The sequence below is a fragment of the Salvelinus alpinus genome, chromosome 28, assembly GCF_045679555.1.
Source record: "Salvelinus alpinus chromosome 28, SLU_Salpinus.1, whole genome shotgun sequence".
Lineage (NCBI taxonomy): Eukaryota > Metazoa > Chordata > Actinopteri > Salmoniformes > Salmonidae > Salvelinus > Salvelinus alpinus.
The window spans coordinates 14,257,328-14,370,323 of NC_092113.1; the positions used below are offsets into that span (position 1 = coordinate 14,257,328).

A 112,996-nucleotide genomic window follows, 5' to 3' on the forward strand; every position below is an offset into this window, starting at 1 on the left:
TATATGAACACCTGCTGATGAGAGGTGATATTTACAAGAAGCTCTTGTCATATGGCCCAACAATGAATTGCCAGCTATCGGGGCCATTTTGAATGCCAAGCTTGTCATTTACTTAAATTACTGCTAGCAGCAGCCAGAGACTTGACATCTGACCTCTCAGTAACTGAGCTAAGTGTATGAACAACACAACACCTGATTGGCTGACTGGACCTGGTGACATAGGAATATTGACGGAGTTTATGCTGCGTTCGTAATCAAGTTCGGAATCAAGTGGTAAGTGGGAATTTACCACCATAGAGTTAGATAAAAGACCACCATTTTAAAGTAGTAAACTGGGTGGGCCTTCCTATTGGTAAAGGAAGGATCACATGATTCCATCCGGAACATCAGGAGGGATCAGCTAATCAATTATACTCCTGAGCAAACTTTCCGTAACTGTAGGTGGCAGTAAATCACCAACCTTTGCTTTATACCTGTTCAAACAACACATTTTAGCTGGCAGTATGCACTCTTTCAGTTTGTTGTACGAGAAAAAGAAAATGACGACTACAAAATTGAGAGGGCCTCAATGTCGCTGCCCGTGCGCTCACATACGCCATAATGGGACATATATAAAGTTTATATCTCTATCATGCTCTATGTTTACCACATATGACTGTAAAAAATATATTTCAATGGCCCTCAACTGGTAATTACTGGTGGGAAACTCGTCATTGAGCTCTATTTATGCCATCTCCATTTTGAACTAGTAAATTTTCTTCTTCTACTGCCATCTAGAGTTTTACATTAAAACTATAAGAAAATGTCATACAATTCCACGTGAATTCACAATGCAGCTGCGCTGCTGCCAGCAACGGTTTGAGTCTCGGTGCGTTGCACTTGTGCTACCACTCAGGGGTTGGAACAAAAATAAAGTCCTGAACCGGTTCAATCCCCCCAAAAAGTACTGGTTCTTTCTGTTCCTTTTTAAACTGATTATTTCAGATTTAGTTTGACATTAAATCACTATACTATGCTATGGAGCGGGCAAGCTATAGATCAGTGAAGTGTTTACATGCGCGATGGAAAGACAAGTGTCGGCCACAAGATGTAACAGAAATGTTGCAGGTGGGGAGAAAGCGGGTGGAGGAGGAGGCTTGGCTTGAAGCGCTGGGCATCTTGTGATCATAGGCATTATCTATTATCTATTTATTTACCGGTTTTCGGTTCTGTTCCCTGAACCGGTTCCAACCCCTGCTATTATTACTTTACCTCAAATCCTTCTCACAAAGTTTTCATTTCCTTTTCATTTAACTTCTCAACGTACTTCCATACAAGACTTCACTCTGCTGTTGGTTGCCTTTCTCTGCCATTTTTCAAATGACGTAGTGGTGGAGAGTCAACTCCAAAATAATTGATTCCTCGACTCTTTGCTTGTCTGCTCCCATTTCCATGTGTCAAGATTCGATTCCACTAGGAATCGACTCCTACGATTCAGTATTTTTGGAACAGAGGAGACTGATTAGTTGTCTCCGAGAACACAAACACTTGATTCTTTAGTGAGCTAGCGAGGGACAGAAAGAGAGGGGAGGGGCACAGTATAGGCAGGTCGGCCACCAGGCAGACGGAGTCAGAACCGTGCACTAGGGCTATCTATCAGCAATCAAAAGCTGTATCTCGCAATTTCTTGGCTTGCAATGTCTCGCAACTTCAGTAAAGCAGGGCCTATCATCAAAAAATAGGCTAGGATATTGAGATGAGTGAGATGCAACACTTCACTCTCACACAGTCACACACAGTATCTGTGCATGTCACACACAGTTTGCTTCATGCTGTTCCTAGCATGGTAGCCATCTCACCAAAACAGCAGAGAAGTTGAGCCTCAGGCTTTAACGCTATTAGTTGTTGTAGAAATTGACCCACTATGCTGTTTTTTTCTGCATCTACGTCAATTTCACACCCCTAATCTAGAGTGTGTTGTTTGAACAGGTATGAAGCCAAGGATGGTGATTTACTGCCACCTACAGTTATGGGGTGTTTGCTCACAATTTGGTGCATTTTGAGACGTGTAACTTGATGAAACTAATTTGAGATTTTATTTTACCTCATGCTAACATTAACATTGAGCAAATGTTCAACTTTAAAAAAAAAAAGCATGTTACCCCATCTCGGGAGGTTGAATGAAAGAAATACTATAGTACGTGCCTATTAAGTGCCAAATAAAGTAACAGGGTTGAGTTGACGATTACATCTTAAATCAGCCATAAATCCCCTTGTGACAGGGGAAGCTTGTTGAGTGCAACAGGGAGTGGCAATTGAATGTAAGCTTCACAAGAACAAATGAAATCGTTAACACATTTCTTGCCTGTCTATCTGTGGGTAACAGGGTTGACGTGTGACAATCGACCCACTGTTTACAATCACAAAACACCAGAAAACTCTGAAAAGAGTAGAACCAGCTTACCTGCTCTCACACTATGATTTGACTATTCAATGTTTCTTTAAAAAAAAAGGTTTTTGAAGAATAGTTTCACTGTATTAAAATGAGAGTTCAGTTCACGTAAAATGAGGGACAGTTTTTTTTTTTTACCTTATAATGAATCACAATCAAATGTAATAATTAATAATCTTCAGAAATGACTTTGTCAAAACAACAAAATAACTAGGGCTTTAAAATGATGGTGAAAACTTGGAGAAATGTTGTGGAGCAGATCTGATTTATGGAATTCTCCATATGGTCTATATTAAAGAGCATTTCATTGAATATAACAGGCTTTTAAAATTCAATATTGTTTTAAAATTTCAAAGGGATCCAAAGGCACTCATTTCGTAGAACAACCCTTGTTTACCACAGTGAGCAACATACCTGCTGCCGCGTTATTTATCCATACAAATAAGGGACTGGGAGTAATGGAAACTAGCCGTTCAGAGTGTAATGTTGACTGCTGTTGTTGAAGAGGAAAATGATAAAAATGCATGCTCTTCTGGCCTGTCTAAGGGGAAGTCGCTCAGTTCTGCCTCAAGGGCAAGACTCATGACAATAAATGTCAACCTGCGTTTATTATGCTGATACTTCATACCACAGTAACGTGTCCCAACGATCAACTTGAACAAATTAAGCCATTTGATAGAAAAGGCTCTCAAAGAAGTCAAGATGGGCCTTTACCTTTCCATCTCTAATCCTCCCTCCGACGCCCCCTCTAATACCCGGAGAGCCGAGGCGATGTCATACCACACTCACTGGCAGTGGCCTGATAATAAAGGTGTCACGGGGGGGACAGCGTGATGACGGCCCTCTCTCTGCTCGCTCTTGTATTACCTCTATACATCTCTTTCTGTCTCTCTCCCTCTATTTCTCTCTCACTCTGTTTCTTTCTCTCTCTTTCATCTTCTCTCTCTGTCTCCTGACCCCAGGTGCTGACACAGACACCTTGCTGCCATCTACGTCATATGCACACCTCTGTGTGACTGCTATATTATATTATATTATATGACATTGTTTCACGTACGTCCTCTAAAACGGGTCCAATGTTGTATAAGTCTACAACAGAACCTACTGAGGGACCAGTGAAAAGGTATTCCATTTTCAGGAGATATCACTGTTACTTCTCAGTGCTTAGTGCTCCATGCCCTGCATACATATCTTAATGCTTCTCTGCTTTAAAAAGGTAACTGTTCTTCTAAAAGTGAGAAATTTGTCTAAATGATTTTCTCTACTGCAGACCTCTGTTCCAGTCATCAGGCTCCATGTGTGACGTTCTGGCATAAAGTTGTGAAACGCATTCCATCCCAAAAATGTCAGTGGTGCTGTGAAGATAGGGCGAGCCGAAACACAACCCTGTGTCTGACTCAGGGTCCCAACACAGGAACCAGGGCCCGGGAGTGTGTTCAGAAATAATGAAACAGAAAACTATTTGAAAAAGGAAAACAAAAATGTGCATATTCATTGGACACTTTACAGGTAGTACATCCTTTTTTAAAGTGTTTTCCAATTAAATGCACATTTTCCCATCTCAAGAGGTGAAATAAATAAATGACGTAAGTAAGTGTCTTTTAAGTGCCAAATAAAGTAACAGGGTTGATGATTTCATCTTAAATCAGCCATAAATCTCCTTGTGACAGGGGGAAGAATGGCACCGGAGGAGATGGCTGCCGTTTTATGAACTCCTAACCAATTGTGCTATTGTGTGTGTTTTTTCGCATTATTTGTAACTTATTTTGTACATAATGTTTCTGCTACCATCTCTTATGAGCTTCTGGATATCAGGACAGCGATTACTCACCTCGTACTGGACAAAAAAAATTTATTTAACGAGTCGGACGCGAAGGATTTACTTCCCTGTGATTCGCATGAGAAAGAGGCAGAGATATCAGGGACGTAGGTCGGGGGTGTCTTGTAAGGATCCCACGGCGAGTGGGTAATCTGTCTCTACCATCAGTCCTATTAGCCAACGTACAATCATTGGATAACAAAATAGACGAAACACGATCACGAATATCCTACCAACGGGACATTAAAAACTATTATTTCTTATATTTTAACGAGTCGTGGCTGAACGACGACATGGATAACATACAGCTGGCGGGGTTTACGCTGCATCGGCAAGATAGAACAGCTGCCTCCGGTAAGACAAGTGGCAGTCTGTGAATATGTGACCCGTTTCAGGAAACTAGGCGTATGTCGCAAGTCACGACTTCACAGGAGAGCCATTTGAACATATATTTTTTTTTTTATCTAAATGCGTTTTTTGGCAGAAATGCCTTCTGGAAGATGTGAACTTTCATGTGCCTTAATAACAAACTTGTATGCCATCTGTAAATTAAATTATGAGCCTTGTTGGTAAAGCCACAGAAAAAGCCAGCAACCTTCCCACCAGCCATGATTGGCTGAGATACTGAGTGGGCTGGACATGCCAAGAGAGGAGTTCGGATTGGTCTGCCATATAGAAGACTTCTGTCTATTTGAGCTGATCAATCTGTGTTGGTAATCCTGTCGAGCACGGCTTTTTTTAAATTATCGTGTAGTGGAGCTGCATAAGTGTTGCTCTCCCAGAGCCGTTTGCTTTGGTAGTTGGAACCTAATGTTAGCTAGGTAACATTGAACCTGTTTGGTTAGCTCCCAGCAGATTCATGCAGGGTGTAACGACATGATTTGGCACTATGTTCATTGTAGTTTAACTAGCTAACGTTAGCTGGCTGTCTCATTAGCTAATGTTACGTGACATGTGTGATCTTACAAGTTGTTTACCTAGCTAGGTTCATTGTTTACTTAGCTAGCTAGCTACATGTCTTAAGCTAAAGTGTACTGTTAACATGCTAGCTAACGTTAGCTGGCTGGCTCCCTAGCTAACGTTACGTGTATGATGTTATTAATCATATCCCAGAGCCGGTTGTTTGGCTAGTTAGAGCCTAATGTTAGCTAACATTGAACCTGGTTGGTTAGCTCCCAGCATATTCATGCAGGGTAGTAACGACATGATTTGGCACTATATTCATTGTTGTTTAACTAGCTAACGTTAGCTGGCTGGCTCGTTAACTAACATTACATGACGTGTGTGATCTTACACGTTGGTTACCTAGCTAGGTTCATTGTTTACCTAGCTAGCTAGCTACATGTCTTAAGCTAAAGTGAACAACACCCGTTGAATATGGCCGGTGTCAGTAAACGTTGGCAAAAAAGCGTAATGACATTTTTTCCAGCGGGGCTGGTTAGGCTGTTTTCATGTTATCCAGAGGTAAACAAATCATCAGCTGGAGCGTCAAGTGTGCACTCTGAGAGCGCTCCGAGATGGGTGGGGCTAAAGCTTAAGAGGGTGTGAATGATGCTGAATGGGTGTAGACAAAGGAGAGCTCTTCACTAGATACCAAAACATTCAAAGGCCATTTTCTCAAATGTGAGTTTACAAGTTTAGCAACTTTCAAAGCATAATTACTTTCCCATTGTTCCTCAAAATGCAGTGTATGACATACAATTTTGTAGCTCTGAGTCTCTACTTTTATCCAATGTAAAAAACACACTTTCAAATCTTGCTACATAAGACCAAATCCAGGTGGTGAGTCACATATTTCTAAACAACAGCTGGTGCAGAAATCTAATATTAAGGAAGTCTCGAGGTTTTGCTCGCCTGAGTTAATGTGGTCTACAGCTTATCATCATCTGTATTTTTTGTAGCTTTTTACACACTACCACAGACCGATGCTTGCACTAAAACCGCACACAATGAGATGTATACCGCCATAAGCAAACAAGAAAACGCTGATCCAGAGGCGGCGCTCCTAGTGGCCGGGGACTTTAATACAGGGAAACTTAAATCCATTTTACCTCATTTCTACCAGCATGTTAAATGTGTAACCAGAAGAAAAAAAACTCTAGACCACCTTTACTCCACACAGAGAGACGCGTTCAAAGCTCTCCCTCGGAATATGTTCCGGGATTCTTCCGATGGCATTGAGGAGTACACCACATCAGTCTCTGGCTTCATAAATTAGTGCATTGATGACGTCCCCACAGTGACTGTACGTACAGTTGAAGTAGGAAGTTTGCATACACTTAGGTTGGAGTCATTAAAACTCGTTTTTCAACCACTTCACAAATTTCTTGTTAACAAACTATAGCATTGGTAACATTTCAGGTGTTGATTCAGGAGTTAAATTCACCCTGTAAGAGTGAAATTAACACTCAATGGTGTAAAATAACACCCAGTGTTGGTGTTAATAACTAGAGTTATTGTTTTACACTGTGGAGAGTAAAACAGCCACATCAAAACCATGCCCATCATTATCATATTTCCCAGCATGCTCTATTGCAGGTAAATGTTTTTGTATTGTTTTTAATATCTGTGTCTTTGCATATACAGTTGAAGTCGGAAATTTACACACACTTAGGTTGGAGTTATTAAAACTCGTTTTTCAACCCCTCCACAAATTTCTTGTTAACAAACTATAGTTTTGGCAAGTCGGGTAGGACATCTACTTTGTGCATGACACAAGTCATTTTTTCAACAATTGTTTACAGACAGATTATTTCACTTATAATTCACTGTATCACAATTCCAGTGGGTCAGACGTTCACATACACTAAGTTGACTGTGCGTTTAAACAGCTTGGAAAATTCCAGAAAATTATGTGATGGCTTTAGAAGCTTCTGATAGGCTAATTGACATCATTTGAGTCAATTGGAGGTGTACCTGTGGATGTATTTCAAGGCCTACCTTCAAACTCAGTGCCTCTTTGCTTGACATCATGGGGAAATCAAAAGAAATCAGCCAAGACCTCAGAAAAAAATTGTAGACCTCCACAAGTCTGGTTCATCCATGGGAGCAATTTCCAAACGCCTGAAGGTACCATGTTCATCTGTACAAACAATAGTACATAAGTATAAACACCATGGGACCACGCAGCCGTCATACTGCTCAGGAAGGAGACGCGTTCTGTCTCCTAGAAGTGAGTGAGGGCCAGTTGACATTACTCTCTGTCACACTAGGTGAGAGCAAAAAATGTCGCCTGAAATTGTTGTGGTAAGCCTACCGTTTGTAAAACACCAACAAAAAGACGTCTGGATAGGACCAAAAAAGAAGTCCAAAAGACAACAGCTCGTGATTACTGGGGTATAGCCTACCATATCTCCCCAAATGAATTTTATGAATGCCCATCCATGTGGTAGGCCCACCATTTGTAAAACAGGCCGTTGCATTAGCTTTATTAGTCCTGATTCCTGTGACTAATCAATTTGACTATTTAAGCTCTGAATATCAGCTACCCAACTTTATCAGGAGTTATTGAGTTATTATTATTGGCAATGTGTTTACACAGCGGGAAATGCAGAAGTATTTTTGTTTTGTTGCTATGATCAGCTTGTCAAAAATGGACGGATACACACTTGAAACCACTGATCATGACAATGGGGCGAAACCCCTTGACAACAGTTGTGATTGTCCATTCCATATTGTCCATTTTACTTTGAGCTGTCCTGTTTTTAGGATACGTTGTTTGTTAACATGACAGCGCATTTTTTATTTGATTGGATGCCATTTCTTTTTTCGGAGAAACCTGCATGATGTAAAATGTGTCTGTCTCATTACATTGTCATTCATTTTATCTCCAGCCTGTAGGCTACAGAAAAGATGCCAGATGTGGAGGTCCTGGGCTGGCATGGTTACACGTTGTCTGCAGTTGTGAGGCCGGTTGGACGTACTGCCAATTTCTCTAAAGCGACGGCTTATGGTAGAGAAATTGACATTCAATTCTACGGCAACAGCTCTGGTGGACATTCCTGCAGTCAGCATGCCAAGTGCACGCTCCATCAAAACTTGAGACATCTGTGTTATTGTGTTGTGTGACAGAACTGCACATTTTAAAGTGGCCTTTTATTGTCCCCAGCACAAGGTGCACCTATGTAATGATCATGCTGTTTAATCAGCTTTTTGATATGCCACACCTGTCAGGTGGAAGGATTATCTTGGCAAATAAGAAATTGTCACTAACAGGGATATAAACCAATTTGTACACAAAGTTTGAGAGAAATAAGTTTTTTGTGCGTATGGAAACTTTCTGGGATCTTTTATTTCAGCTCATGAAACATGGGACCAACACTAATCCTGCCTAATGAGCGGGGCGGCCGTGAGGGTAGCCCTTGATCATGGCTCTCAGTTCCATTACATGACACATAATAGTCATTGGACAAAGGTGTCTTCTGTACAGTTTTGTTAAGAGCCCTGATGGTCAGTCTGAACATTAGCACGCTTCACTTGTGGTACAGTTTTGGAAGCATAAGGACCTTATCTTTCATATCAGCGAGATATTATTATTACTACAAATCTGTTGTATTGAATTATCCATGTGGTTTATATTAAAGGGCACTTCATCTAATATAACAGGCTTTTAGAATGCAATATTGGTGCAGAATTTCTACTTAAAATATAATTTCAAAGATTTGTACGGGGTGATGTCGCAGGTGGGTTTCATGCAAAGCCACCAGCCCAGACATAGTAGCTCATGTCAACAGCAAAAGACAGAATTCAAAGCTAATTACTCATGAGTTTGAAACCCTGTGGACTGGGCTTTGATAACGAGCCAATGCGTTACCACAGGAACACACTAAATGTCTTTCAGGTGAGTTTTTTTAAGCCATTAAAAAAACCATTTCACATTACACCTTTACAAAAATTCTATGTACATTGTGCATTGTGTCAGGGACAGTTGGTCCCTGACTCCCCTCTCCGAGGAGAAAGCTGGCAACCTCTGAAAAGTCTGAAAGTAGCCTGGGGCTTACGTAGAGTGGACACAGTGTTTTCATCATTACTGCGCATGGTTCCTCTGACATTAGCCACGGCAGGGGTGTGTGTGGCCCGGGGTAACGTCATTGATATATGTCAGTGAGCTACGGGGGGTCAGTGTTGGGAAGAAGAGGCATTAAAGAGATTTTAATGATCTTGTAAAGCTAGCTCTTTCTGGATTCGTGTGGCAGTGCAGAATGTCTTGGAGGCACATTTAGTCATTGACTGTAAAAGTGGTACATTGAAATGGATCTTTTATGTTGTTGTTGGTGTTGTTGTTGGTGTTGTTGTTGTGTGGTGAAGCAACACTCTGTAAGATGTGGTGGATTTGTGGAAATCCCCAATGGAATTCAGATTGCGTGTGACATTTTCTCAGCAAAAAAACGGGAATTATCTGAGGACTAGGAAATTCTAATCTACGCATCCAAATCTAGCATATATTTAACCTTACAACAATGTTTTTGCCATTTCGAAAACTGTACTTGGCTTGTTTAAGCGACACACAATAAAAAAAATAGCATGAACTAATGCTAAATATATATGCGAGGAGGTCTCTGACGTTAAAATAGCCTTATCTATGTTAACCCACGGGGTGTGATGTAACTGTGCAGGCTAGGATAAAGGCTGGAAAGATAGGCTTAAGACACGCAAAGGGCAGTGGGCCGGATTCGAACCAATGCCAACTGGCATATGTGCTGGGGTCAGAGGCACTAACCGCTGACACATTCTGGCCAACTCAGAAACAATGAGATGACATGAGTCACATGGTGAGGAAAAAGTCCTTGCCCTGGGAGTATTTAATCACATATATTCATGTTCTAGAGGATATGTTTGCATTTCTGCGTCTTTGATATTGAGGTGATATGTCCAACAAATGCCTCTTTTGAGTCCTGTCATATCTCCTGCCCTGCAAATGCCATTCCATTATGAGGTCAGTGCACACACCTCTCTCTCCCTGGCCTTTCAGAGGCTAGCCACACACACACACACACACACACACACACACACACACACACACACACACACACACACACACACACACACACACACACACACACACACACACACACACACACACACACACACACACACACACACACACACACACACACACACACACACACACACACACACACACTGTACACAAACCCCCACAATTTTATTTTTTTATTTTTAATTTCACCTTTATTTAACCAGGTAAGCTAGTTGAGAACAAGTTCTCATTTACAACTGCGACCTGGCCAAGATAAAGCAAAGCAGTGTGACACAGACAACCACACAGTTACACATGGAGTAAACAATAAACAAGCCAATAACACAGTAGAAAAAAGAAAGTCTATATACAGTGTGTGCAAAAGGTATGAGGAGGTAGGCAATAAATAGGCCATAAGAGCGAATAATTACAATTTAGCAGATTAAAACTGGAGTGATAAATGAGCAGATGATGATGTGCAAGTAGAGATACTGGTGTGCAAAAGAGCAGAAAAGTAAATAAAATAATAACAGTATGGGGATGAGGTAGGTAGATTGGGTGGGATATTTACAGATTGACTATGTACAGCTGCAGCGATTGGTTAGCTGCTCAGATAGCTGATTTTTAAAGTTGGTGAGATAAATAAAAGTCTCCAACTTCAGCAATTTTTGCAATTCGTTCCAGTCACTGGCAGCAGATAACTGGAAGGAAAGGCGGCCAAATGAGGTGTTGGCTTTGCGGATGATCAATGAGATATACCTGCTGGAACGTGTGCTACGGGTGGGTGTTGTTATCGTAACCAGTGAACTGAGATAAGGCGGAGCTTTACCTAGCATAGACTTATAGATAACCTGGAGCCAGTGGGTCTGGCGACGAATATGTAGCGAGGGCCAGCCGACTAGAGCATACAGGTCGCAGTGGTGGGTGGTATAAGGTGATTTGGTAACAAAATGGATGGCACTGTGATAGACTGCATCCAGTTTGCTGAGTAGAGTGTTGGAAGCTATTTTGTAGATGACATCGCCGAAGTCGAGGATCGGTAGGATAGTCAGTTTTACTAGGGTAAGTTTGGCGGTGTGAGTGAAGGAGGCTTTGTTGCGAAATAGAAAGCCGATTCTAGATTTGATTTTGGATTGGAGATGTTTAATATGAGTCTGGAAGGAGAGTTTACAGTCTAACCAGACACCTAGGTATTTATAGTTGTCCACATATTCTAGGTTGGAACTGTCCAGGGTGGTGATGCTAGTCGGGCGGGCAGGTGCGGGCAGCGAGCGGTTGAAAAGCATGCATTTGGTTTTACTAGCGTTTAAGAGCAGTTGGAGGCCACGGAAGGAGTGTTGTATGGCATTGAAGCTCGTTTTGAGGTTAGTTAGCACAGTGTCCAAGGAAGGGCCAGAAGTATGCAGAATGGTGTCGTCTGCGTAGAGGTGGATCAGGGAATCGCCTGATCATGATCACACACATGCGAACACACCCACGCACGCACACACACAGATAAACACACTCCACCAGAACACCTCAACAGCCAAGCTAATGATCCCCCAGTGGTGAATCAATCATTACACAAGTGCCATGAGCAATACCCTCAATTCATAGCCGAAAATACTGATACTGTCTTCAAAATATCCTGCCTATGCCGCACGGTCAAAGAGTCATTCAAATGACCTTAATTGTTTTTGAAAAGGTTTCGGCAGTTATTTTTTTGCATTTTCATTAATGATTGTTTAAAAGGGATATGGAAGTACACAACAAAATAAATGGTGTACATTGATTAACTCTGAAAGTGCTAAATGTACACTATTTTCAGTGAACATATGAGTCCCACTGAACTGGTGTGAAAATAAATCTTCTGAAAATGTTAAATATTTAACTTGTTGCACTGCTCCCTATTCAACTCTTAAAGTGTTAAAATTAACTTGACTGTGGTGTTTGCATAGCTCCACTGTAGAGTAATACATACCACCTCCTGTGTAAAACATAACACTTGATTTCGAGTAAACTGGACTCTCTTTGCTTAGTGCTGACGCTGTAACACTTTCTCAGTGTAAGAAATGAACACCTGCAATGTTACAGTAAATCATTTTGGGGTATTGTTTTAACACTGTATGGTGTAGAGTCTAATTTGCATATTTAACACCCATGACTGTATTTGTTAGTGACAGAGACATGGTTATTGAATTATTTCATTTGAAAGGCCTGTCGCTTTCACCAACTGAGTATCTAGGCAAATGCTATCATTAACATCTATGACAATACAAGACATATATCATATGGCCTTACTTTGATGGGCTAGTTTTACCCTAACACAGAGGTGTTAGGAAATGCCTGGTTTGCAGCCCACATCAAGCCTGCAAGTCCTTTTATGATGGCTTGCAAAGTGATGTGTATTTCCTACTGGAATCCAGCCAGAGTTAGGATGTTTAACAGTTGGAATTTGTATTCCGCCGCAACCTGCATTCAGAGAGAATGTCAGGATTAGGAAAGTTGATAAGAAGACTACCTAAACCAGTTCAACTGGAACAACCATTTCAGTAACAGGTGCAATAAATCTAACTAACTGATTGGGTTAGTTTAGAAAAATGCATGTTATTTATCTTTTTGTAGCATAAGATGAATCAGCCAATGTACATTTGAAGTCGGAAGTTTACATACACCTTAGCCAAATACATTTAAACTCAGTTTTTCACAACTCCTGACATTTAATCCTAGTAAAAATTCCCTGTCTTAGGTCAGTTAGGATCACCACTTTGTTTTAAGAATGTGAAATGTCAGAATAATAGTAGAGAGAATGATTTATTTCAGATTGTATTTCTTTCATCACATTCCCAGTGGGTCAGAAGTTTACATACACTCAATGAGTATTTGGTAGTATTGCCTTTAAATTGTTTAACTTGAGTCAAACATTTCAGGTAGCCTTCCACAAGCTTCCCACAATAAGTTGGGTGAATTTTGGTCAGGTTTGGTCAGGTAACTGAGTCAGGTTTGTAGGCCTCCTTGCTCGCACACGCTTTTTCAGTTCTTCCCACACATTTTCTATGGGATTGAGGTCAGGGCTTTGTGATGGCCACTCCAATACCTTGACTTTGTTGTCCTTAAGCCATTTTGCCACAATTTTGGAAGTATGCTTGGGGGTCATTGTTCATTTGGAAAACCCATTTGTGACCAAGCTTTAACTTCCTGACTGATGCCTTCAATATATCCACATAATTTCCCCCCCCCATGATGCCATCTATTTTGTGAAGTGCACCAGTCCCTCCTGCAGCAAAGAACCCCCACAACATGATGCTGCCACCCCCGTGCTTCACGGTTGGGATGGTGTTCTTCGGCTTGCAAGCCTCCCCCTTTTTCCTCCGAACATAACAATGGTCATTATGGCCAAACAGTTATATTTTGTTTCATCAGACCAGAGGACATTTCTCCAAAAAGTACGATCTTTGTCCCAATGTGCAGTTGCAAACCGTAGTCTGGCTTTTTTCTGGCGGTTTTGGAGCAATGGCTTCTTCCCTGCTGAGCGGCCTTTCAGGTTATGTCGATATAGGACTCGTTTTACTGTGGATATAGATACTTTTGTACCTGTTTCCTCCAGCATCTTCACAAGGTCCATTGCTGTTATTCTGGGATTGATTTGCACTTTTCGCACCAAAGTACGTTCATCTCTAGGAGACAGATTGCGTCTCCTTCCTGAGCGGTATGACAGCTGCGTGGTCCCATGGTGTTTATACTTGCGTACTATTGTTTGTACAGATGAACGTGGTACCTTCAGGTGTTTGGAAATTGCTCACAATGATGAACCAGACTTGTGGAGGTCTACAATTATTTTCTGAGGTCTTGGCTGACTTCTTTTGATTTTCCATGATGTCAAGCAAAGAGGCACCGAGTTTAAAAGTAGGCCTTGAAACACATCCACAGGTACACCTCCAGTTGACTCAAATTATGTCAATTAGCCTATCAGAAGTTTCTAAAGCCATCACATCATTTTCTGGAATTTTCCAAGCTGTTTAAAGGCACAGTCAACTTAGTGTATGTAAACTTCTGACCCACTGGAATTGTGATACAGTGAATTATAAGTGAAATAATCTGTCTGTAAACAATTGTTGGAAAAATTACTTGTGTCATGCACAAAGTAGATGTCCTAACCGAGTGGTTGAAAAACGAGTTTTAATGACTCCAACCTAAGTGTATGTAAACTTCCGACTTCAACTGTATATGCAAAGACACAGATATTTAAAAAAAATACCCAAAAATTAACCTGCAATAGAGCATGCTGGGAAATATGATAATGATGGGCGTGGTTTTGATGTGGCTGTTTTACTCTCCACAGTGTAAAACAATAACTCTAGTTATTAACACCACTCAGTTATTATTATTTTACACCACTCAGTGTTAATTTCACTCTTACAGAGTGAATTTAACTCCTGAATCGACACTAGAAATGTTACAATGAAAATTCAACTGGACAATTTCCTGTGTGGGGGTGGACAGGGATTCAAACAAAGCATTTCTCAGAAAGACAGTGGCTACATCCTAAATGGCACACTCTTCCTAATCCGTATGGGCCCTGGTCAACAGTAGTGGGAATAGGGTCTCATTTGGAATACATCCAGTGAATCGGGGATAATGAGTGTTCTTCCCGCTGCGCTTTAGCAATGTCTCTATGATAATCAGTGTGTGTCGGAAGAGTGAGAGGACAGTGCCGACAGACTGCGTTAGTTGAGAACATCCGTGGTTCAGTGGCTGTCTCTCGTCCGCCTCTTTCTGTTCCTAATCAGGGGACAAATTCTCGACCCATTCTCGTCCTGTCATATTATTAATTCAAGTGTCGGAGCGGGTGGATCATTAGCATCGTTGTCATAGTAATCATCATCAATGATTTGTTATTATTGTTCATTAGCTATAATATCTTACACTGTATATTATTAGTAGCTAGCTATATATTGACATGGCTGTACAGCAAAATATGTATTGTATTTTGCTGCAAAATACAATTTAGGCTGGGATTCAATCCGATCAGTGGTAGATCCGTGTTAAAGCGCACTTGACATTTAAAGGTAATTTCCAATTGAGCTGACATATGTGGTCTCTACAAACTCGGGAACATAGCCTTTTAAAAGGTGAATAGCTGACAACATTCATGCAGTCATATTGAATCCTGGCCCTAATCTCCAACGTTTTGTTACATATCAGCATTTTGAACTTCCTTACTGATGCTGTGTCTTCCAGTTTGTAGTAAAGAGTTTACTGACACTGTTGTGTGAAGGCTAGAGGATTGTAATAGAACATGGGGGAAAATGACAAATTCATCTGTCTACTGTAAATCACATTCCTGTTTTGAAGTTTCACTTCTATTGGAAATAGTGTGCACGTGTGAATGTGTGTGTGCGTGTGTTGGTGTGGTATGAATGTGTGTGCCTGTGTGTGTAAGTATGTGTATGCATGTGTGTAGACTAGAAGCTTGTTCCAAACAACCCCACAACCTAGCGCACACTCACACACTACCCTAGTGAGAAGAGAGACCAAGGGCAAATTATGAGCGATTAGCCCGATTACCACCACCTCCCGCCGCCTCGGATGTGGGGCACACAGTTTGGAGGTGGAGGGGGACTAATTGACAATTCACCAGCCTCTTGGCACAAGGAGCTATCATGCCAAATTGACTTAGGTCTCAGGGCATCTGCCGATAATGTACTTTTCAGGGGGTTGAAACACCAAGACCGTTCATCAGACTCAACTTTTTCAAAAGTAGCACCTGGCAGGCCAAACACTCACATTTTTTATTTGTTGAAAAATATGAGGTCAGGTTGAAATGTTTCTTTCTCTCTCTCTCTCGCCCTCTCTCTCTCTCTCTCTCTCTCTCTCTCTCTCTCTCTCTCTCTCTCTCTCTCTCTCTCTCTCTCTCTCTCACCCTCTCTCTCTCGCCCTCTCTCTATCTCTCTCTCTCTCTCTCTCTCTCTCTCTCTCTCTCTCTCTCTCTCTCTCTCTTTCTCTCTCTCTCTCTCTCTCTCACTCTCTCTCTCTCGCCCTCTCTCTCTCTCTCTCTCTCTAAGCTAAAATATAATACAATTATACACTGTGTACAAAACATTAAGAACACCTTTCTCAGTATTGAGTTGCACCCACCCTCTTATCTAATCAAGTTATATTAGTGTTTTATTTTTCATACATTTTTAAACAAATGTTAGAATTTGTTCTTCCACTTTGACATTATATGGTGTTTTGTGTAGATCATTGACAAAAATTTACAATTAAATCCATTTGAATCCCACTGTAATACAAAATGCGGAAAAAGAAAAGGGGTGCTAATAGTTTGAAGGCACTGAGTATACCAAATATTAGGAACACCTTCCTAATATTTAGTTGAACAACCCTTCTGCCCTCAGAACAGCCGCAATTAGTTTTGGCATCGACTACAAAGTGTCGAAAGCGTTCCACAGGGATGCTGGCCCATGTTGACTCCAATGCTTCACACAGTTGTGTCAAGTTGGCTGGATGTCCTTTGGGTAGTGGACCATTCTTGATACACACGGGAAACTGTTGAGCATGAAAAACCCAGGAACGTTTTCCATTCCTTGACACAAATCGGTGTGCCTGAAACCTACCACCATACCCGTTGGTATGGTAATTCAATATTTTGTCTTGCCTATTCACCCTCTGAATGGCCCACTTACACAAACCATGTCTCAATTGTCTCAAGACTTAAAAATCCTTCTTTAACCTGTCTCCGCCCCTTCATCTACACTAGTTGAAGTGGATTTAACAAGTGACATCAATAAGGAATCATAGCTTTTACCTGGTTTCACATGGTCAGTCTATGTCATGGAAAGAGCAGGTGTTCTTAATGTTTTGTTCACTCAGTGTTATGATGAATCAAAATGAAATGATTTTCACAGTTTCATCACAGTTGGAAACAAAGATGTGTCAACTCTCAAATGGCAATACAATGCGGATCATAGAGGATACAATGCGGATCATAAAGGATACATTGCGGATCATAAAGGATACAATGCGGATCATAGAGGATACAATGCGGATCATAGAGGTTACAATGCGGATCATAGAGGATACAATGCAGATCATAAAGGATACAATGCGGATCATAAAGGATACAATGCGGATCATAGAGGATACAATGCGGATCATAGAGGATACAATGCGGATCATAGAGGATACAATGCGGATCATAAAGGATACAATGCGGATCATAGAGGATACAATGCGGATCATAGAGGATACAATCCACTTTTATCGAACCATGTGTTTCATTTGCCTTTTCTAAATCACTACAGCTTTTGAACCACATTAACCTATAGCGGAACATGAGCGACATAACTACCCCAGAGCTTGTTACGTTGTGTGACATTTAAAACAATACACTGTCACTCCGATGAAGAATGTGCCTGTTCCAGCTAACGGGGGTTCCCCCTCATTAACGTTTTTAATTAGCACATCAGTGCTTCATCATATAAACAATGCACAGTGCTAACGGATCTGAACCTGGTACTGTGTGTGTGTGTGTGTGTGTGTGTGTGTGTGTGTGTGTGTGTGTGTGTGTGTGTGTGTGTGTGTGTGTGTGTGTGTGTGTGTGTGTGTGTGTGTGTGTGTGTGTGTGTGTGTGTGTGTGTGTGTGTGTGTGTGTGTGTGTGTGGCTGAGAATAATGAACAATAGGTGTATGCAGTAGCCTTGATTAAACACAGCTACAGTAGCCTTAGCACTAAAATACTGTATTTTGTGTTTGCTAATGTTTTGTTCTGTACTATTATGTGGTGGATATACAGATACTAACATCTAATATACACTACCATTCAAAGGTTTGGGGTCACTTAGAAATGTCCTTGTTTTTGAAAGAAAAGCACATTTTTTGTCCATTAAAATAACATCAAATTGATCAGAAATAAAGTGTAGACATTGTTATTGTTGCAAATTAATTTTGTAACTGGAAACAGCAGATTTTTGATGGAATATCTACATAGGCGTACAGAGGCCCATTACAGCAACCATCACTCCGGTGTTCCAGTGGCACGTTGTGTTAGCTAATCCAGGTTTATCATTTTAAAAGGCTAATTGATCATTAGAAAACCCTTTGCCAGAGGGCAAGTGTATTAGAGTGTCTAGTTTGAGAAACAGACGCCTCACAAGTCCTCAACTGGCAGCTTCATTAAGCACCAGTCTCAACGTCAACAGTGAAAAGGCGACTCCGGGATGCTGGCCTTCTAGGCAGAGTTGCAAAGAAAAAGACATATCTCAGACTGGCCAATAAAAAGAAAAGATTAAGATGGGCAAAAGAACACATACACTGGACAGATGAAAATTGGAAAAAAGTGTTATGGACAGATGAAGTTTGAGATGTTCGGATAGATGCTGGAGGACTGCTTGACGCCATCTGTCAAGCATGGTGGAGGCAATGTCATGGTCTTGGGGTGCTTTGGTGGTGGTAAAGTGGGAGATTTGTACAGGGTAAAAGGGATCTTGAAGAAGGAAGGCTATCACTCCATTTTGCAACGCCATTACATACCCTGTGGGCGGCGCTTAATTGGAGCCAATTTCCTCCTACAACAGGACAATGACCCAAAGCACAGCTCCAAACTATGCAAGAACTATTTAGGGAAGAAGCAGTCAGCTGGTACTCTGTCTATAATGGAGTGGCCAGCACAGTCACCGGATCTCAACCCTATTGAGCTGTTGTGGGAGCAGCTTGACCGTATGGTACGTAAGAAGTGCCCATCAAGCCAATCCAACTTGTGGGAGGTGCTTCAGGAGGCATGGAGTGAAACCTTTCAGATTACCTCAACAAATTGACAACTAGAATGCCAAAGGTCTGCAGGGCTGTAATTTCTGCAAATGAAGGATTCTTTGACAAAAGCAAAGTTTGAAGGACACAATAATAATTTCTATTAAAAATCATTATTTATAACCTTGTCAATGTCTTGACTATATTTCCTATTCATTTTGCAACTCATTTCATGAATGTTTTCATGGAAAACAAGGACATTTCTTAGTGACCCCAAACTTTTGAACGGTAGTGTATGTATAAAGTTGCATGAACACATATGGAAACTTATTTCTATTGTGTTCTTTTCATGAACATGGACTGCAAGCATTCAGCATCATCACAGATCCATACTGTTACATTCATCATCACATTTCCCATTTTGAAATGACAAACCACTGGTAATATGTGAACTCTCAACTCTTCTCTATATTGGACATTACAGCAATAAGGGCCAAAAAAGGTCAGTTCAAACAGTATTATATTATGGAATAGCATAATAGCATAGATGCTTTCTCCAGTTTTGGCACTTTATGTTTCAATAACGTAAAGTAGAAGCAGCCTTAAGGCATTGTTGTTATAGAGGCTAGATCCATTTCTGTATCCATGGATACAAGGGCAATCATGATTTGATTTGTTTTCAACAGTATCTTTTGCATGAGACAGGATTACTGAACAGTAGAACAGCAAATGTCTGACTCTTTGGCCAAGTATGAAATGTATGGTTGGTATCTGAAGGCCAAGAGAGACATCTTTAAAACACTGTCCAAGACGTATCTCAATACATTTTCTTAGTTTCAAGGTATTTTCTGCAGACTTCTCCACAGGGGGAAAAAACATGTGTTCATGACTTCTTGATGGACACTGGTTGGACTTTCCTACAAAGATAGGGAGAGAAACAAAAATAAAAACACTGCCTTACTGAGTAACTATTTACGGATATAATGTGTCCAGGTGTGGAGAGGAGAGGAGAGGAGAGGAGAGGAGAGGAGAGGAGAGGAGAGGAGAGGAGAGGAGAGGAGAGGAGAGGAGAGGAGAGGAGAGGAGAGGAGAGGAGAGGAGAGGAGAGGAGAGGAGAGGAGAGGAGAGGAGAGGAGAGGTCATAACTCCATCTTCATTGAGAGGGATCCAGACTGAGTTAGAGAAATGTTACCAGCCTGCAGTAACAACTGTAAATCCATATGCTTCTTAACAAGTATAACAGAACAAATGCAAGACTTGCTTAGGAGTGGAGGAGGTTAGGGAAGCAATGTTAGGATCACTTGAGCTTGATAAAAATGTGATGTGTAAACCCCATTCACTCCTGTGGATGAGATGACAAAACGTATCAGAATGATTGTAATGCATGTAGAGTTTTGGTAACTCACAATGCCAAATAGGAAAACTGTATATACACACATCTATTGTCCCTGAGCAGGTCCTGGATATCAATTTTTGTTCAATAAAAGTTGAATAGAGACTGAAAAGAGACACTGTGATAGGTTGTGAAATAACTCCCAATACCAACTTTTCTGTATGTAACCTATAAATAGCCTATTCAATGAATGACAACCACTTCATTTGAAATAAATGGAATAAAATGTTGTTCAAGGTCATTGGGACTTCATATTTTCTGCGTCTGTCTTTCTGTCTGTCTGTCTGTCTGTCTGTCTGTCTGTCTGTCTGTCTGTCTGTCTGTCTGTCTGTCTGTCTGTCTGTCTGTCTGTCTGTCTGTCTGTCTGTCTGTCTGTCTGTCTGTCTGTCTGTCTGTCTGTCTGTCTGTCTGTCTGTCTGTCTGTCTGTCTGTCTGTCTGTCTGTCTGTCTGTCTGTCTGTCTGTCTGTCTGTCTGTCCATCAACATATAATCACCATAATACCACTGTTTCTTCACTTAAACAACTGTATAACTCTCAGGCTGATGCCAAGTTCACCAAACACATGGGGCATGGGGCAGGTGAAATATCAAAACCCTGTTTAAGTCACAAATGGCACCCAACTCCCTCTATAGTGCATTACTTTTAACAGGGCCCACAGGGCCCATAGGGATCTGGTCCAAAGTAGTGCACTATATAGGAAATATGGTGCCATCTGGGACACACCTCAAGACTCAAATAGTCAATGTTCTTCATCACCTTTCACTTCTTCTTTAGGGAACTATAGTTAACAATTGCTGAGGTCATTGATTGTTAAATAAAAAATGTCACATCAAATGACACAAATGACACAAGGAGAGCAGAAGATAAACAATGTCTTCAAACAGAAGATGGCAAACATTTGGTTGAGTTGTCAACTAATGTGAATTCAACATGAAATACACAAATAAATCACCATGTCAATGGATTTAGGTTAAAAGTTGGGTGAAAAAAAAACGAAATTGATGACTTTTTATTAATCCAATTCCGTTTCCCGCATTGATTCCACATCATCACATAGATTTTGGGGGTTGAAATGACAACATTGATTCAATCAGTTTTTGCCCAGAGGGCTGTCTGTCTGTTAGTCTGTCTGTCTCACTGTCTCTCCTTGTGAAAGTATCACACAACAACATCATCTCAAATGAACCACAGAGACATATAAAACGTTTAGCTGGAGGTATAGCCCCCTTTATGCATCTCTTGACACGGGTATGGAGACAGGGGTAATTGGGTAGAGCCCTCTTGGCGTCACAGTTTTAGGCATATGTCAATTGAGGTGGAGATCCAGTCGAATTAGCTACATACTCCCACAGCATTGTCTGCTCCTCTCTAGATTAATCACGGTTCATGTTTTCTTGGGCCTCCGTGACGAAACGCACAGATATAAAAGCGCACCTGGTGACGTTGAGTTGCCAAAGGCGAACAGGCAAGAGGAAGGATTTGGTCTACCTACAGAGCGAAGGGGACAAGACGAACTACATGAAAATGATTTCAAATATCCCATTTTTCTGTTTAACTGCGCTTGTACTTCTGAACTTGGTAGGAGCCAACCCCATGTCAAACCTACAGGTAAACTGGAGCGTCATGCGCCAAACTCTCTTGATCATTGCTATTTTTCTGTTCTTCTTATTCCACCAATTCATATATGTATGTATATATATATATATATATATATATATATATATATATATATATATATATATATATATATATATATATATTATTGTAATTGATGGAAGACTGTTTCAAGTGGCTTGAAGTGACATTGAGGTTAATAATTCCATGGTTTCTCTCCGTTAGAGCTTGAAACAGCTTCTGGAGGAGGAGAGTCGTGTACCATATTACGCGTCGGAGGAGATGGGGGTGGATGGGAAAGACTTGAATACAGAGAACATCGCGGAAGAGGTGCCTCCTTGGGACTCCGAAGACGCAAGGAATTCTGCGCTGACGGGAAAGGAGGATGTAATTGCGCGTCTTCTCAATGACATTATGACGACCCCCAAGCGCTCGTGGAGCCGGTTCAAGAAGGGTGGACTGAGAAGCTGCTTCGGCGTCAGGCTAGAGCGAATTGGGTCATTCAGTGGGCTTGGATGCTAAAGGACAGGTATGGTTATCCTCTGCGTTAATCCAACCGAATGGGATTATCCATTCAAGCTGTAGCTACAGTATGTTGGAGTTGAATTTATATTATAATGTGTTTATTTGAACTATCAAATAAATGCAATATTGTTTCTCAAGACCAGCTCTATGTTTTGTGTTGTTTCTGCAGGGTTTGGGCTGTTGATCAGAGCACAAGAAACGACCCTTACTTGAACTCTTCAACAAGGATGAACCTCTTCACCTCAGAAAGTCTCGACTGAGAGTTTACAATGGCGTTTGTGATGAGATGTATTTAAATGTGTGGTTCGCATTTGGAATATTTAAATGGTTATTATTTTAGAACTGTATACTGATGAATTTTCATTTTTGTCTCTTGCTATAATATACTATTGTTGTATGTATTTATCTATTTATTTTCTTGTAAGAAAAAGAACGTGCAGACTTGCGATAGATTGTGGCCTAATGCGTTGAAATAAATATTTTGCATAATAAATTACTTTGTTGTGAGTTTTATTGTCTCCGGTTTTTTTTTACAATCATGGTCTGGCATACCGAGACTTACGCTCTCCTCACTCAAGCAAGTGAAGCATATGTTTCTGACTTGCCAATATCATCATCATAACACCCAACACCGATCAGTAGCCTATCGCAACTTCCTCTCTCACCTCTCCATCCTCCACCTGACCAATTCTTAATCTCCCATCCTCATCCTCCTCCTTCTCTCACCCCCAAAGACAAACTATAAAGATGACACCTCAACAGCTACCATCAACTCTACAGAAAATAAGCCTATCCAGTCCAAATAATGGTCCAAACAAAATATTATCTTAAAAGGCAGTCGGTCCGGGCGTCGCACACAACCCTGCTCCCTTATCACTGTCAAGGCGACGGAATGTCAAGCTGAATTATGTCATAACATGCAGTCCTTGATAAGTAAGCTACTGTCTGAGGCAAGGGGTCTACATAAAAAGAGCCCCTAGTCATCCCGTCATTAAAACACTGAACGGGATATCTGAAACACCTCAAAAAGACCACAGGGGATTGTTATCGGAATGGCAAAATTGCATATTTTCTTTGGATATATCGTATTAATAATGACGCACAGTGTGAGCTGGGAAAATCTATATGCCAGTAGGAATGTTCAAGAGTTGGAAAATATCAAGGTAGGACATACAGTTACAAGCAGTACAAAAACATAAAAAAAGGCAATCAAGTTCATTTAAGTTCTTAGAATTGTGTAATTTCTGCAGACAAAGTGTAACTGGTGACATCAGCATACATTATATGCGCACAGGCCTACATTCTATATTAAATCACCTTTCAAAGTAATACGTTATGACTACGTGACATTAATACGCGCCATTTGTTCACTTATAGGACCTGATCCAGCGGCTCGAGGACAAGTTGACGGTTAACGAGGAAAATGACGTTTATCCGTCAGAGTCTGAGGACGTGGACGCAGCCGATATGGAGGATATTGAGAACTCGCCCGCGGCGATGCGGGGGCAGAAGGAGAGAATGGTAATCAACGCAGCCAAAATAATTGCCCCCGAAAGCCCTGTGGTGTCACGTCTGAAAGATCTAATCGGTTTGAGGAGGACGGCCAAATCGTTCAACAGCTGTTTCGGTAACCGGATTGAGAGAATCGGCTCGTGGAGCGGACTGGGGTGCAATAACGTCAAGACTGGTATATTTGAAGGCAATTATTTGAGTGGAATGCCTTTAAAAACGTACAAATAAGCACAAGAATGTAGTATCATGTCAATTTGTGTGCAAAATGTCCATACTTTGGGGCTAAAAGGTATGCGTAAAATGTATTGGCTTTACGCTCGAATTGATTTTACGCATAGCTCTGTCTATTGTAAGACATAACATAAAGGTTGTTGCAAGATCACACACACATCGATATTAACTCCATTACATTATTATGATCAAGAAAGGGCTGTATATTCATTATTCATTGATATCATTTTGGGCTATGACTTGAACTTCTGCATGGTGACGTTTGACAACAATATAACCACAAAAATATGAAATTAATCAGTTGATTATTATATGATTTTAATTTGTATTTGCAGGTAACAAGAAGATAATATCAGGGAACTGAAGAACATTGTAGGCCTACCCATTCATGGACGTAAAAAAAACTGCGTCATGTCTGACCTCCGTGGAACTCTCCCTGGCATTCTGGAGAATGCATTTTTTCCCCTTCAAACAATAGTCCTAAACTGAGAAATGTGTATTTCACAAACGAATTTATACTAAATAATTTCGATATTAAAACATGCTAAATTACATCTCTTAATTTCTGTGTTGGTTGGTTTCTAGACTGTCAGTGACAATTGGACATGCATATTGTATTTCTACCACGAAAAGGACAATTTGATTGCTAATCGCACTCTCCAGAAATGCCTAATACAACGCATTTGTTATGTGTTGGACGCCTGTACAGTATTGTTCACTTGTGTGTATCAAATCGATGTATATGTTTGATCATGTTGTGAGATGGCATTATTTGTAATAAATTATTAGATGTGGAACTTTTCTTTATTATCAATTATCCAATTCTATATTTCTTATGAATTAAACACAGTATAGCCTTCCATAGTTGGTCACATTAGTGGTCACACAGAGAGAAAGATAATGAGATCAATTCAAGTCATACCTTCTAATGAACTACTTACTGCAATACATGGAATAGTTTATCCTCTCAACCAGCGCTGCAATGAAAGCACATGAGGTCCAAATAATCGGAGGATTATTATGATAAAACGATTTATCAACAATATGTCGCATTCTTGTAGACAAGTAGTATGACACAGTTAACGAATTTGTTCTCATTATAAGCCCAACTATTGCTGTTGGACCAGTAAATTGGAAAGTCTCCCATTGTTTATTGTAAAAAGTAAAGTTACTGACACTACAAAAGTAAATGCAAGTTCAGATACAAGAATGTGACAGATGCAGTAGCCTATTATTCCACATCGATATGACACCATTTAATAACGCAACAAAAGTCCAACTTCAAAATCTATATGGCAGGTCTGTAGAGAGAGCATCTGCCCAGGGCCCAGGGTCCAGCACACACCACACCTTAGACACACACATGAGCTAAATGATGTCTAAATTATTAAAATATATTAAAATGCACATGCGATAGGGACCAGATGTTGGAGCAGCCTTAAGCGCAGTAATTAGCAGGAGGCAGCAGGATCAGGTGCAAAATAGTGTCCAGTTTATTATCAGTGAAAGGTGGTTCCAGGTGAATGGAGAAATCCAATTAATATTTAAATAATCTACAAAAGGTATTTACAAAATAAACACTCAAAATACAGGTTTGAATACAAATCAAAAACCTAAGCCTCAATCAGGCCTATCCTGCCAAACCAACTATAGCAGATTGGATTATAGAGGCTAGGGACAGCCTCCCCACACAGCTCACATAGCAGAGCTTGAACATAACTGAAACCCTCAGGTGAAACAGCTATAGCTTTACACCCATGGCCCCTTCCTATGGCCCATACCATTAACCATGGAGCTTTACCCAAATATGGATTTAAATCATGTAAGAGGCATTTTCATCATACCCACATTTACATATTCTGTCTAAATAAGCATCTTAAACATTCCTGCCTTATCATCAAAACAGGAATACTTTCAATTAATGAATACATATTTAATAATGATAGTTCTGCAGGTCAACAAGCAGCAGCAAAACGTATTACTTATGGAGCCGAGCACCCGCCCGTGCTCCCATTAAGCACATACATGACAGACAAGACATGGAGCTCCCAGACTTGCGAACTTCAAACACAGGATGCATTACAATAAGGAAATAAACACCTTCTTTCTTGTCAGTGTAGCAAGTGTTCATGTGCACCTGAACATCGCATCCACTTGGAGGATTGCAAAAGGATAAATTACTGCATTTAAATATGAAACTGAAAAGTGCTACAATACAACTTGACCAAATATTTCCTAGACACATAATTAACCTTGCTCAAAGTAAATACTCATGACACTGGCAAAAGAAGAAAAGAACAACAGTATACACTACCGGTCAAAAGTTTTAGAACACCTACTCGTTCAAGGGATTTTCTTTATTTATACTATTTTCTACATTGTAGAATAATAGTGAAAACATCAACACTATGAAATAACACATATGGAATAATGTAGTAACCAAAATAAGTGTTAAACAAATCAAAATATATTTTATATTTGAGATTCTTCAAATAGCCACCCTTTGCCCTGATGTCAGCTTTGCACACTCTTGGCATTCTCTCAACCAGCTTCACCTGGAATGCTTTTCCAACAGTCTTGAAGGAGTTCCCACATATGCTGAGCACTTGTTGGCTGCTTTTTCTTCATTCTGCGGTCAGACTCATCCCAAACCATCTCAATTTGGTTGAGGTCGGGGGATTGTGGAGACAAGGTCATCTGATGCAGCACTCCATCAATCTCCTTCTTGACCAAATATACCCTACACAGCCTGGAGGTGTGTTGGGTCATTGTCCTGTTGAAAAACAAATGATAGTCCCACTAAGCCCAAACCAGATGGGATGGCGTATCGCTGCAGAATACTGTGGTAGCCATGCTGGTTAAGTGTGCCTTGAATTCTAAATACATCACAGACAGTGTCACCAGCAAAGCACCCCCACACCATAACACCTCCTCCATGCTTTACGGTGGGAAATATACATACAGAGATTATCCGTTCACCCACACCGCGTCTCATAAAAAGACACGGCGGTTGGAACCAAAAATCTCAAATTTGGACTCCAGACAAAAGGACACATTTCCACCAGTCCATTGCTTGTGTTTCTTGGCCCAAACAAGTCTCTTCTTCTTATTGGTGTCCTTTAGTAGTGGTTTCTTTGCAGCAATTCGACCATGAAGGCCTGATTCATGCAGTCTCCTCTGAACAGTTGATGTTGAGATGTGTCTGTTACTTGAACTCTGTGAAGCATTTATTTGGGCTGCAATTTCTGAGGCTGGTAACTCTAATGAACTTATCCTCTGCAGAAAAGGTAACTGGGCCTTCCATTCCTGTGGCGGTCCTCATGAGAGCCAGTTTCATCATAGCGCTTGATGGTTTTTGTAACTGCATTTGAAGAAACTTTAAAAGTTATTGAAGTGTTCCATATTGACTGACCTTGATGCCTTAAAGTAATGATGGACTGTTGTTTCACTTTGCTTATTTGAGCTCTTCTTGCCATAATATAGACTTGGTATTTTACCAAATAGGGATATCTTCTGTATACCCCCCTACCTTGTCACAACACAACTGATTGGCTCAAAGGCATTAAGAAGGAAAAACATTCGACAAATTAACTTTTAACAAGGCACATCTGTTAATTGAAATGCATTCCAGGTGACTTCCTCATGAAGCTGGTTGAGAGAATGCCAAGAGTGTGCAAAGCTATCATCAAGGTAAAGGGTGGCTACTTTGAAGACTCTCACATATATTTTGATTTGTTTAACACTTTTATGGTTACTACATGATTCCATATGTGTTATTTCATAGGGTTGATGTCTTCACTATTATTCTACAATGTAGAAAATAGTAAAAATAATGAAAAACCCTTGAATGAGTAGGTTTTCTAAAACTTTTGACCGGCAATGTATATATTTAGGAGAAATGAATTACTAGATATATGAGGAAACATGAATGCACTAAACAATTTACAAGGGTAATTCAATAAAGTGTGTTTCTGACAAGAGCTTCTGTGTCCGCTTCATCCCAGCACACATTAACTAAGTGCACAGAGGGAACACTTGACATGCACTAATTGAAAGATTTTCTTCTTTGTCTAATGTACCCTATGTATACTGAAGTATTTTTGCAGTGCCTAATCTAAGGTGAGTGGTATTTATACTTTATAAATACTTGCTAAATGGTTTGACTGACCAGTGTAATTTCTCACAAAAATATGGGCATGCTATTGGTAGACATTCCTGCAGTACCTGGTAAAAGAACAAGCACAGAACACAGGATGTTTAAGGAAGTATATTTACGTGTGAATAACTAGCTTACAAACATTTACAAATGTGGGAATAATGATTAATAAATGGTGAGCAAACGGTTTGTAAATGTCTTATATTAAGTTTGTTATGGACCCTTAAAATAAAGTGTTACTGCACAGACAGAGACACACACTGACAGTTTATTGATATTTTGGCTCTATATTATATATGTAACAGTAATTAGGGGGGACATGTATGACAGCCAGGCACTTATATTTGCAATATAAGTAGTTAGGCTTTCATAAGGTATTATGAGCCAATGGTCATCTATTTGGCATTTATTCAGTAATCTTTATTTTGTATCTAAGAAATGTGTTTATTCATTCACAACTAGGATGTTGCTCGCCCAGCACATGCAGTGTGGTCCCCTGGTCTTCTGGTGCCAGTGCTGTGGGAAAGGATGCTAGGCTTAGCAGAGACAGCTCAGAGGTGAGTACAGTGGAGGTAGGAAGAAAACAAAGAGACACAGATGCACTGCCAGTTCCTTAATATGTTGGCTCTATAGTGTATGTAATAGCAATTAACACTTAGGAGTCACAGACAGACAGACAGACAGACAGACAGACAGACAGACAGACAGACAGACAGACAGACAGACAGACAGACAGACAGACAGACAGACAGACAGACAGACAGAGACAGGGCACAGCAGGGAGGCAACAGAGACACAGTTATAGTGGTGAGTTGTAGTGGTGCTTTTACATGTTGCATTTGTCTTAAAACATGAGCTGGTTAAAAAAGGATAACTATGTTTCACCGGTCACTGGTACAGTAAACTTGAGAAAAGCTGTACTATAGTTGCCTATGTTATGTGTCAGTAGCGTTACTGCCTGTGTGGGCGCATGCAGTTATACGGGCAGATGTGGCTGAAATGCCAGGGCTTAATTTTTGTCCCAGTCCACCCCTGGGTATATCTCATTAAACTCACTTTTATGCATATGGTTTACCTAAAACCCATATAGGCTTTTGACATATAGTCATTGAATCATTGCGGTTTACTAAGAACTTCACAATGACTTAATCATGAATAATCGCCACATTTAGTAACAATAAACAAGGCGCGAGGTCTGTCCTCAATGCTAGAAAGCGGCACACTGTTGGCAAAGCCCGTGTTAAGCCTATGACTTCCTGTAGGCCTACTCCAAGTCAACAATCTCTTACAATACGTTCGCCAATTTATGAACGTGTGTTTCTAAAGAAAGGATTGAACTGACTAGGCCTATGTCATGGGTATGCCCCATTATCTAGGAAGACAACGCTTTAAAAGGAGTTGCTTCCGACAGCTACTGTTATCACAATCAGGTGTTGGCATGCAACTCCAATTCCTCGCATAACTGTGCGTGTCAGACTAGATATAAAAGACCATGCGGTAGGTGTGTAGAAACAACGACAACTACGAAGAAAATAAACAAGCTTCACACATCACTTCACCTTCACTGAAGAAGAAAGAGAATAATGCAGCTCTCCAACATTCCTCTTTTTGGCCTTATCCTGTTCTTAAATCTGCCGCTGCTCAGCGCATATCCTGTCTACAATGGGTTACTGACCAATGATGACATGGATGTCTTAAAGGTGAGTCCCTTTTAGGCTATAGGCCTATAGGCAAATTTTTACGCCTTTGAGAGATATTGTTGCGGATAGATCATGTAGTTTATATTTCCTATACGTTAAAGTCCAAGGATAGATACCATTGAAACCGTTTGTTGAAACTTGCTTTTGGCATTTTAGGTACTTCTCCATCGACTTGAAGAGTCCATTCCTGAGCGGAGCGAGGTTGAGCGGGTCGCCACAGAAAAGTTGGACGACATGACTCTCGAAGCCATCGCAATGGTTGCAGAGGATGAGAGTGAGCAACAACAAAACCGACTCGACAAATCCGCAATAAGAGAGTTCCTCTCGGCTCGGGACCTGAAAACTGTCCGAAACGACTCAACATCGAAGAGATACTCGGGCTGCTTCGGGCGAAGGCTAGACCGAATCGGCTCAATGAGCTCTCTTGGATGCAACACGGTCGGCAAATACAGTGGGTATAGTTAAGGTTAATATCATAGACTACTGTGCATCAGACGAAATCTCTTAATCAAATAGGGTCCAAGTAGTCGACTCCAAAACCGCGTGGTTAATTTGACTAATATCCATTGTGAGAGTTATGTTGAGAGACAAAATTGTTGGCTAATTTCTTGTTTCTCTATTTTCAGATCCAAAGAGAAGATGAAATCTTACACATTACCTGGAACAGCAAAGGAAATACTTACCAAGGGGTATTCTTATTTATAGTCTGTAGGCTACCTATTTATTTTCAATTTATTACATTTTGTTTATTGCCAATGTATTTATTTGAACCAATGCAAGATGTTTCTTTATATGGTGTCATTGGTGTACAATAAATGTTTACAATTGCTCATGAAATGTTTTGTCTGATTACTTTCTATACTATCCATTAGGAAAAATGTGTTATTCAAAATGACAGAATGCCTAAGTCATAGGTTCAGGCTGAATAATCAATGAGGAAAATAATAAGATGTGAAGTTTGCCTAAACATCTTGGGATCCTATTCACAGGCCTATCATAAGCCAAACTGAGTCAGGTGATTATCAATTGGGATGACCTGCCCATAGCCCACTAACTCACAAGAGACCTAGCAGGGTGACCCTCACAGAACAATAAAAACACACAGAACAATACATTACGGGGGATGCAAATAAAAACGACTTGTGTCACATGAGTTGACGCTGGAGAGACAAAGCAGGTACGGGAAGTAAAACATTTAATAAATAACGGACATGGAACGAGACAGGAACAGCGTCAGCGTCAGCAAACAGGTAACACAAACAAAAGACAATCAATGCAGAAGCGGGAACAGAGCTAGGGAACTGACAAATATAGGGGAGGTAATAACAGGTGATGAGTGAGCCCAGGTGAGTCCAATATCGCTGATGCGCGTGACGAGGCAAGGCAGGTGTGCGTAATGGATGGAAGGAGTGCGTGATGCAGGGCAGCCTGGCGCCCTCAAGCGCCGGGGGGGGGAGGGGAGGGGAGGGGAGGGGCAGCAGAAGTGACAACTTGGTTCTAAGTAAAATCACAAGGAATAAACCTCAAATTCGAGGTTTGCTTCAACACCGTCTTCAGCACTGCTATTGTTATTTCAGCACCATGGAGAGAGAACGCTCGGGAAATAGTCTTCGGCTACCCCTCTGACTCATCCAGACGTATTTTTGACGTGTAACTTTATACTTTGGTTCAATAGTTCCATGATTTCACAACGTTGACAAACCCATGACTCTGGCCAGACATGGATAGGACATGAGATATGTAGTCTGATATTTAGCACCCAAGATTCTCATCCATATATCAGTGAATGCCCAACAACAGTCCCCTTAGCAGACAATTCACATGCTTTACCAGAATACTGATAGGAGGGCCTGGTAACTATTGCCACAACACAAGTAGACTATTTATTATTGACGACTCGTAAATACCACCACTCAAGATTAATTAAGTCATGCATTGCCTCTCATAGGTCTCTCTCTTTTGGGCCATGCAAGATAATGAGGAAACCCCTCCAAGAGAAAACACTATAAAGTGGGTCCACACACTCAAAGAAAGATATTCTGCTTATTTTAAGGATGCTTTAACCATTCTAAACTAGGCCAATGTAAGTGTTTGTTCAATTAAAGGTGTGGATTACACACCATTTAGACAGAACTAAAGGTTATTGAGGTACCTACAGGCTTCCTAGGACTATACCTAACACTTATTAATTGTTTATTTTTGCCTTGTCATTATGTCATTATTATTGTCATGTCTTTATGTATGTTATGTTTGCCAAGTGAGCCAGTATGATGCAAGTAACATTCCCTAAAACATATTCTAACCTGGAGAAATGTTTCATAAATAAACCCCCACTATATATAGACTAGCAGAGCATGCTTTTAACCTACTATGGCATATTTAGGGTTTGTAGCGAGAGCAATGCCAAGTATTTGTGTAGCGGATGGATTCCCGGCAACACACGGCCATGTCTGAGCGCAGGCCCCTAAGACTGATCCTGAGGTCACACACTGTTTGTGTGACCGGGCCCTACCATGAGTATGCTCTCACACACACGAACACACATTAGTCACCAGCCAGCTGCCACTTAAAATGACATTTTACCAGCAGCCTTATCAGACAGAGGTGTCAGAATGCACTTCAGACAATGCACAAAATGATGAGCCACTGACACCAGATCGTCTCCTCTGTGGGTGTGTGTGTGTGTTTATGTCTAAGTGCCTAAATAAGAGAGTGCTTGGCTAACAACCTGCCTTAGCACTAACAAACCAGAGCCTAAACAGAATCAGGCATGGCGAGGAAGGCCACCTCATGGGGACTTCTGGTCCTGCTGTATCAGCAGACGTTGATGGCAGTCCATGTGTTGGGCAGACCCTACCCTGCTAGCAATTTGGCCCAATTGAAGATAGGTAGCTACTAGTCCAGTCAGTTGATTTAGGTAGGGCACACTGATTCTTTGTCCCTGGTAGAATTGATAATAAAGTTGTGTTGAATTGGATTGATGGATGGTTGTTTGACAAAGGGCCTGGAAACTTTTGTGATCTAACAACAGCTAGTCAAAGACAAAATGTCTGACCTAATATGCGCTCTTCAAAACCATCTTTTGAGTAAAATATCTAGACTTCTTTTGGAATGAAGGTTTCTTGTATTTGAAGGGAAATACATTTTGAATCGCCTTCATGTCAATGGCTTCAGGAACTTTTTTGTCTGTGATAGATGACCAAAACAGTGCCCAGGATACTGCAACTAAATCAAGTCGTGAAATATTGTGACGTCCACGTCAATTCCGTTCTACAGAATCTACTGGAGCGATTCGAGGAGACCTTGGCTGCGGTGGACTACGAGGGTGCCAACCCAAAGCACCAACACAGTCAGGCTAGCCCAGGGTGAGACGTGGCCCCAGAGCCCCCACAGAGGCTTCTGCTCTCAGACGTCCGGGAGCCAGCTGCAGAAGGGAGCTACAGCGGGGCGCAGAGTCAGAGGGGCCGGCTGCAGGACCTGGTCATGGCCACCAGGAGTAAAGCTTACACCGGGTGCTTCGGAGCCAGGATGAACCGCATCGGGAACTCAAGTGGCCTAGGCTGCCGTCCTGAAAAAGGTAGCTACTGTAGTACAGTTAGTTGATGTATATACAGTACACAGAAAAACATGTGTACTTGTTTTAACTTCAACAGACGAGTTACCTACTTAAGTTATGTCAACTTAGTTGCATTATAAGATGCATGTTGAGGCAACTTAACATTTGAAGTCATGGCAACTCTTTTTAAGTCGTGAACCACTATTGTGATGACTTGTGATACTATTATGACACATGCTATTGTTATAGCAAGTAGAATAGAAAACATTTGTGAACTCAAGATTTTAGTATCAACTATGATCTACCATCTTCAGTACCAGTCAAAGGTTTGGACACACCTACTCATTCAAGGGCTTTTCTTTAATTTGACTATTTTCTACATTGTAGAACAAGACAGCAAAACTATGCAATAACACATATGGAATCATGTAGTAACCAAAAAAGTGTTAAAGCTATTTTATATTTTGCCTTGATGACAGCTTTGCAAACTCTTGGCAATCTCAATTGGGTTGAGATCGGGTGATTGTGGAGGCAAGGTCATCTGATGTAGCACTCCATCACTCTCCTCCTTGGTCAAATAGCCCTTACACAGCCTGGATGTGTGTTTTGGGTCATTGTCCTGTTGAAAAACAAATGATAGTCCCACTAAGCCCAAAACAGATGGGATGGCATATCGCTGTAGAATGCTGTGGTAGCCATGCTGGTTAAGTGTGCCTTGAACTCTAAATAAATCACTCAGTGTCACCAGCAAAGCACACCAAAGCATCACACCTTCTCCTCCATGCTTCACGGTGGGAACCACACATACGGAGGTCATCCGTTTACCTACTCTGCGTCTCAAAGTCATGGCGGTTGGAACCAAAAATCTCAAATTTGGACTCATCAGACAAAAGGACAGATTTCCACCAGTCTAATGTTCATTGCTCGTGTTTCTTGGCCCAAACAAGTCTCTTCTTCTTATTGGTGTCCTTTAGTAGTCGTTTCTTTGCAGCAATTCAACCATGAAGGCCTGATTCACGTAGTCTCCTCTGAACAGTTGATGTTGAGATGTGTCTGTTACTTGAACTCTGTGAAGCATTTATTTGGGCTGCAATCTGATGTGCAGTTAACTCTAATGAACTTATCCTCTGCAGCAGAGGTAACTCTGGGTCTTCCTTTCCTGTGGCGGTCCTCATGAGAGCCAGTTTCATCATAGCGCTTGATGGTTTTTGCGACTGCACTTGAAGACACTTTCAAAGTTCTTGAAATCTTCCATATTGACTGACCATCATGTCTTAAAGTAATGATGGACTGTTGTTTCTCTTTGCTTATTTGAGCTGTTCTTGCCATAATATAGACTTGGTCTTTTACCAAATAGGGCTGTCTTCTGTATACCACCCCTACGTTGTCACAACACAACTGTTTGGTTCAAACGCATTAAGAAAAGAAATTCCACAAATTAACTTTTAACAAGGCACACCTGTTAAAATGTAAATGCATTACAGGTGACTACCTCATGAAGCTGGCTGAGAGAATGCCAAGAGTGTGCAAAGCTGTCACCAAGGGAAAGGGTGGCTACTTTGAAGAATCTCACATATATTTAGATTTGTTTAACACTTTTTTGGCTACTACATGATTCCATATGTGTTATTTCATAGTTTTGATGTCTTCACCATTATTCTACAATGTAGAAAATAGAACAAATAAAGAAAAACCCTTGAATGTCTGTAGAATAACTTACAGGAAGCACACTACCTTTCAAAAGTTTGGGGTCACTTAGAAATGTTCTTGTTTTTGAAATAAAATAACTTTTTTTCTAATTAAAATAACATGAAATTGATCATAAATACAGTGTAGACATTGTTAATGTTGTAAATGACTATTGTAGTTGGAAACGGCACATTTATTATGGAATATCTACATAGGCGTACAGAGGCCCATTATCAGCAACCATCACTCCTGTGTTCCAATGGTACGTTGTGTTAGCTAATCGTAGTTTATCATTTTAAAGGCTAATTGATCATTAGAAACCCCTTTGCAAATATGTTAGCAGACCTGAAAACTGTTGTTCTGATTAAAGAAACAATAAAACTGGCCTTCTTTAGACTAGTTCAGTATCTGGAGCATCAGCATTTGTGGGTTCGATTACAGGCTCAAAATGGCCAGAAACAAAGCACTTTCTTCTGAAACTCGTCAGTCTATTCTTGTTCTGAGAAATGAAGGCTATTCCATGCGAGAAATTGCCAATAAACTGATGATCTCGTACAACGCTGTGTACTACTCCCTTCACAGAACAGCACAAACTGGCGCTAACCAGAATAGAAAGAGGAGTGGGAGGCCCCGGTGCACAACTGAGCAACAGGACAAGTACATTAGAGTGTACAGTTTGAGAAACAGACGCCTCACAACTCCTCAACTGGAAGCTTCATTAAATAGTACCCGCAAAACACCAGTCTCAACGTCAACAGTGAAGAGGTGACTCCGGGATGCTGGCCTTCTAGGCAAACGATCTCAGCCTGAGATAAAAGATGTGATTCACAATGCTACAGTGTGGAGTGTCTGGTGGGGATGTGTTCTGACAGGCAGCGTGAACGGGACGCCAGTGTTGGTTACGCTAAAGCGAAGCCCTGTCACTCCAGTCTCACTCATGTCAAGTTGGGTTACTCTTTAGGAATTACTCTGGTGTTACAGTGAAGGATCACCACAGATGGCAACGACCCATTGAGAGAAGGTGCTACAATTTCAGGAGGAGCAGCTGAGCCGTGCAGGAACTAATCAAACACAAATGATGTGCCTGGAGACTTCTCCTTAACGGTGTCAGGATCACTTGTAAACCGTAAAGTGGTACCGCAACTCCTGGACTTTTCAGTGACTGTGATCCCAGTGATAAGAACAGGTGCGATGGTCCATGGAATAACAACCCCAGGAGGATTTTTCCACTGTGGCGGAAGATTTGCCTAATTGGTATTTGGTAGTGGGCTAGGTTCCCAGAGCCAGTCAAATGTGGAAAACTGGGACCAGGACCTCGTGTAATCACTCCGTATCCGGCACATCAGAACACCTTACACAGCCAGCCTGACAATGCATGTCATTTTAGTACCAGGCAACAGGGAGTCTGGACAACTCAAGCATTGGAAAGGTGAAGTTGTGCACTATGACAATATTTCTCTATATATAATATGCTATCATTGAAAATAACACAACACTTTTGTATTATATCTTCCCAAAAATATTTTCTACAATGATAATTATACAAAAATAAGATGGATACATTTGAATGATTTACAAAACAGAGACCTTTATTTTGAAGAGTAATGTCAAGGCACAAGACAGAGGTCTCTGCTTTCTCTTTTCAAGGGACCTATGGTGTTTGCCAAGGGCTTGCTTTCCTACATTTGTCAAGCTTTCACAAACTTCTCAAGCTAAGAGCAATGCCTAAACCTCCACAGCAGACGTACTAAACACAGGTGGGTCCATAATGTTATTTGGCAAAGAAACGATCCCTCTGGTCCCAACGCTAGCTAAGCGTAGCGCATTTACCATTTGTCATACAACCTCATCTGATGGCATGTCATATGCAGAGACACAACATTTAGTGTGGATATAAAGTAGCATGATACACAAAACCAGAGGAGGCTGATGGGAGGAGCTATAGGAGAACGGGCTCATTGTAAAGACTGGAATGGAAAAAATCTGAATGGTATCCAACACATTAAACATATGGAAACCACGTTCGACTCCGTTCCATTAATTCTATTCCAGCCATTACAATGAGCCCATCCTCCTATAGCTCCTCACACCAACCTCCTCTGATAAAAACATTGATTTAAAATAACAAGTGTGTTATGGCTAGGATTGCAAAATTACAGTAACTTACCCCAAATTCCCCGGTTTTGGGAAAATTACCCTTACATTTTGAAACCCAAGCTATGGCAATGACACAAAGAATAATAATGTATTTTTCCCCAAAGTAACATCGGTCCGTCTTGTTATAGAGCAAATGTAATGAATGCCATTTCATGTGATCCATTCATAGCACATGAAGCAAATCATAAAAAATAAAATGTTCATTTCTTAAATAAAACATTTAGCAAACAATATCACACAAATAAAACAAAGAATACTTAAGTGTATAAATATGTGCCATCATGGTTTGTCATAATTGATTATCTTTACATCTATCCACACTATTTAGAAGGCATAGAAAAGCTGCACTCGCCTCATCATCACGTTTAAGGTAGACTCTGCAATATGACATCACCATACACCCGTGTTACTCACAATTTTTTTGTAAGGGGGCCACTTTGGGTTGAGACAATCATTCAGAGGGCCGCACAGATCTTTCATTTGTTGTACTTCTTCTTCCAATATTAGCAATTAGCAATTGAGAGCAAATTCAGAGCAATGCAATTGATTTGATGTACAGCACATCACAAATATATACATACACACATCAAATAGGCTACATCACATGTATACAACCCATATTAAGGGTTACCTCAGTAGTTGGATGTGCAAAAATGTCCCTTCTGCTCCTTGACTGAATTCATTCTAAATGTAGAGTCTATTGTTGCTATCCTTGTGAGGCAATCCAGGTGTGCATTGGTCAGTCTGTTTCTCTGCTTTTGTTTCACAACGTTCATTGTTGAAAATGTTGCTTCACATGAATAAGTGCTGACAAAAGCTGATGTCACCTTTTGCACACACTGCTTCAGAAGTGGATACTCTGTGTCTGACCCACAAATGGGTAACACCTGATCTTAGTTGACCTTGCAATGTGTCATTTGACTGCAGCTCCACTATCTCACTCTCCATTCCAACACGGTCAGGACAGAGGGCTGTGATGACTGGGGTCAGAGATGACACTGGCACATGAAAGGGGTTCTCAATGAAGTTGAACAACTCCTTGTACTCCGTGATACCCTTGAATCAAACTCCAACTTCAACTCTTCCAACACACGCACAAATGCATCATAGTTAAAAGGTTGCAGTATGTCTGGGTTGGATGTGGTGACTGCTCTGAGTTTTGGGAAATGAACAAACTGTCAGGTATGAACAGTGTGGTGATTTTAGTGAAATGCTGTGACCACACGCAGCATTTTGCCTGGAGTTCTAGCTTTCCCTTGGAGCTGGAGATTCACCGTGTTCAGGTGGCAGGTGATGTCAGTTAAAAAAGCCAGCTTTAATATCCACTGTGGATCATCCAGCTCTCGCTCCTCTCTCCCCTTGCTTACAACAAATTCACAGATTTGAGGGAGGAGAGATAGAAATATTTCTAAAACTCTGCCACGAGACAGCCATCTCACCTCATTGCGAAATATCAAGTCGCCGCATTCTGTATAGTATTCCTCCAGCAACTCGCAGAATTGCCGGTGATTCAGTGCCCTCCCAATAATAATGTTCACCACGGGCACGACTTGCTGCATCACATTCTGTAAGTCACAGTCTTTGAGTTTAGCCACAAGTGCTTCCTGATGAATGATTCAATGAAATTAAACAAATTTGGGAATATCCTCTCTCTTTCTCATCAGGCCTATGAGTCCCTTCTTCTTCCCTCGCATGTTTGGGACGCCATCAGTGCACACAGATGCCAGATTTGACCAGTCAATATTATTATCAGCAACAAATGTAATAAGGGCTTTCAGAATATCCTCTCCTTGTGTTTGCACTGAAGGGGCAGTAAACATAGAAGTTCCTCTCTGAACGACTCGTTTTGAGTGAAGCGGACCCAAACACATAATTGGGCAATGCCACTTATATCAGTGCTTTCGTAAAGCGCAATACTAAAACATCACGCCACGGATATGTCGGTAATCAGTTGCTTACCGATGTCCTCGCTTCTATGCGTCTTGTTATGGTCAAGTCTGAGAGTTGCAGTCCCTTAATTTGCTTTCAAATAGCTTCCTTGTTTGTGAAATCAGCATACAATATTTTGGCTGAGGCCAAAAAACATTATTTGACAATCTCCGCGTCTGTGACGGCCTTCTTGTTTCTCGCGAGTATCCAAGCAATCTCATATGTTGCCTCTGTCATTTTCTCTGCAACAGTGCTAGATCTGTCCATCATTTATTGTTGTGCTTTGGGCTGTCCTTTGAGTTGCGCTATTTTGTTGTTTCTGAGGTTGCTTTGTGGCGGATATGTTTTGTGCCAACAAAAAATGGTGGTACTTTAAAGATGGGCATGGTGTGACTGGAAATGTCGCTCTAAATTTGCTCGTTTAAAACAATTGACTGCCTTCTGGCAAATAAGACAAAGTGAGCTAGTCCCATCATGCAGTACAAAAAAATACTTGTCTGTCCATTTCTCTTGGAACTTTCTGTGTTCTTCTTGAATCGACCATATCCTCCTCTTAGCCACCGGAGCCGCGTTTGCCAGGTTAGCTACGTTAGCTAGCTGCATTTTCCCGCCGACATCTTCCTGGTTTTCCTGAATCTCCGGTGGTTGTTCGTTCGGAGCTGTCACGTTGTTCTCCAGCTCTTCCCCCTCATTTTCATTGTCAATAGATTTACATTTCTTTTTTACAATAAATCGATCCATGTCAACCAGTCTGCAAAATTAGCTAGTAGCAAACTGATATGTGTTGGTCACTGTAGCTGAGCAGCTGCGTTCTATTTCGGCAAACGTTCTATTTCGGCCTTTCTGTTCAACAGCTGTGCTATACTGCCATCTATCTGCCGTCCAGAGAACAATAGATATATTCAATGAAGTGATTCAGGCCTGCATTAAACACATTTAATTGAAATTGTATCAATGTTATGTATTATGCATGGAATATAAGAAATTCACAGCGAGCCACAAATTAAGGGCATGCAGCCCGCGGGCCTTGCAATGAGTACCACTGCCATACAAAGTGGGGCAACTTCCTACTTACACACATCAACTTTACAAGAGAGCCATTACTGGCTTATCCCAATTTACACCATCCCTTGAGTCATGTGATGATGTCATATTGCGGATTCTACCTTTAAAGTACCACAATTTTTTGTTGGCACAAAACTACTTCCATACTTCCATTCATTTGTATGAGTTACCTTCAGACGATTCCAGTGACACTTGTGGTTGGGTCGTAGAGCAAAGCGGAGAACACAATAGTGTTTGTGAGAATTTGTAGGCCAAACCATTCGGACGCTATAGATGTTTTCGTGAGAACACCGATTTTCAGGATGTCTCATGGTCTGACAAACACAGCTGTAGCTCGGCCACCTTCAACCGCAGATGCGGAACGCCTGACATAGGCAGATGTGGTGGATTGTTACGCACCCCATGCAAAAACACAGATATCTCTAGCTTAACCTGACAGATTTTGATGGGATATTTTTGTTATGTTACTTAGATTGACGCACGGGTGCGCCAATAGACTCTTAAAGATTAATACTGACAACCAAACGTCCACCCTTTTCTGTCTAGAAAATATGCTGAGTCTTCCTTAGCCCAGCATATTTAGTCAAAATAACAAAAATAAAATGAATAAACTTTTGTCGATTCCATTCCACTCTCATAACCTTGTTGCCTGAATATTTGTGAGAACAACTGTCTGTTGTTAAGCTTTACATATGCAAGTGAAATGATGCATTTTCGTGTTAATGTAGCTCCAAACATATCCATTGATTAGAAATGGTCCCTAATCTTGATCTCTTGATAAGCCTACTTTGATCGAAGCCCTGGCGGAACAGTGAAATGGTTTTAATGCAAATATATAGAATAGTACATTTAAATATACAGTAAACATAAAATAAAAAAATACAGTCAGAAATCTAAACAAAAGTGCTACAGTGATAATGATGATAAATCGTTGGTTGGTTGGTAAAGCACGGAAATTTGTTGGGACACGGAGGATCTTTGGGTGATGGAAGGCTCCTCAGCAGACAAAAGTCACCAGCTTTCATTACAAGGGGTGTGTGCCTATTATCTCATACAGAGAATGGATGCCGTGCGGTTGGGTGTGTGTAATGGATAAGACTTGGAAAAGCATGGTACAGGTCCAGTTAAAGGGGGGATTGTGTCCCAAGGACAGCAAGACGCAGGCGGCTCTTGTCGGCTTTAAAGGCTGGACTCTGGAGCTCAAATGGTGATGTAGGGCTGTCTGAGTTTCACCAAAAGGAACTCGTGGGTTAAATTGTGTCGTGTGATTATTCCCACAATCTGAAAGAGAAGGTACAGGCAGCCACATCATGGAGCAAATTGCTTCCTCTACTCTAGACAGACTCTCAAAAAGAATTAATTAGCTACAGTAGTTCATTAAGAAAGCAATTTCTCTGCTTAGTGCTTCTATGCAAAATAAAATTCTAGAGCTCGTTTTGACGGATAAAATAAGTTGAGTTACTCACTTGAAGCTGCGTTTATGTCAGAGAGAATGTTGATAATTCATGCCAGTTTAAATTTGAACAATATGGACATTTAATACATACTGTGTCAAGCACTTGGAATGAGTCTATGGTGTGTCTGTCTTTATGATGGACCAACAGAGACATGTTGTGATTTGAATGGTTGTTATTATAAATCTGGGTTGTATTCATTAGGCACCAAACAGAAGGAAACAAAGGGGGGACTACTTGAACTTGTCCAACAAGAAACACTCCTTTCTCTTTTCCATTGCAAACCGTTTGGCTACGGTGTTCACTGATGAATACAACCCTGTCCACAGAGAGTAAACAGGAAGTAGAAACAGGAAGTTGAGGAATGGGTATAATTAACCCTTTGCAGTAACACTCACCTCTCCTACGGCATTGACCACAGGCAGGTGTCGGAGGCGAATGGTTCTGAACAGGTTAAAAACTTGGGACACATGCGTTTTTGGGGACACTGTGTAGGGGCATGGGTTCATGTACGGGTGACGTCCTGAAAGTGAAAGATGAAAAATAATTTTCCCTTTTTCGCATTGTCCATTGTATTGACTCGATAAAGAGATGTCACACATCCATTATGATTGGCTGGGTCGTACCACTATAATGTGGGGTTGTAAGTGCAGTGTTAGCTGTAGATGTAGTATTTTATTAGGATCCCCATAAGCTGTTGCCAAGGCAACAAATACTCTTACTGGGGTCCAAACAGAGATAAAACATATCAAACAAAACATTGTGCATAATACAAATTTACATCGCTACATTATTACATTACAATATTACAATAATACATAACTAAGAAGAGTGTGTGGGTGTTGTGTGTGGGTGACTGTCTCTTCACAGTCCACGCTGTGCCGTGAGGTGTTTTATCAGTTTTTTATTTTTTTATCTGGATTTTACTGCTAGCTTGAGTTACGTGGAAGAGAGTTCCATGTTTATGGCTCTACAGTTGAAGTCGGAAGTTTACATACACTTAGGTTGGAGTCATTAAAACTTGTTTTTCAACCACTCCACAAATGTCTTGTTAACAAACTATAGTTTTGGCAAGTCGGTTAGGACATCTACTTTGTGCATGACACAAGTAATTCTTCCAACAATTGTTTACAGACAGATTATTTCACTTTTAACTCACTGTGTCACAATTCCAAATGGGTCAGAAGTTTACATACACAAAGTTGACTGTGCCTTTAAACAGCTTGGAAAATTCCAGAAAATGATTTGATAGCTTTAGAAGCTTCTGATAGGCTAATTGACATCATTTGAGTCAATTGGAAGTGTACCTGTGGATGTAATTCAAGGCCTACCTTCAAACTCAGTGCCTCTTTGCTTGACATCATGGGAAATCAAAAGATATCAGCCAAGACCTCAGAAAAAAAATTCTGGTTCATTCTTGGGAGCAATTTCCAAACGCCTGAAGGTACCACGTTCATCTGTACAAACAATAGTACGCAAGTATAAACAGCATGGGACCATGCAGCCATACGAAAAGCGCAAATCAATCACAGAACAACAGCAAAGGAACTTGTGAAGATGCTGGAGGAAACACGTACAAAAGTATCTATATCCACAGTAAAACGAGTCCTATATTGACATAACCTGAAAGGCCACTCAGCAAGGAAGAAGCCACTGCTCCAAAACCGCCATAAAAAAAGCCAGACTACGGTTTGCAACTGCACATGGGGACAAAGATCGTACTTTTTGGGGAAATGTCCTATGGTCTGATGAAACAGAAATAGAACTGTTTGGCCATAATGACCATCGTTATGTTTGGAGGAAAAAGTGGGAGGCTTGCAAGCCGAAGAACACCATCCCAACCGTGAAGCACGGGGGTGGCAGCATCATGTTGTGGGGGTGCTTTGCTGCAAGAGGGACTGGTGCACTTCACAAAATAGATGGTATCATGAGGTAGGAAAATGATGTGGATATATTGAAGCAACATCTCAAGACATTCAAGAAGTTAAAGCTTGGTCGCAAATGGGTCTTCCAAATGAACAATGACCCCAAGCATACTTCCCAAGTTGTGGCAAAATGGCTTGAGGACAACAAAGTCAAGGTATTGGAGTGGCCATCACAAAGCCCTGACCTCAATCCTATAGAAAATGTGTGGGAAGAACTGAAAAAGCGTGTGCGAGCAAGGAGGCCTACAAACCTGACTCAGTTACTCCAGCTCTGTCAGGAGGAATGGGCCAAAATTCACCCAACTTATTGTGGGAAGCTTGTGGAAGGCTACCCAAAACGTTTGACCCAAGTTAAACAATTTAAAGGCAATGCTAACAAACACTAATTGAGTGTATGTAAACTTCTGACCCACTGGGAATGTGATGAAAGAAATAAAAGCTGAAATAAATCATTCTCTCTACTATTATTCTGACATTTTACATCCTTAAAATAAAGTGGTGATCCTAACTGACCTAAGACAGGGAATTTTTATTTGGATAAAATGTCAGGAATTGTGAAAAACTGAGTTTAAATGGATTTGGCTAAGGTGTATGTAAACTTCCGACTTCAACTGTATATAGTACTGTGCGTTTGCTAGCCTCTGTTCTGGGCTAGGGGACTATGAAGAGACCTCTGGTGGCATGTCTTGTGGGGTATGTATAAGTGTCTGAGCTGTGTGTTAACCGATTTAACAGATAGTTCGGTACTTTTAACACGTCAATACCTTTCACAAAGACCAGTAGTCAATCTCTCCTCTACTTTGAGCCACAAGAGATTAATATGCATGTTGTTGATATTAGTCTTCTGTGTACATTTAAGGGCCAGACATTCTGCTCTGTTCTGGGTCAACTGTATTTGCCTATGTCCCTCTTTACAGCACTTGACCATATAATGGCGCCGAAGGAGATGGACGCCGTTTTACGAACCTGTAACCAATTGTGCTATTGTGTATATTTTTTCATGTTATTTGTAACTTATTTTGTACATAATGTTTCTGCCACCGTGTCTTATGACCGAAAAGAGCTTCTTGATATCAGGGCAGCGATTACTCACCCCGTACTGGAGGAATCCTTCCTTCCTTCAACGAGTCGGACGGGAAGGATTTACTCTAGACACCCGACAAGACCTTCATCCCCGGCATTCGCAGGAGGAAAAGACGGCGGTCCGGGTGCCTTGTAAGGATCTGTCGCCGAAAGGGTAATCTACCTTTACCATCGGTCCTATTAGCCAATGTACAATCCATCGATAATAAAATAGACGAACTACGAGCACGTATATCCTACAAACGGGACATTAAAAACTGTAATATCTTATGTTTCACAGAGTCGTGGCTGAACGATGACATGATTAACATACAGCTGCCGGGTTTTAAGCCTTTTCGGCAGGATAGAACAGTAGCCTCTGGTAAGACAAGGGGCGGCGACCTATGTATATTTGTAAACAACAGCTGGTGCACAAAATCTAAGGAAGTTTCAAGGTTTTGATCAACTGAGTTAGAGTATCTCATGATAAGCTGTAGCCCACACTATTCAACAAGAGAATTTACATCTATATTTTTCGTAGCTGTCTATATACCACCGCAGAACGATGCTGGAAATAAGACCGCACTCAATCAGCTGTATACGGCCATAAGCAAACAGGAAAACGCTCATCCAGAGGCAGCGCTCCTAGTGGCCGGGGACTTTAATGCAGGGAAACTCAAATCAGTTTTACCTAATTTCTATCAGCATGTTAAATCTGCAACCAGAGGGGAAAAAAACTCTAGACCACCTTTACTCCACACACAGAGATGCGTACAAAGCTCTCCCTTGCCCTCCATTTGGCCAATCTGACCATAATTCTATCCTCCTGATTCCTGCTTACAAGCAAAAACTAAAGCAGGAAGTACCAGTGACTTGGTCAATAAGAAAGTGGTCAGATGAAGCAGATGCTAAACTACAGGATTGTTTTGCTAGCACAGACTGGAATATGTTCCGGGATTCTTCCGATGGCATTGAGGAGTACACCACATCAGACACTGGCTTCATCAATATGTGCATCGATGACGTCGTCCCCACAGTGACAGTACATACAGTGGGGAGAACAAGTATTTGATACACTGCCGATTTTGCAGGTTTTCCTACTTACAAAGCATGTAGAGGTCTGTAATTTTTATCATAGGTACACTTCAACTATGAGAGACGGAATCTAAAACAAAAATCCAGAAAATCACATTGTATGATTTTTAAGTAATTAATTTGCATTTTATTGCATGACATAAGTATTTGATACATCAGAAAAGCAGAACTTAATATTTGGTACAGAAACCTTTGTTTGCAATTACAGAGATCATACGTTTCCTGTAGTTCTTGACTAGGTTTGCACACACTGCAGCAGGGATTTTGGCCCACTCCTCCCTACAGATCTTCTCCAGATCCTTCAGGTTTCGGGGCTGTCGCTGGGCAATACGGAGTTTCAGCTCCCTCCAAAGATTTTCTATTGGGTTCAGGTCTGGAGACTGGCTAGGCCACTCCAGGACCTTGAGATGCTTCTTACGGAGCCACTCCTTAGTTGCCATGGCTGTGTGCTTCGTGTCGTTGTCATGCTGGAAGACCCAGCCACGACCCATCTTCAATGCTCTTACTGAGGGAAGGAGGTTGTTGGCCAAGATCTCGCGATACATGGCCCCATCCATCCTCCCCTCAATACGGTGCAGTCGTCCTGTCCCCTTTGCAGAAAAGCATCCCCAAAGAATGATGTTTCCACCTCCATGCTTCACGGTTGGGATGGTGTTCTTGGGGTTGTACTCATACTTCTTCTTCCTCCAAACACGGCGAGTGGAGTTAGACCAAAAAGCTCTATTTTTGTCTCATCAGACCACATGACCTTCTCCCATTCCTCCTCTGGATCATCCAGATGGTCATTGGCAAACTTCAGACAGGCCTGGACATGCACTGGCTTAAGCAGGGGGACCTTGCGTGCGCTGCAGGATTTTAATCCATGACGGCGTAGTGTGTTACTAATGGTTTTCTTTGAGACTGTGGTCCCAGCTCTCTTCAGGTCATTGACCAGGTCCTGCCGTGTAGTTCTGGGCTGATCCCTCACCTTCCTCATGATCATTGATGCCCCACGAGGTGAAATCTTGCATGGAGCCCCAGACCGAGGGTGATTGACCGTCATCTTGAACTTCTTCCATTTTCTAATAATTGCGCCAACAGTTGTTTCCTTCTCACCAAGCTGCTTGCCTATTGTCCTGTAGCCCATCCCAGCCTTGTGCAGGTCTACAATTTTATCCCTGATGTCCTTACACAGCTCTCTGGTCTTGGCCATTGTGGAGAGGTTGGAATCTGTTTGATTGAGTGTGTGGACAGGTGTATTTTATACAGGTAACGAGTTCAAACAGGTGCAGTTAATACAGGTAATGAGTGGAGAACAGGAGGGCTTCTTAAACAAAAACTAACAGGTCTGTGAGAGCTGGAATTCTTACTGGTTGGTAGGTGATCAAATACTTATGTCATGCAATAAAATGCAAATTAATTATTTAAAAATCATACAATGTGATTTTCTGGATTTTTGTTTTAGATTCCGTCTCTCACAGTTGAAGTGTACCTATGATAAAAATTACAGACCTCTACATGCTTTGTAAGTAGGAAAACCTGCAAAATCGTCAGTGTATCAAATACTTGTTCTCCCCACTGTATATTCCCCAACCAGAAGCCATGGACTACAGGCAATATCCGCACTGAGCTAAAGGGTAGAGCTGCCGCTTTCAAGTAGTGGGACTCTAACCCGGAAGTTTATAAGAAATCCCGCTATGCCCTCCGACAAACCATCAAACAGGCAAAGCTTCAATACAGGACTAAGATTGAACCGTACTACACCGGCGCTGACGCTCGTCGGATGTGGCAAGGCTTGCAAACTATTACAGACTACAAAGGGAAGCACAGCCACGAGCTGCCCAGTGACATGAACGTACCAGACGAGCTAAATTACTTCTATGCCCGCTTCGAGGCATGCAACACTGAAACATGCATGAGAGCACCAGCTGTTCCGGACGACTGTGTGATCACATTATTCACAACTAGATTTAGATGAGGTTCAGGGTTTAACAAATTATTTGTCCCAAATACAATGCTTTTAGTTTTCGATATATTTAGGACTAGCTTATTACTAGTCACCCATTCTAAAAATGACTGCAGATCTTTGTTAGGGGTTGCAGTGATTTACTTGCCGTGGTAGTTGACGTGTATAATGTTGAGTCATCGGCGTACATAGACACACAGGCTTTATTCAATGCTAGTAGTAGGTCATTAGTAAAAAAGGAGAACAGTAGAGGGCTAAGACAGCTGCCTTGAAGAACAACCACACTCTACCTGGTTTACATTAGAGAGGCTTCCATTAAAGAAAACCCTCTGTGTTCTATTAGATAGGTAGCTCTCAATCCACGATATGGCAGATAACACATATGTTTTTTCAGCAACAGATTATGATCGATAATATAAGAAGCTGCATTGAAGTCTAACAACACAGCTCCTGTGTGATGGACTGGGTCGTACCACTATCATGTGGGTGCAGTAGTAGCTATAGATGTGTGATGGACTGGGTCGTACCACTATCATGCAGGGGTTGAGGAGGGCCAGGTCCAAGTTGTGGATGTCTGGGAAACAGCGGTAGTCCTCAGTCATCTCAGCGTATGACAGTCTGGGCTGCGTGGCACTCTATGTGGACGCACAGACATACAGTCAAAGAGAACAGTGCACAAACACAGACACGCCTTCCCTTCCTCTCTCCCATAGACACACTGACTAACTCCTAGGTCATATTCATTAGTGCATAGTGCAAAACGTAGCAAAACGTTTTGCAATGGAGAACAAAAATGAGAGTGAAGGTAGTTCCTCCACGGTTTCTTCCATTTGGTGCCTAATGAACACTAGGGCTGGGAATTGCCAGGGACCTCACAATATGATATTATCACAATACTTAGGCGGGATACTATATGTATTGAGATTCTTTATGTCACACTATTTTATATATTGCGAATCGATACTCTGATTTTATTGTGATTCGATGTTCAAACATACTGCTCACTATATGTCTGCTGCAAAGGAACAAAAGAGCCATGAGTAAACAAGTTTTGAGCAGTCATGGAAATAAAAGTGCTAAAAACATGTTGGCTCAACATATAAAAAGAAGATTAAAATCAAGATAATATTAAGATAATCTTGCAATAATCTATTGTATAAATGTTTCCCCCCCATCACTAACTAATACGACCCTCATGAGGAGTGGGTTGGAACACTAACCGACTGGTTCTCTGTGTAGCAGACGCCACGGATGAGCAGTTTGACCAACTGGGACCGCAAGATGATGCCGTGGAAGGTCAGAGGTCGGAAGCACTCTTCCATGGTCCACTCCTCGCTAGGGGACTGGTCTGGATAAAGGTTAGGGTAGGGCACGTGTCTGGAAAGATACACACAGAAAAACACATCAGCACAACATTTTCTCCAAATAAAAAACACCAGACTGGCTCATCACAGTTAATGGGAACTATCTATGTTTGACCTGCTTCTCCTTCTAAACATGCTTGCTAATTAAATAGAGGATGGGTCATTACCTGGTTTATGACTGCAGTAATGGGGTAAAGACATCAGTGCTAAGATCTGGTTATGACTTCAGTGGTTAGAACATACCATAGTATCTGTTTGAACACATCACCTAGTAGTCAAGCATTGTGTGTCTGCTACGTAGGTAACTCTGCAGTCTTCTTAGGAACAGGAAGGTATGAGCATCTTCACACTTCTCACGGGAAATTAAGCAGATGGAAAGATGTATACATCAAGACTTGGTCAATATGTAAACATATGGCTTCTAAGACATCAAGTAATCATATGAGGTTTTTTCCAAAAATGTGGTGTCTTTTCAGAATTGGAAGTTGGCAAAAAAAAAAAATCTAACTTGATTTCACCTAATTTTAACATTCGGTCATAAAGAGCACATGTTCAACTTCATAAAAAAAACACATTTTCCCATCTACAAAATGACTATAGTAGTTCCAAGTTCAATTTGTCACATGCACAAGTACAGTGAAATCCTTAACTTTCAAGCCCTTCCCAAAAGTGCAGTATTCAATATCAAAATAGTATAACAAAAATAAAACAGAAGAAATAAGAGAAAGAAAAAAACACAACTAGACTTTATACAGGGTCAGGGCCAGTGCCACATGTACAATGTGCAGGGATACTGGAGTGTTTGAGATAGTATGTACATGTAGGCAGGGATTAGGAGAAAGTGACTGGTAGCAGGATCAATAATGATAATAATAACAGTAAACAGTAAGTGGTGGGGGGGGTGTGTGCGTGGTGGTGAGTGTGTGTATGTGTGTGGGTGTTGATTAATCAACAATCATTTTAGCAGAAGCGTAAGTGTGTGGCGTCAGTAATGACTGTGTGACTGAGGGTGTACAGTATGTGAGTGTGCGCATGTGAGCATGTATGTGAGTAAGAGTGACAGTGAAGGTGTGTTAGAGTTGTGGCAGTCATGACATTTTGTCAGCCGGTTATTGTCATGCAAAAGAATGCCGGTCTCAAGGTAATTGACCGTTAATTAACATAAACACACATTTAGCATCTCCAGGCCTTCAAGCATACAAGCTACATACAAGACGCTGATGCGCACCTTTGGAACATCTACATTTAAAAAAGTATAATAAATCAATTTCATATACACCATCACAATAAATCCATTGTTTATTTTAGTCAGGTCTAAAGAAACATTATAGTATGAAGAAAATTTATTTTCCCAAAGAACAGAATATGAGTTGGCCTACTGTATAGTATCTGGCTATGATCCATGCCATAGGCTGTAGGCTTGTTCATTTCGCTGACAAGATATGCTTATAAGTCCCGTGCCATTATTTTATACTATATGATTTTACTTGAATAAAGATGACTTGAAACTGAATAAAATAGAAAGGATATTTTTCCCATTCTGGAGCGAGTGTGCATATGAAGTGGCTATGTTGAGCTAAAAGTGATCATTTGAAACAGGTCCTACATGCTAGATTTAGAGTTATTTGGCAACCTTAGTTGTGAATGATACAAACCTTAGAATGTTTTAGAAATCCAAACATAAATGGGCTGCATGATGCGACTATAGGATATTGATGATTTGAGAAGGTCACAAAAAAGCTTGCGCTATGTTCCTTGCCTCAGGCTGCACACACTGTTCTCTCACCAAGTGATCATATTTTCACCCATCAGACTATTCTCAATTTAATCTTGACTTTACTAATATGTAAAATCAGTTTCGATTTAGAATGGCCAATTATCAAATGAAAAGGAACAGGGGGGAAAATACATGTAAGCTGTATGTACTCAAATAGCGAATGGAGGCCATGTGTTTTCCCACCAGTCCGTTTTTCAATAATGCCTGGTAGGCTACTTCAGTTTTATAGCAGACCTGTGCTTCATATGAGCAGCTGAGAAATACATATAACAACACTTATTTCACTCGACGCGTCAACCACTGTTTGAGGAGCATGCTCTTGCTGCTGGACAGGTGATATTCTGCCCAAACTCTGTTTGTCATGGACTCTCCAACCCTGTTCCTGCAGCTACCCAGCGCTTAATTTGGGAAACCAAGTGAAATCTGTTTGGGAACAGCGATAGTAACATGTTTATCTCAACAAAACATATTTCACTAAACTGTTGACAGCCCCTCTGCATGCTCAAGAAAGGAATAAAGGAAAGGAGATGGAAACGCATGGTGGTGAGATATTCTGTAAAGCTAAAGTTAATGTGCCACCCAATTAATTATGAAAATATAGAAAAATCCCTATTAATAGAATTTTCAAAATCAAATACAAATTCACTATAATTGTAGACTACCTGTAAGCCGCCCTGCACAATCAATGAACCAACAGCATCGCCTAGGGCTATATGTACGCACGGTAATCTACTTTCATGCACCCTGGGCATGCTTTTTTTTTTTTTTTTACTGCGGTAATGACTCATGACTGACAGTGTGGCGGTAATACAGTCACCGCAACAGCCTTAAGGTGTGTGCGTCTGAGTGGGTAGAGACCTGTGGATGGGCATAGAGTCAGTGTGGATAGTTTGTGGGAGAGCAGTAGTTGTTATCCATTTAACAGTCTTATGACCAGGAGATAAGTTGTTTAGGAGTCTGTTGGTCTGAGCCTTGATGCACTGGTACCACCTGCCGGAAGGGAGCATGAAGAACAGTCCGTGTCTGAGGTGGCTGGAGTCTTAGGTAATTTTTGGGGCCTTTTTCAGACACCGCATGGAATGTACGTCCTGGATGGCTGGGAGCTCACCACCAGTGATGCGCTGGGCCATCTACACCACTCTCTTCCCGTCGAGAGTGGTGCAGTTGCCATAACAGACGGTTGGTTATACAACCAGTCAGGATGGTACAGCTGTAAAAGTTCCTAAGGATCTGAGGGGCCATGCCAAATCGTTTCAGCCTACTGAAGGCGAAGAGGCACTGCCATGCCTTCTTCACGACTGTGCTGGTGCCAATTCCTCAGTGATGAGGACACCGAGAAACTTGACCCTCTCCACTGTAGACCCATCAATGTGGATGAGGGTATGCATCCCCCCATTTCTTGTATTCCACGATAAGCTCGTTGTAAATGGCTATTAAGTGCCAAATAAAGTAAAAGTCCAATGCAGTTGTTTTTATCTCAATAGCAAATCATTTCTGGGTAACAATTAAGTACATTACTGTGATTGTTTTCAATTAAAATTGTTAAAAAAAAATCTAATATTTGCTTCACAGCAGAAAGCAATTTCTCAAGCAAGGAATTAGCTACAGTAGGACTGTCTGGGATTAGTCTGAGTGAGGAGGGGAAAACTGAAAACTAGCTGTTATTTGGAACTCTTTCTTATAGAGGGTTGCCAGGTTGCGTATGACGCCTCCTAGAAACCATGTTGGAAGATCACCACGTCAATTCTTCCAACAACAACAGCTGAGTGGCTACCCCAAGCTGCATGATAACAGTGCCTAAAACTAGTTGATTCATCACCATGGTAAATTTCTGTTCAGTATTTGGCTGCTCTAACAAGGCAGGAAAGACAACGGGAAAAAAATATTTTTTACAGATTACCCGCAATCATGAAACACCAAGGAGATAAGACTCAAGAACTGTCTGAAAAACAAAGAAACCTTTTTGTCAGTCAAGACCTGAACCCAGACAACTGTCAGTACAGGATCTGTTCCGACCATTTCATCACTGGTTAGTCTGATCAATTTATAGTTTAGTTTAGATTTTATGCTAACCAGGTGATGACAACAAGACTAAGTTAGCCAACATTAGCTACCTAATAGCGTGTAGTCTAGCTATTAGCATGTGTCTCTCTCATAGGCTGCGCATGAGGTTCAAGTTTTGGGGAAGCTATTTTTTCCACCATAAAAATGTGCCTTTATAATAAAGCATTGCATGCATCTATCAACGCAGTTGCAGACTAATGTCAGCCTACTATTCCTAATGTGATGATTGGATAGTCATAATTTATTTGGATATTAATATAACTCAATCTAATCCTTGTGCATGGCTGAGCGTGTAGTGGCATAGGTAAAATAAAAAAAAGGTTAAAATAAATAAATAAGCCTATAGGCTATATCAAAGATGTTTCTTTTCTTTCCTTTGCACAGGGAAAATGTGCCCTTTGATCAACACATTTCATGCAATTCTACTACACTTTATATGACTGGAGACATTAGTATAATCTTTTTTAATACGACAAATCACTGGGTAGCCTAGACCTTCTCTGCTGACACTGACAAACAGATCAATAAAAAAACTACCATTTCCTGAATGCAACTAATCTAAGCCATTTAGCCGGGAGGAGGACATTATTGTCCAAAATTCCAGTGGCAATGACACAATGATCACTTTTTTATTTAACCTTTATTTAACTAGGCAAATCAGTTAAGAACAAATTCTTATTTACAATGACGGCCTACCGGGGAACAGTGGGTTAACTGCCTTGTTCAGGGGCAGAACGACAGATTTTTACCTTGTCAGCTTGGGGATTCAATCCAGCAACCTTTCAGTTACTGGCCCAACACTCTAACCACTAGGCTACCTGCTGCCCCATTTGTTGAGAACTCTATTCATAAAGTGGGACAATGTATGGCCATTACAGCCTAGAACTAAGGCCTCAATGGGATAGGACAACCTGCTATGTTGACTTTTGGTTCTTCCAGCCCAACAATAGATTTCATCTCTATATGACACTAAATCCCCTCTAAATTAAACACAACCAATCAAATGCGCTGATGCTGTAGGTTAATCAGCTATCAAGACGCCCATGTCGACTGGATTCCCACTATGAAGATGAGCAATGCTGCAGCAGCATCAGTTTCTACTTCTACTATTTCGCCCTTTTCCAGATATGAAAGGAGATATCCCTCAGTTAGACAAAATGGTTGGTCAATCTGAATGATTCTGAATGATAATGAAGGGTGTAGCAATAACTGCTGATTAAACAGAAACACAGTTTCACAGTACACATGTATGAATAAATGAATTGTAATTTGGAACAACATGTAAAACTCTATTGTTTTATGACATTGTAAACATACTTTAATAATAGGCAATTTTGTTGTATTGTGTGTCATCTCTGCTTTGCCTTGCCTTATTAAATGAAATGTATTTCTTACAGCCTAACTATTCTTTCTTTCTTTTACAATTTAAACATATTTAGCATAGACAATGTAATTGTTGTGGTAGGCAAACCATCTTCATTATCACAGTGGCACCTCCTGTCACAACCTGATCTGTTTCACCTGTCTTGTGCTTGTCTCCACCCCCTCCAGCTGTCACCCATTTCCCCATTATCACCTGTGCATTTATACCCGTTTTCTGTTTGTCTGTTGCCAGTTTGTCTTGTAAAGCCTACCAGCGTGTTTTTCCGTACTCCTGTTCGCGTTAGTCCCTGTTTTCTAGTTTTGACCATTCTGCCTGCCGTTCGGTACCTTTTGACTCTGCACTGGATTACTGACCTCTGCCTGCCCTGACCCTGCCTGCCGTTCTGTACCTTATGGACATTGCACTGGATTACCGACCTCTGCCTGCCCTTGAACTGTCATTTTGCCTTTCCCGTTTTGTTTATAAACTTCTGATTTTTACTGTCTGCATCTGGGTCTTATCCTGAGGTCTGATACCTCCAAGTGCCAATCAGACCTTCTGGGAGAAAAGTATCTGGCATTGAACTTTGTAGAAGTAGTTGTGTCTGTTTTTATGCTAAGGATCCAATCTCCTGCTTCAACATTTCACTGGGGTTGGATTTGCACTAAACAATTTCATATCAGGATAAGGAATGTACAAAATCTAGTATAATGATAATATACATTGTCTATTGGTATCGCTTTTTAATTGAAAACATATACAGTGGGGAGAACAAGTATTTGATACACTGCCGATTTTGCAGGTTTTCCTGCTTACAAAGCATGTAGAGGTCTGTCATTTTGATCATAGGTACACTTCAACTGTGAGAGACGGAATCTAAAACAAAAATCCAGAAAATCACATTGTATGATTTTTAAGTAATTAATTTGCATTTTATTGCATGACATAAGTATTTGATACATCAGAAAAGCAGAACTTAATATTTGGTACAGAAACCTTTGTTTGCAATTACAGAGATCATACGTTTCCTGTAGTTCTTGACCAGGTTTGCACACACTGCAGCAGGGATTTTGGCCTACTCCTCCATACAGACCTTCTCCAGATCCTTCAGGTTTCGGGGCTGTCGCTGGGCAATACGGACTTTCAGCTCCCTCCAAAGATTTTCTATTGGGTTCAGGTCTGGAGACTGGCTAAGCCACTCCAGGACCTTGAGATGCTTCTTACGGAGCTACTCCTTAGTTGCCCTGGCTGTGTGTTTCGGGTCGTTGTCATGCTGGAAGACCCAGCCACGACCCATCTTCAATGCTCTTACTGAGGGAAGGAGGTTGTTGGCCAAGATCTCGCGATACATGGCCCCATCCATCCTCCCCTCAATACGGTGCAGTCGTCCTGTCCCCTTTGCAGAAAAGCATCCCCAAAGAATGATGTTTCCACCTCCATGCTTCACAGTTGGGATGGTGTTCTTGGGGTTGTACTCATCCTTCTTCTTCCTCCAAACACGGCGAGTGGAGTTTAGACCAAAAAGCTCTATTTTTGTCTCATCAGACCACATGACCTTCTCCCATTCCTCCTCTGGATCATCCAGATGGTCATTGGCAAACTTCAGACGGGCCTGGACATGCGCTGGCTTGAGCAGGGGGACCTTGCGTGCGCTGCAGGATTTTAATCCATGACGGCGTAGTGTGTTACTAATGGTTTTCTTTGAGACTGTGGTCCCAGCTCTCTTCAGGTCATTGACCAGGTCCTGCCGTGTAGTTCTGGGCTGATCCCTCACCTTCCTCATGATCATTGATGCCCCACGAGGTGAGATCTTGCGTGGAGCCCCAGACCGAGGGTGATTGACTGTCATCTTTAACTTCTTCCATTTTCTAATAATTGCGCCAACAGTTGTTGCCTTCTCACCAAGCTGCTTGCCTATTGTTCTGTAGCCCATCCTAGCCTTGTGCAGGTCTACAATTTTATCCCTGATGTCCTTACACAGCTCTCTGGTCTTGGCCATTGTGGAGAGGTTGAAGTCTGTTTGATTGAGTGTGTGGACAGGTGTCTTTTATACAGGTAACGAGTTCAAACAGGTGCAGTTAATACAGGTAATGAGTGGAGAACAGGAGGGCTTCTTAAAGAAAAACTAACAGGTCTGTGAGAGCCGGAATTCTTACTGGTTGGTAGGTGATCAAATACTTATGTCATGCAATAAAATGCAAATTAATTACTTAAAAATCATACAATGTGATTTTCTGGATTTTTGTTTTAGATTCCGTCTCTCACAGTTGAAGTGTACCTATGATAAACATTACAGACCTCTACATGCTTTGTAAGTAGGAAAACCTGCAAAATCGGCAGTGTATCAAATACTTGTTCTCCCCACTGTAGCTCAACAACGTATTATGTAAACAATGTGTGAGGTCAGCTATTTGCTGCTTCAGATGCACAATGTCATGGGGTGCATTGCAAATGCCCATAAGGCTAATGCCGTCATACTGTAGGCCAGTGGTTCCTGACTCTGGTCTTCAAGTACCCCCAACAATACATATTTATATTGTAGCCCCGGATAAGCACACATTGATTGAACTTGTCAGTTGTCAGTAGTTGACAAGTTGAATCAGGTATGTTTGTATGGGGCTATAACATGAATGTGTGCTGCTGAGGGGACTCAAGGACCGGAGTTGGGAACCACTGCTGCATTGGCGTTGCGCGCCATTATCAGCTGCGAAATGGGCATGACTGACATCCTGAGTGACAAAACTAATTGGAGAGCTTACAACTGAACAAAAAGGTAATGTTCATTTGAGAATACAACACAAACACATGACAGATTCCTTCCACTCTTTATTGCAGGATTGTGATCTGCGATTAATCAACATTGACTAGTTCATCTTGAATAATAGTTAACAATACACTTACCTTCAAAGAATCAGCACTTTATTACATATCACAAAGTGTCCAAGTAAGCTAACTCAAAGGTTAGACATCTTAGTAACAAGTAGGCTATTATTACGAAAGCATAAGGGAAACAAAAGCTGGGTTCCAATACTCATACTAACTGTACTATTTGTGACATGAATTGAGTATATAGTATGCTTATTGGTCATAGTATCGATTATAGTTAGTATGCCAAAAGTTCCCGGATGTCGTATTTAAATTCACCGAAATATGAAGTATACACGCAGAGGACAATATTTCTGTACTTTAGGGCCCATAATGCAATTATTTAGGAAATGGGTGTGGCTTCACATCGTTTTCAGGTTTGAAGAAAATGGGGTGCTCAATGGGGTGCTTTCGTAAATTCTCTCTGGCTATCTTCTCGTTTGAGTGTACCAGAGCACAGAATTAATTTACGAGCGCTCAACACCCGTTGAATATGGCCGGTGTCAGTAAACGTTGGCAAAAAGGAATAATAAAAGTTGCCAGCAGCACAGTTAGTCACCAACGCTCTGGATAACATAAACTGCCTAACCAGCTCTGCTAGGGTGAGTAAAATAATAATAACTACAGACCAGTATCCCTTCTTTCTTTTCTCTCCAAAACTCTTGAACGTGCCGTCCTTGGCCAGCTCTCCTGCTATCTCTCTCAGAATGACCTTCTTGATCCAAATCAGTCAGGTTTCAAGACTAGTCATTCAACTGAGACTGCTCTTCTCTGTGTCACGGAGGCGCTCCGCACTGCTAAAGCTAACTCTCTCTCCTCTGCTCTCATCCTTCTAGACCTATCGGCTGCCTTTGATACTGTGAACCATCAGATCCTCCTCTCCACCCTCTCCGAGCTGGGCATCTCCGGCGCGGCCCACGCTTGGATTGCGTCCTACCTGACAGGTCGCTCCTACCAGGTGGCGTGGCGAGAATCTGTCTCCGCACCACGTGCTCTCACCACTGGTGTCCCCCAGGGCTCTGTTCTAGGCCCTCTCCTATTCTCGCTATACACCAAGTCACTTGGCTCTGTCATATCCTCACATGGTCTCTCCTATCATTGCTATGCAGACGACACACAATTAATCTTCTCCTTTCCCCCCTCTGATAACCAGGTGGTGAATCGCATCTCTGCATGTCTGGCAGACATATCAGTGTGGATGACGGATCACCACCTCAAGCTGAACCTCGGCAAGACGGAGCTGCTCTTCCTCCCGGGGAAGGACTGCCCGTTCCATGATCTCGCCATCACGGTTGACAACTCCATTGTGTCCTCCTCCCAGAGTGCTAAGAACCTTGGCGTGATCCTGGACAACACCCTGTCGTTCTCAACTAACATCAAGGCGGTGACCCGTTCCTGTAGGTTCATGCTCTACAACATTCGCAGAGTACGACCCTGCCTCACGCAGGAAGCGGCGCAGGTCCTAATCCAGGCACTTGTCATCTCCCGTCTGGATTACTGCAACTCGCTGTTGGCTGGGCTCCCTGCCTGTGCCATTAAACCCCTACAACTCATCCAGAACGCCGCAGCCCGTCTGGTGTTCAACTTTCCCAAGTTCTCTCACGTCACCCCGCTCCTCCGCTCTCTCCACTGGCTTCCAGTTGAAGCTCGCATCCGCTACAAGACCATGGTGCTTGCTTACGGAGCTGTGAGGGGAACGGCACCTCCGTACCTTCAGGCTCTGATCAGGCCCTACACCCAAACAAGGGCACTGCGTTCATCCACCTCTGGCCTGCTCGCCTCCCTACCTCTGAGGAAGTACAGTTCCCGCTCAGCCCAGTCAAAACTGTTCGCTGCTCTGGCACCCCAATGGTGGAACAAACTCCCTCACGACGCCAGGTCAGCGGAGTCAATCACCACCTTCCGGAGACACCTGAAACCCCACCTCTTTAAGGAATACCTAGGATAGGATAAAGTAATCCTCCTAACCCCCCCTCCCCCTTAAAAGAGTTAGATGCACTATTGTAAAGTGGTTGTTCCACTGGATATCATAAGGTGAATGCACCAATTTGTAAGTCGCTCTGGATAAGAGCGTCTGCTAAATGACTTAAATGTAAAATGTAAATGTAAAATGGTCAGAGTGGTCTCATAGCCAACGTTAGCTTGGGTGCCGTTGTAAGGTCAGAACGCTTAAATCAACCCTACTCCTCGGCCAGTGTCCAGTGTGCACTCCGAGAGCGAAACGCTCTGAATTTACAAACGGACAATCTGACAACGCCTTAACATTAGGAGCTCACTCTGGCACTCCACATTGAATTTAAGAACACACCCGAAGTCGTAAAATGTCTAACTAGTAATTTATGCTGACTAGCTAGCAAGAGGTTGCACAGCATAAACTTCCGGTAGACAGGCGAAGAGCTAGTACGCTCAACTGAAAGCATACTGTTCATTTACAGTATACTAAAATGAACTTATGTAGTATATACTCATTAAGTATGTAGTATTCAGTATGTTAGTATGGGTATTCGAACACAGCTCTAGTCAATACCAGAGGTAGCCAACCTCGCTCCACTGACCCCTGATCTACCTGGTGAGCAAACTTCTATTCCAACCCAGCAATAGCACACTTGATTATCAACTAATTAGGTTTGATAAATGGAATCAGGTGTGTTAGAGCTGGGCTGGAACTGAAGCCTGCACACCCAGCAGGGTTGGCCTACTCCAGTTGTAATAGGTTTATATACATTGTCTTTTTTAAATTGTATTTTTGTTTAAAACATTTGCTAAAGATGTACCCTTATTCTATTGGGACATTCATTGGGACCTTTCTCTTCATCTGCAGACAGGGTTTCACAGCTCTCTGTATCTGAGAACAGAAAACATCACAAAGAAACAGGGTTCATTATACTCAAATCAGAGAGCACTGAATATTACGTTGCTATATCTCTGTCATTTTTTTTGCTAAGGACTGGAACTGAAGAATCTTTTCAAAATGTCCTCCCACAAAGGTACATGCCCTATCCAGAGTAACCTACTCCCCTTCTCTGACAGGTTTAGCTAATAATAATGTTTATCATTTTCAAAATATATTTACTTACTTGAATAGCTTCTCCAACTGCATCTGTTTTCTGGGTTCTTAATAATGGGCAATCTTCCCGATGTTTCTGGTGGTAGATAAACACAGCCAGCCATATGGACGATTGGAGAACTTCCACCAGACTGAATCTGGTCTTCCAACACGGCGTCTGGTGTGGTTGCTAGGTGATTTGTGATGCAACTGCAACCCCTTTATTGGTCTATTAACTAATTTACCGCCTAGTGATGACACAGGCAGGCAAAAACGCCATCTGACCAAAACAGGCTGACATTTCAGATGGTCTTTTCAAACAGCTCTTACACTAAAAGGGCATTATAATTTTTTTTAAAGTCAGAGTATTAGTCCAACCTCAGCGTGGAAATTTATGACTCGTTTCAGGAAACTAGGCGTATGTCGCACGTCACTACTTCACAGGAGACATTTTGTGATCAAAATGCTTTTTTTGTCAGAAATGCCTTCTGGAACATGTGAACTTTCATGTGCCTTAATAACAGACGTGTATGCCATCTGTAAACACAAATAAAAGTGTTAAATTACGAGGGTAGTTGGTTTAGTCATGGAAAAAGTCAGGAACCTTCCCACTAGCCATGATTGGCTGAGATTATGGATGGGCTGGACATTCCGAGAGATGAGATAAGATCAGATTGGTCTGCCATGTAGCATGCTTCTGTCTATAACATGAGCTGCACAGTAGGTGTAGGTAATCCTTCCTAACAAGGATTTTTTTGAAAGATCGCTCTCCAATTTCTGGAGGACCGAGTTTTGAAATCAGTGGAATGCCCAGTGGAAGCAGAGTATGATAGCTAAGGAGATGCTGAAATTCAGGCGTTTGATTGCAAATGCGAAGGGAGTCAAAAAGAGAACACAGAAGGCTGTTGTATAAAACATCTGTCTCCGGATTACATCTTCAAACCTAGGGCAACCATAGCATCCGTGACAGAGAGGGAGAAGCGTTCATCCATGTATTTGGGTAAGAGAGTCTAACTACATTGTCAGACATTATCCGTTTCTAATTTTGGGAGAAAGTAATTTTCATTGCAAGTTAAAGCGTACTGTTAGCTAGCTAGCTAACATTAACTGGCTAACTCCCTAGCTAACATTAGATGTATGGCCTGTGTAGTAATATTATTCATATCGCAGAGCAATTTGCATTGCTAGTTATAGCCTAATGTGAGCTAGCTAGCTAACATTGTACCTAGTTAGTTAGCGTTTAGCTACCTGTTGATTCATGCAGGGTAGTAACCTTATGAGTTGGGATTATAGTTCATTGTTTAGCTAGCTAACATGTCTAAACAAAAAAGACTCCACTATGCAAGTAACCATTTCACAGTACCGTTTACACCTTCTGTATCCTGTGCATGTGACAAATAAACATTTTATTTGATATAGTGTGCTTACCACAGGAGGCTGCTGAGGGGAGAATGGCTCATAATAATGTCCAGAACAAAGCGGAATGGTATCAAACACCTGGAAACCATGTGTTTGATACCATTCCCCTGATACCGCTCCAGTCATTAACACAAGCAAGTTCTCCCCAATTAAGGTGCCACCAACCTCCTGTGGTGTTTACCAGAGATGGTAATGTGAAGAACAAGATGACCTGCAACAAAGTCAAATTAGGATGTAACGTTAGGCCAACGAGACAGTGTCCAGGTTCTAAAATTGTCCGGTAGAATGCACTGCTTTTATTCCGTCACACTAACAAACGTAAGCTATTTTCTGTAATTAGCTCGCCATTAACTTGTAAATAATAATCTTGTTGTGATTTATTTTCCTGTAATAATGAATGACAACTGTATACAGACATGTCGATAGACATAGTATGAAACAGCCTTTGGTCTTGAAATCTTTGGTTGTTTAGTACTGTTTAGCACTCAGTTGTGAATCTATAAGGGTATGCGCGAAATGCCGTTGGGGGTACGCCAAATAAAAATGTGATTAACATTTGCAAACAGTCCATTTAGATTTTCCAACGAGGCTATACATTTGGGTGATGTTTTTTTCTCTCGCCTGAGTAGCCTCGTTTCAGTGCCAACCTTTTTTTGTAACCATCTGATGTTCAGTGAAATAACAACAATGTCAAATACAGGTAGCCTAGTCAAATAATTAACATCCAATCACATTAACCGTTACTCTCTTGTGGGAATTCCACTAACATTCCGTATGTAGCCAAACGTAGCTGCTGCTCATTTAATTTGCTCGAAAATGGATAAATGGTTAAAAAAGGTAAGGCCGTGTTCATAGAACAGTACTACCAGCAGTACTACACCTGCACCTGTCGACGACACAAGTTGTTCTGCTTCCACGAGCACATCCAATGCTAGCATCAGTAATTCTACATTTGTTGCTAGCCCAGCTAGCATGGACACTGGCAGTTGTGAATCTGATGCAGCCAAAGAGCTACTGCCCCCTTACCCGGGAAAGCACCAAACAGACAGGGGCGTTGGACCCTCGAAGAGGCGCAAATATGATGAGAACTACATTGATTTGGGGTTCACCTATATTGGGAGTAGTGCCTTTCCCTACCCACAGTGTGTTATATGTGCAAAGGTCTCACAACTCGATGAAACCTTCACTCTTGCGAAGACATTTAGAAACGAAACATGCCACGTGAGTTTTTTGATCGAGAATTAAGACGACTTTCGAGTAGTAAGACATGTATAAAAGCAACATACCATTAATAAGAAGGGGCTAGAAGCGTGTTATATGGTGAGCTACCGAGTGGCTAGGACAGGCAAGCCCCATACTATTGTGGAGGACTTAATTCTTCCTACTGCCGTGGATATGGCTGGGACAATGTTGGGGGAAAAGGCCCAAAAATTGCCTTCATCAAACAACACTGTTTCACGACGCACTAGTGACATGGCAGGAGATGTTTTGAAACAAGTACTGCTTTGCATACAAGCCTGTGAATTTTATGCGTTATACAACTGGATGAGTCAACAGATGTGGCGGACCTGGTACATGTCCGTTACGTTTATGGGGGGGTCAATTAAGGAAGACATCCTCGACTGCAAACCACTGGAAACCAGGACAACAAGAGAGGATATTTTTAAAGTACTGGACAGCTTTGTGTCATCAAATGGACTTTGGTGGTCAAGATGTGTTGGTATCTGTACTGATGGCGCAAAAGCCATGACAGGAAGACATAGTTAAAATGGTTAACTTCGTTAAAGCAAGGCCCCTGAACTCTCGTGTATTTTCTGCATTATGCAATGATATGGACAGTGACCATGTAACACTTTTACAACATACAGACGTGCGCTGGTTATCAAGGGGCAAAGTATTGACACGTTTTGTTTAATTGAGAGACTAGCTTAAAGTTTTTATTACTGACCATTTTCACTTGTCTGACCGCTTGCATGATGACGAGTTTCTCACACGACTGGCCTATCTGGGTGATGTTTTTTCTCACCTGAATGATCTAAATCTATTACAGGGACTCTCCGCAACTATATTCAACGTGCGGGATAAAATTGAGGCTATGATTAAGAAGTTGGAGCTCTTCTCTGTCTGCATTAACAAAGAAAACACACAGGTCTTTCCATCATTGTATGATTTTTTTGTGTGCAAATGAACTCAAGCTTACGGACAATATCAAATGTGATTTAGAGAAGCGCCTGAGTTAGCGCAATTACGCAGGTACTTTACCGAAACGGACAACACAAACAACGGGATTCGTTATCCCTTTCATGCCCTGCCTCCAGTCCACTTACCAATATCTGAACAAGAGAGCCTCATTGAAATTGCAACAAGCGGTTCTGAGAAAATTGAATTTAATCAGAAGCCACTGACAGATTTCTGGACAAGGCTGCACTCAGAGTATCCTGCCTTGGCAAATCGCGCTGTAAAGACACTGATGCCCTTTGCAACCACGTACCTATGTGAGAGTGGATTCTCGGCCCTCACTAGCATGAAAACTAAATACAGGCACAGACTGTGTGTGGAAATTTATTTAAGACAGACTCTCTCCACTACAACCCAACATTGCAGAGTTACAGTGCCTTGCAAAACTATTCACCCCCTTGGCGTTTTTCCTATTTTGTTGCATTACAACCTGTAATTTAAATAGATTTTTATTTGGATTTCATGTAATGGACATACACAAAATAGTCCAAATTGGTGAAGTGAAATGAAAAATGTCTTCTTTTTAAAAAATTCAAAGCTGAAAAGTGGTGCGTGCATATGAATTCACCCCCTTTGCTATGAATCCGCTAAATAAGAACTAGTGCAACCAACTACCTTCAGAAGTCACATAACTAATTAAATAAAGTCCACCTGTGTGCAATCTAAGTGTCACATGATCTGTCACATGATCTCAGTATAGAAACACCTGTTCTTTTAAGGCCCCGGGGTCTGCAACACCACTAAGCTAGGGGCACCACCAAGCATGCATGGATAACATGTACAAGTAGGCCACCCCAAGTAATCAAGAGCGAAGTTATGCATTTTGACAATTAAATATAGACTCATGATTGGACATATTAACATAGTGCTTGGTAGACCAGTATTTATGAGGGTTTACTTTGGTCAATCACATTATTTGTATTGACCTGTGGAGCCTGCTGTTGTTCAGCAAGTTGATTACAATTTAGCACATGCAGGTGAACATTATAGTCACCCATTCAGATGTAAACATTCAATACATACAGTACTAGTCAAAAGTTTGGACACCTACTCATTCAAGGGTTTTTCTTTATTTTCACTGTTATTCTACAATATAGAAAATAGTAAAAATAAAGAGAAACCCTTGAATGAGTAGGTGTATCCAAACTATTGACTGGTACTGTATACACACATGTATATACACATTAATTCTGAAAGGATTGGAATCCCGTCCATTTTTCCACATTTTGTTACGTTCCAGCCTTGTTTAAAAATGTATTAAATAAAAAATATATTTTAATCCCTACACACAATACACCATAATGACAAAGGGTCAACAGGTTTTTAGATGTTTTTGCTCTGACAGAGCACCAGAGTACCTTTGTGGAGATGGGAGAACCTTCCAGAAGGACAACCATCTCTGCAGCACTCCACCAATCAGACCTTTATGGTAGAGAAGCCAGACGGAAGCCATTCCTCAGTAAAAAGGTACGCGACAGCCCGCTTGGAGTTTGCCAAAAGGCAAATAAAGGACTCTCAGACCATGAGAAACAAGATTCTATTGTCTGATAAAACCAAGATTGATCTCTGAATGCCAAGCGTTATATCTGGAGAAAACCTGGCACCATCCTTACGGTGAAGCATGGTGGTCGCAGCATTATGCTGTGGGGATGTTTTCAGCAGCAGGGACTGGGAGGATGGAGCAAATGGATGGAGCAAAGTACAGAGACATCCTTGATGAAAACCTGCTCCAGAGCACTCAGGACCTCAGACTGGGGCGAAGGTTCACCTTCCAACAGGACAACGACCCCAAGCACACAGCCAAGACAACGCAGGAGTGGCTTCAGGACACGTCTCTGAATGTCCTTGAGTGGCCGAGCCAGAGTCTGGACTTAAACCCGATCGAGCATCTCTGGAGAGACCTGAAAATACCCGAGCAGCAACGATCGCCATCCAACCTATTAGAGCTTGAGAGCATCTGCAGAGAGGAATGGGTGAAACTCCCCAAATACAGGTGTGCCAAGCTTGTAGCATCATACCCAGGAAGACTTGAGGCTGTAATCACTGCCAAAGGAGCTTCAAAGTACTGAGTCTGAATATTTATGTAAATGTATTATTTCAGTTTCTAAAAACCTGTTTTCGCTTTGTCATTATGGGGTCTTTTGTGTAGATTAAGAGGGTAAAAACTTTTAGAATAAGGTTGTAAAGTGAAATTTGGAAAAAGTGAAGGGATCTCAATACTTTCCTGTATGCACTGTACATACATACCGTACATATAAACTCAGCAAAAAAGAAACGTCCCTTTTTCAGGACCCTGTCTTTCAAAGATAATTCGTAAAAACCCAAATAACTTCACAGATCTTCATTGTAAAGGGTTTAAACACTGTTTCCCATGCTTGTTCAATGAACCATAAATAATTAATGAACATGCACCTGTGGAACAGTCGTTAAGACACTAACAGCTTACAGACGGTAGGCAATTAAGGTCACAGTTAAGAAAACTTAGGACACTAAAGGAGGCCTTTCTACTGACTCTGAAAAACACCAAAAGAAAGATGCCTAGGGTCCCTGCTCATCTGCGTGAACGTGCCTTAGGCATGCTGCAAGGAGGCATGAGGACTGCAGATGTGGCCAGGGCAATAAATTGCAATGTCCGTACTGTGAGACGTCTAAGACAGTGCTACAGGGAGACAAGACGGACAGCTGATCGTCCTCGCAGTGGCAGACCACGTGAAACACCAGCACAGGATCGGTACATCCGTACATCACACCTGCGGGACAGGTACAGGATGGCAACAACAACTGATCGAGTTACACCACGAATACACAATCCCTCCATCAGTGCTCAGACTGTCCACAATAGGCTGAGAGAGGCTGGACTGAGAACTGCAAGGCTGCTGGGTTTTTCATCCTCAACAGTTTCCCATGTGTATCAAGATTGGTTCACCACCCAAAGGACATCCAGCCAACTTGACAACTGTAGGAAGCATTGGGGTCAACATAGGCCAGCATCCCTGTGGAACGCTTTCGACACCTTGTCGAGTAAATGCCCGACAATTTTAAGGTTTTCTGAGAACAAAAGGGAGTGGTGCAACTCAATATTCGGAAAATGTTCTTAATGTTTGGTATACTCAGTGTATTTTGGAAGAAAACAATAATTTCAAACCTACCATTTGTACATGATAACGTCTCTCTATTATGCGTGGGAATACTTGGGAACAGATTTACAAAATTGAAAAATCACTTGGAGCTGATTTCCTGGTTATCATCATCTTTAATGTCCCACAATGAAAAAAGACCAAAAAATAAAACATGTTTTTTGTTTTTGCTCAGAAAACTTTGAGGGCCAAATAAAACCAATCGCTGCCAGTTGGGGAACCCTGACCCATATTAAAGACCTAGAAGCCATGGGTCCATCACAACAAACAAGCTGAACTTCGCACATACCACTGTGTTAACCAATGATATTTATTAACCCTGGAACGCTGATACTGTCTATTGAGCAATGAGAGGCTTTGAAGCCACCAGCGGGCCATATTGGCACTCCCCAGAAGAAGCAGTCATCCACAGGAATGAACGAAATTCTACAGTATTTAAATGAAATATTTCAATAACAGAAACACCTGTCTCAACGTCAACGTTTTTTTATTTTTTATTTAACCTTTATTTAACTAGGCAAGTCAGTTAAGAACAAATTGTTATTTAGAAGCGACTCCGGGATGCTGGCCTTCTCGGCAGAGTTGCAAAGAAAAAGCCATATCTCAGACTGGTCAATAAAAAGAAAAGATTAAGATGGGCAAAGTAACACAGACACTGGACAGAGGAACTCTGCCTAGAAGGCCAGCATCCCGGAGTCACCTCTTCACTGTTGACGTTGAGACTGGTGTTTTGCGGGTACTATTTAATGAAGCTGCCAGTTGAGGACACTAATGTACTTGTCCTCTTGCTCAGTTGTGCACCGGGGCCTCCCACTCCTCTTTCTATTCTGGTTAGAGCCCGTTTGCGCTGTTCTGTGAAGGGAGTAGTACACTGCCAAGAAACTGAAGATCTCGTACTACGCTATTTCTTGCATGGAATAGCCTTCATTTCTCAGAACAAGAATAGACTGACGAGTTTCAGAAGAAAGTTCTTTGTTTCTGGCCATTTTGACCCCGTAATCGAACCCACAAATGCTGATGCTCCAGATACTCAACTAGTCTAAAGAAGGCCAGTTTTATTGCTTTTCCCATGATATCAAGCAAAGAGGCACTGAGTTTGAAGGTAGGCCTTGAAATACATCCACAGGTACACCTCCAATTCACTCAAATTATGTCAATTAGCCTATCAGAAGCTTCTAAAGGCATGACGTCATTTTCTGGAATTTTCCAAGCTGTTTAAAGGCACAGTCAACTTAGTGAATGTAAACTTCTGACCGACTGGAATTGTAATACAGTGAATTATAAGTGAAATAATCTGTCTGTAAACAATTATTGAATCTATTGATTAGAATGTGTGCAATGTTTATACTAATACAGTTCAGAAGAATGAGGGACTCAAAATCCACATTTGAGCCAAGTCAAAGTTACAGCGATGGTCACATGGTTGATATTGTAAAAAATGGGATGGTGTCAACTCAGGGGTGGGAATGAAGGTGTGTGTGCGTACGGGTGTGTGTGAGCGTATGTGGGTTTCACCTCCTCTCCAGCATCTGCTGCAGCATTTCCTGGCCCTCCTCCACGGCAGCTCGCTGGACGGATACGACTTCATGGACTGGCAGCGCCGCCGCTGTTCCCCTGCCCGCGTCAGCACGCTCGCTTTCTGAGAGGGGGGAGGGCACGGTTACACACGTGCACATAGAAAATAATACAAATTATTTGGTGGATGCTCATATTTGTCCTTTTTCACACATGTACAAGTGTGTATCATACACATTTGTGACATGGAAATGTGTTTTATGCATATCCCAACTCTCCCCGAGACACCCTCGGGCAGTGGGGTCATGGCCAGGGTCAGCCATTATCAACAGCAACCCTGGAGCAATTAGGGTTAAGTGCCTTGCTCGTGGACACGTCGACATATTTTTCACCTTGTCCGCTCGGGGATTTAAACTAGCGACCTTTCGGTTACTGGCCCAATGCTCTAACCACTAAGCTCCCGTGTACACACACACACACACACACACACACACACACACACACACACACACACACACACACACACACACACACACACACACACACACACACACACACACACACACACACACACACACACACACACACACACACACACACACACACACACACACACACACACACTTTCCTGTTGATTTAGTGTAAAGGTTCTTACAGCAAGAGACCATGAACAACTCACTGTCTGTGCATCCGTTTCCTACATTCACTTGATAAAACCACTGCCCTGACATAGAAATAGAACGTTTGTTGTTGCCTATCCAATGGTGTCAAATCAGTAAATCCCATGTGATTTACACAGCCCTTTAAATCAACAACACATCACACTGTGCTTTACAGTAACAACACTACAAGAAGGAAAGGAAGGATAACCTACATTTTCAAACTATTGGAAACAGGGCTAAATTAACAGGCCTATACAGTGCCTTCAGAAAGTATTCATACCCCTTGACTTATTCCACATTTTGTTGTTGTTACAGTCTGAATTCAAAATTGATCAAATATATTTTTCTCACCCATCTACACACAATACCCCACAATGACAGAGTGAAAATATGTTTTTAGAAATGTTTGCAAATGTATTGAAAATAAAATTCAAAAATATCTTATTTTCTGCGGCAGGGACTGGGAGACAGGTAGGGATAGAGGGAACAATGAATGAAGGCAAATACAGGCAAATCCTTGACGAGAACCTGTTACAGAGTGCAAACAATCTTAGACTGGGGCAAAGTAGATGGGTGAGAGAAAAAACATCTAATCCATGGTGAATTCAGGCTGTAATAAGTCTGTAATAAGTCAAGAGGTATGAATACTTTAAGGTACTGTAGATGGCACCAGCCCATGCATTATACAGTATAACAGAGCTCTGACTCCCCCTGGTGGCAGCTTGTGGTATGGCTAGGGCACCTTCACCAGGGGGGGATTTCATTAGTTGCAGATAGTAGCAAAAACGTTTGGTCTGTTGCAAAAACGGGAACAATGGAAAACGTTTCGCAACGAAAACGAGTTTATTTTGGACAAATTCAGGTAGTTCCCCCCCACCATTTGCTTCCGTTTGGTTCAGTAAAACGGTTTCCATTGCAATGCGTTTTGCAAAAGGCCAAACATTTTGCTACGGTCTGCGACTAATGAATACACCCCAGGACAAAACTTTGTGAAAGGTTCAGATAGAAATAAGTTATGTAGAACAAACATACTTCTAACATCTAGAATAAGAAATCATGTCGGCTCTATTCATGATATTTCTATCTGCACGTGGCCCTGGCTCCTACCTTGAAGCGAATGTTGTTGCTGATGAGGATGTTGCCCTTCATGAACTCATGCTCATTGTCCCTGTTCTTGGTAACCACGGGGAAAGCGTGGTAGACGGTGGTGCACAGGATGCTCACCAGGGACTGGATGCGCGTGTGGGGGTACACGTAAGTCGGGTTGGGTTACATGATGTCACTGGTTGTCAGTCTGGGAGACAAACGAGAGACACATACGTGCCAGGGTTAGGGTCCAAATTCATTAATTGAAAAAAGGTAATCTATTTTCAAGGTCTTCACGAAACTGAAAAGCAGGAGCAATTTATATCAAGTATTTATTTAGAAAAAAAATGTTTTATCCCTTCCTGAATTGAGTGACTTGAATTGGAATTGAACACAGCAGCAGATTACACAGTTGGCTAAAGTTGTAAAAGGGCCACACAGCATACTGTATGTGTATACTGAAGAAAAACGTGTTAGCTTGAAGTTAATTTGGATACAAGTGTCTGTTTAATGACTACTGATCTTTACTATCATAAATGTAGTATTTGTTTCTTACTTGTCCATCTCCATCTCTGTTTCCCACTCCAGCATTGGCACTCCTCTCAGATGAATGTGGATGTCATAGATGCCCTTATTGAAGAAATCCCCTGTCCCTGGCCACCTGAGCACACACACCATCCTGTAAGCACCAACACTGACGCAAGTGCACTAAATTGTGAATGTAAGTTCAAATCAATGAAGTGTACTTTACCATGAGGGTTATCATAATGAGTAAGCTGTAGGTGATCTCATTGGTTGATTCGAGGAGAATGACAGTCAAGCCTCCCAGGAAGGCAGCTGCTCCAATTAGAGCAAAGGTCCCGGTATAGATGTCTATCCCCAGAATGCTGTGGCAACAGGACAGCCAAAGGAGCCAATCAGGAAGAGCAGTGTCAGGAAGTGAGCATAAAAGCATGCAGAAGACTCTCAGGCTTACTTCTAGCAGTGTCAACTCAAATTGCATTATCTTCTTGTTCCGAGAAACACAAAACTAATCCATGAACCAATAACTATAAAGATAACTTTTTTGGAATAAGCAGCCAGTTAAGATAACTCTCTCCCACGGACATCCTAGTGTGACACATAGCAGTCATTACCCTCAGTTGAGCAGAACTGAAAATACCCGAGTCTGACAAAGCTGAGGAAGAAGTAGAAGTGGGCTGAAGAGAGAAACTCAGAGAGCGGGAGAGAGAAGCACTGAGAGAACATGTTCGGTCAGCAGATTCCCTCTCAGAGGATGTCATCTCTAAAAAGTAGCATTTGTAAGCATTTTTCACTTTCCAAGAGATAGAAACTCCATGGGAAGAGCCAAACTATACTTTATAAATACTGGCGCTGGGAAAGTAGGTGAGAGATTTCCAAACCAACAGATTTCAAATCATATAAACCAGAGCAGTATATAGCTACATGTCTATACATGTATATGACTCTGATATACACCACTACCATTTATGGACCTCTTGCTATGAGACGGTTGCACTTACGTATTGGAGTACAGATTATCTGAATGCTGGGTTTACATTTCGAGAACATTTGATTGTGAGAACGTTGGCCTAACATTTCTAGAACATTATCAGAACGTTGGACTTAGGTTGGCCACCAGGCGTCCGAAAGCGCCACCACAGAGCAGTGAGTGCACAAAGAGGCCACTGTGCACCGACACGCCATACGTCCAGCACGTTAAGAGCAAGTACAGCACAAAGAACACTGTCAGCGTCACGGGGCTGAAAGTACCTACAGAGACAGACAGGAAACACAGTAAATGACACATCACATGACAAAGAGGGTCAATATAGCATGGGCTGCACAACTCCAGCCGAGCTGATGTTCTACCTCGTAAAACAACCACAGCAGTAACAGAAAGTGCCAGGGAGAAAAAAGAGCAAGCAGAACTGCAGAGTTGTTCACGCCTGAGGATAAATATATAGCAGGCCGCAGAGGTGTTCACTCCTGAGGATAAATATATAGCAGGCCACAGAGGTGTTCACTCCTGAGGATAAATATATAGCAGGCCACAGAGGTGTTCACTCCTGAGGATAAATATATAGCAGGCCACAGAGGTGTTCACTCCTGAGGATAAATATATAGCAGGCCACAGATGTGTTCACTCCTGAGGATAAATATATAGCAGGCCACAGAGGTGTTCACTCCTGAGGATAAATATATAGCAGGCCACAGAGGTGTTCACTCCTGAGGATAAATATATAGCAGGCCACAGAGGTGTTCACTCCTGAGGATAAATATATAGCAGGCCACAGAGTTGTTCACTCCTGAGGTTAAATATATAGCAGGCCACAGAGGTGTTCACTCCTGAGGATAAATATATAGCAGGCCACAGAGGTGTTCACTCCTGAGGATAAATATATAGCAGGCCACAGAGGTGTTCACTCCTGAGGATAAATATATAGCAGGCCACAGAGTTGTTCATTCCTGAGGTTAAATATATAGCAGGTCACAGAGGTGTTCACTCCTGAGGATAAATATATAGCAGGGCACAGAGGTGTTCACTCCTGAGGATAAATATATAGCAGGCCACAGAGGTGTTCACTCCTGAGGATAAATATATAGCAGGCCACAGAGGTGTTCACTCCTGAGGATAAATATATAGCAGGCCACAGAGTTGTTCACTCCTGAGGATAAATATATAGCAGGCCACAGAGGTGTTCACTCCTGAGGATAAATATATAGCAGGTCACAGAGGTGTTCACTCCTGAGGATAAATATATAGCAGGTCACAGAGGTGTTCATTATGTTCAGTATGATGATTGACTAAAGTACAGCCATCACCAGTACACTGAAACAAGCACATTTATATCTTTCAGTGTGTATATGTATAGGGAGTGAGACCAGGGGCCGAGGTGCGAATTACGGGGGAGCTCCCCTGAATGAGACATTAGCTCCCCTTAACGCAGCAAAAGTCAAACTTTGGGGTGGTCTCTAAATAACGCTAATTGAACCATTCTCCTATTTGTTTACAAGCCAGGGATAAATATGTTTTACAGTGGTAAATATGAAAATAAAAGCTTTCAAATGAAACGAACACCCCCAATTCTCTGTCGTTGTCACGTTCCTGACCTATTGTTCCTTTTTCTTTTATTTATTTAGTTGGTCAGGGCGTGAGTTGGGGTGGGTTGTTTTTGTGTGTTTTGTCTAGTCTATGGGGTGTTGTATGTGTATGGGGCAGAGTAGAGTATAGTTGTCTAGTTATGTCTATGGCTGCCTGGATTGGTTCTCAATCAGAGACAGCTGTCATTCATTGTCTCTGATTGGGAGCCATATTTAAGGCAGCCATAGGCAGTAGGCTTGTGTGGGTAGTTGTCTATGTATGTTCTATGTTGCATGTGTGCACTTAGTTCAGTTTAGCTTCACGATCGTTTGTTTTGTTCATTTTGTAAGTGGTTGTTTTTTCCTTCATTAAAGAAGATGTATTTTTCACGCGCTGCGCCTTGGTCCTCTCTCTCTCCCTTTGACGATCGTGACAGTCGTGGTTTAAATCATTTATTTCGACATGGCTGCACAAACTGTCTCCCTGTCCATGACTGGTACTGTAGAATTCTATAGCTGGCTAGACAGTGGCGCTGTCCACTCAGTATTGCTGAATTTCAGCCTCAGCTGAGCTCCTTTAAAAACGCATAGATTTTCCTTTGTACTTCCTCATTTGCGCCATTTGTTTGCCATGTGTCCTTGATAAAATAGCCTTTATTCTGATGCATTAGATTTATCCGTTGCTTTATAATTGTTTGCTTTTGTCAGTCAGCTGTTTAGAGCGCTCATTGCTTTGTATTTCTGGTATTTGTGTTCTCCGTGCCAAGAAGAAGTAGATCATTTAATATTTTCTTTCCTGGCTCAGCTGATCATGGTCTACAATATCACTATACAACTAGCCTTCAGCTCGACACCAATGCGCATCCAATCCATTCAACAAGTATATGTTAATGACAGTAGTTGACTTTCGGGTTAGAAGCATTCGATTTTGCAATGGCATAGTCCTACATTATTTTGTATGTGTACCCTTGACAACAGTTTTCAATGCGAAGCATAATGAACTATTGGGTAGGCATAGTTACACTTACAGTGCACTTTCCGAGATCTCCAAGATCCAGGATTCACACAGGGTTTAAGTTCAATGTTCTAATTCAATTGTTAAATGCTTAATAATGACAAATAACACAGTCATAAATGTCATTACTGTAAGGAAAGGTAGTGTTTTACGTCACATATGTGAAGATTCCAAGCATTCAACTCATGAATTATGGACAACTCATGAACTAGGGTGTACACATGTTTTGATTAATCTCATGTAGGTCTATTAAATTGAATGTAGGTTACCTGTTCTGCATGTGCTCATGTGTGTAAAATTGCCTCGGCTAAGAGGGTAGGCTACCGGCACTGTAGGTCTGGTGGTGGGTAAACGCAGGTTAACCACCTTTTTCTGAAAAATGCATTGAAAGTATAGGGAGAGTTACTTTTTTCACCGCGACCAGCAATCAGAGTTTACCCACCTAGTGTTTTTTACCACAACATCACTGGCTACTGGTAGGTCTATTTGAAGTTCATGGTAATTCACATTGTAGCCTAGTCTAGTAAATTGACCATGAGTGTGTTTGGGTGACCATCCCAGTTTCAGCCCCATTTCAGGTGTCCTGACTTTTCAGGCTACAAAAAAGGTCAATTTGTCAACAAGACGCATCAATTATTGTAGGCCTAATCAATGGAGGCCTAATCAATGGAGGCCTAATCAATGGAGGCCTAATCAATGGCATTAGGCCCACTTTATGTTTTTTTTATAAACAGATATCTATTTCCATTCATCAGAGTGTACATGCAGTGCACAGTTTGGACACTGGAATTATTTTGGAGTGGATGAACATGCACAGGTAGCCTACTTTTTTGAAGGGATTTGTTTTACAATCAGATGAAAACATCATGACTGGTTGTGTTAATGCCACATTAAAAGGTTAGATGACATCTTTATTATTAGGCCCATAAACAATGTAACGCACGTACACCCACCCAATAGAGACAGCCCTGTTCAAAGAAAACACAGATTAAGCCTGGTCCTGGAACTAAGAAGTACTTTTACATGGAGATTCTTCATTGAGCATGCTGTTTAGTACAGGAGGGGGATAAGTTTTGCCCTTCAGATCAGATGGGAGCCTGTCCATAATCACATTCATTATGGCCTAAAACAGGGCTCCCCAATTACATTCAGCGATGGGACAAATTTGGCCTATTGGGAAACCCTGATCTAAAATGTCAAACTGATCCTAGGTCAGGTCCTGTCTCACCGTCCTGGTGGAAAAGTTGGTGGATGGCCACCTCCTGAGAGTTGGAGAACAGAGTGGCCATGTCGTTGTATGTCTTGTTGGGACAGAAAAACTGGCGGATGGTGGAGTTGATGACGTTTTCGTTGAGTGACACCTAAAAAAACACCATATCCAGATTACAAAAATGACCCAATTACAGATCAAGCTGCACGTGCAGGAGACATGTGAAAAATAAAAGTTTTTCTGTCCCAACAAGACATACAACGACATGCTAGTTAGAGGGGTGCGCGCTAATAGCATTTCAAATCGGTGACGACACTCACTCTAAGACTTTGAAGTAGTTGTTTCCCTTGCTCGGCAAGGGCCGCTGCTTTTGTGGAGCGATAGGTAACGATGCTTCGTGCGAGGCAGTTGTTGATGTCCCTGGTTTGAGCCCAGGTAGGGGCAAGGAGAAGGACGGAAGCAACACTGTTACATCTGCCTCCAATGAAAAACCATGCCAGGCTTAAAACGACTACTATAAAATCGTAAAAAAGGTTGAGAGGTTTGACAACTATTGAAGAGTCAGACCGGTGCAGACTGCCACGAGGAAACATAACCAATAGATCATATGTTTTGTTACTGTCCTTCACTGGCTCGCTTTTGGAGCCAGGTCCAGCAGTGGTTGTTAAGTCATAATGTCTGTGTTCAGATGGACCTAGAAACAGTACTGTTAGATCTGAAAAAGCCCAATCAATCAATGGGAAATATGATTATACACTTAGGTTAAATATTTATTTTTAGAGCAATCTTGATAGAACTGGTACAAATAGAGAGGTTCAAGACCCTCGCAAGACATCACAGTAAAATACACTGTGTAAAATATCCCAGACATCACAGTAAAATACACTGTGTAAAATATCCCAGACATCACAGTAAAATACACTGTGTAAAATATCCCAGACATCACAGTAAAGTACCAAACATAAGGAACACCTTCCTAATATTGAGTTGCACCCTCTTTTGCCCTCAGAAAAGCCTCAATTCGTTGGGGCATGGACTCTACAAGGTGTCGAAAGCATTCCACAGGGATGCTGGCCCATGTTGACTCCAATGCTTCCCACAGTTGTGTCAAGTTGGCTTGATGTCCTTTGGGTGGTGGACCATTCTTGATACACACAGAAACTGCTAAGTGTGAACAGCCCAGTAGTGTTGCAAATTTTAACACACTCCAGTGTGCCTGACACCTACTACCATACCCCGTTCAAAGGCACTTAAATCTTTTATCTTGCCCATTCACCCTCTGAATGGTACACATACAATTGTCTCAAGGCTTAAACATCCTTCTTAAACCTGTCTCCTCCCCTTCATCTACACAAGAGGTCTCCAAAAGGTAGTTTGCGAGTTACCAGTAGCTTACAGCCTACCTATGAGTAGCTCGCCAAGTAATTCTAAAGGACGCTACATGCATTTTTTTCATGCGTTCCATCACAAACGGTCATAAACATAAAGCTCCCGTATCCAATCAATTTGACAGTGTTGTAGTGAAGGGTAAATGCAAATCTGATTTTTTCCCCACGACAGTTTACAAATTTCTTGTTAACAAACTATAGTTTTGACAAGTCGGTTAGGACATCTACTTTGTGCATGACACAAGTCATTTTTCCAATAATTGTTTACAGATTATTTCACTTATAATTCACTGTATCACAATTCCAGTGGGTCAGAAGTTTACATTCACTAAGTTGACTGTGCCTTTAAACAGCTTGGAAAATTCCAAAATATTATGTCATGGCTTTAGAAGCTTCTGATAGGCTAATTGACATAATTTGAGTCAATAGGAGGTGTACCTGTGGATGTATTTCAAGGCCTACCTTCAAACTCAGTGCCTCTTTGCTTGACATCATGGGAAAATCTAAATAAATCTGCCAAGACCTCAGAACAAAAATTGTAGACCTCCACAAGTCTGGTTCATCCTTGGGAGCAATTTCCAAACGCCTGAAGGTACCACGTTCATCTGTACAAACAATAGTACGCAAGTATAAACACCATGGGACCACGCAGCCGTCATACAACTCAGGAAGAAGACGCATTCTGTCTCCTAGAGATGAATGTACTTTGGTGCGAAAAGTACAAATCAATCCCAGAACAACAGCAAAGAACCTTGTGAAGATGCTGGAGGAACCAGGTACAAAAGTATTTATATCCACAGTTAAACGAGTCCTATATCGACATAACCTGAAAGGCCACCCAGCAAGGAAGAAGCCACTGCTCCAAACTGAGCAATCAGGGGAGAAGGGCCTTGGTCAGAGAGATGACTAAGAACCCGATGGTCACTCTGACAGAGCTCCAGAGTTACTCTGGAGATAGGAGAACCTTCCAGAAAGAAAACCATCTCTGCAGCACTCCACAAATCAGGTCTATAATGGTAGAGTGGCCAGACGGAAGCAACTCCTTAGTAAAAGGCACAAATTCTAAAAACCTGTTTTTGCTTTGTCATTATGGGGCAGGGGTATTGTGTGTAGATTGAAGGGGAAAAACGATTTAAACCAATTTAGAATAAGGCTGTAATGTAACAAAAAGTGGAAAAAGTGAAGGGGTCTGTATACTTTACAAATGCACTGTATATATAAATATATAACGCAACAATTTCTAAGAGTTACAGTTCATATAAAGAAATCAGTCAACTGAAATAAATTAATTTGGCCCTAATCAATGGATTTCACATGACTGGGCAGGGGTTCAGCCATGGGTGGGCCTGGGAGGTCCACCCACTTGGCATATGCTCTCCCAGGCCCACCCATGGCTGAACCCCTGCCCAAAACAACATTGGAGGCAGCTTATGATAGAGAAATGAACATGCAATTCTCTGTCAACAGCTCTGTGGACATTCCTGCAGTCAGCATGCCAATTGCATGCTCTCTCAAAACTTGAGACAGCTGTGGCACTGTGTTGTGACACAACTGCACATTTTTGAGTGGCCTTTTACTGTCCCCAGCACAAGGTGCACCCATGTAATGATCATGCTTTTTTTATCAGCTCCTTGATATGCCACACTTGTCAGGTGGATTGATCCTGTTGGCAAAGGAAAATTCTCACTCACAGCAATGTAAACCAATTTGTACAACAACTTTGGCGAAACAAGCTTTTTGTGCAAATGGAACATTACTGGGATCTTTTATTTCAGCCCATGAAACCTGGGACCAACACTTTACATGTTGTGTTTATATTTTTGTTCAGTAAAGGGGGATAATAAATTATGCAAGTCATTTGATAGACTCCAGCTCTGACTGCTGGTTTCATAGTGGATCTACAAAAATACCCACATAATACTCTCACACCTCAAACATGAACAATCAATGTCTGTGCATGTGAATGAATGCTTGTGCCTTGAACTCTCCAAAGTTGAGCAGGCCGGGTAGCTGGAGCGAACTCCATTTGTTGTAGTTTATCCCATAGTGAAAGAAGTTAAGGGTTAATGTAGTCGACATGGAGCAGAAGAGCTGAGGGGAGGAAGACACAGGAAGAGAGGGGTACCTCAGAGCAGCAACTGACTTACAATGACTTCAACTAGCAGAAAAATTGCCTGCGTGTGTACGTATGTATGCGTGTCCGTCAAACCTACCACTTTCAGGTGAGTGCCTGGTTCCAGAAAGAGGAGCCTTCCTCCAGGCTGAAGAGGGTGCCCCCTATAGGTGCCCCAAACGCAGCAGCCACCCCGGCCGCAGCCCCCGCCGACACAAAGTCCTGCTTGTCCTTGTAATAAAGATTAAGCACAGACATTTAACTTATAATGATGAACTACTGCGCTATTAGCACTTTACACTAGTAGAGTGAGTCCCTGTACCGGTCACTGTGGAAGTAGGGGAAGTCAAAGTTGATCTTCTTGAAAGTGATGCTCTGAAACTGAGGTAGGCCGGCTCCCTCGATGGCTCCGCTGTGGATCATTGGACCCTCCTTCACCACAAACAGACCTGAAGAATCAAACACGTAGTCAGAGGCGGAACAGATGCATTGGTACTGGATTCCTTTTAGTTTAATCCTATAATGTTTGCATCTGGAAAGTCAGGGTCGTATTCATTAATCCACACCGTAGCAAAATGTTTTGCAACATAAAACAAATAATAACTGTTCTATTGGACAAGTTCAGGTAGTCTGTTGCAGTCCGTTTGGTGCCTAGTGAATACGACCCAGTTCCATCTATGTTGTAGTACCTCCGATGGCCTTGCAGAGTAAAGTACGTAGTCGGACTATTCCGGATATCTTTACTCCGTTCAGGTAGCTCTTGATCTCGGGGATTCCCGAGCCTGCAGCTACAGGCTAAATGACACAGGACAGGGACGTTCAGTAGGAGTTGGGACAATTCTAATATGATACCACTAAACAAGCAAATAAAATGTAAAGAACTATCCCACAGTTTGAAAAAAACAGCAGTTTTGTAAATAAGCGTATTGTCAGAGGGATTATGAGCATGCACATTACTTCTGAAAATGAGGGTATGGTCAGTACAGGCAGACTACTGATTAGTGCACTTCAGATAAGTGCCAGCTCTTTTGAAGTGCGCTATAGTTTGGTCGTCCCTTTTTAATTGCTTCTGATAACTGCATGCTTTGGTTTAGTGCACGCCATCCCAACAGTCCCAAGCCCCTGCATTTTTCAGGAGTCGACTGTAATAGCATAATAATAGCATGAAAGGACATGTTAGGTATTTGTGTAGATCGGTCTTACCTCGATGAGGACCAACACACTGGCGATGAAGATGAAGGTCATGTTGAAGGCCAGCAGCTCAAAAAGCGACAGTGTCAGGCAGCCTTTCTCACTGCACTCCTCCACAGCTAGCAAACACTGGCTAAGGAAAAACCCTGTCTGTCACACACCTCACTACTCTAAACTAACTAATATGTTGATTTGGGAATTATGAAAACTGTCATGCATGTTCAATATCAGAAAGACATGATTCATTTGAAATATTTAAGTTTTTGAGTGAAATATTCCATCTTCCAAAAATAGATACATAGCCTTACAAAAAAGTTCACGAAAAGGCCCACCTGAAAGAAAAGAAAATAGTGTCAAGAATTGAATGTGCATTTTCTAATGAATGCAGCCATTTGGCAGTAGCACTTGGCATCGTCCATACCTTCGTCATACATTATTTCCAGAGGATGTACAGAGCGTCATTGTTTTTTGCTTACCGGTATGTAAGCTAACCAAAAATCAGCATGTCTGATTCTACATGCAGGATAGAAAATGATGGCACTTACCAGGACTACTGAAACTCCAATTGCAAACACCAGCATCCACCTCACAGCTTCATACTTTTGGGCTTTCTAATATGTGATAGGAGTACCCATGTTAGAATAAATGTAAATATAGACCAACCCAGCACAATTTCAATATGCAGTTTGTGGAAATTAACTGCAAAAAAAACTTTAACATTTTAATCACTAAGTAACAACTTTGTAACTAACTTAAAACATGTATTTATCACTTAAACAATACAACGTTTAATTTCTTAGTATACCTTAGTGTTCATTCCCTCCAGAACTTCAACATATGGTTCATTGATGCACCTGTCATAATCCAGGCTCTGCCAAAAGATAGAGAGAGAATCATTTGGAGATGAGTCAGAGTGTGTTTAATTATATAGATTTTCTAGTATCTTTATCTGACGAGACAGATTTCAATGGTACTCTGGCAACAGATGTGGTCAAGAGCTAGCCTGGTTCCAGATCTGGTTGTGCTCTTGCCGACTCCATTGTCAAGCCAACATCTTGACGTTCATCTGCTTCTAAGGGACTTTCTCACCTCATAATCTTTCCTTGGAAGGATCACATCCTCCTCATCTTGAGTTTCCCCAAGAATAGTCTGGAAATGAGAAGGTTGAAGAATGTGACATTGACATTAGGCCCTATGCATACATAATTTTAAAAAACAATGCAGAACTATGTCTGACAAATAAGGTTATTGCAGTACTGCTTTCCAGTCCTCATTAGAAGGCACTTACTACACATAGTGCCACATAAGTAATACCCCCAACAAAAGAGCAAGCTGTTGCTGAGGTTTCTTCCTGAGTCATCATGCAAGGCTGTGAATAGTTTGAGGGGAATTAACAGCTAGATGTTTTAACTCTCTTTCAACATACACTTCTTCAGACAACTAGTGCCCCCTTGTCAAACTGTCCAATTGGGTGTTTGACAAGGGCCTCTTAAACGATGAACATCATGATCATGCAATGTTTCTTGATAAATGGAATGGGTCGTGCTTGCCAAGCATCAAGCTAGTGTAGTGCCAGTGGCTACTAATCAGCATAGTTTCTAACCACTGTCAGCTAGCTAGCTGCCATGTTGTTTAGTTTGACTCAGTACAAATTTCCCCAAAACATTTATTCAGCCTATTGCTATTCCGACAGCTATATAGCAAACATAGTCTAACTCAATATGTATTCATTTATCTAGCTATCATACAATATAACTAGCAAGCTAAACTTCTATTATATAATAATATATGCCATTTTTAACAGATGCGTTTATCCAAAGCGACTAAGTCATGCGTGCATAAATGTTTAGCGTATGAGAACATCACAACAGAAGAGGGTTTAGCTTTCTCCAGCCATGGTGAAGAAGTCAGGACACAGGCTTAGTTTTTCTTGGAAATCTCGCACAAAATATTTAGCAAATTTAGGCATTTCAACACATTATGCAAATGTTCTCATACCAGTTCCTCGGGTGTGCGGGTCTCTTCATCCCTGCAGCAGCATTGACAACATAAGCAATTCCCACAGCTCGCCATCTTCGCTGTTGTCTCTTCAGCACCACACTTCCCACAATGTCATGTGATGAATAAAGACCGGAGGGAGTAGTTTACGAAAAAGTACTTATTCGGTGGGGTTTATTAGCAGCTGGCATCCAACGTTATGGAGCATTACCGCCACCTACTGTACTGGAGTGTTGGCCAGAGACAGGGAGAAACTCAAGTCGACCTTCCACCACTTTGCTCTTAAAAAAGATAACAAAATATTTGAGACAATATCTAATAACGTACTGCTCAAAATACTCTTAACTCATTTACTGTATCCCCTTCTCCCTCATACTAGATCTCAGCATCTCTCTTTCCCTCTGATACTGCCCACATGGTAGCAATACATGTTCCACGGTCTCTGTTTCCAGGCAATAATCACACTTTCCTGTTGGATGCTTTCCTATCACATTTAAGGTCTTATTCAACCTGATGTGTCCCACCCTTAATCTTGTAAAAATAGCCTCCTCTCTTCTGTCCCTTCCTGCCGTCCTCCCCTCCCGGACTTTCCTCTGTACTTTAAATAAATCCCTGCACTTAGTATCGCTATTCCACTGTTCCATATCAGTTTGCAAACAATGTAAACAAATATATTTAAAAAATGCAATTGAGTTAATAAAGCCACATACAAACATGGTCTCTTTTTTGCTTTCTTGAGTAAGGCAGCTCCAAAATGCAGGTGTTTCAGCCTAGCTCAGTGCTTTCTGTGGTGGTGGGGCTAGCCAGCAGAAAATACAGAGTGTTGCGCCTGAATGGCTCAGTTTTCTGTCACTCATCGGACAGTACATTATCGCCAAGTCTAAGGTTAGAGCTCAAATGTTAGCCCCTTGGCTTCTGCCATAGAGTTATATTAGAAGTGCCCATCCAAGAAGGCTCGAGGTCATTGGTCAGAATGACATCAAATCACATTATATCTACAGTAGCTTTGATTGGACTGATCATGTCAACATCTTACTTTCAAAGTCTTAGCCAGCAGTCATCATCAGTTGTCATCAAGTCAAATCAAATCAAATCTAATGTTATTAGTCACATGCACCAAATACAACCGGTGTAGACCTTACGGTGAAATGCTTACTTACGAGCCCCTAACCAACAATGCAGTTTAAAAAAAAAGACCAATAAGAATAAGAAATAAAAGTAACAAGTAATTAAAGAGCAGCAGTAAAATAACAATAGCGAGACTATATACAGGGGGTACCGTTACAGAGTCAATGTGCGGGGGCACCGGTTAGTTGAGGTAATAAGTTATTAAAGTGACTATGCATAGATGATAACAACAGAGAGTAGCAGCAGTGTAAAAGGGGGGGGGGGGGGGGGGGGGATGCAAATAGTCTAGGTAGCCATTTCATTAGATGTTCAGGAGCCTTATGGCTTGGGGGTTGAAGCTGTTTAGAAGCCTCTTGGACCTAGACTTGGCCCCCCGGTACCACTTGCCATGCGGTAGCAGAGAGAACAGTCTATGACTAGGGTGGCTGGGGTCTTTGACAATGTTTTGGGCCTTCCTCTGACACCGCCTGGTATAGAGGTCCTGGATGGCAGGAATCTTGGCCCCAGTGATGTACTGGGTCGTTCGCACTACCCTCTGTAGTGCCTTGCCATACCAGGCAGTGATGCAACCCGTCAGGATGCTCTCGATGGTGCATTTTGAGGATCTGAGGTCCCATGCCAAATCTTCTCAGAACGCCAAACGGCGTTCAATGTGCCTCGCCCTAATCATTTGGTCTATTGTCACCTCTTAATTTCGCCTACTGTTCTAACTTGGTGGTGCACAAATAGCCTATAATCTGTTTTAGAGACATGTAATCATTGAATATTGTAAGATATTTCATTGTCTGTTTATGTGTCCCATTTATTTATCCTACGGTTCTGACTGGTACAGGGAGTACATTGTAAGAATGGCCCATGTTCTAAATTCTGTCGCTGTAAAGTGCAGAACAAATTATTATGTTGACAACGTCCTTCATCGTTTGCTCATTGTTGTCTTAATCGAAATTACGGAATGCCTCTTATCCGCTTGTCGTCCCCTTATGCCATAATTTGTACAGCTCAATTGTCAGTAGAGCAAGTCTGCCATATCAGCTGTTTTTTTAAGGCAGTAAATGAGGCTGAATGAACTGTTTTCCGCTGCCAGACAAGGCTCCGCTGAAAGCCAGGTTTAGCAGTGGTAAGGTGTTGTGACTCTGCTGTTGGGACAGCTTTATGTAGGCCTTAACAGCTTGTGGGCACCGTTTGGCACCGTTATAGTGCAATTAATGTATTGTTTCGTGTTGTGTTGTGTTGTGTAGTGGCTTTGCTGGCATGCATCAGACTTTTTTTGTTGCGCAACCAAGATTCATGCTAAAATCGCCACTGGTACTGTCTAATGTCTTAAGTAGTTAAACATTACTCCAACCTCGTGAAAGTGACAAACTGACACGTTTTCAGGAGCAGTTTCTGCCTACCTTCATGCTCATACTGCTGTTTTTGACTATACTGCTGCTGGATCAGCCTACCTGTCAATAATGAGTGATTTTGTGGATTTGGCGCATGTGCACTTGGTCAAAAACACTACATAATCACGGACAACACATTTTTTCGGTTGCTTGTACATCATTATTTATACCTTTTTTGGAAGTACATACCGGGCGTGACGGCAGTAAATTAAGATAATTGCTCAGCCAAACAGATAATTGCTCAGCCAAACTCCATATTTGGTTAGTAATTCAAATATGTTGACATTAACATGTGCAGAGCTGTCTAACGGCTCGATCACACCTACAGTGTAAAAATGATATGCAACATCTGCTACCATTTCTGTCATTCCATCCATGCACACAACGTGATGTATACGTTCGATAAATCCAACTATGCACCACACATAACGCACTGCAACACAATGGTGCAAGGCAAACGCAGCATTCCATTGGACATGTATGTACTTCTGGTATACCAAAACGTCAAAACACTTTGTGTGATCGAGGCGTATTTTTTCATAGTCATCGTCTGTCTCCCCCTTTTAGCCAACTAAACTCAACGATTACGATGCAGTTGTGCGGTAAGTAGTGTGAGCGGACTGGAGCTCTGACCTCACATAAAATTGTATTTTTGTTTTAAAACGACTTATTTAAGCACCCAAAGAATAGCACACATAACAATGTCGTGACTCGTGTGTAATTGGGCTATTGTTTGAGCACTGAAAAAAAACACTTCATTATGTGATGCCGGAGCTCCAGTACTCCTGTACCTCTCAACTCCATTGTAATTCATGGAGTTTCGTTTAATCGGCTATCTCCCCCTTTGCCCAGACGGTGGAACAGGACGAGGAATATAAGACCAGTCACACGTTGTAGCAGCTCACATAGCAGAGGCGAGCCCGTGAGAATATTTAGCTAACGTTACGCCTGCAGAATAATTTGTGGAAGAATTGAGAGAAACAGGTAAGTTAGTTATGCATTTGTTACCGAATGTTGTGCATGATTGCTCACGTTAACTAGCTAGCTAACATTATCTTTGTAACGTTAGCTGCTTTGTTTATTCTTTTCAGTGGATAACGTTAGCTAGCTAACAGTAATACATGCTGGCTAGCGTGTCTTTCAGTTTCACATGTTTTCGCCCGTGTGCGAGCGAAAGTGTAAGCCAACTCGTGATAGTTTGACTCCCAAACTTCAAACACTGTTTTTGGCTGTAGCAGCATGGTGAATCAAGTGCAGAGAGTCGAAGACACATGGCGAACATGCAGCAAAAGCGACTCAAGTGGCGCGAGCAACAGCGGTTGCGAGAGTTCCAAGGAAAGCTCTCGCTCCTCGACGCCCGTGTTGGACACCGACCGCACGGACAGGCTACGGGACAAGATGCGCCGCCGGACGGAGTCGGGCGACCACTGGTTTTCCCTGGAGTTCTTCCCCCCTCGTACTGCAAGTGGAGCTGTCAACCTCATCTCTAGGTATGTAGCAGAAACTTTGGCTTTGGCTTGTTCTAGTAACTAAACACTTAGTTTTGAGTTAAACTATCAAAGGTTGAAATGTATCACCTGCTAATCAATGCAAATTTTCCTCCCATTTATTCCAATTCAGATTTGATCGCATGGGCTCAGGGGGGCCCCTGTTCATAGATGTTACCTGGCATCCGGCGGGGGACCCGGGTTCGGACAAGGAGACCTCCTCCATGATGATCGCCAGCACAGCGGTCAACTACTGTGGCCTGGAGAGCATCCTGCACCTGACCTGCTGCAACCAGACCAAAGAGAAGATCACTGGGTACCTGAGCAAAGCCAAACACCTTGGCCTGAAGAACATCATGGCTCTAAGAGGAGGTAGGGCCTTTTGGCATGGACTAGGGTGACATAGTACCTAGACCCAGTTCTAAGGTCAGTTTTCACTTTTTTTTCTTAAAGTGGAACTGACAGCGTTTTAATTACTTTGCAGCTCTGAAACAGACATTCATATCAGTCAAAAATATCAAATTTGTAGTTTATGCTACAAAACTGACTTTATTAGAAGTTTAAAAAATGTGGTTCTATTTCACTCAAAATTCCATGTAAGGCATTTTTGGCATAATAGATGGATGCAGCTCAATGCATGATTAATTAGCTAATTCACCAATACTATTCTTGGTAGTCCAACAAATATTGCCATCAGTTTGTATACCAGGCCAGCTGTGATTTACTGTTTACTGCCTCTAGCCCTTCAGGATACACTGTTTCAATTGCAATGACTCAATGTTTTGGACAGAAACCTACAAATGTATTAAATGCTGTGCATGTCTATAAAATAATGTCCTTCTGGATGGTTCTCCCATCTCTGCAGCACTCCGCAAAACACCAGTCTCAAGGTCAACGGTGAACAGGCGACTCCGGGATGCTGGCCTTCTAGGCAGAGTAGCAAAGAAAAAGCCATATCTCAGACTGGCCAATAAAAAGAAAAGATTAAGATGGGCAAAATAACAGACACTGGACAAAGGAACTGCCTAGAAGGCCAGCATCCCAGAGTTGCCTCTTCACTGTTGATGTTGAGACTGGTGTTTTGCGAGTACTATTTAATGAAGCTGCCAGTTGAGGACTTGTGAGGTGTCTGTTTGTCAAACTAGACACTCTAAAATACTTGTCCTCTTGCTCAGTTGTGCACCGGGGCCTCCCACTCCTCTTTCTATTCTGGTTAGAGCCAGTTTACGCTGTTCTGTGAAGGGAGTAGTACACAGCGTTGTACGAGATCTTCAGTTTCTTGGCAATTTCTCGCATGCAATAGTCTTCATTTCTCAGAATGAGAATAGACTGACGAGTTTCAGAAGAAAGGTCTTTGTTTCTTGCCATCTTGAGCCTGTAATCAAACCCACAAATGCAGATGCTCCAGATACTCAACTAGTCTAAAGAAGGCCCGTTTTATGATTTCTTTAATCAGGACAACAGTTTTCAGCTGTGCTAACATGATTGCAAAATGGTTTTCTAATGATCAATTAGCCTTTTAAAATGATAAAGTTGGATTAGCTAACACAACGTACCATTGGAACACAGGAGTGGTGGTTGCTGATAATGGGTCTATGTAGATATTCAATAAAAAATCTGCCGTTTCAACTACAATAGTCAATTACAAGATTAACAATGTCTGCACTGTATTTCTAAAAAAATATATTTTAATGGACCAAAAAATGTGCTTTTCTTTCAAAAACAAGGACATTTCTAAGTGACCCCAAACTTTTGAATGTGTGTGGGCATTACTAAAATCTCAATCGACCAGTCTACTAATCCATTCAGGTGTATTGTGTGGCTTTTTGTGAACACTTTCTAATGATCTAAAGTCACACTGTTGCTACTGCCGTTAGACAAACAGTCCAGTTCAAAGTGAATGATGGCAGGCCATGTGGCAAAATACTTATTTGTATATAGGCCTACTGTAGCTCTGATTGGCTCCTGAACAAGACTGACATTTTATTTACTTAAGTACCTTATTAATTGTCAAACGAACGGCCGCTTTCCTACTCTATATTGCTATAGAATTTTCACACATGCCTTACTGTCAATTTCAAACATTGTGAAAAATGAACATATCAAAGTGCTCACTTCTCAGAATAGTACCAAAAAAAGCATAACATGAACAGATTTGAATAAGATTTAATGTTGCTAAAACGCTGTCAGTTCCACTTTAATTGTTAAGGTTAGGATTTGGGGAGGGTGAGCTGATCCTAGGGACAACTTCTACACAGCAAGGTTGGTCCATTTGTAGGAATGTTGGTGTTTTGAGGGTCACCCTGATATTTTGGAGATAAGTTTCTGTTTGAATGCATGATTGCAGCCTGTTGCGTCACTCTCACTCGGCAAGATCTGTGGTTCACATTGCTGCCCAAGGTCACGTCCTGTCACTTGCATTGGAGCCTCTTGCATCATTCACTCTTCAATATTTTTGGTTTGCATTTATGCTCGTGGTCACATATCGCAGAGTCTGAGTGAACCTTATTTATCCAGGTTTTACTCATTGAGATGACGAGTCTTGGCTAACTAGCTAGGACTCATAGTGACAAATTCCCATTTAAATACAATGTTTTCATGATCTCTTTATAGATCCCATGGGGGCTGACTGGGAAGAGGAAGAAGCGGGCTTCAACTACGCCACAGACCTAGTCAAACACATACGCTGCGAGTTTGACGACTACTTTGACATCTGTGTTGCAGGTACGTTTGAAGCAGAATGTATTTATTTTTTTACAACGCGTCATCCTATTGTAATTATATCCTTATGTCAGGTAATTTGTGAAAGACTTTAAAGTAGGCTGTTGTACCTACTGATACGATGTGAGCATTTTATCACCCCAAAAACCATTTTAGTGCTACAAGTTGGTATAATGTGACCCACCACCTGGATTCAGTCCTATGTAGCAACATTTTGAGATGTGTTTTATTTTTTTTACATTGTATAAAAGTAGAGACTGAGAAGTAGACAATTGTATATCATACACTGCGGTTGAGGGGAAAAGGGAAAGTAATTCTGCTTTGAAAGTTGATGAACTTGTAACCCCACTTTTGAAAAACTGGCCATCTGACAGTTTTGGTACACATACTGGAGAGCTCTTTGTCTACGCCGATTCATCATCGTTCACAAACGTTAGCCCCACCCATCTCTTTAAGGATTCACTTGAGACCATGTGCTAAATAGAGTGAATACGCTAGTGTAGTTAACAACCAAAGATTTCAAGACTAAAGTGGGAAAGTAGTATTAAAAATGCATTATCTAGTCCTTGGCCTATATGCTGTAACTCTGTTTGAGTCGCTTTGCTTTATCTTGGCCAGGTTGCAGTTGTAAATGAGAACTTGTTTTCAACTGGCCTACTTGGTTAAATAAAGGTGAAATAAAATCCTAATCTGACTTTGGTGCAGGTCATGTTTTTCTTCACATTACGGTCTCTGGTAAACACAAACATCAAAAAAATATGTTTGTCACATGCACAAGATGCTGAAGATGTAAACGGTACAGTTAAATGCATAGTGGAAAATTTGTTAAGACGTCTAGCTAGCTAAACAATGAACCATAATCTCAACTCATAATACCATGCATGTAGCGAAAGCTAACCAACTAGTTTGAATGTTAGCTAGCTAACATTAGGTTATAACTAGCCATGCAATTGGCTTTCTGAGATATGACTAATATTACTACACAGATCATACACAACGTTAGCTAGCCAGCCAGCTAACGTTAGCTAGCTAACAGTAGGCTTTAACTTGCAATGAAAAATGGCTTTCTGACAAAATGAGTAACTAATATCTGAAAATTGTCGCTACCTGTATACATGGATGAACGCTTCTCCCTCTGTCATCGATGCCATGGTTGCCCTGCCCTTAGTTTGACAATGTCATCCAGAGACGGGTGTGTTGTATAACAGCCTCCTGTTATCTTTTCGACTCTCCGCATTTGGGAATCATCTCTCTCTGCTTCCACCGTGCATTCCACTGATTTCAAAACTCTGTCAACTTCTTCTGTGACAATACTGTTAATTGACGTTTCTTCTGATGACAGTGATGGGGGAAGACTTCAATGATTTTTTTCTTCTGATTCATTTTCAGAGTCCTATAGAGACAGCATGGCATGTCCTCCAAAAAGTAGTCCATCACAACTTTCCTGCTGATCTTTGTCGATGGTGCTATTAACTTCAGGGCAGCAATGCAACACTTTCACTTCTTCATTATCTTTCAAAAAATGCCACGGTAGAAAGGATTATCCACACATACTGAGCAACTCATGTTATAGACCGAAGCATGCTACATGGCAGACAATACGAACTCATCTCTCGGGCATGTCCAGCCCATCCACTATCTCAGCCAATCATGGCTAGCGGGAAAGTTCCTGTATTTTTCCGTGGCTAAACCAAATAGGCTTGTAATAAAAACATCTTATTTACAGATGGCATACAAGTTTGTTAATGAGGCACATGAAAGTTCACATGTTCCAGAAGGCAATTCTGCACAAAAAAACTTTTTTTGTAAAATGCATCTCCTGTGAGGTAGTGACATGTATGCCTAACTTCTTGAAACTGGTCACAAATGTGACCTCAAACACACACACACACTGAGCATTAAAACCCTTTCATTGTGGCAGGCTACCCCACTGGCCACCCGGAGGCGGAGAGCTACGACGAGGACCTGAGACATCTGAAGGAGAAAGTGGACGCTGGCGCCGACTTCATCATCACCCAGCTCTTTTTCCGGGCTGACACCTTCCTCAAGTTTGTCAGAGACTGCAGGGCCATAGGAATCACCTGCCCCATCCTACCAGGCATCTTCCCTATCCAGGTACTGTTGGATATGGGCCTAAACTGAGGGGGGTGTGTGTGTGTGTAAATAAATGCACTAACTACTGTAAGTTGCTCTGGATAAGAGCGTCTGCTAAATGACAAAACATGTAATGTTTGTGTGTAGTCAAAGGCTACATTTGTCAAATGTTTAAAGGGAGGGGTAGTCTTTTTGAACAGAACAGTCTTTCTAATATGATAGCAAAGGTGTAACAAATTACCAAGTACATTCAGTGTGATTCAAAACACAAATTTTCTCATTGGACCATTGTCCTTGGACCCCCCTGGAAATTTTAATCAATTCTACATTGATGCCAGTCAATACAGAAATGTAACACTCCCACTGTGATGTGTGTAATTTGTACTTTTTCATTGTCTTAAGTGTGTCTTTGCCATGTGAGAGTATATCAGTTGCATGGAGACATCATTTGTTCTTTACATTTTGTTTTTCTGTCAGTACCTGAACCAGTAGGATTTGTGGTTTTCCAGGGCTACCAGTCTCTGAGGCAGCTGGTCAAGCTGTCCAAGCTGGAGGTGCCTGAGGAGATCATGCGTGTCATCGAGCCCATCAAGGACAACGATGCGGCCATCCGCAACTACGGCATTGAGCAGGCTGTGGGCATGTGCCGCGTGCTGCTGGAGAGCGGCGAGGTGCCGGGCCTCCACTTCTACACGCTGAACCGCGAGGTAGCCACCATGGAGGTACTGCGGCAGCTGGGTCTGTGGATCGAGGACCCCAGGTCTGTCAATTGCCCTAGATTGGATATCTTTCAAATACTTTGGGTTGCGCTTGATTTAGCTTACCCAGTATTTAGGGGGAAACCCTAAAACGAATGGCATGTTTGACTTCTGAGATGTCACGTTTTCACACATAGTGTGGGTACCATTTGTAATTGTGTGTGTATTACCGCACTTTCATTAGTCCTGGAACATTTAACAAAGATTTCACCATGTGAAGTGATTTCTAACTGGCTAGGTGTTAGAATGGAATGTGCGCCGTCTTGCCTGTTCCTAGTACTGATGGAGGGTTTGGGGTCTACTTGGATTGCCAGGCGGACACTCCCCTGGGCGGTGAGCGCTCATCCCAAACGCAAAGTGGAGGACGTGCGGCCCATTTTCTGGGCCTCCAGACCCAAGAGCTATATCTACAGAACACAGGACTGGGATGACTTCCCCAATGGACGATGGTGAGCAACACTGGAGAAAAACGTTGAAAAGTCAGAATTTCTCACCGTGGCTAGTTTTTGGGTGTAAATGATGTTGTTCATTCAAGGCTTTTTCACACTACTGGACTGAGCCAAGCTATACTGTGATGTCATTAAGTGATGTATAACGTGAACAAGTACTGTATAATCAGTGAACAGGCAATGTTCCCAGGTCTTGTCAGCTTGGCTCTGTGTTATTTCAGGGGAAACTCATCCTCTCCGGCCTTTGGTGAACTCAACGATTACTACCTGTTCTACCTTAAGAGTAAGTCGTCCAAGGACGCCCTGCTGAAGATGTGGGGCGAGGAGCTGACCAGCGAGCAGAGCGTCTACGAGGTCTTCACCAGTTACATCACGGCCCAGCCCAATGTTGCTGGACACAAGGTGACATCCGGACCTCTACACTTTGGAGTGAAAACAGCCCGAAACGTTAACTTTCATGAGGCGCCTCATAAATACAACCATGTGCATTATGACAACCACTTAAAACAAGAACCTAAACCCTTGACTTGCACTTTGCTCATCTGACGTCTCCTGACCTCTCTTCTCCTAGGTGATGTGTCTGCCGTGGAATGACGACCCGCTGGCCCCGGAGACCAACCTGCTGAAGGACGAGCTGGACAAGGTGAACCGCAGGGGAGTCCTCACCATCAACTCCCAGCCCAGCATCAACGGCAAGCCCTCCTCAGACCCCATCGTGGGCTGGGGCCCCCCTGGTGGCTACGTCTTCCAGAAGGTAAAGTTTGGCGTCTGTGGTTTGGTTGTGGGGATGACCAATTATGTCTTATTATTTAAAGCCTCATACATGCTTATATTACTGTACCTGCATGCTTAAAGTAAAGTTTTCCCAAAAAGAATAAGGTAGGCCTAGTAAAAGGAGTGGGCAGGGGGATGTACACTTGGATCACTATTTAGAAATACCCATAAATCCATTAGAATTATCAATGATTACTACTGGTTTAGCAAAATTAAGGCTGTCAGTTTTTCTTTTTTATCATGTTATTGAGAGTAGGTTGATTCACAATCTTTCCTAGAAATGAAAGAGCATGAATAAATCAGTATTTTTTTGGTATTGTTGATCGACAGTGGAGGTTTTTCAAACTTAACAGCTCTTGTATCACATGCATACCAATCATGAAATGACATGAACCTTATACTGTGCCACGTTTACAAATTCAACAGGCTTATCTGGAATTTTTCACCTCAAGCGAAAATGTCACCGCTCTCCTCAAAGTGCTAAAGAAGTACGAGCCTCGCGTCAACTACCACATCGTCAATGTTCACGTAAGTTCTCAACTACAGGCATTACATCTACACATATTTTGTGAATTGGAACAGTTTGCTAGAATGATCTGCTGGCTGATTTGTATCCATCTACAGGGTCAGAATACTACGAACGCCCATGACATGCAACCCAACGCTGTGACATGGGGTATCTTCCCCGGCAGGGAGATTGTCCAGCCCACCGTGGTGGATCCAGTCAGCTTCTTGTACTGGAAGGTAAGGTCAAAGGTCATCTCATTAACCTACTGGGCCCCTTCCAGGAACATTACCCCCTATGCACTTGTAGATATACAGCAACTGGTTTGTTGTAAGCAGTTCAGTGAAAACACCTATCAGCAAGATGGAGGGTGCTCGGGGTTGTTTCTGGTTGTGGACTGTGCCCATGACTCAGATGAGTTCGTGGCATGGTTGTCATTTAGTTCTCTAACATTTTAGTGGAGTATGGTACATGAAGTACAGTTTTGAACCCTCCACATCATCTTTTTGAGCTTGAGCGTTTCACACAACAACCTCCCGTGAAGCCTTTTCAAAACCAGAATTTTGTGTGTAACTTCACCAGCAAGCTGTATCAGTTACCAGAGCTGTAAAGATGAATCTTTAGCGACAAGCCTGAACCCCCCCCCCCCCCCCCCCTTCTGGAATGTGTTGAGTTAATTGTTCTCGCCTTCTTTTAATAGGACGAGGCCTTTGCCCTGTGGATCGAGCAGTGGGCCAAGCTGTACGAAGACGAGTCCCCATCACGTATGATCATCAAGTATATCCACGACAACTACTTCCTTGTCAACCTGGTGGACAACGACTTCCCTTTGGACAACTGCTTGTGGCAGGTCATTGACGACATGTTTGAGCTGCTTGACAACCCCCCGGAGGAGCAACCCGCGGAGCAACCTGCAGAGCAACCCAATGATGAGCAATCCGACAAGGAACAACCCGGAAAGTAACCATGGCGACAGTTACTTCTTTTTTTCCCCTGGTGCTGCTATCGATAACTTTTCACTTAACAAACACCACAAAGTACTTAACTACAGTATTATACCATACAGTATATACTCCAAAAATATATACTTAAAAAATATATATATTTTATTATCTGGAGGATGGATCTTAATCAAGAGGTACTTCAGTGAATGAATACGATGACAAATACAGTGCATTTGGAAAGTATTCAGACCCTTTCACTTTTTCCACATTTTGTTACTTTACAGGCTTATTCTAAAAATGATTATCCATTTTTTTATTTAATCAATCTACACACAATACCCCATAATGACAAAGCGAAAAACGTGATTTTATAAATATTTGCAAATTTATAAACCAAATAACTGAAGTACCTTATTTACATAATATTTATGACCCTTTGCGATGAGACTTGAAATTGACCTCCGGTGCAACCTGTTTCCATTTATCATCCTTCAGATGTTTCTACAACTTGATTGGACATGATTTGGAAAGGCACACCCATCTATATAAGGTCCCACAGTTGACTGTGCATGTCAGAGCAAAAACCAAGCCATGAGGTCGAAGGAATTGATCTTAGAGCTCTGAGATAGGATTGTGTCTATGCACAGATCTGGGTAAGGGTACCAAAAAATGTCTGCAGTATTGAAGGTTCCCAAGTGGCCTCCATCATTCTTAAATGGAAGAAGTTTGCAACCACGAAGACTCTTCCTAGAGCTGGGCGTCTGGCCAAACTGAGCAATTGGGGGAGAAGGCTTTGGTCAGGGAGGTGACCAAGAACCCGACGGTCACTCTGTCAGAGTTCCTCTGGAAATTGGAGAACCTTCCAGAAGTACAAACATCTCTGCAGCACTCCACCAATCAGGCCTTTATGGTAGAATGGCCAAACGGAAGACACTCCTCAGTAAAAGGAAAATGAAAGCCTAACTGGCGTTTGCCAGAAGGCACCTAAAGGACTCTCGGACCATGAGAAACAAGATTATATGGTCTGATAAAACCAAGATTGAACTGTTAGGCCTGAATGCCAAGCGTCACGTCTGGAGGAAACCTGGCACCATCCCTACGGTGAAGAATGGTGGTGACAGCCTCATGCTGTGGGGATGGTTTTCAGTCGCAGGGACTGGAAGACTGGTCAGGTCGAGGCAAAGATGAACGGAGTAAAGTACAGCGAGATCATTGATGAAAACCTGGTCCAGAGCGCTCAGGACCTCAGACTGGGTTGAAGGTGAACCTTCACAACAGGACAATGACCCCAAGCACACAACCAAGACAATGCAGGAATGGATTCGGGACAAGTCTCAATGTCCTTGAGTGGCTCAGCCGGAGCCCGGACTTGAACCCGATCGAACATCTCTGGAGAGACCTGAAAATTGCTGTGCAGCGGTGCACCCCATCCAACCTGACAGAGCTTGAGAGGATCTGCAGAGATTAATGGGAGAAACTCCCCAAATACAGGTGTGCCAAGCTTGTAGCGTCATCCCCAAGAAGACTCGACTGTAATCGCTGCCGAAGGTGCTTCAACCATATACTGAATAAAGGGTCTGAACTTATATACATTTTTTATTTTGCGAAAAATTAAATGTTTTGCTATTATGGGGTATTGTGTGTAGATTGATGGAGAAAAAAAAACAATTTAATCAATTTTAGAATGAGGCTGTAACAATGTGGGAAAATCAAGGGGTCTGAATACTTTCCAACTGCATTGTAACACAGGGAAACGTTTTGTACTTTTTAAACCATTTTAATTGTGTGTTTGGTGTATCTATCTAAACGTATGTGGACAACCCTTCAAATTAGTTGATTCGGCTAGTTCAGCCACACCCGTTGCTGACAGGTGTATAAAATGGAGCTAACAGCCGAGCATTCTCCTTAGACAAACATTGGCAGTACAATGGCCTTACTGATGAGCTCCGCGACTTTCAACGTGGCATCGTGATAGGATGCCACCTTTACAACAAGTCATTTCGTCAAATTTCTGCCCTGCTAGAGCTGCACCGGTCAACTGTAAGTGCTGTTGTTGTGAAATGGAAACGTCTAGGAGCAACAACGTCTCAATCGCGAAGTGATAGGCCACACAAGCTCACAGAACGCGAGTGCTGTAGCGCGTCTATCCTCGGTTGCAACACTCACTACCATTTTCCAAACTGCCTCTGGAAGCAATGTCAGCACAAGAACTGTTCGTTGGGAGCTTCATGAAATGGGTTTCCATGGCCGAGCAGTTGCACACGTGCCTAAGATCACCCTGTGCAATGCGAAGTGTTGGCTGGAGTTGTGTAAAGCTCGCCGCCATTGGACTGGAGCAGTGGAAACACGTTCTCTGGAGTGATAAATCACACTTCACCATCTGGCAGTCCAACGGGCGAATCTGGGTTTGGCGGATGCCAGGAGAATGCCATGTGCCCCAATCTATAGTGCCAACTGTAAAGTTTGGTGGAGGAGGAATAATGGTCTGGGGCTGTTTTTCATGGTTTGGTTAGGCCCCTTAGTTCCAGTGAAGGGAAATCTTAACGCTACAGTATACAATGACATTCTAGACAATTATGTGCATCCAACTATGTTTCAACATGACAATGCCCCCGTGCACAACGCGAGGTCCGTACAGAAATGGTTTCTCGATCTCTGTGGAAGAACTTGCTTGCACAGAGACTTGACCTCAACCCCATCGAACACCTTTGGGATGAATTGGAACACCGACTGCAAGCCAGGCCTAATCGCCCAACATCAGTGCCCAATCTCACTAATGCGCTTGTGGCTGAATGGAAGCAAGTCCCTGCAGCAATGTTCCAACATCTAGTGGAAAGCCTTCCCAGAAGAGTGGAGGCTGTTATAGCAGCAAAGGGGGGACCAACACCATATTAATGCCCATGATTTTGGAATGAGATGTTCGACGAGCAGGTGTCCACATGCTTTTGGTCATGTATGTACTTGAGGGTGAGAGAACGTTGGTATATTATTGGAAACTGTTTTTCATTGTGTGAATTTAAGAGCTGTAGACTAGAGCATTTCGTAAGACTAAACTCTCTTTTAAACCAAAGTTTAAATTGAGCAATACAAGGACATTTCTCCTGACGAGTCAGGGTTACCAGAACACACAAGCATCGACAGACTTGATTTGTGATTACCATTGTAATCTGCCATAGACAATAATTGAAAATAAAACAGACTATGAGCTGCTGCTAAGATGTCACCTGAGGCCTTAACTAACAAGCATTTAAGCTACCACTTCACTGCTTTTATTTTTCAGTCTTTCTCTGTATATTTATTACCGTTGTGCAACGTCAATTAAAAAACAAGCATACTTTTACATGTTGCAATGCTCAATTGCCACCAGCACAATGTCTGATTTTATTATTCTTTTAAATTCTCCCTGATGTGTACATGGTGTTTTACACCAGGGGTTCCCAAGCCTTTCACTCCTTCCAGTATTGGGGAACATCCTGCGCCCCCTTTGTGCGCATGCCCCATGTCTATTTCTATGGGCACAAGCACAGTTCTTGAGACAAACTGTTCATACCACTCTTGTTGGTGGAGAACATTTAGCACGTTTTAAAGCTTATTTATTCTACACATTTTATCTTGGGTGCAAATAATATTTTGTGTTTTTTAAAGCAAATTTTCTTGCAATTCTATACATTTTGCCATGTCTAATGTGTATTCATGTGATATTTGAGTTCACATTTTTGTCACTATCGGCAAAAAAAATTTCTTCTAAAAACCATTAACTGACCTGGGCTCATTAATCTGACATGTTATAAATGGCTCTGGAAGGTATGCAATGACTGATGATGCACTACACAATGTTGTAATTCCACCTCTTGCATTCTATTATAACTTTCAAGAGTAAGTTTAAAGCTGGTGGACTGACTTCATTTTTAAATACCTTTTTCCTCTTGGTGGGTGGTGTTGTGGAGCGGGGACCACCATGCTCCACAGTTTGGGAACCACTGGTTAACTCAGCTATACCTTTTTGCATGATAACAGTTAGTACAAAGTCCATGGGATCTCACCACCTGATGGCACAAATGAGGGATTTCCCCTTGGAACATAGAAGCCTGTGACTTGTCAGAAAGGGATTGGATGATCCTTATAGACAGATGTATCACTGCCCCTGTGGCCGATGTGAAGTCAAACCATATCCCACTGCATACATTGGAACAACTTATCTCTTGAACCTGCTGGCCTATAACCTACATAAAATGTACTGCACTTGCCTGGAGTCTAAGCGTTATCTTATGTACAGTTGAAGTCAGAAGTTTACATACACCTTAGACAAATGCATTCTAAACTCAATTTTTCACAATTCCTGACATTTAATCCTATAAAAATTCCCTGTCTTAGGTCAGTTAGGATCACCATTTTATTTTAAGACTATGAAATGTCAGAATAATAATTATTTATTTCAACTTGTATTTTATTCATCACATTCCCAGTGGGTCAGAAGTTTACATGCACTCAAACAGTATTTGGTAGCATTGCCTTAAACAATTTAAACTTGGGTCAATTGTTTCGGGTAGCCTTCCACAAGTTTCCCACAATAAGTTGGGTGACTTTTGGCCCATTCCTCCTGACAGAGCTGGTGTAACTGAGTCAGGTTTGTAGGCCTCCTTGCTTGCACACGCTTTTTCAGTTCTGCCCACACATTTTCTATAGGATTGAGGTCAGGGCTTTGTGATGGCTACTCCAATACCTTGACTTTGTTGTCCTCAAGCCATTTTGCCACAACTTTGGAAGTATGCTTGGGGTTATTGTCCATTTGGAAGACCCATTTGTGAACAAGCTTTAACTTCCTGACTGTCTTGATGTTGCTTCAATATATCCACGTCATTTTCCTACCTCATGATGCCATCTATTTTGTGAGGTGCACCAGTCCCTCCTACAGAAAAGCACCCCCACAACATGATGCTGCCACCCCCGTGCTTCACGGTTGGGATGATGTTCTTTGGCTTGCAAGCCTCCCCCTTTTTCCTCCAAACATAACGATGGTCATCATGGCCAAACAGTTCTATTTTTATTTCACCAGACCAGAGGACATTTCTCCAAAAAGTACGATCTTTCTCCCCATGTGCAGTTGCAAACCGTAGTCTGGCTTTTTTATGGCGGTTTTGGAGCAGTGGCTTCTTCCTTGCTGAGCAGCCTTTCAGGTTATGTCGATATAGGACTCATTTTACTGTGGATATAGATACTTTTGTACCTATTTCCTCCAGCATCTTCACAAGGTCCTTTGCTGTTGCTCTGGGATTGATTTTGCGCTTTTCTCACCAAAGTACATTCATCTCTAGGAGACAGAACTCGTCTCCTTCCTGAGCGGTATGACGGCTGCGTGGTCCCATGGTGTTTATACTTGCGTACTATTGTTTGTACAGATGAATGGTACCTTCAGGCGTTTGGAAATTTCTCCCAAGGATGAACCAGACTTGTGGAGGTCTACAACTTGTTTCTGAGGTCTTGGCTGATTTCTTTTGATTTTTCCCATGATGTCAAGCAAAGAGGCACTGAGTTTGAAGGTAGGCCTTGAAATACATCCACACGTACACCTCCAATAGGCTAACTGACATCATTTGAGTCAATCAGAAGCTTCTAAAGCCATGACATTTTCTGGAATTTTCCAAGCTGTTTAAAGGCACAGTCAACTTAGTGTATGTAAACTTCTGACCCACTAGAGTTGTGATACAGTGAGTTATAAGTGAAATAATCTGTAAACAATTGTTGGAAAAATTACGTGTCATGCAAAAAGTAGATGTCCTAACTGACTTGCCAAAATTATAGTTTTTCAACAAGAAATTTGTGGAGTGGTTGAAAAACGAGTTTTAATGACTACAACCTAAGTGTATGTAAACTTCCGAATTCAACTGTGTACCTCACCTGAGGGGCGGAAGGTAGCTTAATAGTTAAGAGCGTTGGGCCAGTAACCGAAAAGTTGCTGACTGAAAATTCTGCCGACGTGCCCTTATTTCTCCTGAAAGTCAATTTGGGAAAGAGTGTCTGCTAAATGACTAAAATGTAAGCCTACTGTATTGCTGCCATTGGTAGATGCCAACATGATTTCAATAGAACCCTGTTAGGCATGGTGGCACGGAATCAAAATATTCAACCCCCTCCTGTCAAAAACAAGAGCACACCAGAGTCAACAAACTAAAAATAACAGAATTGAAACCTAGTTGGCAGAACTCTTATCAAAAGAGACAGACATGACCAACTGTTCTGGGGTAGTAGGAGTCTTCCCCTGGGGGTTTTAGATAGTGAACGCCTGTCTCAGGTCAGTTATGTCTGGCAATGGATATATCATAAGGGTTACTCTGAAGCTCAGTCATTCGGTCTAATCTAAGATTCCTTCATGCAAGGAAGACCCTCTTCTTAATGTAAAAGCAGAGTGTGATTTATGGAGGGCCCAGGGGGGTCTCAGACCGCCTCAATGAGACATCTAACTTTGGGGGGAGTCTCCAAATAATTCTAATTTAACCAGTCTGTGATTTAAAAAAAAAAATATATATATATATGCTATTTGTACTGCTAGTGGGAATTCTTAAAATTAAAGCTTATTCCAAATGAAACACCCCCACTGTTTAAAAACATTTTCTCCATGGTTGCATTTGTCATGCCTGGATAGTCCTGTCAAAGATGGTTCACTCAGGCCCTTTACCATAAAAAATAAAGATTGTTCTGGTCTGTTTTACTGGGTGTGTCTTCCATAGACACCAATGCATTACTGGCTGGGTCTGGTCTACTTAGTTCATTGACTTTCATTGAACCAGAAATAAACAGTGAGTGGGATATCTCCCTTCTTCTCTCTGGTCCCGTATTACAAACTGTTATGAGAATTTTGTTATCAATGTTCATTAACTTCAATCAATCTACTCAGTCTGCAACCCAGAGTTTGTAAGATTCTGGTTGAATGATACAGACAAGAGTCCCAATTTACAAAAATCAAAGTGTTTATTCACGAGAACGTTCTGACGTCCAAATACAAAAACATCAATTTTATACTGGCTCCTTACGCACATACCTTCACACACAAACAGTAGGTATCCTACGCACATACATACAAGTTCAAATCTTAAGCTAAGATGTTTTTTTCTACTATACAGATACATTATTTAATCTGCAACATGTTTCATAATTTTCTGCAAGGCTAACAGTTTCTCCCCTCCACGGGTGGAGACAGTAAGTAACACAGTATTACAACTTGTCTGTCGATAGCTCCTCTTATTTGTTTCACACTTGCACCCTGCTTACATACATACTAAAAAAAGAACAAAAGGTCCTTGTTCTAATTCTGACTAAAACTACACACCATCAGATTATAGTTTTATGATTCTAATCAATTTCATACAATTATATGGTTTCAGAGTGGAATTATTTAATCATTATCTTTCAACATATAAATTATTTTATCACAAACCCTTTTCAGGTGTCCAAACATTTCTTTCTACAGAAAAGCTCCTTTTTGTCGTCAAAAAGCTTCATTTAATTCAGGCTGCAAGGCTGTACACTTTCTGGATGCTGGATTTATTTTGGAGTGGAAGAACAGGTGTAGGTAGCCTTCTTGTTGAAGTGATTTGATTGACAATAAGAACGTCATGGCTGGTTGTGTTCATGACAAATTAAAAGGTAATAAAACATTTTACTGTTAAATGACATCTACTATTAGGCCCATACATTTTTTCACATGCACACAGAGGAGGTCCAATGGAAAAAATGGAGGCCCCTGAATGTCACGGTATGATTTGCACTCTGTGTAAAAGCGTGGGGCAGGCCACATGCTTGAAATATGTTGAAACCTGCACCAAGTCCTATATGGCAACCCCCACCCCCCAGTCCTAGGGTACTAGGAAACCAGATGAACATGATAGTGGAGAGGGGAACCCGGGAACCATGTTACATAAGCATGAACTCACTGTGAACCCACTGACAGACAGTCTCCTGGAAAGATTACACAAGGAATGTCTGTTCCACCAGTTTCCATTACTCAGTGAAACACATTAAACATGCCAATACTAGCCTGGAGTTGTCAGTTGGTAAAGGATGAATTATGAGTGTCAGTTGTTCATTGCTGAGTTTGCAAAATGTGATCTATACTAGCCTATAGATACTAAACCTAAAACTGTCAGCACGTCTTGCGTGGCTCTTCTTTCACACTGTATGTGTGTAGAAAACTCCCCTCTTGAGATGAAGCACCCTCTGCTGCAAGTATGTCATACTTCCCGGTCCCATACATCAGCTAAACCTTTTGGAACTTGAACTTTAGACAGACGGGATTGCAGAGAGTTAATTATTATAAATGTAGATGTAGTACTGGGGTGTATTCATTAGTGCACACCATAGTAAAACCTTTTGCCACAAAAATCGAGTTGCAACAAAAATGTACAGGTCTTATTGGAGAAGTTCAGGTTTGTCCCTCCTCATTTTGGCCTGCCTAGTGAATAGACCCCTGTACTGTACAAGATCACCTAGAGACTAAGGCTGGAAGAAAGGATGTCCCAGATATCCAACATTCTTGAATATGCAAGAAGGTTTATTTTCAACACGGAAACCTTAAACTGGTCACTTACTCCATTTAACTTATTATGCATCTGAACTGGCTGCAGTTACGATGCATCTGCCTTTAAACTGCTGCAGTTGTAGTGGCTAAATTGTCCCAATACAATTTCCATCCTAATCCTTTAGCCACAATGATGAAATTATAGTCTTGACATATGTCCAGAGTTGAATTTAAATGGAAAAAATAATACATTTACAGAAATGTCAATAAATAAAGAGACATTCTGATTAAAGGTGTAACTAAAAAAAAAACAGAATGGTCAGCATTTCATGGTATGGTCAAACTAGTGTGTGCTGCCATTCCAGCCACTCCCAGTAGGCCTTGGAGCCTATAGGCCTTCAAACTGTATTCCCTGTAGAGGGGGCACACACACGGAACAACATGAATTCATTATGAATTTGAAACACCAAAAAATAACATTTAAAATATTTGTCTCATACAAAATGTTTTGTAGATTTCCTTATACATGTCCATCATACATTTATTTTTTTAAGTAAATGTGCGCCTACTTGTAATGTCATCATTCATGAGCCCTTATTTTTGATAGATTTTGCAAATGTTCTGCATATTGATATGGTGGAGATCTCTGAGGTAAAGTGAGTATAGGCTATACGTAAAGTAGATGTATCCTTGCATTCCTAGACAGAATCTATGCATGCTGGATGTCATTAGTCTATTTTGGTCCTGTGGTATAAGTTATACCATTTAGAAATGGAGGCTGCCAGGTCAAATCGCTGTAGACCTCTGGGGCTATTTTCAGTCATGGTAAAACTGGAGTGAACAACACATACTCAAGTTTTTTTGTTATGCCTGTTGGCATATGAAAACCATAATCGGATGGATAAACACAAAGATCTTCATAATGTTGATTAAATAGAAAATACAGTCACAGGGGAGTCACAATGGGTAATGCTATCTCATTGGGCACACCACGTCACATCAACATGGGTAATTGGGAAATATCTTATTTGGTAGATGCTGTACGTTGATCAATGAGATTCCAACCTATTTTCACCCACTCGAAAAGACAGCCAAAGGTTTGTTGAATTCCCAATGTGTTATCACTATGCTTTAAACCATCTAAAATCACAACCAAATTCCAATGGAAAATGAATGTTTCATTTTTGGATTAGTTATCACCTAAATGTGTTATCATTGTGCTTTCAACCATTTTGAAAAGCACAACAAAGTTCAAATGGTAATACAATGTCAGACATTTTATATATTTATACAACAACAACCTAGTTTTGTCCCATGGAATAAATGTTGTGAATCTTCCTCATAATCCTGGACTATCGGACCACCATTTTATAACGTTTGCGATCGCAATTTATAATCTGCTCAGACCCCAACCAAGGAGCATCAAAGGTCGTGCTATAAATTCTCAGACAACCCATAGATTCCTTGATTCCTTGATGACCTTGATGCCCTTCCAGACTCCCTCTGCCTACCCAAGGACGTCAGAGGACAAAACTGTAAACTCTAACATAGCCCATTAGCTAGAAAGGTAACTCAAAACACATTTTCGCTAAGAGCAGCTGTTTAGCTGGTTAAACAAAGGTTAGCCATGTGTTGGCAAAAATGTATGTCCAAGTCAAGAAGGCTTACCAGCGGCACTTGACGCACTGGTAGCCTATATGCGGATGCTTTTTCAAAGCTTATGTCAGATACTCCAGTGAGTGTAATTGCCTCCAATAAGTGTAATTTTCTCAATATTAAGAGTTGAGAAATAAAGTTGACATCATTAGAAAGAAGATATTCTCCCATTTTCAACTTGTTGCTAGCAATATTCATAAAAACATTTAAAATATATGTGTGTGTGTATATATATATATATATATATACTGAAAAATATATATACGCAACAATTTCAATGGAAAAAAACAGGCCTTACTTATGATTCAGTACTACACAAATGTGTTTAATTATTTATTTACTAGCTAACTAAATGGTAACACAGTATAAACATACACACTTAATACATTAAAAACAAGTCCCTAGCGGACTGACACAACATGTCTGCTTCTTACAAAAGAGTTAGAGAGGGTGGGCAGAGAGGGACAGAGACATAATACTTTGGTAAATTTAGAAATTACTCAGACAGTAATCATATACTTTGCACACGAACCGCCGCCCTCTTTGAGTAAGAAATCATGAATGTACTTACATAATTTATGCAGTTTGTTCGAGAGGGGCGGTTCTGTCAGGCTGACACGCTCTCTGACCTCACTCAGAGGTGTGACTTGTCACTTGTACAAAGTTATGTAAATCTCTTATGGCTCCTAAAATCAGGTCCGTCTCAACAAAAACACTTTCATAATTGTTCATATTTCATGCACAATGCATCGGATGGACACTTCACACACAGAGTGGGGTATACTTTCCAAGTTACAGTATTTCCTTTATAACATTTTTAATGACATCACAAAATTACACACCATATGACATTAATGTTCATTAGATCGCCTCTGACCATTCCCCAAGTTCTATGTTAGAAATATTGTTTCAGTATTCGCTTTGGAACGTGTTGGAGTTTCTACGGGAAAAGTCTGTGAAACAACCCTGTCTCGGAGCTCTATGGAGAATTCCTTCGACCTCATGGCTTGGTTTTTGTTCTAACATGCACTGTGGGACCTTAATTAGTTATGTGCCTTTCCAAATCATGTCCAATCAATTGAATTTCCCACCGGGTGACTCCAATCAATTTGTAGGATGATCAATGGAAACAGGATGCACCTGAGGTCGATGAGTCTCACAGCAAAGGGTCTGAATACTTATGTAAATAAGGTATTTCTGTTTTACATTTTTAATACATTTGCAAACATTTCTAAAAACCTGTTCTCGCTTTGTCAATATGTGGTATTGTGTGTAGATTGCTGAGGATATATATTTTTTAATCCATTTTAGAATAAGGCTGTAACTTGACAAAATGTTGAAAAGGGGAAGGGGTCTGAATACTTTCCAAAGGCGCTGTATATAGAGGTACTTTATTAATCCCTAAGGGTAACATAGTAGTGTGTAGCCCAAACAGTTCGGATGCTACAGACAGAAGATACTAGTCAGCTGTACCGTCTCCAGACGAGTCTTCTGACACTTGTGGAGATCGTAGAGCAAAACAGATAACACCATCGGGAGAGTCTCATCTTTCCATAGAGGGGTAGGCCAAACCGTTCGGACAGTACAGACGATTATGTGAGAAGACCAATTTTCAGGATGTCTCATAGTCAGACAAACACCATTCTAGCGCTGTCACCTTTCACCGCAGAAGTGCAACAGGCTGATGCGGTGGATTGAGACACATCCAATATCTCCAGCTTAAACTGACAGATTTTTATGGTCATTTTTTTTATTATGCTTTAGTAGATTTCCAGGTTTTTATCATTTGAGTTAGAATACCTCATGATAAACTGCAGACCATACACATTTTTTATTTATTTAACTAGGTAAGTCAGTTAAGAACAAATTCTTATTTACAATGACTGCCTACCCCGGCCAAACCCTAACCCGGCCGGCACTGGGCAAATTGTGCACCACCCTATGGGACTCCCAATCACAGCCGATTGTGATATAGTCTGGAATCGAACCAGGGTCTGTAGTGACGCCTCTAACACTGAGATGCAACGTCTTAGACCACTGCGCTACTCGGGAGCCCCGATTAGTACTCAGGCACAGCATGCTCCTTTCCAGGCTCAATAGTGTGAAATATGAACAGTGCCTCTACTACTGTATGTCTCAAAGCTGTACACCCTAGTTTCTTCTCATGAGGTATGTAAGAATAGCTGGTAGGGACAAACTTCTGAGAACATTCAAATGACATTCAAACATTCAAGAACATTCGAAGGAGCTCCCCAATGTCAAAGTTTTCAAAACAATACATTACAAAAACTGCAATGACTGTTGCTAGATGACATTGAACCAAGAACACGGCTATACAATTTATATACCAACAATCTGTACAAAGGTTATGGGACCTCACCACCCACTGACACATATTTGGGATTTCCCCTTGGAATCTAGAAGCCTGTGATTTGTCAGAAAGGGATTGGGTGAGGTATCATTGCCCCTGTGGCCAGTGTGAAGTCAGACTATATATGACTTCTTATCTCTTGCACTTCATATCGCTCTACACTTGGCTGTAGTCCAAACATAACCTCATTCACCTAAAGTTAACCGGCTGTAGTGCTGCCATTGGTTGATGCGAACATATCAACAAAACCATTAGGCATGGTGCGAGTGGGACAGTATAAAAGATATTGACCAGTGTGGTCACTTTGACCCCCTCCAACCAACAACACAAACATGAGTTGAACTCCAGAGCAAACAAACAAAATGTAACATAATTGAAACCCACTTGGCAGAACTCTTATCAAAAGAGACTGACATGACCAACTGTTCTGGGGGCAGCAGAAATCTAGGGTCTTTGTCCTATGGACCCTAGTCAAAAGTAGTGCACTAAATATGGACTAGGGTGTCAGTTAGGACACAAACCTTGACTTAATGCCTGCACAGACAATATGATTTAAGCCGTCTTATGCCACAATTTTGCCGTCCCAAACAAAATGTCCCGTCGTCGGCAAATAATTATATATATACAAGCAAAAACTTGTATATATATATTATATATTATACACAGTAGTGTATAATGTGTGTATATATATACACTGCTCAAAATACAAAATACTTTTTTCTTTACATAGTTGAATGTGCTGACAACAAAATCACACAAAAATGATCAATGGAAATCAAATGTATCAACCCATGGAGGTCTGGATTTGGAGTCACACTCAAAATTAAAGTGGAAAACCACACTACAGGCTGATCCAACTTTGATGTAATGTCCTTAAAACATGTCAAAATGAGGCTCAGTAGTGTGTGTGGCCTCCACGTGCCTGTATGACCTCCCTACAACGCCTGGGCATGCTCCTGATGAGGTGGCGGATGGTCTCCTGAGGGATCTCCTCCCAGACCTGGACTAAAGCATCCGCCAACTCCTGGACAGTCTGTGGTGCAACGTGACGTTGGTGGATGGAGCGAGACATGATGTCCCAGATGTGCTCAATTGGATTCAGGTCTGGGGAACGGGCGGGCCAGTCCATAGCATCAATGCCTTCCTCTTGCAGGAACTGCTGACACACTCCAGCCACATGAGGTCTAGCATTGTCTTGCATTAGGAGGAACCCAGGGCCAACCGCACCAGCATATGGTCTCACAAGGGGTCTGAGGATCTCATCTCGGTACCTAATGGCAGTAAGGCTACCTCTGGCGAGCACATGGAGGGCTGTGCGGGCCCCCAAAGAAATGCCACCCCACACCATGACTGACCCACCGCCAAACCGGTCATGCTGGAGGATGTTGCAGGCAGCAGAACGTTCTCCATGGCGTCTCCAGACTCTGTCACGTCTGTCACGTGTGCTCAGTGTGAACCTGCTTTCATCTGTGAAGAGCACAGGGCGCCAGTGGCGAATTTGCCAATCTTGGTGTTCTCTGGCAAATGCCAAACGTCCTGCACGGTGTTGGGCTGTAAGCACAACCCCCACCTGTGGACGTCGGGCCCTGATACCACCCTCATGGAGTCTGTTTCTGACCGTTTGAGCAGACACATGCACATTTGTGGCCTGCTGGAGGTCATTTTGCAGGGCTCTGGCAGTGCTCCTCCTGCTCCTCCTTGCACAAAGGCGGAGGTAGCGGTCCTGCTGCTGGGTTGTTGCCCTCCTATGGCCTCCTCCACGTCTCCTGATGTACTGGCCTGTCTCCTGGTAGCGCCTCCATGCTCTGGACACTACGCTGACAGACACAGCAAACCTTCTTGCCACAGCTCGCATTGATGTGCCATCCTGGATGAGCTGCACTACCTGAGCCACTTGTGTGGGTTGTAGACTCCGTCTCATGCTACCACTAGAGTGAAAGCCCCGCCAGCATTCAAAAGTGACCAAAACATCAGCCAGGAAGCATAGGAACTGAGAAGTGGTCTGTGGTCACCACCTGCAGAACCACTCCTTTATTGGGGGTGTCTTGCTAATTGCCTATAATTTCCACCTGTTGTCTTTTCCATTTGCACAACAGCATGTGAAATTTATTGTGAATCAGTGTTGCTTCCTAAGTGGACAGTTTGATTTCACAGAAGTATGATTGACTTGGAGTTACATTGTGTTGTTTAAGTGTTCCCTTTATTTTTTTGAGCAGTGTATATATATATATATATGTATATATATATATATACATTATACACTACTGTTCAAAATTTTGGGGTCACTAAGAAATGTCCTTGTTTTTGAAAGAAAAGCTATTTTTATGTCCATTTAAAATAACAGAATTGATCAGAAATACAGTGTAGACATCGTTAATGTTGTAAATGACTATTGTAGCTGGAATAGACAGATTTTGAATGTAATATCTACATAGGCGTACAGAGGTCCATTATCAGCAAACATCACTCCTGTGTTCAAATGGCACGTTGTGTTAGCTAATCCAAGTTTATCATTTTAAAAGGCTAATAGATCATTAGAAAACCCGTTTGCAATTATGTTAGCACAGCTTAAAATTGTTGTTCTGATTAAAGAAGCAATAAAACTGGCCTTCTTTAGACTTGTTGAGTATCTGGAGCATCAGCATTTGTGGGTTCGATTAAGGACCTTGTGAAGATGCTGGAGGAAACAGGTACAAAATTATCTATATCCACAGTAAAACGAGTCCTATATCGACATAACCTGAAAGGCTGCTCAGCAAGGAAGAAGCCACTGCTCCAAAACCGCCATAAAAAAGCCAGACTACGGCTTGCAACTGCACATGGGGGCAAATATCATACTTTTTGGAGAAATGTCCTCTTGTCTGATGAAACAAAAATAGAACTGTTTGGCCATGATGACCATCGTTATGTTTGGAGGAAAAAGGGGGAAGCTTGCAAGCCGAAGAACACCATCCCAACCGTGAAGCACGGGGGTGGCAGCATCATGTTGTGGGGGTGCTTTGCTGCAGGAGGGACTGGTGCACTTCACAAAATAGATCGCATCATGAGGCAGGAAAATTATGTAGATATATTGAAGCAACATCTCAAGACATCAGTCAGAAAGTTAAAGCTTGGTCACAAATGAGTCTTCCTCAGGCCTTCCTTCGGCTATATCTATACTGTTTTTAATAGGCCTATATATGCATAAAATGCATTCAGGGTAGACCTATCACATCAAATTTTAAGGAGAAAGCAAGTGCACCACTGATTTTCTGCTCCAGAGTAGAGAATATTGGTATATGCAGAGATCAAAAAGCTGATTGCTAAAAACATTTTTGATTTGCAGGAGGGGGGGAATTGCATCGAATCAAATTATTAATTTTCAATTATTAACTGCCCGTGAAGGCAGGGTTACTATTGTTTAAAAAAAATAGCAACAGTGAATAGTGAAATGGAGCTCCCTATACAATCACATCAGAACATTGGTAATAGTCAGTGACAAATATCAAAGCTAAGCAGGGCTTAGTTAAAACCCTGGATGGGAGACCAAAGTGGTGCTTGTAGATAGATCAACTCTCCAGTAGGAGGTGCTGTTTAGCCTATTGTTTATTCTGATAATGGATATAGAGTTGAAGATCTGACGCTGTTTCAAAGGTACAAATTCAACATATTTTATACAAGGTTTGTGTACATTGAAAATTGGTTAACATGATAATCCTGAGGATGCATGCTGGCATTATTCGTGAGTGAGTCTAAAACATGGTCCAGCTATAACAAGTAGAAAATGTTCCCAATTCCCACTTCATTCAGGAACTCAAGATAGCACCATCAAAACAACTCAGTAACAGACCCGCCGGTGTTTTCAAATCTGCATCAGCGGTCACAAAGACAGACAGAAAGACTGACAGCCAGGAGCCAATATTACAGTATATGAACCGTTACCACACGCATTCTGTATCACTTAACTCTCATGTATAATGAGTTTAAATTATAATGACAGCGAAATAAAGGTAACTTCCAAAGTAAAGGAAACAGTTGAGTAAATAAGTGATACAAAGTGTATTGAAAACAGGTGCTTCCACACAGGCGTGGTTCCTGAGTTAACTAAGCAATTAACATCCCATCATGCTTTGGGTCATGTATAAAATTGCCGGGCAGGCCATTATTTTGGCTACCATGGCTATGCCCCCATAGAATGAAAATGCTCCCATCCACAGGGCATGAGTGGCCATTGAATGGTTTGATGAGCATGAAAACGGTGTAAACCATATGCCATGGCTGTCTCAGTCACCAGATCTCAGCCCAATTGAGCACTTATGGGATATTCAGGAGAGGCGCCTGAGACAGCGTTGTCCACCACCATCAAATGCTGGAATTTCTTGTGGAACACTGGTCGCATCCCTCCAACAGAGTTCCAGAGACTTGTATAATCTAGGCCAATATGCATTGAAGCTGTTCTGGCTCTTGGTGGCCCAATGCCCTTTTTAAGACACTTGATGTTGGTGTTTCCTTTATTTTGGCCTGTAGATAGGCCTATTCGTAATGTTGTTGTGTTGCTGTAGTTGTGGATGGATCAGAGTAATAGACTGTAGGCCTACAAAGTGTGCGAGAAGAATTATCAATATCATACGTCATAATTACCTGGAGAAATCTGATCTGCAATTTGTAAATGTAGCTGCCGTACGTATAACTCGTAAAAACTTGGAGACACAAATGGCAAATGAAGCTTTCATATATCCATTTTGAGATATATTCAACAAGAAAGAAAAAGTTATATTATTAAGGACTGAGTCTGGCTTTAATTCATTTTCTTTATTGCACTTACAAGCATCTCTAACAAAATATCAAAAAGCATTTTGTAAAAAAAACAACATTGTTCATATGAAAACATCCCCTATCCAACATTGAATGTCTGTGAAGTCAATTGTTATGGCATCTACCTCATTGCACAAATTATTCAGCCACGTTAGACAAATGATAACAGTGGCCTACATAAAAGCATTAAAAAACAAAGCAAGCAACAAAATCGCGTTTTCTAAACATGTCACATTGTCCCTCACAATATCTCACATTTTTCCCTTGTGTAGCCTATACAGTGCCTTCGGAAAGTATTCTGACCCACTGACTTTTTCTACATTTTGTAATGTTACAGCCTTACTCTAAAATGTATTAAATGGGTTTCCCTCACAGTACCCCATAATGACAAAGGAAAAACAGGTTTTGACATTTTTGCTCATTTAAAAATACAAAAAAACTGAAATCACATTTACATAAGTATTCAGACCCTTTACTCAGTACTTTGTTGAAGCACCTTTGGCAGCGATGACAGCATCAAGTCTTCTTGGCTATGACGCTACAAGTTTGGAACACCTGTATTTGGGGAGTTTCTCCCATTCTTCTCTGCAGATCCTCTCAAGCTCTGTCAGGTTGGATGGGGAGCGTTACTGCACAGCTATTTTCAGGTCTCTCCAGAGATGTTCGATCACGTTCAAGTCTGGGCTCTGGCTGGGCCACACAAGGACATTCAGAGACTTGTCCTGAAGCCACTCCTGCGTTGTCTTGGCTGTGTGCTTAGGGTCATTGTCCTGTTGTAAGGTGAACCTTCGCCCCAGTCTGAGGTCCTGAGCGCACCGGAGCAGGTTTTCATCAAATATCCCTCTGTACTTTGCCCTTTTCATCTTTGCCTCGATCCTGACTAATCTCCCAGTCCCTGCCGCTGAAAAACATCCCCAC

General features: G+C 41.7%; 4 protein-coding genes and 1 pseudogene across 5 annotated transcripts; 4 read left to right on the forward strand and 1 right to left on the reverse strand.

The window, feature by feature from the left end:
- Window positions 1–21,783: 21,783 nt before the first annotated feature.
- LOC139557236 (C-type natriuretic peptide 3-like) lies at window positions 21,784–22,979 on the forward strand. Its single transcript, XM_071371765.1, has 3 exons — window positions 21,784–21,955; window positions 22,187–22,490; window positions 22,656–22,979. Exons 1-2 carry the CDS (start codon window positions 21,866–21,868, stop codon window positions 22,481–22,483), a joined length of 387 nt encoding a protein of 128 aa, XP_071227866.1. The 5' UTR covers window positions 21,784–21,865; the 3' UTR covers window positions 22,484–22,490; window positions 22,656–22,979.
- Window positions 22,980–23,414: 435 nt separating this feature from the next.
- On the forward strand, window positions 23,415–25,023 carry LOC139558034 (ventricular natriuretic peptide-like). The gene is made up of 3 exons (XM_071373449.1): window positions 23,415–23,649; window positions 23,864–24,173; window positions 24,565–25,023. Exons 1-3 carry the CDS (start codon window positions 23,539–23,541, stop codon window positions 24,591–24,593), a joined length of 450 nt encoding a protein of 149 aa, XP_071229550.1. The 5' UTR covers window positions 23,415–23,538; the 3' UTR covers window positions 24,594–25,023.
- A 4,840-nt stretch (window positions 25,024–29,863) lies between these two features.
- On the forward strand, window positions 29,864–30,922 carry LOC139557237 (brain natriuretic peptide-like). Its single transcript, XM_071371767.1, has 3 exons — window positions 29,864–30,085; window positions 30,242–30,536; window positions 30,712–30,922. Exons 1-3 carry the CDS (start codon window positions 29,969–29,971, stop codon window positions 30,726–30,728), a joined length of 429 nt encoding a protein of 142 aa, XP_071227868.1. The 5' UTR covers window positions 29,864–29,968; the 3' UTR covers window positions 30,729–30,922.
- A 5,976-nt stretch (window positions 30,923–36,898) lies between these two features.
- LOC139557991 (H(+)/Cl(-) exchange transporter 6-like) lies at window positions 36,899–82,611 on the reverse strand (annotated as a pseudogene).
- Window positions 82,612–85,758: 3,147 nt separating this feature from the next.
- LOC139557238 (methylenetetrahydrofolate reductase (NADPH)-like) lies at window positions 85,759–98,105 on the forward strand. Of its 2 annotated transcripts, none has more exons than XM_071371769.1 (12): window positions 85,759–85,994; window positions 86,249–86,500; window positions 86,631–86,869; window positions 89,111–89,221; window positions 91,140–91,333; window positions 91,822–92,072; window positions 92,385–92,519; window positions 92,741–92,921; window positions 93,091–93,273; window positions 93,720–93,821; window positions 93,918–94,037; window positions 94,499–98,105. In XM_071371769.1, exons 2-12 carry the CDS (start codon window positions 86,250–86,252, stop codon window positions 94,760–94,762), a joined length of 2,031 nt encoding a protein of 676 aa, XP_071227870.1. In that variant the 5' UTR covers window positions 85,759–85,994; window position 86,249; the 3' UTR covers window positions 94,763–98,105. The 2 variants fall into 2 exon arrangements, with proteins under 2 accessions (XP_071227870.1, XP_071227869.1); XM_071371768.1 differs by having other exon boundaries at window positions 85,760–85,994; window positions 86,246–86,500.
- The last annotated feature ends 14,891 nt before the right edge of the window (window positions 98,106–112,996 follow it).

Bases quoted from the DNA above. Each gene is read 5' to 3' on its own strand.
- LOC139557237 (XM_071371767.1), top strand. From the start codon at position 29,969: ATGCAGCTCTCCAACATTCCTCTTTTTGGCCTTATCCTGTTCTTAAAT. The intron at 30,086-30,241 runs GTGAGTCCCTTT...TTGGCATTTTAG, and splicing joins ATGACATGGATGTCTTAAAG to GTACTTCTCCATCGACTTGA.
- LOC139557236 (XM_071371765.1), top strand. From the start codon at position 21,866: ATGAAAATGATTTCAAATATCCCATTTTTCTGTTTAACTGCGCTTGTA. The intron at 21,956-22,186 runs GTAAACTGGAGC...TCTCTCCGTTAG, and splicing joins ACCCCATGTCAAACCTACAG to AGCTTGAAACAGCTTCTGGA.
- LOC139557238 (XM_071371769.1), top strand. From the start codon at position 86,250: ATGGTGAATCAAGTGCAGAGAGTCGAAGACACATGGCGAACATGCAGC. The intron at 92,922-93,090 runs GTGACATCCGGA...CTCTTCTCCTAG, and splicing joins CCAATGTTGCTGGACACAAG to GTGATGTGTCTGCCGTGGAA. The intron at 93,822-93,917 runs GTAAGTTCTCAA...ATCCATCTACAG, and splicing joins ACCACATCGTCAATGTTCAC to GGTCAGAATACTACGAACGC.
- LOC139558034 (XM_071373449.1), top strand. From the start codon at position 23,539: ATGGCAAAATTGCATATTTTCTTTGGATATATCGTATTAATAATGACG. The intron at 23,650-23,863 runs GTAGGACATACA...GTTCACTTATAG, and splicing joins AAGAGTTGGAAAATATCAAG to GACCTGATCCAGCGGCTCGA. The intron at 24,174-24,564 runs GTATATTTGAAG...TTGTATTTGCAG, and splicing joins GTGCAATAACGTCAAGACTG to GTAACAAGAAGATAATATCA.